Genomic DNA, 144,179 nt, shown 5'->3' with positions numbered 1-144,179 from the left:
AATTGGAAATCGAAAATTAGGGATTTGAGTGAAAAGAGAAAACAATAAAAACTTAACTGATGGGACGTGGTTTTGGAGCAGCCAAGGGAGAACCCGAATGACTTCAGCTGTTGAAGGATCCATAAGTTGATAGGTATCCCACCCGTGAAGCCCAATAAGCAGTCTGTTGAAGGAATCTAGTAAGAAGCAAACGGTTTATGCTACAAGACAAATGCAATGAAACTTGTAAACAAATAATTGGATATTACTATTAAGATATATGTAACAGAATTATGCTGAGATTTTAATACAATTCTTCATCTTCAAACTTTCTTCATTTTCTGAAATCCCCAATTCTATTATTTTCTTCACCGAATTGAGACATTTCTAAAACTTAGGATTTATCCGGGTCTGAATTGTGTTCAAAGGAGAGCATACAAGAATAAAGTCAAAAGGGTTACCAATGCATGTAAGCATACTTATAGAGTAAATCTCTTTACCTTTGACTTAAGGTTGTAGCAGAGTACAAGGAGTGGAGAAGGAACAAGTTAATGTAATATCTGAATGGTTAATCATGAAAATACTCAGCTTATGGAAGAACATCTTAGAGTGGTACCATCTCCGCTAAAACAAGCTAGGCTTGATTTTGAGGCCAAAAAGAAATAGTGGAATGAGACGTTACAGAGATTGGAGGAAGAGACATACCAGAAAAGCTTAGAATCGATATCCAAAAAGGTTGAGCTGACCGAATCGAAAAGTAAAAAGCACTCAAATAAGAGAGTCATAGAGGAATTCAAATGCTAGTAAAGAAGGCTAAAAAGAACATAAAGAAAAGAAGATGATACCTCTCTTTTCGATTCCAAGCTCATATTTAGTCTTATAACCCTTTCTCTTCGAAGTGGCCTCCTAACGCCTATTGTCTAAATACTTATTTACGTCCATTGAAAGGTGTCAAAATCTACGGAAAGTTTTGAGATCATGAGATCAAAAGTTCAAAACCTCATAAGGAATGGTTGTTATGCTTTGAAGATGAAAAACCTAAGCTCCTCGGAATATCAAAACTTGTCGATGAAGGGAGATTTGCAAACCAATATCTCTCCCAAGACTTTAGTAAAAAGTTAAACTTCAAACGAACATCTCAATTAGTCACAGGGTCTTCAAGAGGTCATAATAATGACAAGGATAAGTGATGTCAAAAGAGCTTCTACTCAATTTTCCTTTATTTTCGTACGACAGTATATCCCAAGTTTATTTAAGCTCAACTGATTACTCCACGTCTAGTTATGCCTCTACTGCCCTTATCCGAGTTGGTATAATGAGAATGTTTCTTGTGAATATCATGCTAGAGCCTGATGACACTCCATTGAGAATTATGGTAACTTCAAACGAAAAGTCCAGAAATTTTGGATTTGGAGTTATAGAGATGAATGTTAACAATCAGTCAGATAGTTGGGAGTCAACCTCTAGAATGGAGTTATGAGATTGAACAAATGAAGTGCATACGGAAGATGACATGAAGAAATAAAAGAGCAAAATCAAGAAAGCGAGGTATGTGAGGTAGAGCTAAAGGATTCAACTCTCGAGACTTATCTGACACTAAAAAATGAGAAAGAATTGGGAAATAACGAGAAATAAATTAAAGAGAAGTAATTCGAGACTGGCCGTAAAAGATATCTTGGAAAAATACGACCCTCAAGGTTTTTCAAGTGCCTATTTCTGACTTACTATTCCCTTTAATCAAGAGTTAGTACCTCACTCTAAGGCCTTTGAGAATGAAGACTAGCCCATCTACTTATGCTATGACCCAATAGTGCTTGCAATTTTCATCTGAGGGTATTAGGCCATCACACTGACAATCCATATCAGTGATGAAGAGATAGAAAAGCTCGTGACAAAGGAGTCATGACAAGACAAATAATCGAGAGATGGGGAGCAAGTGAGGGTAAAGACCCTAATCTAATTGAACACCCACTATCTAAATAAATAGGGCATTCTGGCTGAACAAGTGAAGGTCATTCTCTACCACAATCACACCTTATGTTTGCAGCATCTTGTTGGAACTTGTTTTTTTGTACTTTATCAGTCTTTTTTGTAAGGATATTTAAATGAATTTATGCTACATTAAAGATGGTGAGCATTGAATCAAATTTGCAATCTTGATATTCTTTGAATATCAACTGAATTAAAAATTGTTTAAATGATAAAGTTAGGGATCTTTGACAAAGTGACAAGATTGAAAACTGATAAAATAAGGACCCTTGACCTTACCCTAGAGGGTACACTCGAACACCATACTCTTTTCCTTGCAGGGACCAAGCTAGCCTACTCTTCGTATGAAGAGACAATTAAGGGTTTGGCATTCAAGTATATAAGTATGTGGACAAAATGGGCATCTTGCACATGAGATTGCAAAGCTGATTGGATTATACTTTTGTTGATGACGTTCATGATGATCATGATCTTCATAGATGAAATAGTCGAGTAGATGAATCTAGTTTAGGTCAATTGCTTGAAAATTGAACTCTATTGATGATATTTTCTAACTTTTAACAATACTTGGATTATAACAAGTTCTTCTTGATAAGTTTAAGAAATTGAATCTGTATACCCAGAATGTAATTATATGTATACAATAAAGATTGAGTTATCCCTCTAGAGTAATTGGTTTAAACGCCTCGGCTTTGGATAGATTTAGCTAGCCCGATAAAGGATATTTATATATATACAATAAAGCTAAATTCAGCTATCCAAACAATGACCAATTAGATCGAATTTACTAAATAAGGAGTTTCAGTTAGGATGAACTAAGGGAGTTAAAGAACACATGTTATAGTCAATTTCACACGAGCACTCAGGAATTTCATTTTTAGACCGATATTTCTGCACTGCCTTTGTTAGAGAGTCTACAAAGCTTGAACAAATGGAAGATTTCAAAGAATTGAAATATAAGTGTTCTAAAAGATTTAGCAATTGATTATGCTAGTTGTGACATTTTGTTTGCACCCAATTAAATATCAAGCCAGAAACAAGGGCATGTATAACATTTCAAAGAGCATGGACAAGAAAAAGGAATTGATGGCTGAAACCTTACCCATCAATTTTGAAACTTGTCAAAGAGCTATAACTTTAAAATTATTAAAGAGCTATTGATTTTTGATATTATGTGAACTCATGTTTATGATTTGATTCGATTGTGAGACTGAATTAAGGGGCAATATATTACAAAATTATTTCGTTCTTTGATTTCTAAAATAAAAGAAAGGAGAAAAATATTTTCAAACAGGGCAGTCTCAAATGCAAAAGGTCATTGAAACAGTGAGGCCCATTCTACCTATATTAGAAAAAGAATAAGTGATGCCAGAATAATGAAGCATTCTACAATCTTGAAAGCAAATGATCTGAGAGATCATAATGACTGAAGGATAAAACTTGTAACACTTCCTCGTGACGTTGTCGGTAACCCATCCAGAAGCAGATGATCACCTTATTTGAAAGGGGCACATATCCAGCTCATGGCAAAATGAAAGAGTGAGACCAGTCAATGATGAAATTTTGGCACTCAAATAGGGATGGGTAATGAAAATACCCACTTTGGGGAATGATCAAAAACCCAGATCATGTTGAGATACAAGGTTTAGACCAGAAAACATGAGGATGAGTTCTCACAACTTAAAGTGTCAGGGGCAGACCGTGAATTTGAATAGAGTTTACCTCGTAAAGAAAACCATTGAGCATCAACTAACTGTAGAGTTCCGAAAAAAACAAATTTGAAAGCGTAATTGAGCCAAAGACGAAAGGGGAATTAAGTCATATTACGTAAAAGAATTCGAGAGAGAAAACACTTCCTCCGAAATAAGACAGAAAATAAAGACCACAAGATGATTGGTAGATCTCAGAAGTTGTAAGCTTAAATTATGAGTTGTTACATCGATATCTGAGTAAACCCTAGAGAAGAGTGATCAAGATGAAGAAGACCCGGTTCCCCACTTTAGAGTCAAAATAAAGTTGAATCAGCATTTAGGCATGCCTGAGACATCATTTGCATAAAAGGAAAATGCATTACATTGCATTCACATTTCACACATAAATTTATGGTTTTTACAGATCTTTCATTGAAAAGAGAAGATTCATGGTATTAAAATTCCAACAAGTGGAAGATAGAATTCAAACCTCAAATATAGAGAATCATGTCATGGTGGGCCCAATCACAGAGGAAATATAACTTTGAAGTGGGGCATGTTACCGACATTAAGTCTTTTATAAGTGAAAAAATAAAAGTTTCACATTTAAATCTAAAAATGGAAATTGTTGGAAAGCAAGAAAAGTTTCTTACCTAGTAAACTATTTCCAAAGTTGGTAAGTCCTTCAGCCATCAATAAGTTTTTCGAGCATGATGCTTAAATCATTTGGGTCATATGTAAGTCTTTCAAGCAAGATGATAAGCCCTTCAAGCCATCCATAATACCTTTGGCATGATGTTTTCACATGTCCCTGAAAAATGAGAAATGTTTCTCATTAAATCTAAAAATTAAAATTTTTGAAAAGTAAGAAAGTTTCTTACCTAATAAACTATTTCAAAGTCAGTAAGTCATTCGGTCCATCAGTAGTCTTTCGAGCATAATGCTTAAACCCTTCGGGTCATCTGTAAGTTTTTCGAGCAAATGATAATTCTGGCCATCCATAAGACATTCGGGCGAGATTTTACATGTTTTTCAAAAACAAAAAAAGTTTCTCAGTTAAATCTGAAAATTGATTTTTTAAAAAGTAAGAAAAGTTTCTTACCTAGTAAACTATTCTCAAATTGGTAAGTCTTCGACCCATCAGTAAGTCTTTCGAGCATGATGTTTAAATCATTCGGATCATCTATAAGACTCTCGAGCAAGATGATAAGTCCTTCGGGTCATCCATAAGTTCTTCGGGCATGATGCTTTCGCATGATTTTCCGAAAATGAGAAAACAATTTCCAAAGTTTCTCATTTAAATATTTTCTGAAAAATGAAATTTTTGAAAAAGTCACCGATTCAGAGTCCCAAAAGCTAGAGATTCAACTGACACTCAAGTCGAGACAAACTCCTATATCAGTGGTTGCGAGACAAGTTTCAACAAGAAAAATTGATTTTCAAAGATTATCTTGAAATCCAAATCTTCAAGTATGATTTTTCAAATTTTCAAACATATACTAAATAGTGGTAATGTTTTATTTACAAATTTGATATTCTCGAATATAAGAGAAGAGAATCAAACCGATTCAATTTTCCCTGAAGAATACTGGAATGAATCAATGTCTCCGGATCAGATTTTCCCTCTAAAAGAAGTGAAACAAATCTATCTCTTTCAAAGATTTGATATTCCCTCAGTAAAAGTAGAAAATGTTATTTTTAGCACGAAATCCCTTCATAATCCCCTCAACACTACATAATTCACCTCCTTTTATATCCATAACTTGCATACACTTAAACTAATTATTATCCATGCAATACCTCTAAAACTTAGAAATCCAATCATCCATATAGAATTTAAGAATCTCACTCAAATTCCAACATGTTCTAAATCTAATTCTGACACTTCATGTCCTTTAATTCCACTAATGACAAGTCAAATTTAGTCTTAAAATCTAATTAATACCTTTCTGTCAAGATTTCACTTATTCACCTCATTTCTTTAATCCTTCCTAACTCCACCATCTTTTGATTTTAAGATAACCTAAGCTTTCTTTAAGCTTAGTTATCATCTAATGATCAATAAGAAACCTTAAATTCATCAAGAATTTGATTAACAAGAAAACTCACCTTTAGCTTGGCTTCACGGTGGATAAGAAGAATGAAGAAGAAGAGAAATCTGGAAACTTTGGTCTTCCCCACTAACTTCCACGTTGGTATAAAATATCATCAACTAATATTTAATTATTTCCCTTGTTAAAAGACTTATTTACCCATTTAGTTCCTCCTTCTTTGCTAATTGATCATACACAAAACATTTCAATCAATTCTTTAAACTGTTCAATTTATCCAATTTGGTCACTGAATTTTTAAATCTCACAATTTAATCACTAACCCGGTATGGAGGATGTTACAAATCTCCATGCCTCAAGAAAATTCGTCCTCGAATTTTCATTGCATAAACAGATGAGGTATTGAATTCACATATCCTCTTCACGTTCCCACATTGCTTTTCTACTTTGTGATTTCTCCAAAGAACTTTGACCAACAGAACCGTTTTATTCCTCAATTATTTGACTTCGTGAGCCAATATTTGTATTGGTTCCTCTTCATAGGTCAAATCAGGTTGAACTTCTACTTGTTCTAGTGCAACGATGTGAGAGGAATCAGACCTATAACTTCGTAACATGGACACATGGAAAACATTATGGATTTTCTCCATTTCTGGTGGCAAAGATAACTGATATGCCACTGGTCCTATTCTTTTAACAACTTCATATGGCCCGATGAATCTAGGACTTAGTTTTCCTTTCCGACTAAATCGTAATACTTTTTTCCATGGTGATATATTCAGAAACACTTTATCCCCAACTTCAAATTCAATCTCCTTTTTTTTAAGGTCAGAATATGACTTTTGCCGATCAAATGCCACATTTAGGTTATGTTGAATTTCCTGAACTTTCTCTTCCATATCTTGAATCAAATCTGGAGTACATTTCTATCTTTGAGCTCATACCAGTTTAATGGCGTACGATATTTCCTCCCATATAACGCCTTATAGGGTGCCATTTTAATACTGGACAGATAACTATTGTTGTAAGCAAACTCCGCCAGTGGTAAATATTTCTCCCACGACCTTTTAAACTCAATGACACATGCTCGTAACATATCTTCCAATATTTGAATAGTTCTTTCCGATTTTCCGTCTGTCTGGGGGTGAAAGGCGGTAATAAAGTTTAAGCGAGTCCCCAACGCTCCATACAAGGATTTACAGAATCTCGAGGTGAATCGAGGGTCTCGATCAGAAACTATAGAAACAGACACTCCATGCAATCTAATAATTTTTCTAACATACATTTCCGAATACTTTTCCATAGAGAAATCTGTTATGACAGGAAGGAAATATGCTGAATTGGTCAATCAACCAACAATTACCCAAATTGAATCTCTTTTGTTTGGAGTCAGGGGTAACCCCGAAACAAAATCCATCGTTACATTTTCCAACTTCCATTGTGGAATGGAAAGTGTTTGCAATAATCCAAAAAGAACTTGATGTTCGGCTTTGACTTGCTGACATGTTAAGCACTTGGACACAAATTTAGTAATGCTTCGTTTCATCCCTGACCACCATACCGATCTTTAAATCCATATATATCTTGGTTCCACCCGGGTGCATCGTCAATGGACTGCAATGAGCCTATGTCAATAAATCTTTCTTCAACTCTTCATCGTCTGGTATCATAATTCTTTCTTTATAATACAATTTCCCATCAGACTTCACCTCAAAATCCTTAATTTTTTTATTCTTTACTTGCTCTATTCTTTTCAAACATATTTCATCTTGGCTTTGCAATTCTCCTATTCGGTCCAACCATATTGGTTTAAGTTTTAATTCAGTACATAGACCACCTTCTTCGGTCAAAGATAACCTTGCATCCATAGCTCGTAAAGCTGTAAACGTCTCTCTACTCAAAGCATCTGCTACCACGTTAGCCTTTCTGGGATGATAATCAATTATTATATCATAATCTCTCAAAAACTCAACCCATCTCCTTAGCCTCAAATTAAGCTCTTTTTGAGTCATCAGGTATTTCAAGCTCTTATGATCCGTATACAAGTAACATCGTTCTCCATACAGATAATGACGCCAAATCTTGATAGCGAACACCACTGCAGCCATTTCTAAATCATGGATGGGTTAATTCTTTCATGTGGTTAACTGTCTCGATGCATACGCTACCACCTTCCATTCTTGCATTAATACACACCCCAACCCATTGTGGGACGCGTCACTGTATACGACAAAATTCTTGCCAGATTCTGGTTGAACCAATACAAGAGTTTCTGTCAGAATTCTCTTTAAAGCTTCAAAACTTTCTTGGCATTCAAAAGTCCAAATAAACGGTATGTTCTTTCTCATCAGCTTCGTTAAAGGTAACATTATCATCGAAAAATTCTTAACGAATCTTCGATAATAACCGGCAAGTCCAAGGAAACTTCAGACTTCTGATATATTCTTTGGAACTTTCTAGTCCATTATAGCTTTTATCTTTTGAGGTCCACTCTAATCCCATCGACAGAGATCACATGCCCCAAAAATTTTACTTTATTTAGCCAAAATTCACATTTGGACAATTTAGGATAAAGTTCTTATCCCTAAGAATTGCAAAACTATCCTCAGATGTGTACTATGCTCTTTAATGGATTTCGAGTACACCAATATGTCATTAATAAAGGCAACTAAACTGGTCCATATAGGGTTGAAAAATCATGTTCATGAGATCCATGAAAGCAGCAGGTGCATTCGTTACTCCAAATGGCATTACGATGAATTCATAATGATCATATCTCATTCTGAAAGTCGTATTTAGAATATCTTTCTCCTGAATCTTCAATTGGTGATAACCAGAACATAAGTCAATCTTCGAAAATATTAAAGCCCCCTTTAGCTGATCAAACAAGTCATCAATGCGCGGGAGGGGATACTTATTCTTAATAGTTACTTTATTGAGTTATCGATAGTCAATGCATAGACGCATTGAACCATCATTCTTCTTAACAAATAACACCGGAGCTTCCCAAGGTGACACACTTGGTCGAATAAATCCCTTCTCTAATAACTCTTGCATTTGATTCTTTATCTCTTGTAATTCTTTCGTAGACATCCGATAAGGTGTCATTGCAATTGGAGAAGTTCCCGACATTACTTCAATTTGAAATTCTACCTCTCTATCTGGAGGTAATCCTGGCAGCTCAGCAGGGAAAACATCAGGGAATTCCCGAACTATTGAAATCTCATCTAATCTTTTATCTTTAGCTCTTGTATCTATCACATTTGCAAGAAAACCTTGACATCCTTGTAGCAATAGCTTCTTAGCGGACATTACTGATATTACATTTTCTAAAGGATTAAACATTTCACTTATCACACTTACTTCTATTCCTCCTGGACTCTTCAGGGTTACCTTTTTCGATCTGTAATTAACATCTCTATAGTAACGAAACAACCAATCCATTCCCAAAATCACTTCAAACTCGTCAAAGGGTAGTTTTATTAGATTAGCAAGGAATTTAATTCCCTGAATCTTTATGGGACACCATTTACAGACTTTGTTCACCCGAGCACTATGCCCTAAAGGATTAGTTACTATAATCTCATTACTCGTAGCTTCTAAGGGGATCCTCAATTCCTTTACTAATTTACTTATAATGTAGGAATAATTAGAACCCGGATCAATCAGTACCAATACTAATTTATCATACAACTGAAAGGTAGCTACTATAATATCAGGATCATCATGATCTTCACTTGTCTTTAAATTGTATACCCGTGCGATTGACCGAACTTCAGGTTGGGCAGAGGATTCAGACTGGTTCCTTCCTCTACCTATTCCCTGACCTCTCTGTGAGGCAAAACCAACTCTCTCAGATGGTGCAGAATCTCCAATCATTAACGGATAATCTCGGATAAAATGTCCGGCATCTCCACATCGAAACCAAGCTCCGGAAGCCATCTAGCATGTCCCAAAATAGTTCTTTCTACAATAATAACATTGTCTTGTTTGACCCTGATTAGATATCCCAACACCAGATCCCACTGATTGTGCCTGTCTAGGCCTCACCTGACTTGCTCCCCTAGAAGACGATGCAACTGATTCTGATCTAACTTGTGATCGAAATCCTGAGTCTCTTCCTCTTTTTGTTGGTGCTGAGCTAGAAGAAGCACCCGTCCTCTTTGATGTCTGAACTCTTAAATCCCTGAATCTCTCATTATGAGCTCTTTCAAGAGCTTTGGCACGATTAACCACCTCTTGGAATGAGGACAAATTCAATACTAACAATATCTCTTTCAATCTAGGGCCTAAGCCCTCCACAAACCATTCACAAGCATCTTTTTCAGTAGGCACAAGCTCAGATGCAAACCGACTCAGCTTGTTGAACTCGTATTCATACTCATATACAGAGCGGTTCATTTGTTTGAAGTTCATAAACTCCTGTTTCATTTGCCGAATGAACTGATCTCCAATATACTTATTTTAAAATTGTTCTAAGAACAAAGACCAAGTCAACTGGTCACTTGACATCCTCATAGTGACGTTCGTCCATCATATCCTTGCTTGACCCCTTAGTAAAGAGACAACTCCATCTAACTTCTCTACTTCAGAGCAGTGGAGACCATCCAACATGATTTTCAAATCATTTAACCAAAGATCCGCCGCAACCAGACCTTCTTCAGATTCTCCCTTAAATTCGGGAGCTCCCAAACTTCTCAACTCTTTTGTTACATTCATTATTTGAGTTAGTGGGGTAGGAGGTTGAAGACGCGTTAGAATAGCGTCCAACATCCTGAAGAAAGTGTCTTGGTCTTGTACAGGCACTCCCTGAGATGTCTGTCATTCACCTTGCCTGGCCATGGCAGATGAATTACTGCTTTCAGCATGCCTATCTTCTCCGCTTCACTTCGGAGAGTTATGTCCGGACATCTAATAAAATAAACACATTGTTCTATTAGCAAAACAACATACTCATATTATACTAAATCATAAGTTCTCACTATGTATTGGCATGTATTCCATTTAAAGACTCTATAGACTCTGGTTTATGCCTAGAATCGGCTAAACCATAGCTCTGATACCATTAAATGTAACACTCTCAACCCATACCCGACCCGGATACGAGTTCAGGATGTCACATTGACTATATAAAACAATATTCTTAAAAAACGATAAAATATTTAAACTTATATTATTAAAATACAATAATATACATATGTTAATACAAGTTTATCAAAATACTCAGAGCATACACAACTTGACCCTTTGATTACATGCCAACATTCATTTACATAACAAAATGACCTACAGATTAAGTTGCCTCTGATCTGATAGTTGCAGGAGTAATGTTGTCCAGTTGCTTAACCTGTCTCGTCTACTTTCTCGGATCCTACGTGTGAAATACTCACATGCTAAGTTATTGACTTAGTGAGGTAATAGAATAATAACAATAACAAGGAAATGTAATGAAAATGCCATAATAAGATGGAATGAGATGAAATCGAATACTTAACAATGCAGTTTATATCACCATGTTCCTTACCTATAAGCATATTACATTAACATTCATGAATTCATATTAATAAGTTTATTGGCCCATGATACCATACTGAGAATCGAAGGTATGTGAGTACTGTGAGGTTGTGCACTATATTGTCACCACAGCTCGTATAAATGCACCAAAGTGCCACATAGAATTGCACCGAAGTGCCGCGTAGAATTGCACCGTAGTGCCATATAAGATTATCCCTAAGGACCACATAGAAAATTCCTTAGGAATCATATACATATGCCAAGGATCAAGTATGTGTCTCAAAAGACCTCACACATGTTCCAAAGAATACATATATGTCCCAAAGAACCGCGTAGACCCTCTACTCTTGGCATGCCAACTATACTATAGTTCTCATCTACATAACATGGGCTTTTCCCAATTTATATAGTATATCACATAGACATATCTTTTTGTTACCTTCATCACTTGGCTCATATAACTTTGCATACATATTCATTTAAAACATGTTACACAATGCATATAGTATGAATTCATATCATGCTTCACAATATGAAATGAATCATGCATCAATGTATTGAATCTAGACTTCTCACAAGTATAGAACTGAATATATCACTATAATCATGTTATGCATATGCACTCACCTATATTTCTTTGTTTTTTCCTCGATCAATCTTACTGGGCAATTGTTTTGGAACTTGTTTAGGCTCTGTATCTACATAGTAATTCATTGATACTTATTAGTATACTAATTAATATATTCTAAACTTTTATTTCTTAGGCTAAAAGAAAAGTTATTTTCATCTTTTAATGAAGGTATGCATCGATGCACTACACCATGTATCGATGCATCCCTTGACGGGTGCATCGATACACTATCTATTCATCGATACATAAATCCCATTCGATGTTTGTATTTTAAGGGCGTGCATCGATGCACTACTTGTGCATTGATACACTGATGGCATTCGATGTTTTTATTTTAAAGGAGTGTATCGATACACTTCATGTGCATCGATACACCTTGAACAATTTCTGGGATTTTACCCTTGATGCATCGGTACACATTGAATGTGCATCGATGCACATAGCCCAGAAATGTTTTTTAGCACGAAATCCAACACTACATAATTCACCTTCTTTTATATTCCTAACTTGCATACACTTACTTAAACTAATTATTATCCATGCAATACCTCTAAAACTTAGAAATCCAATCCTCTATATAAGAATCTCACTCAAATTACAACATGTTCTAAATCTAATTCTGACACTTCATATCCTTTAATTCCACTAATGACAAGTCAACTTTAGTCTCAAAATCTAATTAATACATTTCTGTCAAGATTTCACTTATTCACCTCCTTTCTTTAATCCTTCCTAACTCCCTCATCTTTTGATTTTAAGATAACCTAAGCTTTCCTTAAGCTTAGTTATCATCTAATGATCAATAAGAAACCTTAAATTCATCAAGAATTTGATCAACAAGAAAACTCACCTTTAGCTTGGCTTCACGGTGGAGAAGAAGAATGAAGAAGAAGAGAAATCTGGAAACTTTGGTCTTCCCCACTAACTTCCACGCGGTTATAAAATATCATCAACTAATATTTAATTGTTTCCCTTGTTAAAAGACTTATTTACCCCTTTAAATCCTCCTTCTTTGCTAATTGATCCTACACAAAACATTTCAATCATTTCTTTGAATTGTTCAATTTATCCAATTTGGTCACTGAATTTTTAAATCTCACAATTTAATCACTAACCCGGTATGGAGGATGTTACAGGGGTAGTTGTCAACACCCGTTTTTGCCTGAACCGTTATTATTATTATTAGTATTATGAATATTATTATTTATTAAAGCATGTCAATTACAACTATCCCAAAATTAGTTCCCAAATTACAACATGCCTGATCGGACCAAGCAAAAAAATTACAACCCAGCCCAGGACCCAACAAGTTAGAGTTTCCAAATCCTAACCCTATTCTTCACCCCGATTACCCACCCACTGCAGCTGTCAGCACCATGCCCTGCCACCTGCTGCCTCTGTCACACTCCACGCCTCCACCAACTCACCATGCACTTGCATGTCAGAAACAAATCAACAAGCAAGCTAAAATACAAATCCACACGCAAATATTTCTTTTGTAATGATTTCATAGAAAAAACAGAGACAAGATATATGTAAATATGGGGTTATAAAACCCCGAATGATTGTAAAAAGATTTTTCTCTCTGGTTTCTTTTCCATTTTCAAAAAAATAATAAAAGCATAAAAAAGATGAATGTTTCGAAGTAATTTTTTTGGTGTTTTATTTTATTTTTTAGCTTTCTACAATAAAAAAAAGAAAAAGATATGAGAGTTACCTTTGGCTGAGCACGTATCCAGATTTTAGAGGCTCGGCTCGTAGATTCGAACAGTGAGAAGGAGCGGTGTATCCCCGAGACCAACATATTTTGTAATGGGCTCGATCCAGCGGCGGACGACGGAGATCTAGGTAGTGGAAATCGAGAGGTTCTTAGCTTATTTCGTGGTATTTTGGGCCATTTTTCACAAAACCAAGCCCGGATATGTGACCACCGTGTCGAGGCAAGCAAGCCCATGAAATTTGGTGGCTAACGACCACCAGCGACGGAGGCCGGCGAGGGCCAAGCGGTCGACGATGGGTCAGTTTCTAGAGAGGGGAGAAATTCTCTCTATAAAATTTTTAAAAAAAGAGAGAAAAAGGAAAAAATAAGAAAAAGGAAAAATGTTGTATTTATAAAAAACTTTAGGGGAAATTATACTTAGGCCCCTCTAAGTTATGATTGTTTTTGCAAAATGGTCACCTGTAGGGACCAATTTTATAATTTACTTGTTTCTTATGCATGTTATATATTTTTGGTTTGATTTCTATTTAGTCTCCCTAGTTTAGCCATGTTTTTGCATGTTAATCACCTGTAGGGTCAATTTTGGTAATTTACCCACTTTTATACATGTTATATATTTTTAGGGTTATTTTTTGTCTAGTCCCTGTATGTTCAGTGTGTTTTTACATTTTGGTCATGTTTAGTGACTTTTTTATTTTTTAAATTACTTAGTGACTGATTTAGTAATTTCCCCTTTTTATTTTGAATGTATATTTTAGGCTAGAAAATGGAATATTTAGGAAATAGCCATGTAGTTTTTGTATGTTTGTATTTTGAACCCAAATATGTTTATTTATTTATTTTAATTTGGCCATGCAATTTTAATTTAGCCCCACATTTTATTTATCTTCATATTTTTGTAATTTTAGCATTCAATATAAAAAATGCTCATTTTAGTCTCTTTTTTACTTTATTTTATTTTAATTTTGACATGTTGGTTGTATTGTTTGTGTTTTAGTCATGTTTTTATTTTATTTTAATTTTTTCATGTTGCTTGCATATTAGTTCATTTTAGTCCTTAATTAATTTTGCATGTTACCCTCATAAGCATCACTTGACTCGAATCAAAATAACTTGACTAAGGGTAATATCTGTTCATTTTAATATTGTCGTAAAGTGAGTGTCTTAACGTATAAGAAAGTTACTTTCGATAATTTTAAAATGAAATATATCACATTTAGTGACACGAACTAATTCAAATTCATTTTAAAATTGGGGGATTGGGGAAAAGATCACGTTCTTTTAATTAAATTCATCGAGAAAAAACTGTTAGATCGAATCTAAGGTTACGACCCTCAAGGTTTTTCAAGTGCCCATTTGTGCCTTGCTATCCCTTTTAATCAAGAGTCAATACCTTACTCCAAGGCCTTTGAGAATGAATACTAGCTCATCTTTTTATGGCTAAGACTCGGATAGTGTTTGCGATTTTTATCTGGGGACATTAGGCCATCACACTGACAAATGCGTACCAGTGATAGAAAAGCTCGTTGACAAAGGAATCTTGATAAGAGAAACGATCGAGACATGGGGAGAAAGTGAAGGTAAAGACCCTAATCTAATTGGACACCTACCATTCTAGGAGAAATAGGGCATTCTGGTTGAACAAGTGAAGGTCCTTCTCCACCATAGTCACACCTTATGTTTGCAACATCTTGTTTGAACTTGTTTTTTGTACTTTATCAAACTTTTTTTGCAAGAATATTTAAATGAATTTATGCTACTTTAAAGATGGTGAGCATTGAATCAAATTTGCAATCTTGAAGTTCTTTGAATATCAACTGAATTAAAAACTCTTAAATGATTAAAGTTAGGGATCTTTGAAAAAGTGACAAGATTGAAAACTGATAAAACAATGACCCTTGACCTTACCCCAGAAGGTACACTCGAATACCATACCCTTCTCTTGCAGGGACCAAGATAGCCTTCTCTTCGCATGAAGAGATAATTAAGGGTTTGACATTCAGGTATGTAAGGATGCGGACAAAATAAGGCATCTTGCATATGAGATTGCAAAGTTGATTGGTTTCTACTTTTGTTGATGATGTTCAATGATGATCGTGATCTTCACATATGAAATAGTCGAGTAGGTGAATCTAATTCAGGTCAATTGCTTGGAAATTGAACTCTAAGGATGAAATTTTCTAACTTTTAACAACACCTAGACTATAACATGTTCTTCTTGACAAGCTTGAGAAATTGAATATGTATACCCAAAATGTAATTATATATGCATACAATAAAGCTTGAGTTATCCCTCTAGAGCAATTAGTTAAACGCCCCGACTTTATGGATAGATTCAGCTAGCCCGATAAAGGAGATTATAATATATATATATACAATAAAGTTGAATTTAGCTAGCCAAACAATGGCCAATTAGATCGAATTTACTAAATAAGGAGTTTCGGTTAGGATGGACTAAGGGAGTTAAGGAACACTGTTATAGTCAATTTCACACGAGCACTCAGGAATTTAATTTTTAGACCGATACATTTGCATTGCTTTTGTTAGAAGAGTCTATAAGCTTGAACAAATGGAAGATTTCAGAGAATTGAAATAGAAGTGTTCTAAAAGATTTATCAATTTATTATACTAGTTGCGACATTTTGTTTACACCCAATTAAATGTCATGCCAGAAACAAAGGGCATGTATAACATTCCAAAGAGCATGGACAAGAAAAAGGAATTGATAGCTGACACCTTAGAAAATAGGAAGTCAACCTAAAACCAACCCATCAATTTTGACACTTGTCAAAGAGCTATAACTTTGAAAATATTAAAGAGTTGTTGATTCTTTTGATATTCTGTGAACTCATGTTTATGATTTGATTCAATTATGAGCCTGAATTAAGAGGCAATATTTTACAAAATTCTTTCATTTTTGATTTCTAAAAAAAAAATAAAGGAGAAAAATATTTTCAAACAGGACAGTCTCAAATGTAAAAGGTCCTTGAAGCATATGAGCCTCATTCTGCCTATATTGGAGAAAAATAATAAACAATGCCAGAATAATGAAGCATTCCATAATCTTGAAAGCAAATGGTTTAAGATATCATAATGACTGGAGGATAGACTTGTAACACTTCCTCGTGACGTTATTGATAACCCATCGAGAAGCAGATGATCACCTTACTTGAAGTGTCAGGGGTAGACCATGAATTTGAACAGAGTTTACCTCATAAAGCAAACCAGTCGAGCATCAATTAATTATAGAGTTCTGAAAAAAAATAACTTTGAAAGTATAATTGAGCCAAAGACGGAAAGATTACTGACCACGGCAAGAATTTGAGAGAGAAAGCACTTCTTCCGAAATAAAGACAGAAAATAGAGACCATAAGTTGATTGGGCAGATCTTCAGAAGATGTAAGCTTAAAATTATGAGTTGTTACACTGATATCTGAGTAAACCCTAGAGAAGAGTGATCAAGATGAAGAAGACCTGGTTTCCCACTTTGGAGTTAAAAGAAAGTTAAATCAACATTTAGGCATGCATGAGAACATCATTTGCATAAAAGGAAAATGCATTACATTGTATTCGAATTTCACACATAAACATATTGTTTTTACAGATCTTTCAATGAAAAGAGAAGATTCATGGTATTAAAATCCCAACAAGTGTAAGCTAGAATTTAAACCTCAAACATAGGGAATCATGTTTAAGGAGGCAACAACTAAAGAATATGGTGGGCCTAATCCACAGAGGAATCATTACTTTGAAGTGGGGCATGTTACCCAACCATTAAGTCCTTTTATAAGTTAAAAAATGAGAAAAGTTTCTCATTTAAATCTAAAAATGGAAATTGTTGGAAAGTAAGAAAAGTTTATTACCTAGTAAACTATTTCCAAAGTTGGTAAGTCCTTCAGACCATCAGTAAGTCTTTCGAGCATTGTGTTTAAACCCTTCGGGTAATCTGTAAGTCTTTCGAGCAAGATCATAAGTCTTTCGGGTCATCCATAAGACCTTCGGGCGGGATGTTTTCACATGTTTTTCAAAAAAAAAGTTTCTTAGTTAAATCTGAAAATTGATTTTTTTTAAAAAAGTAAAAAAAGTTTATTACCTAGTAGACTATTCTAAAATTTGGTAAGTTCTTCAGCCCATCAATAAGTCTTTCGAGCATGATGCTTAAATCCTTCAGGTCATCTATAAGCCTCTCGAGTAAGATAATAAGTTATTTGGGTCATACATAAATCATTCGTGCATGATGTTTTCACATGATTTTCTGGAAAATGAGAAAATAATTTCCAAAGTTTCTCATTTAAATCTTTTCTAAAAATGAAATTTTTGAAAAAGTAACTGATTCAGAGTCCCAAAAAGCGAGAGATTCAACTGACACTCAAGTCAATACAGACTCTCATATTCAGTGGTTGCGAGACAAGTTTCTACAAGAAAAATTAAATTTCAAAGATTATCTTGAAATCCAAATCTTCAAGTATGATTTTTCAAATTTTCAAACATATACTAACAAGTAGTAATGTTTAATTTGCAGATTTGATATTCTCGAAGATAAGAGAAGCGAATCGAACTCGATCCAATTTTCTTTAAAGAATAGTGGAATGAATCAATGTCCCCATATCTGATTTTCTCTCAAGAAGAAGTGGAACAAATCCACCTCTTTCAAAGATTTGATATTCCCTGAGTAACAATGGAACAAATCTGGCTCGATTCAATCTTCCTTAAGAAACGTGGAATGAATCAACGTCCCCAGATCTAATTTTCCCTCAGGAAGAAGTGAAACAGATCCCCCTCTTGCAAGATTTGATATTCCCTGAGTAACAGTGGAACAAGTCTGCCTCTATTCAATCTTTCCTGAGTAAGAATGGAATGAATCAACGTCCCTAGATCTGATTTTCCCTCAAGAAGAAGCGCAACATGTCCATCTCTTTCAAGATTTGGTATTCTCTGAGTAACAGTGGAACAAGTCTGCCTTGATTTAATCTTCCCTGTAGAACAGTGGAATGAGTCAATATTTCTCGATCTGATCTACCCTGAAGAAACAGTGGAACAAATCCCTTATCAGATTTTAAAGCACATATTTGGTCGAACGAGAACTCATTGTCTCTTCGTCTTTGTCTTATCCTTGTTAACACAAGAATGAACAAAGAGGCGCAGCTGTCAACACCTGTTTTCGTCTGAACCGTTATTATTATTATTATTATTATTATTATTATTATTATTACTATTAATATTATTATTTATTAATGCAGACCAATTACAACCAGTCCAAAACTGGGCCCCGAATTACAATAGGCCCGATTGGGCCAAGCAAAAAAATTACAACCCAGCCCAAGCCACCCAACCAAGTTAGGGTTTCTAAACCTAAACTTATTCTTCACCCCGATGGCCACCCACTGTAGCTGTCAGCACCATGTCCTGCCATCTGCTACCTCTGTCACACTCCACGCCTCCACCAACTCACCAAGCACTACTATGTTAGAAACAAATCAACAACCAAGCTAAAATACAAATCCACACGCAAAGATTTCTTTTGTAATGATTTCATAGAAAAATAGAGACAATATATATGTAAATCGAAGGTTATAAAACCCAAAACGATTTTAAAAAGATTTTTCACTCTGGTTTCTTTTCCAGTTTCGAAAAAGAAATAAAAGCATAAAAAAGACGAAAGTTTTGAAGGTATTTTTTGGTGTTTTATTTTATTTTATTTTTTTAGCTTTCTACAATAAAAAGAAGAAGAAAAAGATATGAGAGTTACCTTTGGCTGAGCACGTAGCCAAATTTCGGAGGGTCAACTCATAGATCCGAATGGTGAGAAGGCACGGTGTGTTCTCGGGACCAACATATTTTGAAATGGGCTCGATCTAACGGCGGAGATCCGGGCAGTGGAAGTCGAGAGGTTCTTAGTTTATTTCGTGGTATTTGGGGCCATTTTTCACAAAACCAAGCCTGAATCTGTGACCACCGTGTTGAGGCAAGCAAGTCCATGAAATTTGGTGGCGAACGACCACCAACGAATGAGGCTGACGAGGGTCAAGCGGCCGACGATAAGCCAATTTCTAGAGAAGGGAGAAATTCTCTCTTTAAAATTTTTTTTTAAAAAAAAGAGAGAAATGAAAAAAATAAGAAAAGGGAAAAAGGTTGTTTTTATAGAAAACTTTAGTGGAAATTGTACTTAGGTCCTCCTAATTTATGATTATTTTTACAAAATGGTCACCTATAGGGACCAAATTTATAATTTACCCGTTTCTTATGCATGTTATATATTTTGGTTTAAATTCTATTTAGTCCCCCTAGTTTAGTTGTGCTTTTGCATGTTAGTCACTTGTACGGTCTATTTTGGTAATTTACCCACTTTTATACATATTATATATTTTTAGGGTTATTTTCTGTCTAGTCTGTGTATATTTAGTGTGTTTTTACATTTTGGTCATGTGTAGTGACTTTTTAATTTTTTTTAAATTACTTAGGGACTGATTTAGTAATTTCCCCTTTTTATTTTGAATGTATATTTTAGGCTAAAAAATGGAATATTTAGGAAATAGCCCCTGTAGTTTCTGCATGTTTGTATTTCGAACCCAAATTTTTTTTATTTTAATTTGACCATGCAATTTTAATTTATTTTAATTTAGCCCCATATTTTATTTATTTTCATATTTTTGTAATTTTAGCATTCAATATTAAAAATGCTCATTTTAGTCACTTTTATACTTTATTTTATTTTAATTTTGACATGTTGGTTGTATTGTTTGTGTTTTAGTTCTGTTTGTATTTTATTTTAATTTTTGCATATTAGTTCATTTTAGTCCTTAATTAATTTTTCATGTTACCCTCATAAGCATCACTTGACTCGAATCAAAATAACTTGACTAAGGGTAATATCCGTTCATTTTAATATTGTCGTAAAGTGAGTGTCTTAACGTATAAGAAAGTTACTTTCGATAATTTTAAAACGAAGTATATCACATTTAGTGACATGAACTAATTCAAATTCGTTTTAAAATTGGGGGATTAGGAAAAAGATCACGTTCTTTTAATTAAATTCATCGAGAAAAGACTGTTAGATCAAATCTAAGGTCTCGTCTCGAGATATTTAAATAATTGAACATCCTTATTCTTATTAAATATTGATAAAATAAATAAATAATTTTATTTGCTTGATATGCCTTTATTTGCTTTATTTTTGCATGTATTTTCCGTTGGGTTTTTCGAAATAATAACATTCGAATCATTATTGAGAATATTAATATATTTCTATTTTGGTTGGAGTAATGAATGATTGTTTTAAGGCATGACATATCCTTATTTCTCAACTGGAAATAATTAGACATTATCGGTTTCTCTCTTTAAAATTATTTTGGGTGTTATTATTTTGAATTAATAATGAATTTTAGAATGAAATTTTAATATTTCTTTATTTCGATTGGAGTAAGATCGATTGCTTTAAGGTATGAGATATCGATTCTTCTTGATAGGAAATATTTAAATATTATCGTATTTCGTCCAAAAATTCAAAGAATATTGCTTTTAGGGGATCTTAAATTAAATTAGACTCGAACTCATAAATTTCGTTACAAATACAATTAATTAATCGACTAGGTATCGATTTAAGGCGTTGTGGGGGTGTTAATCCTTCCTCGCACGTAACCGACTCATGAACTCGAATTTTGGTAACGCAGACCGCAATTTTGTTGTTTTAATTAAAATTAATATTTTAGTAAAATGACAAATACGTTTTGCGTGCACAATCACACCCTAATCAAAGATCGGTGACGACTTCTCGAACTATGTTTTATCATTAACCAATCATAAAAAATCATTTCGAAAAGAAACCCCTTTTTCCCTTCGAAAAAAAAAACTTTTTCGACAACATTCACTTTATATAAAATAGATTTATTAAATTTTACTAATAAATAATCATGGAGTGATAAATTATTTATATTATATTAATTTCATATTCCATTCTTATTAAATGATTTTTAATTCTTTCTTAAAAAATCATTATAAAACAATGAAGAAGATAAAATCATTACTATAATAATATTTATATTATTATTTAAAAAGGTTTTTCAGATCTGATTAATCGGTGATACTTATTCAATTAAGATTTTAAATAAAATTGACTTAATAAGAAGATTTCTCTTTTCTTAATTAAGTTAACACTCGATTAACCAATAACGTCAACTCAATCAAAATTTAAGGGAATATTATGATTTTAAATATAATTGACTTGGTAAGAAGATTACTCTATTCTCAGTTAACACTCGATTAACCAATAACGCCAACTCAATCAAAATTTAAGGGAATAACATGATTTTAAACATAATTGACTTAGTAAGAAGATTACTCTATTCTCAGTTAACACTCGATTAACCAATAACGCCAACTCAATCAAAATTTAAAGGAATAAAATCAAAATCCACCCTTAATATTTGTTCTAATAGTCTATATTTGAAAAAGAATTTAAGTCTTAATATTTTAATTTGATCAAAATTTTACTTCTTAATTAACTCTTAATATTTTTTCATTAACACGTATGAACAATTAAATATATTAAAATAATATTATGTTGAAAGAATCAACTTACCTCAGTGGTTAAAAAAATTATTGTTGTTCCTAGAGGTCATGGGTTCGAGCACCAGTGACTGTAAGAGTGATTGAGCATTCGCTGTCAAAAGATTAAGAATACATAGAACATATACTACTTTATAATCACATTTAGCTTAATAAAAAAATAATATAATGTTAACAACAAACTTACTTAATAACTAACAATTTTAACAAAAAAGAGTATTTTAATAAAAAAAATGAAATATTAACAGTAAATTTTTTAAAAATAAAATAAATATTATTTTTAAAATTAAAGGTGAATTTTGATATTATATCAATTTTTAAATATAGCTGACCTAACACCAAAATGCAGAATAGTCATTGATTCAACGAATTACAAGGAATAATTTTGAGAGTAAACTCAGGGCCATTTAATCAATGTGTATGGCAAACAGGACACCCACCTGGTTATCTAAGAGCAGTTTGTTCTTAAATTAGCAGTTTGTTCTTAAATTATACATACTTTTCTCAACTTTTCCTCCAAATCAGGAGTCAAAACGAATTTAGTAGCCAATATAAAACCTATAAAAAGGAAGGCAAAGAAACCCTATAGACAACACAAAGCCACCCGCAGGCAATCGAAATAAAAACAAAATAAAAATAAAACATGACAACCACGACGGCGACGAGAATGTTGTGGAGAGGCCTATGTATTATCGTCCCTCTTCTCTTCGTCTCCGTCAACTGCCAACCCTTAGATAAATCTGCCGGTGATGGCAACTTAAAGAATAAAGGCATTGCTGAAAATATTGTTAGTGCTGAGACTAATTATAAGGGAAAGTGGGAGCTGTTTTCTCCAAATTCCGGTGTGTCGGCCATGCACTTGATTCTTCTCCCCAAGACGAACAACTCGTTGATGTTCGATTCCACCATCTTTAAGACATCGAGGTTGAAGTTTCCGGATCCGCATTGCCAAAACGTCGTTATACCCAATGGTCCCGTTGAGGAACATTGCTTTGCGCATTCGGTTCTCATGGATTTTGAAACAGCAAAGGTTAAGCCACTCAAGGTACATTTTTAGCTCTCCTGATGCATGCTTTATTTTAATTGAGAATTTTAGATATTTAATCTTTATAATTAACAGATTTTCTTAATTAACAGTTTAAGTATGATACTTGGTGTTCATCCGGTGCTCTTGACGTGAAGGGACGGTTAGTAAGCACTGGTGGGTCTGATAAAGGCTCCGACACCGTCAGAATTCTCGATAAATGTGACGACTGTCAATGGAAAGAATATCCCGGCACACTTGGAAATGGAAGATGGTACTCATTTTTAATAAAAAGCCTCGAATGATAAATGATGGGTTTTTTAAAACACTTTTATCTATGGGTTTTTTTTTTGGTCACTTTCGATTGAAGGTATTCAACACAAGTAACCTTAGGCGACGGTAGATTCATGGTGTTCGGCGGTCGTGATTTCCCGACATACGAATTCGTTCCTTCAGAAGGCCATCGCAACTCCAAAAACCAAGTCATCGATTTCAAGTTCCTTCGAGAAACCCGCGATCGCGTCGAGAACAATTTGTACCCTTTTGTTAATCTCCATACAGATGGAAACCTCTTTATTTTCGCAAACAACCGTTCGGTTCTCCTCAATCCGAAGACTAACTTGATCGTCCACGAGTTTCCAGTCCTCCCCAACGGTGCCCGAAGCTATCCTGCTTCGGGATGTTCTTGTATGCTTCCGATCACGCTTCATCCCGACGAGAAACGTCCTGTCATCCCGGCCGAAATCTTGGTATGCGGAGGCGCGGCACATGACGCTTTTACGTTGACGGATTTGAATCGACCCAAAGTGTTTCCCCCGGTGACCAAGGACTGTGGTCTCATAGATATCAGCGAAATGCAGAAAGCTAACTGGAAGATCCTGCAAATGCCGTCGCCTCGTATTTTGGGCGACGCCATGGTTCTTCCGACGGGAGATGTTCTTCTCGTCAACGGCGCCAAGAGTGGCTCCGCTGGGTGGGATGATGCGAGGGACCCTAATATGGTCCCCGTTTTGTATAATGTCGCCAGTTACAATTTTAAAGAGCTTAATCCTTCGACTATTCCACGTATGTACCACTCAACGTCGGCAGTTCTCCCCGACGGGAAAATCCTCATCGCCGGGAGCAACACGAACGACGGATACTTGGATGTCGCCCTCTTCCCCACCGAGACCCGTGTCGAAAAATTCTCGCCGCATTACTTTGATCCAGCATTGGACCCTTTCCGAACCGAGATTTTATACGAGAAGGCCAAGAGACTCAATTATGGAAAGCCGTTCAAGGTGCGAGTCCGTGGTGGCGATCAGAATCTTGACATGAAGAAGCTTCAAGTGAATATTTACAATCCGCCATTTACGACACACGGTATCTCGATGAATCAAAGGATGATTAGGCTTGGAATTTATGAAGTAAAGAAAGACGGCGCCGAAAAGGATGTCTCCGTCATTTCTCTTCAAGCACCACTCAACGGCAACATCGCTCCGCCCGGTTATTACATGCTGTTCGTGGTTTATAATGGGGTGCCCTGCCGCCGTGCCATGTGGGTTAACGTGAACAAGTAAGCCCTCTCGTTTAGTGCTCCGGTTCAACAAAGACTTGTAAATTCAATGTCTCGTCACTGAGATGCAAATTTGCATCTATTTCATTTTTCATTTTGCCTTTTATGGGCAGCGTAATTTTTTTTATATTTCTTTATTCTTTTGAAATTAAAGCAATGAAAATAAATGTGTTAATTAACAGTACTGTTCCAGTTAACTTTTTCGTATTTTTATAATATGACAATAAATAATATATTCTAAAATTATAATTACGTCAACATGTAGAGAGATTATTTACGGTAATTTAGACAGTAAAAGTTAAATTATTTTATTAATAAATTATCTATAAAAACACACAAGTATTAAATTCATATAAACACGAAATAGATTCAATAATAACAACAATACGTATATATTGTTTCTAACACTATGAAAATGATGTTTGATTTTATGTCAAATTTGGTACAACGACATGATAAGAATGGATGTGGGCGACTCAAGCAAGGCGTTGTGATCTTTGGTAGGTAGGCAATGCACAGCCTGCGGTGTCTTACTGTCATTTGGTTTGTACGCGTAAACCAACATGTATTGGTATATTTTCAAGGACAATGGCTAGGCTACAACTAATCTAATTGTGCTTTACCACTATTGAAAATGATTCTCCATGTTCCCTTCAATTTCCAACTAGGAGACTTGTCAATCTAAACCTTCTATAAAATACAATACTAATGTGTGACGCCTTAAATTTGATTTTTCTGAATTGAACTGTTTTAGCATGACTAATTACAATCCACATTTGAATTCATCAAAATTCAAAGGATCCTAGGAGGGAGAAATGGTTGAGATAATGTAAGTGAGATTTTTTAATTCTTAGTATAATCCAACCCGGGAATTATTTTCCCATCTAGGGTGAATTGAACAATATCAAACTAAAGACGCCAGGTGCTCCACGCGTCTTCAATCTAAATATGAAAACTCCAAGAATGCATGGCGTCTTCAGGCAAATGAAGAAGACTCCACGACTATATGGCGTCTTCAGGCAAATTGAGAAGATTCGAGGAGTGCATTGTTGGTAAAATAGATTGTTGCAAAATGAGACATTAGCATTGACTGGAAAAATATATATTGAAATATATATATATATATATATATATATATATATATATATAAAGAATCAATTAACTATGTCGTGGTATTAACCACTGCCTTAGAAACGAATTCACTCCGATGTGTGTAATCGCTCTGATAGGCGGATCGTCCCCCGACGTTAACACGGTCGTTCCAAATTTCGTACACCCGAAACCGGAGTGGACTGCTGGTGGTATTGCACTTCTTATTGGAAAGCACGAAGAGAACAACTTTAGAAAACACTTTGAGAGTGAATTCTGAATGTAGAGAGTGTGTTGAGAAGCTTAATTCAACTCTCTATTTATAGGCTAAAAGTAAGGGTAAATTCATCCAACAAGAAAATCAAATTAAATTTAATTTTAATTCTGAATTTAAACCCTTTTGTAACTCCTTAAATATCTTGATGAATCCATCTCAAAAAGAGTCTAGGTTCATTGCATAAAAACTCAACAGTTATAACTGCTGAAATTAAATCATATAACTCATGTAACTCCTGATATTAACAGCTTGTCTCTCCCATGAACAAAGCTGGAAATCAATTCATATACATCTTAAATTCTGATTTAATTTAGAAAAGTAACTGTTTAATTTATTTAATTTCAGACAACTAATAATTAACTGTTATCATCTGAAATATTCGAACTTTAACAGTCTTAGTAGCCTATAAATATCAGATGAATCTTTCACATTTTTCATTTAATCTTTCAGAGAAAATTTTCTTACGAATTTTCTCTAAAAAGATAGTATCCGTGCAGACGTGTCAAAGACACGTATTACCACGCCTTATTCTCTATCACTCAACAAGGGAATTGAGAATGTGAACCTTAAATATCATTCCCACTAGTATTTCCAACTCTATATAAGATTGAGCATTACCAACATACATGACGTCTTCATACTAATAAGAAGTTCTAATTCAATAAATAATATGATGAATGTCTTATATGCCACAACCCTATATGAGCGAGGAAGTCATCCTAAGAGGAGTTTCTGTGGTGTACGGATGTGTGTGTCACTCATTTGAATTGATGTTAATGGTGTTCCAGATTTGCCCATCAGCATTTTTTATTCCCTAAAATATTTGGCAAACAGATCAGTTAATTTACTACAATACCTTTAGGGGTTGTTTGGTTCAGAGAATGTGCCACATTCCTCATTTGGTTGGTCGGAAATTTCATTCCCGGTAATGTTTTATTATTAATAGTGGATTTTTTGGGGTATATTACCGGGAATGTCATTACCCTCATTCCTTTAGATATTGTTGGATTACCGGTGTTTTGAACTAAAATATCCTTAAATTTTTTTTCAAAAATATCATTCTCATGTCATTGAATAATAAAAATTCTACGAAGGTTAAATTAAAAATTTATCTTTAAACTATTTTAGATTTACAAAAAAGTCTATAATTAAAATTTTATATGAAGTTTAGGGGTTAAAATAAAATTTTACCCTTTTATTAAACCTTTTTATATTTTCAATTTTGTAAAAAAATTATATAAATTTTATGAATTTAAATTTTTTAAAGAAAATATATAAATATCTTATATTAATATTATAGTAGAATTCAACTTGTTAATATATATATATATATATAATAAGAACAATTTAGTCAAATATACATTCCAATAATCTTTTATTCCTTTAACCAAACACGATAATCTTACATTCCTACTAAACCAACCAAACACAAAATACAACATTCTCAGTAATCCTATTCTCTGATAATCTTTTATTCCCACGAATAATCTTACATTTAGTGAACCAAACACATCCTAAAAAACCGATCAAATCCCATCCATATTCGCCGCCAATAAAGCAAAAAACAACACAAAACCCTAAATTACTTACCCAACCACCACCCTTTTATTTTATTTTTTAATCGAGGCTTTTGTTCATTTATTTTATAAATTCTAATTATCAAACTTATATAAATAATCATTAAATTTTATTATAAAATATCATCAAAACTTAATAAATTATTATACAATAATTTTAAAATTTATCATTATTTTATATTTGTTATGTTTAAAATACATCGATTTATCTCTTTTTTTTTCTTTGTTGGATAGGTGGTGGTATTAGTTTTAGTGTTCATTGTATTTTTAATTTATTTTTTATACAATACATTTGCTTTTCTTATTATCTTTTTAGTTTTTCATATCTAAGTATTTATTACATGTTTTTTCTTTTGTCTTTTAAAATATTTTTTTTATCTTCGTTGTCAATAGTTTGGTCATTTCTTCATTTATCTTTTTTTAATTTGATTTGATATTGTCTGAATTAATTAAAATGATACTTATTATTTATCAAGACGATTTTCTCTATTTAGGACATTCAAATTTGATTTAGATATACGATTTGTATTTATAGATAGTTTTCTCACGTCTCTCAACTATAACTTGTGGCTTTGTCGATGTTCTTTTAGTAGTTTAACATCTTTTTGTGATTCGTTTGTTAATGCAATCAAATTTGTTTGTATCTATCTTTTATTCGAGTTTTTTTATTAGATTTTTAATATTTAATTTATATGATCCTTGCGTTGTATGATTTTAAGATATTAATTTTACATCAATAATTATAATTGATAATATTTATTATAATTCTAAATATATTTTATTATATGTTTAATTTATTATTATAATTATAAATATATTTAACTATATATTTAATTTATTATTATAATTGTAAAACTTCGTTATAATTTTAAATATATATTTTTTTGAATAAAACTATACTTTACTTTTTTTATTACGACAAAACCATCACTTTGTTAACAGGTCAAAGTACTTATTCCACACATACCATAAATCCCCAAACTACCCTCCAGACTTTTGTTTAATTTATGCGTATCCGTTCTTCATCGTTCTCAAAATCCACGCAGTTCCTTTCTGTCGTTTGTTGTGTGGTTTCAGAAAAACAAAAACAAAAAAGTCTTTATCAAAAATCCTTCTAAGCTCGTGCTCTTTCTTTAATTATCTGAATTTGATTGATCGGAGTCATCGATCCAATTGAAGCATGGACAGAATCGTCGGTGGTAAATTCAAGCTCGGCCGTAAGATCGGTAGTGGATCCTTCGGTGAAATTTATCTCGGTTCGTCTCATCCTCTTATTTATACTTTTTTCGTCAATTTGTTTGCTATGAATTGTTAAAGTGATTTTCTTATGATTTTGATTTTGTTTCGACAGCTACAAATATCGATACGTTTGAGATCGTCGCTATTAAGATCGTAAGTATCCATTAATTCGTGTTTTTAGATTCATGAATTATGGTCTAGTTGATGTTTATTCTTAGTGTAGAAATGTGAGATAGAATTGGAAATTGTTCGATTTTAAAAGTTTTAAATTTTATGAATTAATTTAATTTTGGCTGTTACAGGAGAACGGTAGAACAAAGCATCCGCAGCTGCTTTATGAAGCCAAATTGTACAATATTCTACAAGGAGGAAGTAAGTGTCTTACTACAATTTAGAATAATCTTGTTTTTTTATTTTAATTTTTCAAGTTTTTAAGAATTGTGAATTGATGAGTTGTTTTTTATTACTATGATTTATTCATAGGTGGAATTCCAAGCATAAAATGGTCAGGTGTTGATGGGGAAGAAAATGTACTTGTTCTCGATTTGCTGGGACCGAGTCTGGAAGATCTTTTTGTGTACTGTGGCAGGAAGTTTTCGCTGAAAACTGTCTTAATGTTGGCTGAACAAATGGTGAACTAAGATTTTTGGTTCATTTTGATTTTATTTTTGAATTGGTTGTATAAATTTCTACTTACTTTTGTCTTTTAACTGTTGAATACTTTTAGATTACAAGAATTGAGTATGTTCACTCGAAGGGATTTCTTCACAGAGATATAAAGCCCGATAACTTCCTCATGGGGCTCGGTCGCAAAGCAAATCTGGTTTATATAATTGATTTTGGGCTTGCGAAGAGATACCGAGACTCCGTAACTAATCGCCACATTCCCTACAGGTAGTTTTCCAGTGTAGTTTGTTATTTCTCACCTTTGTGTTTCTTTGAATTTCTAGATATATTCAGTATAGTTATATAATAGGTCAGTGCTGAATTGCTGTTATGACAAATTTCTTCTCACAGAGAAAACAAGAATTTAACTGGAACTGCTCGTTATGCAAGTTGCAACACACATCTTGGAATAGGTAATATTTTCTGGTCATGCATCAGGATGGATTAAGCACTCATTCATTTACTTGTATATTGATTTATGATATTTATGTTCTAGAGCAAAGCCGGCGGGATGATTTGGAGTCACTTGGCTACGTGCTTGTATATTTTCTTAGAGGAAGGTAGAGAATCTACTTTCAGTGATTTTATGCCTTGGTATATGTTTCTATATATTAAATTGATCAAAATGTTTCATGATATAGCCTTCCATGGCAAGGTTTGAAAGCAGCCACAAAGAAGCAGAAATATGATAAAATAAGTGAGAAGAAGGTGTCCACTCCTATTGAGGTGTGTCTGCATTTATGCTTGTTTTAGTTCTATATTGTGGTTCAGTTATGATTTGATTGACACGGTTTCTGTTTCTGTTTATCAAGGTTCTATGTAAGTCTCATCCTGTGGAGTTTGCCTCATACTTCCATTATTGCCATTCCTTGACATTTGATCAACGACCTGATTATGGATTCTTGAAGCGTCTGTTCCGTGATTTATTTGCTCGTGAAGGTATTGATGTATGCATTATACCTTTTATTTCTGTAGAAAGCAGCTTTTGACTTTCATAGAATATGCACTCACATCCCCTTGCTTGAAATTGTCAAATGCCGTGTTCTTATGGCTAATATTTTCATCAAAGGACTTATTGTTTCAAAGCAAAAGGATTGATCAATTGTACTGAACAAACTGATTGTGAACTAGAGGGATGTCCTTTAACATTGTTGTTTAAAATATGCTATCGAAGGGGAAGAAAGGGCCTAAGCCATTTGGCTTGTTGGAGTAAGTATCAGAATGTTGAACTAGACAATGATGATGACCTAGTATAGATGGAAAATTATGTGTATGCTTTGCTGCAAAATAATTTTTGGTTCTTTTTTGTGGAAGGTTATGAGTTTGACTACAGATTTGACTGGACAATCATCAAGTACCAGCAGGCCCAGAAAAGTAGATCTCGGCCTCAATTGTCAGTTAGTATCTTACTCCTTTTCCTTAAAATTCTAAAAAAAAATGTTTGTCCTTGTGTTTAGAATTATTTATCCAGTATCTAATGCTTTAAATTGTAGAACCGGCGTCGCTAATCTGGTATATGTCTCCTTTATAAGGAACGTTCTTCTTTCTAACAAGACTATATTTTCCCAAAATACAGCCAACTCCTGGAGGTAGCAGTAGTCGGCCATTACCAGCTGGTGTGGACAATCATCAAGGTTAGCTCCTGCTGATGTGCTTTGTGCTCAAATGACTGAATTATGTTTTGAGGGCTTTATCTTTTGGACAAAAGAATCATAGAAGACCTGTAATAAGTCAAAATCTGAGACCTCCTAAGTCTTAATTCAAGTAGTATGGTTTCTTTAGTAACTAAGTTAAATCATCATGATTGGAAGAACTTTAATTTTGTGGTCACTTTCATTTTTTCCTGTCTGTTTGGTCTGTGAACAGCAAGCATTTGTTTGCTTTTCTGGAAAAATATTGAAAAGTTAAATCTAAAATTTCATTACATTAGTTAAATTTTGGACATTACAATTAACTAAGAAATTCATCAATATTTACTCTCCTTCCCTGCAGTGTGGTTATTATAGAAATCTCATTACAAATACCCATACAATTTCAAAATCCCTCCCTTTCTTTCTCAGAATGCTTGCCCTTTAAATGTGTACTTTATCTTTAAAGGAGATATTTTCTAAATTCACAAGTCAATGGGCCTAGTCTAATGTGTGAAGTACACTTTTTTATTGTCTTTCTTTCTGGGAACTGAATTCTATATATCCATAAGATTACATTGGTTAAAAACATGATTTAAAGAACAAAATGGTACACTTCCATCTAGTTACTTCTGTTTTTGGTTACTGAAGCTAGATAACAATCTCTGATGGTTTTGTAGATTTCTGATACCCTATCTCTGATGGTCTCACCTTTATTTTTCTTTTTTGTTGGGGCAGAGGCTTAAGGTATACACAAGATGCCCTGTCAGTTTTAATAATGAGTGACTAGGATAATTACTCGTATGCTGTTGAAGCACATATCTGAGCTTTTATTAAATTGATGGATAATATGAATTATTTTTGTAGAAATCATCATCTTTAGAATGATTTCAAAAATTCTTCTATTCATGATGTTAGTTTTACTTGGAAATAAAATTAAGACCGGGTCCTTCTTTAACTGCCAGGAGGCTTCAATGCTACTTATTCAACTGACATCAATAGATCAAGCAATGTTTCGGGTCATGGTGTTCGCATGCAATTTAAACCAGCAACAGGAAAGAACTTGATTTCTGATACTACTCTTGATAAAAATGTAAGTGTGTTCTTTCAAAATTAATATGTAAAATCTGAGCTACCTACTATTCTTTACTTCTTATTCAAACTCTTGTTTGTGTATATATTTATTGATTTAGCTCTGTCATTGATTTGTGTTATTTAGGAAATACTTTTCATGCTTTTGAATTTTGTAGTGCATTGCATTGCATTGTAGCATCTTGCATTATTTAAATTTTCATGTTTATTTTGGCAGATTTTTGACTCTCATACACCCTCGTCTTCATTTGCACCTGCTGACACCTCAAAAAGAAATGGTCATAAATCAACATTGCCCCATGAAGCTGCTAATTCCGGCCGTGGACACGGAAACAAAATCGGACCTTCAAGTAGTTTGATTTCATCATTGCAGCGCATTTCTTCTGCCAAATAATGAAAATGGTAATTTATTAGCTCATAGATCAGTTTGTAATTAAGTTGGACACCTATCCAAATGTGGTTAATTCTGGTATTCTTGCATCGTGACCAAACATGTTGCTAAACATATTTTAGCTATGATTCTGGTCAGGGAGATTCTTGCGATACATCTAAGGAATCTGCGGTGTGCAGTGATTTCATTTTATTCTTTCTTGTGATAATTCTGGTGCGCATTTTTTTAGATCTGCAAATTTGCTGCTAAATGAAGATCTATATTTTGCTCGCTTAGAATGTTAGGTTTCCGTAGTGTAAACATTGGTTGTTATGAAAAACAGATCCTGGAGCTTGTTTGATGCCTATGCTGTACATAGATGTCATAAATGACCTCAGCAACCTTTGTATCTATGGTGGGAAGGGACCTATTGTCAAAAGGAGTAGAGAAAAATTATATGATATAGAGAATGGAAATTTTGCTAGTTAATCGTATTTGAATGTTAAAATTGATTTTAAGTAATTCTCTCAATCATCAGTTCCTACATTCTAACGCACGGTATGCATTTCTGCCTACAGTGCTGTTGTAAGGGAAGATTAGGGAAATCACAATTAAGGGGGTGCATTTGAAGACCTTAAGACAAATATTTATCTACATGTTAACCGTGGCAGATCTAGTAAAAGCTTCTAAATACTGACAGGTGAACACTGAAGACGCTCGCAATGGTAATATCTTGCCCTAAGTCTGCAATTCTGCTACTATCTACAGTTGAGTTGTACCATCTGTTTCAGCTTGATTTTGTGGAATTGGTCGGTCTAGTTTGAGAGCAGTTCGCCTAGACTGTAATGTTGACGCGGCAGTATGCCAACAATATGTAACTACCAAGCTTGTCATATTATGTAAATCCCAATAGAAGCTGTTCAGGGGTAGTCAATGGCGATAGAAAGTAAAACTACAATTTGCTTTTTCTGTGGTCACTCGGATTCCAGAGATCCGAGGAGCTCTATGTGGCTAAGATTGGACTTTGTGAGCAATTTCATGTGGTGTTTGACGTTTTGAACCAGGTGGAGGATTAAACATTTCCCATTCACCAATTGTCGAATTTAAGATTTCTTTTTCGGTTAATTGACACAAGTGTTAGTCAGGTCTCGAGATCCCGTGTATCAAAAACCAGATGTTGGTAGCATTGCCTCAAGCTCCATCAGGTATGTACAGCTACCGACAACCATTTCTGATTATTATGTTACATCAGAAACTGGTGCAATTTACGCCTGTAGTTGGTCTTAAAATGTTGATAAAACCGGGAACTGCAGAGCGAACATCTTGATAGTACAAAAGGTCAGAAATGTTTGGAGTACTGTGTGTAAACAGTGCTTGATCCCTTTTTTAAGTTATCCATTTATGCAAGTTGTTAATTGTAATTTATTCCCTCTATTATAGGGTTGTTTTAAAATCAGTTTGTCATGTGAAATTAATCTAAATTATACCTATTAGAAATGAACCTAGATCGATCTCTTAAATTTCCACGTAAGCTGAGGTCTACCCGTGTGATTTGTTACTGATTCAATTTTATTATTAGTGCGTAGGTTATAGATTTAGTTCCCGAGCGGTCTTCGTCTGCAGGTCCCGAGGTTAGTCGTTTGTGACTTTTTATTCGTCTGTTTATTCTTGGTCCTTGATGGACCCAAATTCATGCGATGAACCTCTTGCCTAAGCGTCTTTTCCTCGCTCTTGCTTTACTCTAATTTGATATACTAGTTTAGTGGGATTTTAAGGCTATAATTTGAGCAATCATCATGTTCTAAAGGGCTAAGGGGAAAATATTTCGAACCGTAATGTTCGGCTTATCTTTTATAACGTCGATTTTCGGTGATTATTCAGATTGAATTGATTTTTTAAGCTATAAATATACATACTTATATCCACAAATAGATTTATTAAAAAAAATTATTCTTTAAAGAATTTTTTTAACCGTCTTTATCGGATAATCTATCATAGATGAAAGATCTTTCTATAAATCTGATATTATATTTGTGGATGTCTATTGTTCACCTTTAAGCTAGTATTTTTTACTAAGGTCAAATCTTTTTTATAAATGCTCTGGTCACACTCATAATTGTCAAAAAACTGTTCGTAAAGTAATTTTTTTTACTAATAGTATATCAAATAATAATATTTTATTAATAAGACTAAAAACACGTAAAACCCTGCGATCACAACATAAAAAATATATATTCAAATCTATATATCCATTCCCTTTTCATAAAACATCATTAGTTACAGGGAATAAAACCACGATTCAATATCAGACTTTCATTATTAAAGATTACTTAGTCGAATTTGATTGATTCCCGTTAATAGGTATCAGATACTCACATTAAAGATAATTGATTCACGCTCATAGTAATCATATTATTTACCTTATAAATACATTCCAAATCGGAACGAAAGAAGAAAAGACCATGAATATTACATTTATATTTATTTCATCCGACAAACCATTTTAAAAATCTAAATTCCCAAACTATCTATATTGTCAGCCCACGATATCATTCTTCAGTTTCATCAAACTCCAAAGCTTTGAAGTACTTACCATCTAAAAGATAGGTGCCAATAGCCAGACGAACAGCCCATACATCTTTGGGTTTTCTTGAAACAATCCTGCAACACACAAAGGTTACACTCAGCCGCACAATACAATATAAGCAAGGCACTAATTATTTGTTAAAACAGCCTATATAAATTGTATAGCTATGGTTTAAACCTTCCAACGTCCCCAGGCTTGACGAGGCCGGAGTTAGCTCTGAGACACGGAACTGATGCTGCAGTCTTTATCACCTTGGGTGCTTCGACAACAATTATCGGAGACCCTATTTCAAGCTTTGTGCTTCCACTTGGTGCCGGTACTACTGGCTTGACCGAGGGTGATTCACACCTTGATTGTCGTGAGAATTAGAGCGCGGAAATGTCTAAGTATAAGAAAGAGTGTCATGCATGAGAATTCAGATGAGACAGGTTGATTTCTTGGGCTCCAGGGAGAGGCAACTACATACTGCTGTATTTTTATAACCATTTTGCGAGTGATAATTAGAGAGAATAAAAACGAAAAACCCGATGACATATGAAACTTATAATACTTATCTTACAGATGCTATAGACTTAATTAGATTAAGTATTATATAGTTAACTATAAGAGAGTTGAATTTGACACTGAAACTGACGGTTAAAATGGAAATTTCTTCCACAAATCCTTTGAGCTTTTGAATTTCAGTGTTAAAAGGATCATATGAGATTTCAGTGTCAAAACTCACTCCAATTCCTTGAGAAAGTCAATGTTATCAACAAAAACCTGCAAAATTCAAGAGCAAAATTAGTCAATTATATATATATTGTCATACTATACGTCAAGACTCAAGATAATGTAGTAAAAAAGATCTCAAAATAGAAGAGACCGAGATTTTACATGAGAATCTTAAACAGGAAAATCACAAGCAGAGAGGAGAAATTTCACTAATATCAAAAAATAAAAAAGTATGAAGATTGTGACTATATGCGATTAAACAGATTTCAATTTTTCCTTCCTATTTTTTTTTTAACAAGTGAGTTGCACCTCAAACTTTTCGTACGCAAAATTTTCAGGTCTCAGATAACATCATCAATGTATAAATGTTTCAAAAGGCATACCGTCTTCCAACAATCAGAATCTAAGCATGCTGTGATCTTGGTGTTAATACCGGGTAATGGCCCGGGTTCCCGGGTAATTTTTCCACCGAAAAGTTTAACTCCCTCTGCAGTTTTGTACACATCATCTGTGCCGATTGCAATCTGTAGAGATGAGAGTAATATGGCTTCAATTTTGTTCCAGTATATAAGAAATGAAGGCTAAAGAAAGCAGAAGTATTTTCTACCTGAGCATAGCCATTTCCTTTCTCATATTCAGTGACCCCATAGTTGTAAGTCAACTCGAGCACGGCATTTTTATCTTCAGGCCCGTACCCCATAATAGCTATCGTATACTAAATGGAAATTCATAAACCTATCGTCAGTGCTACACTTGAATCAATAATTGCAGCCCTTTAGACCACCTCCCCCAATTTTCCCACTTGTTTTTCGTTTCCTTTTTCCAATTCTCTGACCAGAATGAACATAGAGGATAGTTATTTACCTTGTACTCTGGACTATCTTGTGTCCGAAGAAGCTCCATGCCAAAGGCCTGCAACAAAAGAAGATAGATACTAAGACCTATTACATGACTTAAAATGTAGTAACCCTGAAAAGAAAATGGCATGTTTCTGCAGCAATTCTCACCTTCTCGTAAAAGTTTATGGAACGATCAAGATCACCAACACGGAGCATTACTTGGCACAAAGGTTCAGGAGTAGGCCATCTTTCAATCAGTTCCAATTTGTAACCATCAGGATCCTCAACAAATGCAATTACAGTGGAACCAACTTTCACTGGACCGGGTTCCCTAGTTACTTTTCCACCCTTGGCCTTTATAAGTTCCACAGTCTTGGCAACCTAATCAATACAGATAAGCATTCGGCTTTGAGTACCAGAACCTAGAAGTTCTAGGATACTACCCTGTCTATCATCTTGTTAAAAACGGGGGTAAAAAGTAAAAACAATTTGGGAGGCAAAGTTCAAACTTACATCCTCAACAGCGATACCGAAATGACCAAATGCAGCTCCGATATCATATTTGTCAACTCCATAATCTGGTATCAAGACGAGGAAAATGAATATCCAAAACTGAGCGCATATATACTCTAATACTCTTACGGGAAAGTGATTTTTCGTAGATAGCTAATTGTTTGCAAAGTTTAAGATTCATCAAAGTTTAAAAAAAGCAAAAGGGTGGTATGATAGGTTACTGTAAGTGAGTTCAATAACAAAGTGAGAATCTTCTGGCCCGTATCCAAGAAAGGCATTGGTGTATCTCTCTTCCGGTATGTCTCGCTTCCTCAACAGCTTCATTCCCAGGCACTCGGTATAGAATCTGCAACCACAATACATTCGAGTTTGGTTCAAAGATTCCAACCATAAGATTGTTAACAGAGGAAATGTAAAGATAATACTTTGGTAAACAGACATACTTGACAGTCCTGTCCAAATCACCAACTCGATAAACAACATGGAGCATTCTTCGTTTGTCCTTTTTAACCCACTCCAGGGCAGTTTTTTGGGCAGCAGCTGTGCTTGCCTGTACTGCATTTCCCACCGGAGGCACCCTTGTTCCCGCAGTTTTCAAAAGCTTTGAAGCTTTCAAGCCAAAGAATTGTGATTGAGGAACAGATGGATAAAATTTTCAAATGAGAACATATATTAATATCAAATCCATCCAAAGTCAGTTCTCCTCTTCCATAAAATTCAGCATAATCTCCACATATTACTGGTACATATTTTTACAAATCAATATTTTTCTCAAACGGGTTCAATACTTACATTGTAAGCAGATAATTCTAAATCATAGTATTAAGTTACGACCGCAAGGCAAATGGCTGCATCATAACAGTTTTAAATATCACCGTGAGTATCGCAACACCGCAATCGCATCCACAATTTAAGAACATTATGATTTTGGGAAACAAATATCGACTTACATGACATTATAAGCAATCACGTCCACAAAAGATACCACAACGGCAATTTAGTACTACACTCCAAATTCCTTAAAAATCTACTAGTTGAAATCTTAAAAGAAACTAAAATGAACTCCAGAAATTCAACTAGAAATCTCAATTCAATTTAATTCTTCAATCGGTAACTAAATTAACCTAAAAAAACTACAGTATAAATAAGTGAATTCTATGGCATGTAACGGAAATGAATTGATTTAAAGAAGAAGAAAAAAAGATAAACAGTGCCTTACAGCTGCTGAGCCGAGAGAGTGGAGGAAGGCGAATCGTTGAGATGGACGCGCCAAAGCGCGAATTCGCAATACCACCGGCGAACCTAAACGACGAGAGCGAAGGTCTTATTGAGGACGCCATGGAAATTATCCTCACCATCCTCGTGAAGTGGTCTCTATTGTATTATATATACTAAAAACTCAAAATCAGCTCACTGTCTCATCTCAACGATGAGTCTGTGATGTACCTAGAAGCCGTCTGTGGCCGTAACTGTAGAATCTCTGTCTTCCACTCCTTTCTGTATCTTTTTTTGTCACTGCAGTGAAAGATGGAGAGTGAGGTTAGGTGAATTTGCGATGATTATAAAATTATCCTTATTTATTTCCGTTCAAATTGAGAACACAAATGGTGTTACAATGGTTTCAGTCCCTAAATCATTAAAACATTTGAAATTTAGTCCTTCCATGTTAATGCGACGTAGTTTGATGTCTCTACTTTTATAATGTAATTAGTGGACTCAAATTGTTCACTCTGTTAACTGTTGTTATTAAAATAATGATATATTGTATAACAAATAATTATATATTGTTTTAAAAATAACCTTAAGAATTCGATTGATATATAAAATTTTTATTAGCTGATTATTAATTTTTAAATTTTCACACGACTCTATGACTGAACAATGGTAATAAAATTTTACACCATCATTTTAAAGGTAGAAATTAGTAGTGATTCATTTGTCCTACTAAATAATATTATAAAATATATGGTCAAATTATATCAAATCAAAATACGAAGATTGAATCGTATGTTTCATTGTAGTGAAATACCTATAATCGTAATTAAACCAGGAAAGAAAAATAAGGAATATATGGAACGTGGTTCACGAGACCAGATCCCTTTCCTAGGGGGTCTTGGTTTAGGCTCTCTACCGTTTATTGGCCAACAAAGTTGCCTACGTTCCTTTCTCTTCCTTTTTTGAGCTTTTGCTATTGGTGCCTAATGCAAAGAATGTGTGCCCGCTCTTTATATAATAAGCTAATGTAAATTATAGGTTGATTGAACAACAGAACCAAGAAAATTAAAAAGTCAATACAAATTGAATTATACAATTTAATTTAATTTAATTTGATTATTTTTATTTTATGGTTTATCACTAGGATTATACAAGAATTCGTCGTTTTTTAAAATTTTATATCATAAATGAAATTGTATACGGAATCACTTAATAGATAAACGTCTTTTGAGATTAACACAGTATCTCCAAAAATTTGCAAACCTAAAAATTAGAATTTACTTTAATGATATTGCTTTTCTCTTAATACTATAAAATAAAAATAAAAAGTTAAAAAGGTTTTAAAATTCAAATGAAATACTAGACGGATTTTTATTTTTTATTTTTGGATGGATTGAAAATTATGAAAGCCCTTGATATTTATAACCTGAAAAATTCAACACAAAATGTAAATTTAAGCTAAAAATCCGCAGCAATAACAATTAAAATTATAAGGTGTATCTACTCCAAACATTATTCAGATGTTTAATGAAATAAATTCATGAGTCAATCCAGCAGTTAACAAATCTTTTCTTTTAAATAGAAATAAAGAATCAAATTTCAGTTATTTTCTCTAAAAAGTTAATATGCATATAATACTTATAGATGCGAACACAGACACATAATTACACAGCTACAAAAATATGAGTTGGACATACGACGCATGCATATATACGAGGGCCTTGCCATTTTCACATTTAACAAAGAGAAGGGAGAGTCCTTTATAAACCCATCTAAATTAAGTATTTCCTTTTTTCAACGTATGATATTATAATACATGCATTTTCATTTTAAGCATTATTAACATATATATATATATATATATATAGGGACAATTACTATACTAATCATTGTTATATATATATATATATATGACCTATTTTATCAAATAAAATTATATTTTTTATTCGAAGCGTGTCAAGTGTAAATGTGAAATTTATTTTAAAATTTGAGTCGAGTTCTCAATCAAATAAAATCTTTCTGAATTAAAGTCAAATTAAATTTTAAATAAAAAATATACTTTTAAATTAAATCAATTTAATAAAAAATTCGATCCATCTCGATTGATCAACATCTCTGCATGCACCTTGCTTTGTGCCTTTGAGAAACTCAATGTCCCAATAAAAGTTAATTTTATTAATTTATATATTATACAAGAACATGTGATAATAAAATGATTAACATTCTATTTATTACTAATAAAGTTAATTTTTTCATAAATAAAATTAAACAGTCATCGTGTGTGCTTTTTTATTAATTTATATATTATACAAGAACATGTGATAATAAATAAACTCTTCATAGAATTTTTTTTTTATCATTGTATAGGATACTACTTAAAAATTATGAGATATCAAAACATTTATATATAAATTAAAAGCAGTATTAAAAAATAAATTATATATTAAAAGTATCACGCCCAATAATAAAGAATTTTTTTATAAATCAAATAACTTTATGTTCGATTCTTAAATAGTTATATTTAAAAGTTATATAAAGATATAAAAATAAAATCATTATTAAGATAATGTTTTAATTATAATAATAATTTTATTTTAATCAGTTTTCACTGAAATAATCTCTAATTAATTCATCAGTCTTAACATCAATTGACTTGTATATTTAACATAGAAATTGCTTTGTAAAAGGGGCTCATGTTGGGGAAGGTCCACATTGTGTAAAAGTAATCAAATATTAATAATATCAATAATAATAATCCAGACATTTGGTGAAACATCGTGGTTGGAATTTGTTTGAAAAAGTAAACGCTGAGGTGACGTTTGCCCAAAACCCACCACCTCTTATGGATTTGACACGAAACACAAACTCTGTGGTGTGTGTACAAAATTTAAGATTTTTTATACTTCAAACTAAAATAAATTATAATAATAAAAATATATCACATGACATATGATAAGAACAATTATAAAATTTAGTTCTCAATCATCGTATTCTATTGGACTACAACTCTTTTTCATTTGATTTTTATATCTAAAGTTTCATTATCACTTTTCCAACCCAATTTTATCAATATATATATGAATACAAATTTTCATAAATTATTAAAATTAAGATTTATGTTTGATATACTTAAATTATAATCTCTAAATCTAATCGTCGGTTCAGATAAAAACTTTAATTATGACTTGCTCGTATCTTTGAACCTCTTTAACTATTTAGATTCACTGAACTCCATCTCAAAATCTTTCAATAGCATGAAATCTTCTAACAGCACTCAATCACTATAAAAGAAAAAGAATGAGGGAAGGAGGAGGATGTAAATTCAGAAGAGGAATAAAAGAGTATGTTCGGTGGGTTAAAATAGGTCAAAAAAGACTTAAAGTGCAAAATGGGAAACTGTATATTCTTAGAGAGTCAAATTGTGAATTAATCCTTATTTTTTAAAAATTTAATTAATCCTTGTTTTAAATATAGAATTAAATGACAAACAAGCAGGTTAGTAACCAAACTCCCAGCAAGTAATTTAGCCAAACATGTTAATGAAGAAGGAAAAAGAAAAGGGTTAGAGGCGCAAACTCACACATGGGGACAGAAGAATGACGTTGAGATTACGAGATAATAAGGGACCACTGTGAAAAGAAATAAAAAAAGGAGGGGACCTCTGTGAGTAATAAAAAGGAAGGGGAACTGTGATAATTATCCAACGTGGGTGGCGTTCAATCCCAAATTCAATCATATTCATTGTTACAATAATAGAAGGTTTAACTCTCTGATTTTGAACAAAATTTCTAAAACATTGAATCTTCATCCAATCATATACGAAATCTATCTTTTAAAATTATTATTCGATACATTAGTGATATATTTTTACAACAAATTTTAATTTATACCTAATACGTCAAATATATTTTTATTTATAGACTTAAGATGGGTATAGACTAACTTATCTGTGGACACTAATTTTCGCCCATATATAACTTTATATATATATATACATATATATATATATATATATATATATATATATATATTATTGTTTATTTAAAATAATACATGTTTTTGTTTTTACAGGCCTAAACATTTGGCCCAAAAGCCATTACAAAACTGCCAAAACCAATGGCCCAGAGTGGACCCATTACATGCGACCCGAAACATGAAATCCTAGAGCAGATTAGGGTTTTAATCGCCAACCGCTTTCCACTCCTCTCCAAACGTCGCATCCCTCGCCCGAAGAGTTCAACTGCCAACGCAACCGGTCGATTTCCACGTCACCATCAACAAGTAAAAAAAAACATCAATTTGAGTCTAAATAGGAGACTACTCGAACTAAAAATAGGTCTTTTGTTAGACTATAAATTGATGTAACTTACAGACGAATAGGGACTAAAACTACACACGAAAGTACTAGCAAAATACGAAAATCAAAGGGAATACTAGCAAACATTTTGTAAGGTTTTCAAAAGGAAATAAAAAAAGTATCATGTTTTACCTTGCTCGTTCGTTCTTGGCCCTTGCATGTTGATTTTTTGCTTGAGATTTGATTCGAAACCCCCCCCAAAATCGAAAAGTAGATGAAATAGGGGAGGGTTCGAGAGTTTCAAACTCTGATCTAGCCCTCTCCGAGGCTAGTTTTTAAAAAAGGTTCGAATTTTCAAACTTTGGGTGGAAAAAGTTTTTTAAAAATATTTTTTTTGGTGGGCCACCGTCGGCGAGGTGGTGGCCATCGGTTTCTGGGTTTTCACGGTGGTTGTTTTTCATACTTATAGAACATGGATGAACAATTCAGAGAATTTATGGGTTGGTGTTTTGATCGGTTTGGAGGCTAAGGAAATAATGGGAAAGTGTTTAAGGGTTTGGGCTTTATATCCAACCCGTTGGGCGACCCGCGTGTTAACCCGACCCGAGAACCAGGGTCCGCGTGTTTTCGTGAATAAAGGGGAAATTATTTTTTGGAACCCTATTTTTTTATATATTTTATTTTTCCCCAAAATTTGATATTTACACCAATTTTCCTTTTAATTTGACCTCCAATTTTTTTTATTTTAATTTAGTTTTTTTACTTAATTTATATTTTAATTATTATTTTTTTAATTTAACATTTGTATGTATTTTTCCTTAGTTATTTTATTATTTGTTTTCTTTTTGTTCTTTTGTTTCTGTTTTTTAAAATTTTTATTTATTTTATTTTTATTTTCCCACATTTTATTTTTATATACATATTTATTCTATATTTTATATTGGTATTATTTTTGTCATTGTTTTCGTTTTTCAAATATTATAATGTATATTTTTTCTTTTCGTATTTTCTTTATCTAGTTTGTTTCCGTTTTTTAAAATTATATTTTTTCTTTATTTTTATTTCATTTTATTTTGTTTATGCATTTTACTTGCTTTATTTTATTTGTTTATTATTTATTATTTTATTGTTTTTATTTTTATGATTTTTTTATTTTCTTTTAATTTTTTATTTAATTTGTTTATTTAATCCTTTTATGTGTCTACTTGCCTTTTTCCTTATGTTCGAAGTATCCTTATTTAATGTACATTTTTTTCTTTTTTGGTTTATCCAGTATTACAAATCTAACATTTTTCTTAAAGGTTTTCGTTCAAATCAATCGGAAGTAAGTAATTAGGATCAACTGTTACCTTTTAATTTAGCTTTCGATTTTCTTAATTAAAGACAACTGGAAATTAATTAGTACCAAAAAGGCAGTTCAAGGGTGTTATTCCTTCCTTGATTGTAACTGACTCTTGAATCTGACATAGCTTTAGTAAGACACATATCAGATAAGATGGTGTCGGATCGGCCTAAATCTTGTTTTTTAAATGATCGGAGACGACTCAAATCATTTCATTCAAGTCGAAGCTCAATTTCAAGTCCACCCGAAAGACGATTCCAACATTATCAATATTTGGTTTGAGTATAATATCTTTCGACTTACCACTCTACCTGATCTGGATAAAAGAAAGTTCCACTGATTGAAAAGTTGATCTAATTTTTGGGTAAAACCAACACTCAATCCAATCTGATATATATATATAAATTCTCATTTTTATTAGATAAAATAGAGATATAATTTAAATATTTTTAAATCATTAATTAATATGACATATAACCACTTAACCGATTAATTAAATTAATTAAATTTTAATTCAACTAATTAATTTAATTAAAATCAAATAAAAAACATCTTTACTTAATTCAAGTGCTTAAGTCGGAAAAAGACAGACACATATTTGTGCTTTTATTGGTGGACGGAGACTAAAGGCCAAAATGCTAGTGTGTTGCGGTGGTGGGTTTTATTGAACATGATGTGTCTCCAAATACATTTATCTATTGATAAAATAATTTATTTCCTAATCATCATTTAAGGTAAGATTAGATACCATTTTTTCAATAATTGTATGCGTTTGTTATAGATATTACCATATTGGACTATTTTCTTCTTTTCTTTTCTCGCGACTGAAGTTTTATCTTTAGTGGTAAAATCATCATAGTGATAAGATTGTATTCTATTAAATAAATTAAAATTTAATGATGATTCAAAATAATATTAACTTAAAGGTTCTTTTAATTATATATAATAACAATAAAATCATATATTCCACGTATGATTAAAATTCAAACTTAAAAACTCAAGATTGTAAAACTTCAACCGTGACCAACATAGTTGAAACTCACATATCCTAATATGTGGTTGAGGTTGAATTCATTCTGATTTCCGATTTAGAATTATATTATAATTATTTATTTATTTTAATATAATTTTTATATATACACTTCAAAAATAAATTAGATTTAAATTCAAATAATTTATCACATTGAAAGATTAAAATCAACAAAAAAAAATTAACCATTAACAATTAGTTGACCAGGTCAATAATATATAGAGTAAGTGATTAAAAGTTTTTAGTTGATTTTTTTTCTCTTTCCTAGATTGTGGGATCAATACACATTAGAAATAAAATTCTCCTTTCTCCTCCTTTAAGTAAAAATTATCTCGAAAAAAATTAATTAGTCAGAAATTTAAATAAAATAAATTAGATTAAAAGAGTTACTCTCATAATAAATATTTACAATATTTAATTTAACTTTATAGATTAATATATCATATATTGATAATTGAACAAGATCATCTAGAAAGTAATTTTTTATTCAAAGTTAGTAGTCCTTATTTTAAAAACAATAATGCAAATATATTGCTGTAAAGCTCTTTCGAATTTTTTTCCGGCAAGCTTTCAAAGCTAAATGATCGGACTATATATTTTTAGCATTTAATGAATGATAGCGACATTAGAAACATTCCAAAGGAAACCAGAAAAAAAGAGGGAAAAACATTTTAGTTTACGATAACATTGATCATTTCCAAATTTATTTTATTTTTTAAAATTTAAACCCAATTCTAGAACTAATTTTAAATTTATAAGGCATGTCTCCTTGGTATTTTCCATGCATTGACCATTGACTATTGTATTTTAAAGTTTTAAAATGAAATAAACAAATACTGGGTATATTTTATTTTTTAATAAAAATATTATAATATTTTTTTTATTTAAATAGAGGAAGAAAAAGCTATCACTTTAAATCCTTTGGTGCAATAGGATACCAAAAACTTGTGGTGAGTACGACGAAAAAATAATCGATTTATCTGAGGAAGGGTCTATCTTAGTTACGAAGTCCGCTATAACATTCGTTTTGGATAAATTTTTATGAAAATTAATGAACCATGCTTTAGTATAAAGACCAATATTACTCTCACCAGAGCAAAGAGATTGATTCAAGAGGAGGAGAAAGCAGTCCAAATACATCTTCGTTATCCATTTGCGCTATCAAAAGTTCAAAATCATGGGTTCATACAAGTTTCAAGCCTTTATAAATCTCTCATAGTTCAACTCATATAAGTATCTAAAATATCATTTTATTATAAAAATTCAAGGTGAATTGAGAAAATATTAATAACACTAATAAATATGTGACATGTGATAAATAATGTCATGTTTAAAACGAATGAATTAAAATAAAAATGTTGATATTCAACATAAGTGATCGTGATTATAAATTTTAATTGTAGTTCATTCATTTTGATTTAGACGAAATTAGATTAAATGATTAGAATTTTCTATTTTTTTCTAACTTAATTTCTCTCTCAATATTTTTGTGTTGTTTAGCCGACGACAATATTAGTCGGCGACCGACAGAGATTGTTGTTATTTTCTTTTTTCATACCATGTCCTTGTTTTTTTTATTGAGTTTTTCTATCAATTTAAAATAAAAAATATTTGTCCTTGTGACACGCTTTTTCTCTGCTCTTGCTGCACATTTTTTATATGTTATTATGACACGTTTCTTATGGTTTTTGGTACGTTTTTTGTATATCTCTGCGATCGTTTTGGTGCTCATACAAAGATCCTCACGACATTTGTTTTCTGATTGATTTGTCGATTGTCACGTATTGTCAGATCTCCTCTTTGGTAAAAGGTTATTTGCCGATATAATCATAATTTTGTAGCGAAATAGCCTGTCAAATTATTTGGTTCGCTCACCACTCAAATATCACTTCATAAGACGTCTCTCGTTCGACAAAAAGACAAGAAATTTTATGAAGGTTACCATATTCTTTTAATGTATAACATCATTATCCATGCAATGTTTCGTTTTTATTCCCATCTATGGGTTTAATATTTTTCTCTATATATTTGAGTGTATTTTAATTTTAATTCCTTCCATTATTTTTATTAATAAAATATGATTATCATTGTTAAAAAATGCCTAATTATATTTCTGGGACATCCCAGCGGCATACTAATTTATAATAAATAAATAAGAGCTAAAAGAGTAGAAGAAATATTCATTGAGAACGATAAGAAGCTTTGAGGGAGGGAGTAAGAGAGATTAGGGATATTTTTTTAATTTAAATTTGATATATATTTTAATTCGATTTGATATAATTTATACGATTGAATTATTTTTATAATTTAGTATAAAAATAAATGTATAATTATATCTTAAATTAATTTTAGGTGTATACAAATTTTTTTTCCTCAAAATAGTTGCTTAACATTTAACGTTTCTAACATTCCATTTTATAAGTGTTCCCACAGTAACGTTAACAAAATCTGATAATTGACACATATTTATATATTATTCTTTTATGAAAAAACTAATACCCTAATTTCCCTCTTGCCTGCGTAAATCCCTCCTCCGTCGTCCCCAGTTCCTGCTCGCATAAACCCATCCTCCATCGTCCCCAACCTTTACATCGCACCAGTAATTTATAAATTAAGGGGTTTATAAATTGACTTTGAGTAATTACATGAAATTCGTGAAGAAAATTGCTTGTGAGATACTTGAAATAATGGCTGACGAGTTAAAGATTCAATCCAGAAATATTTTGAGTAAGTTGTTAATGGATGAATAGACTGACTCTGTTTTCAGGGTTAACCATATTACCCACCATGTCCAGAAGTTCAATCCTTGAATGATAAAAGCAGTAATGGTAACGGTGATGTGTTCGGAAAACACACTGATCCGCAAATTATATATTTTGAAGCTGGTGGAAGCTTATTTGTTTTCAATCTGTAGCAATGGAAATTTATTTCTATTCAAATCTCTCTTAGAGATGGAAGCTGGTGGAGGAGCGCTACGACGACAAGGAAGGAAGAGATGGCGGAGGAGTTAAAAGAGACAGATGGGTGCATTTTGATTTTTCTAAAAAAATATTTTTTAAAAATTAAAATTAAAAGAAATATAAATGTAACATGGGTCAATTAACGGAGTTTTTTAACGACTGTCACAGCATATATACTTAAAATATAACATTGGAAATATTATAAATCTATTTTAAGCAAAAAAATTCTTTAGACACCTAAAATTAACTTAAAATATAGTTTAAACATTTTTTTATATTAAGTCTATTTTTATTTTAGTTAGAGACGGGTTATTTTTTTTTGAACAGTGAAGTTAGTCGTATTTGGTTCTAGGATAAAAACCTTCAACCCAATCTAATAATAATATTATTATTATTATATATTTAGAAATATTTATAATAATATATCTTTATATTTTTTTCAATCATGTCTATGCTTTACATGATAAATATGAATATGTATATGGGAGATTGGATTGGGTCATGTGTGAGTTTTTATTTAAAATATTGGATCAAAATTTACTCAGATAAAATCTTCTTAAACTCATATAGGATGTTGGATGGAACTTCCAAAAACCTAAATTAATTGAATGATAGATTTAAAAAAATAATACTCAGAAATAAATTTGAATAAATCGAAATTCGATCTAACCTTATCTATAATCATAAAAAGTAATTTTTAAAATCACAATTACGAACGTGGAATGGTTGCTCATGAGAACTGGTGACTTTTTTCATGAATACCGTTACATATATATATACTTTTATAATTAAATCTCAAATATTATACACTTAAAAAATTCTAATACTATTTTCTAATTGAAAACCCTGAAGTCTAATACTATCTGCTATTAGCATAGAAACAAAACCGGGCAGAACAAGCGCGTAGCCAACACTGTCGTTTTGTATTCCTTGTGATTGGAGCATTACGCAGCACCAACTTGTTAGACTCCAAGTATAATAATACATGTGCAACTTACGCAGGAGGCGCTCTTTAATCTCGTTACGCTAACTTACGCTCCCTCATCTGGGGTGAGTCAGCGGCTTTCGAGTCATCCACTGAGTCTGAGACTGAGACTGTAGTCTACCAGCATAATAAATTTCTCTCTCCGTCCATGTTCATATTTCTCTATGTATCTTTAATATTTTTATAATATAATTTCCTAATTTTTTAATAGCAATTTAAGTGTCATTGCTTGCTTTTTCATTGGTAACTCTCTGTAACGGCTTTTCAAACAATAGACCATAATTTTCTCCTCTCTATCATCTGATTTCATTTCAGTTATCAAATTTCGAAAATTGTTTGAAATATTCGTTCAATTTCTCTGGTTCGAATCTTTTATGTTTTGTCGTACATATTATTGACCGGCATTTACTGCATAATCAGAGGAGATCCAAACAAATCACAAAATGGAAATCTTTTAGATTTTTTCTTGAAAATTCGTTTAGTTTTTTGGAATCTCAACGTAAACACATCTAGTATTGATTTTAGAGACGGCGATGAAGTGAAGAATTTGTTCAATTTCGTTACCTGCTTTACTTCTCGAACTTTTGTGTGAGTGTTTTGAAACAGTAGAGTGATGGGTTGCGTTTACTCCCGAGCTTGCATCGGCGAGATTTGCGTGCCGAGAGATGCAAGGGTCAAAGAGCCACAAAGTGTAAGGCCAAACGCGGCGGAGCTTGCCTTTTCTCGCCCGCATCTTCAAACGAAGACGAAGAAACCAGAGACCAAATCCACTCTCGGTTAAGCTTGAACCGAGCCGGTGACCCGGAGCTCGGTATAACTCGACTCTCTAGGGTTTCAGCTCAGTTCCTTCCTCTGGACGGTTCTCGAACCGTTTCGGTCCCCTCCGGCAATTTCGAGCTTAAGTATTCTTACTTATCTCAAAGAGGTTATTATCCAGATGCTTTAGATAAGGCTAATCAGGACAGTTTTTGTATCCACACTCCGTTTGGAACAAATCCCGACGATCATTTCTTCGGCGTTTTTGACGGCCACGGGGAATTCGGAGCTCAGTGTTCGCAATTTGTGAAAAGAAAATTATGCGAGAATTTATTGAGGAATAATAAGTTTCACGTCGATGCCATAGAAGCTTGCCATGCTGCTTATTTGGCGACAAATACACAGCTGCACGCTGATAGTTTGGATGATAGCATGAGTGGAACGACGGCTATAACGGTTTTAGTTCGTGGTCGGACGATCGTACGTGGCGATCGCGGCCGTTGATTTGTCTATTGATCAGACCCCGTTTCGAGTTGATGAGCTGGAGAGTGAAGCTTGTGGAGCGAGAGTGCTTACATTGGATCAAATTGAAGGGTTGAAGAATCCGGATGTGCAGTGTTGGGGAACCGAGGAAGGCGATGATGGTGATCCTCCCAGGCTTTGGGTGCCGAATGGGATGTATCCTGGAACGGCTTTCACGAGGAGTATTGGGGATTCAATTGCTGAGACAATTGGTGTTGAGGCGAATCCAGAGATTGTCGTGTTGAAGCTTACTGAAGATCATCCTTTCTTTGTACTTGCTAGTGATGGAGTTTTCGAGTTCCTTTCTAGTCAACCGTGGTTGATATGGTAAGTAAGCAAGGAATCATTTGAATAATAAAATGTTTTTTATTAGTAAATAAACTAAGGCTCAGTAGTTGTTTTTGCAGGGATTAAATGATTGGAGTTAGTCATATTGTTCTTAGATTGCTTAATATTCGGTTGAACTGGGATATCTATCTAGGAGCTGCCTTTTGTAGTTACAGTTTATATATGGGGAATTGGTAATCATTAATGATACAAATCAGGAAAAATAATTTAGTGACGTACACTCCATTGGTTTCTAGTTGGAAAAGGTTTGCTTTTTTATTATCTTTTACTTGTAGATCCATATAAATACAATGATAATTTTTAATGCTTTTCATCATCTTTCTATTTACAATGTTTTATTTGATCGTGCACTTCGCTGCCAAACTTTAGATATTCCTTGTTCTGGTCTTTCTTTATCAGTGATTGTCTCAATATTATTCAGGTTGTAAAATACAAGGATCCCGTGATGCTTGTGCTGCAATTGTGGCTGAATCTTATCGACTTTGGCTTCAGTATGAAACCGTACTGATGATATTACTGTGATTGTTGTGCATATTAATGGGCTAGCTGGTGTAAGTGAGCATTCTTTTTTTGTCAAATGTATTTCTTGTCTTTGTGTTGTTGTTTGTTTATAATTGGGCTTTTCCCTTCAGGCTAATGGCGAAACAGCTAAGCCTGCTACAATTTTACGGCCTCCTGTTCGTCAAGTGTTAGAGGCAACAGGATCAATCTTCTTCAACTTTTAGCTGGAGTTCAAGCAACCACCGTGCAAGGCATGACTTATCACGGGCTCGTCTTCGTGCTATTGAGAGTTCATTGGAGAATGGGCAAGTCTGGGTTCCGCCACCTCCTGCTCACAGGAAAACTTGGGAAGAAGAGGTAAGCTGTCTGTTATATTCTATTTGTTTTGTATACACTAAAGTGTTTCTTCACCTAAGCTGTTCTGTATTTATGTTACAGGCACATATAGAGCAGGCATTGCACGACCATTTCCTATTCAGAAAATTAACTGATTCCAGTGTCATGTTTTATTGGATTGCATGCAAAGAGTTGAGGTCCAACCTGGGGATATTGTTGTTCAACAGGTTAGTTATTCTACTTGCACTTAATTTCATTTATTGCTAGTATTTCATGTAATTCTGATGTTTTTTGTCTAGCTGCACAAGCAACACGTCTTTAAATGATTTTATTGCTTCAATACTTTCCTGTAAGTTATGAATCCCAAACAAAGATGTCATTGTAGTTGTAATGAATAGGATAATGATCTTGAAGAACTTGCTCGAAACCCCCCCTCCCCTCCCCCTTATACCTTTTATAATCATTAGTTGCGTAAGGTCCAGAACTTCTCTTCCTGCGAATAAGCATTTGTGGCTGGCCAATTTTGGTTCAAGTTCTCTTTCAGAAAGCTAAACCCTAATTCAATTGCCATGGCTTCACATGCTAGGCATGAAGGAACTGATATCTTAGATACGGTTCTAGAGGTAGTTTTGATAGTGTTACAATAGAAGTTGACTCTGATTTTGTTATACTTTGCAGGGTGGTGAAGGTGACTGCTTTTATGTTGTGGAAGTGGAATTTGAGGTCTTAGCAACCCAGGTTTGTCTTAATCATTATATATATATATTGGTTACAAGTTATTTATGTTTAAACCTATCAAAGCTCTTGAGGCCCAAGCTTGTCTTATGAATTTGAACTTACTTTTCAGTTCAAATGTGTTGATTACTTACTGCAGTTTGGCTCTGTCTAGCCATGCTCTAAATTTAATTATCACTATTTTCTGTTATTATTAATGATTTCTTAGTTCATAGATAATTATTTATTTTCAGTAAGTTTTTCACTAGAAACTATACTGGCAGGAAGATAAAAATGGAGATGTGCCAAGGGTTTTGCAGAAGTATACAGCTGAGAAGTTATCATCTTTCGGTGAGCTGGCACTAATGTATGTTTTTTTCTTTTTCATGTCTCATCTCTAGTTAATAAAGAACTCTTTAATTCTATTTTCTCAACTTTACAAATTGTTTTGCTTAGTGAAAACTGCATTGTGTGTTTAAAAAGCATGTAGAGAATAGATGTAGATTAGTAAACAAAAAGAATAACATGTTACCACTATTTTTTGTTGAGTAGCAAAAAAGAACTAATTTGCTGAAGCACCTATCATTTATCATTTTTAGTTGATATTTATATATTTTAGATGTTTGTGAAACCTGTTTGTTTCTTGAGGGCTGGAAAATTTTACCGCTCTTTCTGGTAAAAAAATGGTATAACCTGCTGACCACGATAATTTTTTCTGTTGCTTTATCATTTTAGTTGATATTTATATTTTAGATGTTTGTGAAACCTGTTTGTTTCTTGAGGGCTGGAAATTTTACCGCTCTTTCTGGTAAAAAAATGGTATAACCTGCTGACCACGATATTTTTTTCTGTTGCTATACGGTACAATAAGCCCCTCCAAGCCTCTGTGCGTGCTGTGACAAGTGGGACTCTTTGGGCTCTAAAAAGAGAAGACTTTCGCGGAATTGATGTCCAAGTTTTCAAATTTGTCATCCTTGAAGTTGCTTCGCTCCGGGATCTTCTATCTAGATTGACAATTTACAGCTGAGTCATGTTGCAGATTCTCTTTCTGAAGTTTCCTTTCCAGCGGGAGGCCATAGTTAATAGGGTAGATGTTTCTCCTTCCAGTATTTTTTTTTTCCTTCTGTTTTATTTTCGTAGTGTATTTTTTTTCCTTGTTCACATTCTTGTTTCTTATATTTCTTGTGCATGTCTGCAGAATGAAGCCCTCTCTGCATTGTACATTATCCAGAAGGGCAAGTGAGGATTACTTTTGATAAGGATTTGTTAAGCTGTCCGAGTATCTGCAGTCTCAAGTCTGATAACCTGAAAGAGGGCAATGATCAACAGACTGGCAAAGAACTGTCTATTGAAAGACTGAAGGAAGCTATTTTGGGGAATGGACACTTCTTGGGCAACATAATGGTTCCTTAAGTGCCATTGCAGTGGGTGATGTCACGTGTGCTCTTTTGACAAAGGAGAAATTTGATTCAGTTGTTGGTCCTTTGACAAAGCTTTCCCAGGATGATCATAGTATGTCTTAGTCTCATGCACTAAATGTTGCATCTTGTTTCCTCTCATTCTCTTGTTAGGTTGTGTTTCATTTCATATTTCCCATCCATCAACCTTCTATTTCCTGTATGTAGGCCTTTTGTCCTCTAACTAAAAAACAGTTAACTTTTTGTTTCTTATCTGAAGGTTTTAATGCCTTTCATTTAGAATGACATTGTTGTTATTGCCATTTAGGTCTCCAGACTATTCTCCAGATGTGCCCAAGGCTTCTGTCAAAGAAATTGATATTTTCGACTCTTGCTAAAGTTAGCATCTCTCAATTGGTAAGAAGTTCTTAGTTCTGCCTCTTCCGTGTGTGGTTAGCAAAATGTTATCATGAAGAGAGAAATCTCTTAAACTTATCTAATTTCATACGCAGGATTGGAGAACATGTTTATATTCCACTGACTGTAGTGAAATTGGGCTTGTACTTCTAAGAGACACAGGTTGGTTGTGTTCTTCTGTATATGTGTTTATTTTTGCTCAGGAATGGTAAGTTAAAGAACACATTTTCCCTATGTACCATGTGATAAGTGGAATGATTGTGCATGATTGTGCTGTGCACTTGTGCTGATCAAATGCATGCGATTCTATTGATACATATCTTTCCTGCCCTTGGCTTCAATTCTTCACACCGCTCTAGATGAACAATCGGCAAGGTTCTGTGCTGCCTCTGTTGTTACTGCCTTAGAAGATCTACATGAGGTCAGATTTCTATAAGCAATCCTTTTTTTCTTTACTTCGTTTCCTCATTCTTTGCGCATCTGTTTATTTCTTACAGTTTTTCTACATCCACATTTCATTTTGAATTTCAGAATGGCGTCCTTTATAGAGGTGTGTCTCCTGATGTTTTAATGTTGGACAAAACGGGCTATTTACAGGTTGGTGCCAGTCTATGTGTATTATACATCATGTTACATGCACATTTGAACTGATATGTTATACTTGACCAAAAGGTTGCCCTTTCTTACTCATAATGGTTCCAAATCACAATTAGCTAAGCTTAATTATTTTGTTTTGCCATGCTGTGTATAGCTAGTTGACTTCGATTTGGGAAGAAGTTATCTAGTGAGAGAACATTTACAATTTGTGGAATGGCCGACTCTTTAGCACCAGAGGTAGTTCAGGGAAAGGGCCATGGTCTTCCGCCGACTGGTAAAAATACGTTCTGTTTTACATTTCTGGTATCATAAACCTCTTCATGTTTATTTAGAATCTAAAGGAGCATAATTAAATAACTCAAAATTACAACTTTGCTAACTTGTTAAAGAACCAGAGGAGTGAACGTGTTCACAATAGAGATTTGTAACCAACATTATAGAGAGAAATTTAATTCAACCTGGAGTGTTTGTTTAGTTCTTCAATTGTTTATATGGTTTAAAGATGGGGCTTTAATTTACTATTTCTTGCTAACGATGTTAAATTTATGCACAGTTTGATCAGGTGTTCTTCCTGTCTCCCCTCTTCTATGATACTAGTCTTTTGAAATGTTTAATGCAGGTGGGCCCTCGGAGTCCTGATCTATTTCTTGCTGCAAGGTGAAATGCCGTTTGGATCATGGAGACAAAGCGAGCTTGATACATTTGCAAAGATGCTAAAGGACAGTTTATTCTTTCGGATAATTAAGCCCCGAAGCTGTTGCATAATCACTAAGGTCTTTTTATTACCGTTTCTTCTGCATAAATACATCAATGCATAGAATCCCTCACATGTTTGTATTACAACAAACTTTCAGTTACTTGAAGTTGATGAAAGTACAAGGCTGGGAAGTCATGGTTCCTCTTCATCAGAAGCCATCCGTGGTTTGATAGTGTTGACTGGAAAGGGATCAGAAATCGGACTTTTCCTGTTCCCCGAGTTAGCTTCTCGTGTAGCTCAACAGTTGGAAATTCGTTCTGAGGATTGCCCTGTTGGTGTTGCGTCTCCACCTCAAGATATAGCAGAGCTCAACGTTCCTGAGTGGCTTGATGAGTGGTAAAAACGAATTATCTATGGCTTGCCATAATTCTACTTTTTGTCACAGTTTGGTATGGAGTTCTATTCCATGCGGTGAGATTGACAATCAGATTGTCGGAAACTGGACAGCAAGTGTAAAGTTGCAGGCCTTAGATTGCTCATAACTCCAAGATTCTTTTCTCGATGCCATGAATCCAGTGTAGCAGTGGAACAATATCTAGTTACGTTTTTGTTCTCTGTTTCCAAAATTAGCCATCTAACTAATTCCGTGGATAGCTCAGCTACTAGGCTCAAATTCTTTAACGTATTTCCCGTTTTTGTAAATAGGTAAACATGTTAATGAGGTTTTTTGTAATCCAAGCCGTCTACATTACTTTGCCGGTGGCAGTAGATAATTAATTGGCATTTACCATTTTGATCATCATATCTGTAGATGTATGGAATGTGATATGTTGTTTGAGAACTCCAGTCTATGATTGACCTCTGTAATTTAGTTGCAAAGGTATTCCACCATTGACATTTTCATGTATTTGGAGGAAACATATATATATATATATAGCACAGGCATCTAGCAGGGAGATTGAAGAGCCTGTGCATAGCTAAGAACACGCTTTCGTACGGGAACAAGGATGTTGAAGACGGATTCATTGTCTGGCTGGTGTATAAATCTACTTCCGGAAATTCAAGCAGCGGTTCTAGTGAGGAGTTAAAAGAGTACATTTACCTACACCATTCGACGAGCTCCTCTGATGCAAAAGTGAAGGTAGGTGGTTTTCTTTCGTAGAGACTAGGAAAAATAATCTTTGGACCGGGATATATGTTGCCATCCGTTAGTTTTATAGTCGAATCTAATCTTCCTTTTTGATTGATTGTATCGGTTTGTTGAGATTTGATACCTGAAGCACTGATATAGGAACTTGTTACGGCTTGGGCATGCCGATTTAAACCACTGCCTTTGAAATATTTCAGATGAACAGAGAGCCCCCTTTCAGTTTCTTCTATGATGTTGCAGCTTGCAGGTTATTAGCTGGTCTTCAGCTAGCTTAAGATCCTTATCAAGCAGCTGCTGTAGACTGGACTACATTTTTCAGGTACTTTGCTGATATTTTGATTAAGAAACAATGACATTCGACTTAACGATCCTTTTAATTCAGTTCGTTTTATTCACAATATTAAATTTAGATTCTAATTTATTTAAAAGATTTAACGTCTCGTATCATTAGATTAACTATAAATGAAAGTTGATGAAATTTTGATTTTAATTCAATTATATATTTAACAAAATAAATAAATACAATTAATTATGTATGCAATAAATAAACGTAAAATGGTATTTTTTTTACATCGGATTAAGCAAATACCGGGCAACACAATATTTCCAAAAGATGGGTTGAATTTAAGAAATCGCCAGCAATTCAGATAAATGATTACTATGGGAATATTATAACAAATTAGTATGTAACATCTGATTTAAACTTGTAGCAATTGCAATTATATTCTTGTTATACAAGTTAAAATAAATAATATTATATATATATGTAGCCATTGTATCGCAAGTTGATATAGCATGTATATTTAAGATATATTTAGACGCAAGTCAAATCTTTCGTTAATTATCTCTTATGTCATTGATTTTGTCCCTTTTATTCAATTATGTACTCCAATCTTTTCCAAAATTACCTGGAATCTTAATCCTTTAGATTTATTCACCTTTTTAATCCCAAATCTTATAGAAAAAAAAAAGAATTATTCAAAGAGTGAACTAGAGACAAATATTTTTTTAAAATAATGCTTTTGATGTTGTACTGTAATGAGATGTGATGTTCCATTTATAAATTTAAAAAAAATAGTTTTATTATATTTGGGTGTTACTAACAAAACGGTATCGTTCCATTAGCTAGGGGTGTTCAGACCCAATCTGATCTAAAAAAAATAATCGAAAATCGATCCAAAAAATCGATAACAGAAAAAAAAACCGATCGGTTCGGTTTGAAAATCCGTAACCAATCCAAACCGAACCGATGAAATGGAATATTGAATTTACAAGCTTGAAACAAACCCATTAAAAGTCCCACAAAATCTAGATACATATTCAGTTTTCCTCGACACGCACGTAACAGTTTGCTCCAGATTCTAGTCATCGATGCCAATGAAAAAAAATGGTGCAATAAATGATAATAACAAAGAAGGATAATATAGTTTTTTGGTATTTCCTCAGTTATGAGGTAGAGAGAAAATTATCGGACAAAACTTAGAAAATGTGCCGTTTTACTTTTATGGGTGACTTACTGACGAGAAACTGATTCGTTTCTTGATTTGTTAAAATATATATTCTCTTTGTAAGCTTCACAAGCTTGCATTTGTTAAAATATATATTCTCTTTGTTTTTGTTATATATATATATATATATGATGTTTTTTTATGAAAAAAAAATTCAAGAATAATTTTGAAAAATTAGAATCCAAAAATCGAACAAATTTAAACCGAATCAAGCCGCAATTAATTGGATCGGATCAGATTTTTTTTTAGAAACATCCAAACCGATCCAAACCGTAAACATTTATACTTTCGGATCGGATGAATTTTTAGCCAAAAACCGATCCAAGCCGACTTCTAACACCCTACCATTGGCTGATCATAAGTGATATTTTAAATCAAGATTCCTTAGTTCAGCCAATGAAACTTTAAATAAACTAACATGCTTAATTCAGAAAACCAGGTTGGCAAGCAGGCTCCTTTTGCTCAAGTTCAATTATATATACTGCACAAAACTGTTTTTCAATTAATCAAAATAAAAGCCAATAAACAACCACTAATCATAATAGAAAGACTCAATTAGTAAGGTTGCATTTTGGTTATTACACAAGAACCAACTAATAATATGATATGTGCTGGTAGACTACTAGAATTCTTATTTTTAGAAGTAAAGAATTCGACCCGAGATTATTACACAGAGAAACCAAAATAAGAAAAAAATAAAAATTGTGTAGCTCTTTCCTACTGAAATTATGCACAAATCAAACTATCTACACGAATTAGCACATTCAAACATCTAAATGCTGTGTTGGATCAATGAGACCTTTCTCGATTGGCAAACCATTGGAGTGTTCTCCTGGCAATTGGCAACCAAACCCGCCTTTTTCTTTCCTCTTTTGTGCAAGTTTCAGACATTGAACACTCGCCTGTTCTGTTCCTTGTACCGGCATCTCGAAACCTCGATAAAGCAACTATATCCGACATCGATCTTTTCTCGGTTTGATTAACAATCCTAGATGCTTGACTCGATGTGGCTGCCGAATCAGATGTCGAAGGCAGACCAGGAGCTGAATCCGGGTTGTTTAGCAATACCTTTATCTCCAATTCCTTTTTGATCTTCATGATTCGGTCGTTTTCGATTGTCCTTGTTTCCGTAAACTGCTCCTTGTTCATGTCCAGGGAAGAAAACCGGTTGCTTGATGACTCGTTAAGCATCTCCGAGTTCAAGAACATCAGGTCAGACGAACTCACACTGCTCCATCGGTTCTTCAAGACAACATCCAACATAACGATATTATGATTGAACTTATGGAACCCTTCTTCATCATCCTCTTGGATTAGTACTTCGCTTTCGATATCGTCTTTTTCGATTTTCCGAAAACTGTTTCCAATGCTGAACCTCGATGAGCCGTGATTCTCCTGCTCTCTGTGGATATAGAGCTCGATGTTCGTGTCCTCTCGTAGCTCGGATTGGTTCCTCGAGAACCGCATGCTATTCGAGTACGTGAAGATCGTCGGATCATCGGCGTTGATCTTTTGCCTGCAAAGAGGACAACTCGAGTGCTTTTCTAGCCACTGATCAATGCAATCGATGTGAAAGCCATGCTTGCACTGAGGCAACAATCTCAGGATCTCGGTATCTTCGAATTTTGATAAACAGACCGCACATTCAAGACCTTCTTTCGATCCTCTAAGCGAAGAGAATCTAAAGAAAGGAAGCGATTCCACGACTTTCTTGTCGATCCCCGAGAACCGAGACTGCGTTCGACGAAGTGTTTGAAGACGGTTATTGGCATGAACAATCGCTGCACTGTGACAGAACTTGGCATAGACAAGGAGGAAAAAGGTCAACGCAAACATGACACAGAGTATACCTATGACAACCGCCAAACTCGGTCGGAAATTCGACACAGCATCCCCTGAGATGGCATCAGTCCCATTCGAGGCCGATTGTGCGTCGACGAAGACGAAAAACAGGCCAAAAAGAAGTAAACCGGTCGCCGTTAATCGAATCATGGAAAACCCAGAATTCTATTCCTCTCCTGCAGGCATTTTCAGCTGGAAAATGTATATACATACACATATATTACTGGAGCAAATATTTTAGAAGACCAAGTGGGTAGTTTGATATTGGCGTGTTAAGCATGGTCCTTAACCCGGCGGTTATCTTTAATATTTGGCGGTTTCCTGGCTTCTTTTATTTTATATTGAAATGAAGCTTTTAAAAGATGGAGAATTTTCAGAAGTGATGACATAGTGGGGAGACTTATGTGTTTGAATACAAAATTTGGAATCTGTCGTGGTGTGCTTGTTGTCTTGCAGATACGTGTGGCTTTTGCTGTCATAAAACCAAATCATGCTATAAATAACCATCCTCATTGACATCAAAACTTTGTAAATTGCATCAAAATTCTTTGATAAATATATTATGGATCTTTCTTATTATATATTAGATATTTTCTTTGAATTCTAACACGTTTTCAATCTTTTTTATCGGTCGTATGATATTTTTTTATTTAATTTATTTTAAGGTTAGATTTGACATCGTCTCAATTGATCAAGTTGACGCTTATTTATTATCCTTTTGATCTGCTCTGCTTTGGACCCTCAGATGAATTTGGATATACAGTTTATGTTCCAAGATAGTTTTCTCACGACACTCGATTATGATTCGCTATTGTCGGTGGTCTTTCGGTAGTTTAATCCCCTATTGTGGTTCATTTGTCGATGCAATCAGATCTATTTGCATCTTTTTTGTTCGAGGTTTTTTTGATGTATTTTAACATTTTTCTTATATGCTCCCTATAAGATATTAACCGGCTATTTTTTTTTAAAAAAAAGAGGTGGTTTCATATACTTAAAAGAGAAAAGCATACAAAACCAAGCAAACTAAAAGGTCTCGTTAAAAAATCTCCCCAAATCCTGGGTGGAGGAAAAAAAACTGGCCAGTTTCGTGTCAATGATTATAGGAAATGTCTTACTTATGGGTTTATTTTACAATTTATGGTTGAAAACTGTCATTTTAATTTTGAAATTTTCTTTTTTAAGGGACTTCTATTTGTATAAAAAGATATATTAGATACCTTTATGGTGTGTATATATATATAACATAAATATTTTATAGGAGACTAATACAAATAAAATTTTAAAATAGACGTTATTAATAAATTAAATAATTAAAATAAAAAAATTTAAATTTCATAGTAGATATTTGTCCATCCTAAATCATATTTACATCTGTCAGTGTGTTTAATTTTAATTAAATTAAACGTCTGATCACCTAAACAAATTTAAATGAAAATTAGTTAATTTAAAAAAAATAACTAACAATTAATTAATTAAATTTACCAAGATTGTGATATATAACTAATATGTTTCTAATTTTAAACTTAAATCCTACTATTTTAATATGACTACTGGAATCTATCAGAATTAACACAAGTCAAGTGGACATTGGCGAAAGAAAAATATTTAGCAGACAGCTCGACATCAGACCGTAGCCATTAATCAACTCAACTGTCGGTGAAACTATACTTTATTCAAATCACCTTCAAAAGGATGTAATTTGGTCTAAATTTCAAACATTTTTATTATATTAAACCATGCAATTTTGACTGTTAACTTGATTTTGATGAACCTTTGTTACATTTTTATGTTCCCTTCTTTTATATAAATTTGTATATTGGACAATTTATATTAATTATGATTATTTTAAATTAAATTGAAATTTTAAATGATTTGTAATTTTTCAATAATTTTGGGTTTATAAGTCTCAATTTCAATTTCAAAAATCAAAATTATATTTAAAAATTATCGAATTATTATCATTAAACAAATATGATTATTTTCATGGCATTTCAATCTAAGAGGAGATCATCTCAAAGGGATAAGCTCACCATATAAAAAATATTTAGGTTTATAAGAAAGATAATTCTCTAAATCATATTATTTTTAAGTTAGGTATGAACAGTTTTTCTTGACCGAATTAAATATTTAAACAATGATTTTATCTTAATCAAAAGAATTACATTCAATTAATGAGAAATGGTTAATTAACATCAAGCTCATTGCTAATGCTCAAGTCACACTGCAGTTCAATCAAAGCCACATCTTCTTTATTTCTTTGATTCTTAAATTGAGGAGTTTCGTTTAGTAATCTAAACAATCAACAAATGCAAATAATAATAATAATAACGAACAAAACATTTTCACAATTATTGAATGATAAAATTTTAAATCTGAAGTGGCAGATGATAAAAGAAATTAGAGAACTTGAGAAATTAAAAAAAAATGAAAAAATAAAAAGATGTAAGAGTTCTATTTCAACGTAAGAATCTTAGTTATGTGGGAGGAGTGGTATTGACGAAGGTGTAGTATCTTAGTTTGATTGGCTGAAAGAGATATTTTTTTAATGGTGATAACAGTTAGACCTAAAATAATTATAAAATTATAGTTTAAGTATGTAATTTGTCTGAAAAATGTTTGAGGGTTTATTTTGCAAATAACCCTAAAATTTGTTTTCCAGCCAAAAAGAAAAGGTCAATGCTTGAAAGGGGCAAAACTCACGACATAATGGATTCAAAAAAAATATTTTACGAGATGATGCACTGGGCAGATTAATTGCTCGAATGGGGTGAATTCTACAGTGGCAACATAGGTCGCCATGCACGCCCGGCGTCCTTATAGGTCGCCATGCACGCCCGGCGTCCTTATAGGTCGCCATGCACGCCCGGCGTCCTATAAGGACGCCATGCACGCCCGGCGTCCATCATTATTTGCTGCTCCGCTGTTGCTCGTCCATCATTATTTGCTGCTTTGGTGGCCGCTGTTGCTCGCTGATGCTACTTTGGTGCTATGCATGGGCCATGCACGAGGCATGGGATAGGTCGCATGCGCTTTGTTCACGTGGTCTGATCTCGGCAAACCTCTGCATGGGCCATGCACCAAGGATGACCAAGGATCGATTCATGCATGGGGCACTCGGGGCGACCAATGATCGGTTCTAGGTTGCCGGCGACATCGCGACATGGTAGGTCGCCATGGAGTCCCGACGACATGGTAGGTGGTAGGGTAGGTGGTAGGTCGCCATGGAGTCTCCATAGCTGGGAGATTCCTGCATCGCGACCCAGCTTTAACTGTAGCACTCATGCATGCAACGACCAAGCTTTAACTGTATCACTCATGCATGCGTTGCATCCATAGCTAGCTGGGAGATTCCTGCATCCGTAGCTGCATGCGTTGCATCCATAGCTGTATGATTGCAGCGTTAATTTAGCTGTTAAATACAACAAATATTGCTGTTCAATTGAAGACTTTCAATGCTCAATAGTTATACGATTCAATCCTAATAATATTTTATTCAATAGTCAAATTTTAAAGACTTTGTACAACGATTTTTTGCTTTATATAAATGATATGGGGTTTAGGATAGAAGGAGAACCAGGAGTATAAGCATAAGCACGTATAAACTTTGCCGAGAGAAGGAAAAGGAAGAAGAAGAAAATAAGATAAAGGATCAAACATAGTTTGTGAGGTAATTTTTTATTGTTTAATTTAGTTTATTATATGAAATTATTAGTTTGTTAGTTTAGGGTTTAGGGTAAAACTAAAATCTAGTTAATTAGTTTGTTAGTATAAATTATTAGTTGGTTAGTTTAAGTTATATATTATATATAAAAAAATTAGTTAATTAGTTAATTAGTTTAAGTTATTAAGTATAAAAAAATATTAATTAATTTGTTAGTGTCTTTAAACATATATTAGATTGTTCATTGAAGTTGAAGTTATATTATAAAAAAATTAATTAGTGCTTAATTAGTGTGTTATTTTAACTAAGTTATATTATAATAAAGAAATAGTTTATTAGTTTAAGTTATATTATAATATATTAGATTATATAAAATTAATTTGTGGGAGCTATTGCTGTTTAAATAAATTAAACGGTTTACACATACAGGGCATTATTCCACAACATTTGCCCATGTTGAAATTGATTCGAATAAAGAAACAAAGAAGGAAAAGAAAGGAAAGGAGGAAGGCATAAATACGTGAGTAATTTATTATTTTTTGTTGTCTATTTTTGTTGTTGTGTATGTGTAAATTAGTTAGATAGTAAGTTTATATTAGATTATATAAACTAATTTGTGCGAGATAATTTTTGTTTAAAAAAAATATTGTGTTTAAAAATATTTAGTGTTGTTTAAAAAAATATTTTGTTTTATTTATATTGTATGTGTAAATTAGTAAGGAGTAAAAATTAATTGAATGAAATAATCCGGCCAACGAATTATTACGATATTTTGCCTAACAAATTTGTTTGATATTTTTAAAAAATAAAAAAATTATCAAACTAATCATGATTATTAGTAATAATAACTAAATAATTAGTATCAAATCTAAATCATTAAATATTTATAATAAATAATTATAAGTAATCATGACTAAATCATATTATTATTAAATCATTAAATATCAAATCATTAGATTAATAATAATTATTAAATCATTATTAATAATATTAGTAATTAATCAATTAATCAAGTTAAATAACAAATTTTATTTGATCATTAATATAATAGTATATTATATTATATTTAATGATTTAATGTTTTATGAAATTATCTTATCTAATATTTTAATCTAAATTAATTTATTTTTTTATTTGTAGAGAAAATGAGCAACAACTTTTTCACGATTGTCCATTATAATGGACAGATTATGGAAAATGAGGTCGGAGTAGCTTTTCAGTCTGAAAAACCAATAAATATGATGTTCAAAAAGACATCACATTTATAGAAATGAAGCATAAGATAGAAAGAAAAATTCGAGCTGCAGTTGATGGTTTGAGGTATAGGTTTATGATATGCCCCAACCCAGTCAGATATGTTGCAGTTCCACTTGAAGAAGATGATGATATTGGAACCATGGTTGGATTACATGAGTCAACCAATATAGCAGTTATTGAGTTATTTGTTGATGTGTGTAACATATGTGATGTTCCTGGGTCATCAAGAGGTGTGGCTCAAAATCCATCTGAAATGGCTTTATATAGTCAGTTTGAGGAGCCGACGTACAGGTTCCCGAACAGTTTATGGCACTATTGGAAAGTGTAAATGAAGTCGGGGGGACATCTGCAACAGCAGAGTATGAGACGAGAAACATATCGAAATTGGTTGTTAATATTGACGCTGAAAATCGATGGGGAGAAATTCACGATGATTCAAGCGAAGATGAAGAAACCGAAGAACCCGTTTTGGGCGACGACGAAAATATTTTTGGTGGAGGTGCAATTGATGAAGTTCCGGCACCGTATGAAGCTACTCCTCACATGTACGAGATAGACTATGATGCAATGAGGGCACCTGAATTCCCAGACATGCCACATTTACCTCCGTACCAAATGACTGAATCATTCGATAATTCTGGTGAATTTTCAGTTGGGGTGCAATTCAGAGGAAAAAATGAAGCTACGCTGGCGATTAAAGAGTACTGCATCAAATGCCATGTTGATGTCCATGTTGCAGAGTCCAACCAGAAAACCCTATACGCAAAGTGTGTAAAATATGGCCCAGAGTGCAAGTGGAAGATCAGAGTGTCGAAAAATCAAAGGCACGATGTTTGGGTCATCACGAGGTACAATGGTTCGCATACATGTTTTCGAAACTCCATCGAACAAGACCACCGACTATTGGACTCCGATGTAATATGTGAATACGTGAAGGCGATGGTTGAAAAGGATCCAAGGATATCTTGTTCAGTGTTAGCTGCATCTATTCGAAGCCAATTTGGATATCAAGTAAAATATGGCAAGGTGTGGAATGCGAAAATGAAGGCAATGAAGTTGACGTATGGAGATTGGGATACATCGTACAATGAGCTACCACATTTGCTACAAGCAATGAAGCGATTTATCCCAGGAACTATAGTGAAGTCTCAAACCATGCCCGCATATGACGAAGAAGGTCAACTTCTGCCAGGGAGAAAATATTTCATAGACTATTTTGGGCATTCAAGGCATGTATTGAAGGATTTCCATTTTGCAAACGTATGATCCAAGTAGATGGTACGTGGTTGTATGGTCAATATAGGCATGTACTTTTGATGGCAGTTGCTCAAGATGGTGAGCGAAATATCTTCCCAATTGCATTCGCCATTGTTGAGGGAGAGACAACAGAGGCTTGGGATTTCTTTTGACCAATCTACGTCAATATGTCGTTCGTGAAGATGGAGTTTGCTTGATATCCGATAGAGGAACGGGTATTTTGGCGGCAATTGAACGACCAGGAAGTCGTTGGATACCTCCGTATGCATATCCGACATTTTGTATCCGTCATATTGGCAAGAATAGTATCGACCAGTTTCATAACGCACATATTCGTAGCGAGATAGTCAGCATGGGTAAGTTTTAATTTCAATATTTGTGTATTTTTTACGTGGTTTTTAATTGCGGTTTAACACAATATATATGGAACAGGATACGAACTACGTCGACCAAATTTTGACAAGAGATTGGAGAATTTGAAGGTATTTTACGATGATCAGCGTGTTGGAAGTGGGCTTCAAAAATACCGTGGGAAAAATGGTCGCAAGCATACGATGAAGGTCGGAGATACGGACATATGACCACAAACCTTGTTGAGGCCATTAATTCGGTACTAAAAGGTACACGCCATCTCCCAATAGCGAGTGTGGTGAAAGAGACGTACTTTAGACTGGGTAAGTTTGGTCGGACAAAGGCAAGGAAATTGAGAGTCTCATAAATAGAGGTAAAACTTGGGCTCCTACAGTGGTGGAATCAATGGAAGCAAATGAGCGATTGGCAACATCAATGGTTGATCATAATTTCGACCGAGTTGGTCATACTTTTTTCGTGTCGTGCATACGTCGTAACGTCGGAGGAGAAGACCAAACATTTAGAGTTGATTTACGACACAAATGGTGTGATTGTGGTCGTTTTCAGGCATGGAAATATCCATGTGCTCATGCAGTCGCTGCATGTATGTATGCTGGTGTAAGCGCATACACTTATGTTGATGAATGCTTCCACCTACGTAGGATATTAAATGTCTACAACTATGTGTTCAGACAGATCCCGAATGAATCATATTGGCCCAAAAAGGATCATGATGAATGGCTACCAAATCCAATGCTTCGCAGAAGTCCAAAGGGTCGACCTGAGTCCACTCGAATTCATACCAGTATGGATTTTCATGCTAAAGAGAGAGGTCAAGCAAAGAGATGCGGATTATGTAGGGGTGAAGGTCATTCAAAAAACAATTGTCCTAATTTACCAAGATATAGGCCTCATCATTAGTAATCATATATGTATTTCTATATTTATTAATCATTATAAAAATGATTTAATAATGATTTAAATATTTAATGATTTGATGATTTAGTAATGATTTGATAATAATCATTATAGTAATGATTGATAATAATCATTATAATAATGATTTAGTAATAATCATTATAAAAATGATTTAATAATGATTTAAATATTTAATGATTTGATGATTTAGTAATGATTTGATAAAATCATTATAGTAATGATTTGATAATAATCATTATAATAATGATTTAGTAATAATCATTATAATAATGATTTAATAATGATTTAAATATTTAATGATTTGATGATTTAGTAATGATTTGATAATAATCATTATAGTAATGATTTGATAATAATCATTATAATAATGATTTAGTAATAATCATTATAATAATGATTTAATAATGATTTAAATATTTAATGATTTGATGATTTAGTAATGATTTGATAATAATCATTATAGTAATGATTTGATAATAATCATAATAATGATTTAGTAATAATCATTATAATAATGATTTAGTAATAATCATTATAAAAATGATTTAATAATGATTTAAATATTTAATGATTTGATGATTTAGTAATGATTTGATAATAATCATTATAGTAATGATTTGATAATAATCATTATAATAATGATTTAATAATAATCATTATAAAAATGATTTAATAATGATTTAAATATTTAATGATTTGATGATTTAGTAATGATTTGATAATAATCATTATAATAATGATTTTATAATAATTATTATGTTATTATTTAGTAATTATTTATAATAATGATTTAATACTAATGATTTAATAATTATTACTAATAATTATAGAATACTAACAAAGTAGTGTACAAGTGTGGATTACTGAGTTTAAATTTATACATAGTCGAATTTATTAATGATTTTTAAATATTTAATGATTTGATACTAATGATTTACTAATTATTACTAATGATTTAATACTAATTATTTGATACTAGTAATGATTTGATACTAAACATCATTGTTAAGGTTAAAAAAGTAGTCTAATTTCAATAAATAATTTGTAATAAATAGCAAACGAGTTTACAATTGTTGTCGATGTCGGGGTGTTGTTGAATGATAATGTCGGGGCGGACGTCTGATACGTTGTGGCCGTTGTGGCTCAGGAGTATTGTACCCATCCCCCTCATTCATTGGGGGTATTTGAACTGTCATGTGTTCAAAGTCATACGTCGACGAAAACGTAGGAGAATAGATGGGTGCCTCAGGCTGCACAAACTCTGGATGTATGCCGGGCCAGTAGAGTCATCAACTGCGTGATGCACGATTGTGGTGCGCTATTATCCACATCGGTCATTTCCGCTTCAGTTTGTAGAGATGAACTCCCACTCCCACTCGGTAGAGAGTATTCAGCTTTACCAAATCTTTTCTTAAACCTCAAAAATTGTCGCCTCTCTACTATTGTTGTGAGGAACGGCTTTCCATTATCCAAAAAATAAGCAAGGTAAGCCGAAGTCTCAAAATTAAAGTCGTCGTCTTGAATGGCGTCAAGAGTTGGCATGAATGAAGCCCTATTGTTCCAATCATTAATGAAGGTTGCATGCTTCTCAACCCAATTAACGCTTTCTTTACGACGACCATCAAATCTGTGCAGGTCGTCATGCGTCTCAACCCAATTCACTGGACGACGACCATCTAAGTTTTGGAGGAGGTCATGATCCCATGGACTCCGCGGAATAGGTTGGTGGAAGTGGAATTGCCTCAGCACTCTATCCCCAAATTGGATCTCAACAAAAGCAAAATTGATCAATGGTGTAACAGCACACCAATATTGAAACCCATCTAAAATATCGTGCGGTATCAACGCAAATAATTCTTCATTCATGTATGGTCTCCAATTAAACTGTAAAATTACAAAAACAATAAAATTTATTTAAATTAGATAATATAGTTAATTTAAATAATAATTAAAAAATACAAATTATGCATACCTCCTTTTTGGCCTTAATGTCTATCTTCAACCTGAACTCTTTAATGTTGTTGTGCACCAACCCTGTGCCTTCAATTTTATGCCTCCATCTGTATATCAATCAAAACAAAAATAGAGACATTTTGTTCAATAATTTTAATCAAAATAAATATTTTTTAATTAATATTTTATATTAAAATAGAGGATTCATATTACCTTCCGGCAAGTGGAAAGTCAACCGCAGTCCGACTAATCGGTGTCAAAACGGAAGTCTATGCCAAGCCCATGATTGTAGAAGCAACAGACATCCACCGATTTCTACTGTATTATTATCATTCACGACTAATGACGCCTTGCACATCTCACGATACAAGAATGTCAATATCGCCGAACCCCAGCTATATTGCCTACAATTCTCAAAATTTGTTAAAAAAAGAAGATACTGAGTGTGAACATAACTACCGGATTTATCAGGCATCAAAATTCCCCCAATCAATTGTAATATATATGCTCGTGTTGCATATATAATTTCGTTCTCCGTACTATTTGATTGAAGTTGAAATTCATTCTTCAACCATGACAACCTCACCCGCCACCCTTTACACTCTGGTGGTACGGGCGCTTTCCCAAGAAAACAAGTTGCAAAGTTGTTCCACCTTATTAAACTCATGTGACATTACCACCGGCATCCCATTAGTTTGGACCCCGAGTTGCATTGCCACATCCTCCAAAGTTATCGTGCATTCGCCACACGGCAAATGAAACGTGTGCGTTTCTGGTCTCCAGCGTTCAATCAACGCACTGATCAAACCTGGGACCAACTTGTAATCTCGCACAAATGTGATATACCAAAATCCAGCCTCTTGCAAATTTTCTTCTATTAGTGGGTGTGGCTTGGGCACTTTATGTAGTCGAAGACGAAGGACTCGCTGCTCGTCCTCCTACAATTAAATATTTCAAAAAAATTATCACAATCATAAAATAATATTCAAATATTTATTAATTATAATTCATTAAACAAATATTTTATTCACCATTATTCCCAAATGACTTGAAATATGTTCATTGTCAAGCCTCAACAGTGGAATTTGGTCAGCCATTGGAATGAATCTGTAAAAAAAATTAAACAACAATATTAAAAAATCATTTAATATAATCTAATATAAACTAACTAACTAATTACAACACTAAACTTTAATATAATAACTTATAATATAATAAACTAATAAACTAACAAACTAAACTTTTTAAAATATAAGTTAAACGTAAACACCAAACCCTTAAACAACTAATAAAATATTTTTTATATAACTAAAACTAACTAATAAACTATTTTTTTTATAATATACTACTAATAAACTTACTAACTAATTTTTTATATAATATATTCAACAAACAAATATAACTTAACTATTTAACTAACAAAAACTAATTAAATAATTTTTTTTATATAACTAACTATTAACAAAACAAACTAATTAATTATTTTTTAACTATATAACTATCAAACATATACTAATTAAATAATTTTTAATTTATGTATACTATAACTTAAACTAACAATCATATAACCCTAAACTAATAAACTAATTAACATTTATAATAATAAACTAATTTAAATATAAACAAATTTACCTTATCTCCCTTTCTTCTTCTTACTTTCCTTTCTTTCTCCCTTTCTTTCTTTCTCGGCTGCAATCTCTTCTCCCTTTCTTTCTTTCTTTTATGTGTGATCTTTCTTTTATGTTCTTGCAATTTGCACACCCCATATATAACCGGCTGCCTCAATTATTTCACCAACAATGGTTCAATTATTGTGCATGGTCTCGTGAGCTAGGATCACATGGCATGCTGTAGGCATGCAGCGGGGAGCAGGAGCACGTGAAGTTATCTTGGCATGCATGCAGGCATGCAGCGGGGAGCAGGAGCACGTGAAGTTATCTTGGCTGCATGTGCATGCATGGTCTCGGGAGGCAGGGGACGCCGGGGCGACTTACAAGGTCGCCGGGACTACATGGCGACCTACAAGGTCGCCGGGACTACATGGCGACCTACAAGGTCGCCCAGACTGCATGGCGACCTCTCCATTGGCTGGCTCGTTTGCATGGCGACCTCTCCATTGGCTGGCTCGTCTGCATGGCGACCTCACCTCGTATAATACTGCATGGCGACCTCTCCATTGGCTCGTGGCTCGTATATGGCTTGTATGGCTCGTATGTCACTCGTATGTCTCCCGTATGTCGCCTGGATTGCATGGCGTCCTACAAGGTCGCCTGGATTGCATGGCGTCCTACGAGATCACTGTAGAATTCACCCCATCCCAGCAATTAATCTGAAATGTGCATTATATCGTGAATAAAAAAGTTCGAGAACATTATCTCGTGAATTCACCCGCTTGAAAGGTAGCTCCTCGTCAATCTCATGTTATCACTGGCTTAAGCAATTTATAGTTGTGGATAACTAAAATTAGCTGTAAAATTCAATAGATAAATATAATCCAACTTGTCTGGTTTATCCCCGTTGTTTAGTAGTTTGCATGAGTATGTTAAATAGTCTTCCTCGCTGAAATATTCTTTCTTTACAGCTTGTCCTTTATGAAAAGACTTAAAATAGTATAATAATACCTACTAGATTGACGAGCAGTGGCTCTTTTCTGGGTTTATTTTCCTTTTTTTTTTCCTGTCTCTCTATATTACTTTAGGACTTAGTACTATTTGTCTTCTGCAATACCAGAGTTTAGTTTTTGTTTCTTTTCTCTTCTGTTCACTGCATTTTCCTCCATGGCGGGTGGAGGTTTTGGTAACGAAGGAGGGAGTTTGAGGAGAGCTCATCTTTATGAATACAAGATTACCAATTATTTTATATTTGCTTGCCTTGTTGTCGCTACTGGGGGATCTCTTTTTGGATATGATCTTGGTGTTTCTGGTGAGATTTTTTTCTTTACTTTTTGCCAAATGATTCACTGTTGTTTTCCTTTTGATTCATTGTTTTTTTTCCAGCCTGTTGTATCTCTTGTTTATGAGCATTTATTGATTGTTTACGAATGCTGAAATCTTTTTAGATTTGTATCATATCTTCCAGATTTACTGAAGATGTTCATGAAGCCTTTTAACATCTTGGAAAGAAAATTTTCCCGAGAAAATTTTGTATATTAGAAGATGATGATACAGCTTACCTTTAATTTTGGTTGCAGGTGGAGTGACTTCCATGGATGATTTCTTGAAGGACTTTTTCCCAAAGATATATAAAAGGAAGCAAGAACATCTCCATGAAACTGACTACTGCAAATACGACAACCAGTTCCTCACGCTTTTTACGTCTTCGTTGTACTTCGCCGGCCTCGTTTCGACGTTCGGAGCTTCCTATGTAACGAGGCAGAAAGGACGTCGAGCTAGCATTCTCGTCGGTGCAGTCAGCTTCTTCCTTGGAGGAGTTATCAATGCAGCTGCAATGAATATAGGAATGTTGATCATCGGACGGATTCTTCTGGGTGCCGGCATTGGGTTCGGAAATCAAGTAAAGATGAAACCTCCTCGACCCTGAAAATGTTATGGTCTTTCTTTTTTCGAGTCGCTAACTCTTTTTCTTATGGTGCAGGCCGTTCCATTGTACCTTTCCGAGATGGCTCCGGCTAAGCATCGAGGAGCTGTTAACCAGCTTTTCCAATTCACAACCTGCATGGGAATCCCTATAGCAAACCTCATCAACTACAAAACAGACAAGATCCATCCATGGGGTTGGAGATTGTCGGCGGCCTGGCGTTACCGGAGACCCCTAACAGTCTCGTAGAACAAGGAAAGCTCGAAGAAGCAAAAAGGGTGTTGATAAAAGTCGGGGTACCCCAAATGTCGAAGCCGAATTTGCCGATCTTATCGAGGCCAGTGAAGCAGCTCGGGAGATAAAGCATCCATTCAGGAACCTTTTGAAGAGGAAGAATCGGCCCCAGTTGGTATTAGGGGCTATAGGAATCCCGGCTTTCCAGCAACTCACCGGCATGAACTCAATCCTCTTCTATCCTCCTGTCATGTTTCAGACCTTGGGTTTCGGCTCTGGGGCATCACTAATATCCTCTGTATTAACAAGTGGAATGCTTGTCGTTGCCACACTCGTTTCGATGGCTTTGGTGGACAGATTTGGTCGAAGAGCATTCTTTTTGGAAGCCGGAACCGAGATGTTCTGCTACATGGTAAGTTATGCACACACTTTTTAACTGATTTGCAGGCACCATTGTTATGTTTCTGGATTTAATGATTTGAGCATCTGATACAGATTGCTGTGGCCGTAACTCTGGCAATTAAGTTTGGAGAAGGGGAAGAGCTTCCACAAGCCATTGGTTGGTTCCTTGTGTTAATCATCTGCTTATTCGTCTTTGCTTACGGCCGGTCTTGGGGTCCTCTGGGGTGGCTAGTTCCGAGCGAGCTGTTCCCGTTGGAGACTAGATCCGCTGGGCAAAGCATGGTGGTATGTGTCAACCTGCTCTTCACAGCTTTGATAGCACAATGCTTCTTGGTGTCACTTTGTCATCTCAAATATGGGATTTTCTTGCTATTCGCTGGCTTGATATTCATAATGAGCAGCTTCATTTTCTTCCTATTGCCGGAAACAAACAAAGCGAGTTCCGATCGAGGAAGTCTATCTTCTCTGGAAGGACCATTGGTTCTGGAAGAGATATGTCAAAGATGAAGACGGAATGGATAGCAAATAGACAATGTAACACCGTCTAAAAGAAACTACTCTGTTCACATATTTGACTGAAGGATTTTTTAAGCATTTCCTAAATACATGTAAAAATGAACCTAATGCAATTAGCATTAAGCTCAAGACAATAGGTTTCAGATTCACCATTAGTTGATTTGATATCATCAGAAAATTGCAGTTCCGGAAGTATTCACTTTGCTATCCCATGTAATGTTGGCCTCCATTGTACCTGCCTTTGCATTGGGAGCTGCATTTATGAAAACTAAAATGATTTATACATAACATTTGATACAATTATTAAATACTAAATTACGAAAACATGTAAATGTTAGGCACAAAATTGATATACTTGACCCAAAGAAAACAAATAATATGTTTATAAATGGTCATGAGTTAGATCGAGTCGAATTTTTAACCGATTTGAAATCGACTCAAGTATTATACCCCACCACCTATCTTCTAATCTTGGTTTTGAGAGGCTTGACTTGACTCGAAACACATCTAGATTTTTAAGATAAAAACTCGCATTTAATCAAACCTGACACAAATATATATAAATATTAAAATAGATAAATAATTGAAAAAAAAATAAAGAGATGTTATGGTAATTATCACGGAATAAATAATGGATAATTATACTATGATTTTTAGGTCAAATAAAAGATATTTTACTTTAAATTCGAATTCGATCCTATCTGATCATATATTTAGAAAAAATTAATCGTACTCAATCTGAACTCGGAGTTTTTAAAAAATAAAAATTGTATAAAATTCTATTAAGTTGATACATATGGAGTCCGAATTTCATATCCAGTCCTAACCAGACCAGAGTATTGGCAAAAATTAGCCAGCCATTTTGTCGAACAAAAACGTGTTGCAAATGTGTGGAAACCAAATGGTCAAAAAGTTCCATAACAATGGAAAGCCATTTCCTGACATTTTGTTTTATAATCGGGGGGAAATGAAAAATCAACATGAACTTCAATGAGAATTCAAATGCCATTATTATTTATTTTTAGTCATAGACTTACAATATAATAGGAGCTTTAAATATTAAATATTAGTTTTGATGTCAATAATTAGAATATGTAGATAAAAATTCTCAGTTGACATATTTTTTCTTCATTAGATTAGATTTAATATTTATTATAAGCAAAATTCTCTCTCCTCTCTTTCAAATAAGAATTGTTCAAGAAAAAAATGGTTTTGATGATTTAAAACAAATTGTATTTAAAGTATTCTACCGCTTTTATTTAAGTTCTGAAAAGGTTTACACGTGACATTATTTAAAGAACAATTTAGGTATTTAGATAAAAAGTTGAATACTTTTGGTACTTATCTCGACAAAAAATATTTTATGTACTTATTCTGACCAAAAAGTAATTTTAGATATTTATTTTGACTAAAAATATTTTAAATATTTGAATTAAAAAGATGATATACTTTAAATACTTTATTACAATATAAATCATAAAAATGATATACTTCACATATTTATTTGTGATACATATCTATATTTTATCTCTATTTGAATGTTAAAATTTTAAATATCATAATCATTTTTATAAATGTTTTTTTATTATTCTAGAGTAAGTACAAAGTAGTTTTGTTCAAAAATAACTCTAAATCATTTGACAATGAACTCTCACACACCTGACATCCACGGTACTCAAATCCGAGATCTCAAGGAGTAACTACAATTCTTTTATTATTGTGGTTACTTGATTAGATCTCAAAGAGTAACAACAATACTTTTATTATTGTGGTTACTTAATTCGTGCATCATTTATATATATACACACTCCCCATATATATATATATTACTTTTAATATATAAGGGTAATATAATAATTTTAAAATCTTGAAATAGAGCAGAGCTAAGGCAAGTAAACTAAGTTGTCTCTATTCCAAATCTATGAACGAATTGAATTTTATTATACTAAGAAAAATTGGGTAAAATAAATCATAATATGAAGTAATCAATCTTACGGATGGGAATGGGTTGGATTGAGTTTTCGGTAAACTTGACCCGATCCGAAAAATATATACTCTACACGTAATTCGAACCCGATCCGAATTTTTTAGATAAAACCCGACTCTACCCGAAATAATATATTTACTAAAAAATATTATTTTTATCAATAAAGATAGGGTTTTATTGAAAAAATAATAATATATAGAGGGACATTATTGAAATTATTCCTAAATATAAAGGTAAAAGTATATTTTTTTCTCTGGTCGGGTAGGTTGGATATTTTTCACCCTAAACCCGATCCGGTCCGAACACAATCTTTAAAAAAATTGACCCGAACCATTTTTTAAATCCGACCCAATTGAATCATATCAGGTCGAAACCCGTTGGATCCGATTCTCATGCCTATCCCTACTAATCATAACACAGCCTAAAACTAGAACTTAATGCTAGTACACCAATTTAGTTGGGTAATTTAGCAACCTATACGCATCAACCTCTAATTTATTTAAGTTAAAATTATTTTTTAAATATTTAAATTAAAAATATAAATCGATGTTTTATTTGTCTAGTTTTCTTTTAAAAAAATGTCTAGTTTCAAAATTAATAAGGGTCTACGAAGTAATTATATCTAAAATGAGAGATCTAAACAAAATTAAACTCAACACTTTGTGGGGAACATGACAGCATATAAATTAAAAAACATAAACCAATGGATACTTGATATACTAATTATATATAATTTTACTTATTATTCACAAATTAGATAATAATAAATATTATTGTTTTTAAAAATAATAATATAACATCATTTAATTTATTAATAACATATGAAATTATATAATATTAATATATCAAATATTAACCTCTATAAAAGTAACGTAAAAACATCAATAATAATAATAAATAGAAATAAGGAAAGGCCAGATCGGTGGTGTTGGTGCGTGTATCAGTGTGGCCTGTGGTGATCACTTAAATAACCACGTTTTCACTCCGTCTATTATTAATTTATTATCTCTGTATCTTTCTTCTTCCCTTTCCCTTCATAAAACCCCGACTCGTCCGTCCTTCCTTTCTCCTCAAATCAAACCTCTCCTTTCCTCTTACTCTCTACATAAAAAACCCTTTAACTTTCTCACTGGTCTCTCTGTTCATAAACTAGTTTAAAGTTCACTGCTTACTTTGCATAGTTGTTAGCATTATTGTGTTGAATAGGTCTCTGAAACAGAAACCAGGCAATGGGTGACTCACTAAACTCGAGCTCGTCTGCTCTGTCTCCAGCTTCACCGTGCTCTTATGGAGGTAAAAGAGAATCGGGTATGGACTCGAAGAGGCAGAGGGGTAGTAGTGATAGCAAACATCCGGTTTACCGTGGGGTGCGAATGCGGGCGTGGGGAAAATGGGTATCCGAAATCCGAGAGCCCCGTAAAAAGAACCGGATCTGGTTAGGTACTTTCTCGACTCCCGAAATGGCGGCACGCGCCCACGACGTTGCAGCCCTGAGTATAAAAGGAAACTTTGCGATTCTCAACTTCCCCGAACTAGCCAATTCGTTTCCCCGACCAGCTTCTAGCTCGCCGGGAGACGTCCAAGCCGCCGCCGCCAAAGCTGCTTCAATGGAGTTCTTAAGTAATAATACTACCAGTGACAATAGCAACAGCAATATCAACGTCATTTCATCTTCATCTTCATCGTTATCGTTATCGTTACAGGATTCCACGTCATCGAATGAGGACGACGTGTCGGTACCGGAAGAGCTGAGCCAGATAGTGGAGTTGCCGAGTCTAGGGAAGAGCTATGAATCTGCTAAGTCAGCGAACGAGTTCATGTACGTGGACACAATCGACGGGTGGTTTCTTAACTACGGTGGAATGCCTTGGTATTATGAAGAAATTTCAATCCAATTGCAGGAAAGCGAGATTATATCTGCTTTCGTCCCTTTACTATGGGATCACTAGAAACAAAACAAAAATAGTGTGCCCTTCCCTTTTTTTCCAAAAATATACTCTATAATTTGTATTATACCAAACTGGTCCTTTTATAAAATAATTTTCCTCTATGAAAAGGGCAAAAAATAGTAAAAGTGCATGGTTTGTACCGATTGGTCAAATTTCAAGATTTTCTTTCCTTTTATAGAAATATGAATAATGATTGTCCTAAAAAAAGTTGAAAAAACTCCAAGAATAAGAGTGATTTACATATAAATTGCTTAATTACTGATCTTTTATGTTTGCGATACAACAATAATGTTTGCCAATGTTGCTTAATAAGACTAATTCATTAGTTATTTATAAAATATAAGGATTGAATTATAACAAATTAAAGTAGAGGGAATAACTTATAATTTTTGTAAAATAAAAGTTGCAATTGATAATCATACCTTGAAGTGTATACATCAAGGGGCTAAAGTCAAAGAGTTTTCATATGGTAAGGGAAGGGAACATTTGTTTACACCCCCTGATTTTTTGGAGAGTACAATCTAAATTTATGGCTTCTATTTTGGACCAAAGTGTTAGTCGTGTCAAATAATTTATTCAATTTTAATGTGTTTATTGAAAAATTAAATTAGAATAATTTAAAGTTCAGATTACGGTTCATATAATAATTTTAAATATTTTTTTTTCGATTACAGAATAATTTTTAAATCTGAATGACCTTAATCCATGAGAGAATGTACACTAATAGAGACGGAAGTATATTTAAGGACATTGGAGGGGTTGTTGCCTCCAATTATCATTATTATCTAATAGTTGTTTTAGTTCCTACCAATTTAAGTATTTTTTAGATTAAATATTGTTCTCTCGAATTTTAATTAAATATTATTTAAGTTTTTATTAAATTTAAATTTAAGTGACTTAATTTTTTTAAAAAGACTGTCTCATTCTCATTTTATCCATGAATAACGAAAAGAAACATAGACAGTAGAAAAGGTTCTTATTCATCCCAAAATCTTTTGTATAATAATAATTTAGGTTTGTAAACTTAAATAAAATTAAATTTTTATCATCTCCCATGTTTTAAATTAAATAACTAATAAATCTTTCTAACTTTAAGCTTAAATAATTTACTCCTTTCAATATTTAATATTTATTCCGTCTCTAAATGACACCAACGATATTCGAGCAACAACACGCAATTTTTTTTGTAGGAAGCTTTCCATTTATGATATGTCCAAATCCTTTCTCACGAATAATGTTGTAAACTAAGAATTTATCCCAATACACGTTCTCCTTTTAATTGCATGAACCTAACCAAATGGAGGAATTAAAAAATATTAAAAAAAGAAAATAATATAATAAATGGTTTGTTAGAGAGGCATATTCATTTGGACAGATGCATGTCAACTGCCATTCTCTTAAATCCTTACAAATGTATTTATATATATATATATATATAGGGTTCTGATTCTTATGCGTCCAATGACTATATATATGAGATTATAATAAACTTTGGTATATATACCGCATTACATGATATTTTACATCATAGATAATTCTATGATCTTTAAGGAAAAATGGTGATGTCAACAATAAAATAGTATTAATTGTTGAGATATTGTTTCAACAGTTAAAAAAAATATTTTACTAACAATTTTTTTATATTTTCATGTGTTTTATTTAGGGTTTAAAGTTTATATGATTTAAAGTTTAGAGTTTAATAGTTATGATTTTAGAATCGAAAATTTAAAATTTAAAAATGATATTCATGTATATATATATATGTTTGCAAAGTATTCTTTTCATTATCAGTACACGAAATAACAACTCCCAATTGTTATATAAATTGTAATATCAACGTCATGAAAAATTAATAAATTATCATTTCTGTTAAAGTCAAAACAATATAACTATAAATAGAAAGATTGAAGATTGAATTTTTAATTTAAAAAAACAAAGATAAAAATTAAATTAATAAAAATTAATTTTATCATTATATCGTATTAAATTGTTAGTTTAAAATTTTAAATACTGAAATAAATCTATATAGTAACAATATTATTATCAATTTGTCAAAAAATCCACTATTTAACTACTTAAACTAATTAAATAATAAAAGATTTTGTACTTCCTATTTATATATTTTCAAAATAAATTTGAATATATAATATTTTATTATTAAATATAATTTAAAATCGAATCGATTAGAATTTTTTATTCAAAACCTTTCGAACAGGTAAGCTGAGCCAATGAACTCAATTCAATGACCTATTGCTTAGCTGGGAGAATGTAAGAGCCAGCGAAAGCCATATATATATTATGGACCTCCATTTTGAAAACGATATATCTGATTAATTCACACTATATAGATTGTAGATTGTAGAGTGAAGATTAATTAATTATATTACAATATCTTTTATGTGGTTGGGAATTGGGCAACCTTAAATCTAGCAATGGGAACACATTATTTTAATGTCGTGTCTACTGCCAGACACAGGAGGAAATTAGGGGGGAAATTCAAATGAACTCAAAATTAATGGATCGATTATCGATAACCAGTCTAGCTGGTTCTAATATTTTTACTCGTAAATCACATGTGCATTCGTCCGTTTTCTTGGTTAAAACCGTTGACCTTAGATAAACATGGAATTACATAAGAATCGCACAATTCTAAACAAATTTTGTTTTGGGCTTAAATTTGGATTCAATCCTTCTATTTAAGGATAACTGAAGATTTAGTCCCTTTTTTCAATATGTCCAGATTTTGATCTTTATACTTTAAGAAACTTCATAAGTCCGTCCAATTAGATAACATTGATGGATTTTATTGTTAAGTTATAGGCTTGAAAATAAAATACTTCTATTATAGTTTCTGTTCTGAAAGTACTGTTATAGAATAACAAATCTTCTATATTAAAAGCATGATCGGTAACAAGTAACTCCAATACAATTTAAGACGCATTTTTATCATTTACTATGCTTTCAATCACTTACCATCAATATAACAGTTGATAGATGTGACAATTTGATAGATACAATTACTTTATTGTTAAACAAGTTGACAGAGTAATGAGATAAACCTATTATAATCTTAACGCTTCCTACTGACATACATAAATTCTCCTTCATATCACACTAATACATAGAATCAAAGACATATATAATCATACTTTCTACCTCTAGTAAAAAGTTTAAGAAATCCATTCTTTTATCTTATTTGTTGAAAATATTTTGATGTTACGATATAACAAATTAAGTGTTAATTAATTTTAAGATTTTATATTGAATTATATATTCGATTAAATTATTCGAATTTGAAAATTATTACTCCAAGTTTTTCAAAAGTATATTTCAATCCTTACTCAAGTGTAAAATTAAGTTTCAATCTTAAAATATTTTTGAAACAATTTTTACAAAGTATTTCGAGCCATATTTGAGCCAAAAATAAAAATTATTTAGTACGATACCCCCTATAGGGTATCGATACCCTGTAAACATTTTGGTTCCGAGAAATAACCGAATGCGCGAATGGTACCAATACCCCCCATAGGTATCGATACCCCCATACAATGGTATCGATACCCTAAGGCATATAACGATAGAAATATTTAAATTTTACAATACAGGTATCGATACCCTATGAAGGGGTACCGATACCCCCCACGCTCCAAACTGTTTTAATAATTGTTTTCATACTTAAACGGCTCCATTGACTTCACTAGTCATCCCCAACGTTCAGAATCAATTGAAGGAGTATTTAAGCAAGTTCTGAAGCCTTTGATAAAAAAGAAGTCATAGAGAAACAAGAGAGAAAGCATCAAACACCAAGTTTGTGCAATTCAAGCCAATTTTCCTTTCAATATTCTTTTTGCTTTCAAGAACACAATTTGTGCTCATTTGTAATCATCTTTGAGTGTTCTTATCTTGTTATATAATTGTGCAAACATCTTACCTTGTGAGGTTTTTCTTGTGTAAGTTTGCAAAATTTGTGTATTTCTCTTTGGAAGAGAGTGTGCTCAAGAATTGGGGTATAATTCTTGACGGAGTTGTAAGGTTACACTTTTTCCTCAAAAGAAAGAACAAATTAGTGAATTTGTTTGAAAATCCTTAGTGTGGATAGCTAAGGTAGTGGACGTAGACTTTGGTTGAGAAAGTCGAACCACTATAAATCGTTGTGCAAATTACTTTCAATTTTCTATAAAAGCTTCCACCAAATTTTTAATTGCCAATTCACCCCCTCTTGGCCTATTCCATCGATCAATTAACTCAACAATTGGTATCAGAGCCTCACTCATTTGAAGGTTTAATCGCCTCTTGAGTCGATTCGGGAAGAGTTACATCGATTTTCAAAGTCATCAATGGCCGACACTTCAAACTTCGACTTCGGTCTCGATTCATTGCCCGTCAACAAGCCTCATTTCTTCAATAGAGCTAATTATGCTTGTTGGAAGAATATGATGATATATTTCATTCAAGCAAGTGACATGAGAGCATGAAATATCATAAAAGATGGATACATCAAACCCTCCACTTACCCGATATTGTGGAGTGAAGGAGAGACAAGAATGTTTCAACTCAACTCCAAAGCTATCCATATTATCTTTTGTGCTCTTGGACCGGATAAATATGGGAGAGTTTCATCTTGCACAACCGCCAATGAGATATGGGACAAACTACAAGTCACTCATGAAGGCACAAACGAGGTAAAACAATCTAAAATTAGTCTTCTAACTCATAGTTATGAAAATTTCAGGATGAAACCGGATGAAGATATCAAAGCTATGATGGATAGATTCTCCACGATTGTCAATAGTCTCAAATCATATGGAGAAATCATTCCAAATGGCAAGCTTGTAAGGAAGTTAGTTTACTCTCTTCCAAAAGCTTGGCAATCAAAGAAGACGGCGATCATCGAGGCTAAGAACTTGAAATCCTTGACCCTCGATGAACTTATTGTCTCTCTCCTCACGCATGAAATGATGCTTAAAGAAGAGGAAGACCTTAAGAAAAGAGACGAGCCAAAGAATGACGTGGATAAGAAGAAGAACATGGGAGTTGCTCTCAAATCAACAAAAGATGAGAGTGACTCGGATGAAGATGACGATGACAAGGAAATGACATTGTTTGCCAAACGGTTTAGAAAAATGATAAGGCCTAACCGAGGAAGAAAATTCAAATGAAATGAAGGCTTCAAAATGAACCAAAAGAGAAGGACCCGATCATTTGCTATGAATGCAAAAAACCAGGGCATGTCAAATATGATTGCCCACAATTGAAGAAGAATGGTCAATCAAAGAGTAAGCACAAGGCTCATGTGGCTACATGGAGTCATGTGGCTACATGGAGCGATGAAGAAGGTTCCGATGAAGAGGAACAAGAAGTAGCAAACTTGAGTTTGATGGCATTCGGGGAAGATTCTAAGGTAACCTCTAACTCATTTGATTTAGATGATTTATCTTATGATGAGTTATTAGAGAAATATATCGGGTTGGTTTCGGTCTATGAGAAATTATTTTTAAAATATAAAAATGATATTTCAAAATTGAAAAATGAAAATAATCTCATATCCAAGACCAACAACGATCTTGAAAGTAAAATCAGTGATTTGCAAATCAAACTAGAAGAGTTTGAAAAAAAAATTCAGATTTGCAAAATTTACTTTCAAAGGTCAATGATGATCATCAAAAGAAAATTGATGATCTTAAAGCTTCTTTTGATAAAGTTGGATCAAAACGTTTTGAAAAAAAAGAAAATTCAAAAACCAACTTTGTTAGAAAAAGTTTTAGAAACTACAATCATAGAGGTCCCCAAAGAACCTTTAATGGAAAAATCGTTAGAAGTATATGGGTTCCTAAAGGACTCATTACTACTAAAGATAAGGATATCATACACAAATGGATACCTAAGGGGACTAGGTTTTTGGAAACTAATGAATATGAACCCAAAAGAATTTGGGTACCAAAAATAAAAAATTAATCTATGTTTGTAGGAAAATGAGCATTGCTACAAGTCATGGGAAACAAATTCAAACTCATGGTACCTTGATAGTGGATGCTCAAGACATATGACCGGAGACAAAGGCCGGTTCATAGATCTTAACGCCAAAAATTGAGGAGAAGTGACTTTTGGTGATAATTCAAAATGTCACATTGAAGGTATATGTATAATAGGTAATACATCTTCCATACAAATTAAAAATGCTTTATATGTGAATGGATTAAAGCATAATCTTTTGAGTATTAGTCAATTATGTGATAAGGGATTCAATGTCATGTTTGAAACTAATGGTTGTAAAGTTATTGACATTGCATCTAATCGGATTATGCTTGTTGGTCATAGAATAAGAAACATTTACATTGCGCATTTAGATTCCATAAATATGATTAATTTATGCCTAGTTGCTAAGGATGAGCATGATAGTTGGTTATGGCATAGGAGACTAGGACATGCTAGTATGAGTGTGTTGCAATGGCTTATTCAAGGAGATTTAGTTCAAGGGTTGCCTAAACTAAAATTTGATAATGGTAAAATCTGTGATGCTTGTGCTAAAGGAAAACAAAAGCGAATTTCTTTTAAATCCATTAATGACATATCCACTAGTAGAGTATTACAATTGATCCATTTAGATATTTTTGGGCCATCTAGAACTACTAGTTTGGGTGGAAAACAATATGCATTTGTCTTGGTAGATGACTATTCTAGATATACCTGGGTTCTATTCTTAAGTACTAAAGATTAATCATTAGAAAAATTTATCATGTTTTCAAAAGTAATCCAAAACGAAAAAAGGTTACTCTATAACTAGTGTTAGGAGTGATCATGGAACTGAATTTAAAAATCTTGGATTTACTGAGTTTTGTAATTCTAATGGTATTAGCCATAATTTTTCTTCACCTAGAACCCCTCAACAAAATGGAGTTGTTGATAGGAAAAATCAAACTTTAGAAGAAATGGCTAGAACCATGCTTTGTGAAAACAATTTGCCAAAATATTTTTGGGCGGAAGCCACAAATATCACTTGTTATGTTATTAATCGAGTAATGATTAGGCCTATTTTGAAGAAAACTCCATATGAACTTTTTAAAAATAAAAAGCCTAACATTAGTTATTTTCATCCTTTTGGATGTAAATATTTTGTTTTAAACAACGGTAAAGACAATCTTGGCAAATTTGATGCTAAAAGTGATGAATGAATTTTTCTGGGTCATTCCTTAAATTCTAAAGCTTATCGAGTATTTAATAAAAGAACTTTAGTTTTAGAAGAGTCTATACATGTTGTTTTCGATGATAATCTCCTTCCGAGAAAGGATTCTTGTGTGAATGATGATGTAGGCATTATAAATACAAAATGACATTGGAGAACCATCATCAAAGGAAGAAACGAAAGATGAGGAAACTCATGATCCTCTCGAGAATTCAACCATTGAAGAAATGAAAGTATCTTACCCAAGAGAGTACAACTATTCAAGGATGGTAAGATTATAGGTGATCCATCCAAAGGGGTAACAACTCGATCTTCTCTTAAAAATATTTGTAATTATGTTACATTTATTTCATGCATAGAGCCTAAGAATATTAAAGAAGCATTAAATGATGAACATTGAATTATGGCTATGCAAGAAGAGTTAAATCAATTTGAGAGAAGTAAAGTATGGACATTAGTTGAAAGACCTAGTAATAAATCTACTGTAGGTACTAGATGGGTATTTAGGAATAAGCTTGATGAGAGTGGTAATATAGTGAGAAACAAGGTTAGACTTGTTGCTCAATGGTATACTCAAGAAGAGGGCATAGACTATGATGAAACATACGCTCCTATAGCTAGGATGGAAGCAATTAGAATGTTATTAGAATTTGCATGTTTTCATGAATTTAAATTATATCAAATGGATGTTAAAAGTGCATTTTTAAATGGTTTTATAAAGGAAGAAGTGTATGTGGAACAACCTCCTGGTTTTGAAGATTTAAAATTCCCAAATCATGTTCTTAAATTGAAGAAATCGTTTTATGGTTTAAAACAAGCTCCTAGAGCTTGGTATGAAAGATTGTCAAACTTTTTAATTGAAAAGGTTTTTCAAAAGGGAATGTTGACACTGCATTGTTTTTAAAGCATAAATGTAAAGATTTATTAGTAGTTCAAATTTATGTTGATGATATAATATTTGGTTCTACTAATGATGTTCTTTGCCAAGAATTTTCTAAGCTAATGTAAAGTGAATTTGAGATGAGCATGATGGGGGAGCTCTCATTTATCTTGGGACTCCAAATCAAGCAAAGAAAAGATAGAATCTTCATCAATCAAGCTAATTATGTCAAAGATATGCTCAAGAAGTTTGGACTGAAAAATGGGAAACCTCATGACCGGATATTATATAGGTCAATGTTTGGCTCTTTGCTTTATCTAACTGTAGGTAGACCGGATATTATGTTTAGTGTTTGCTTATGTGCTAGATTTAAATCATGCCCTAAGAAATCACATTTACTAGCTGTTAAGAAAATCTTTAGATACCTTAAGGGCACTCCCAGTTTAGGACTTTGGTATCCTAGAGACTCTAGCTTTAGCTTACATGCATTTTCTGATGTGGATTATGGAGGATGCAAATTAGATAAGAAAAGCACCTCCGGTACTTGTCAATTCATTGGAAATATGCTGCTTTCTTAGTTTTCAAAGAAACAAAATTACGTTGCATTATCTACCACTGAAGTAGAATACATTTCAACTGGTAGTTGTTGTGCACAAGTTTTATGGATGAAGCAACAACTTTTTGATTATGAAATTGAAGTAAGTATCATTCCTATCAAGTGTGACAATACTAGTGCTATTTGTCTCACTAAAAATCCCATCCAACACTCTAGAACTAAGCACATTGAAATAAGACATCACTTCATTAGAGAGCATGTCGCTAAGGAAGATGTAGTTCTAGAATTTATTGATACTTTGCACCAATTAGCAGATATCTTTACAAAACCTTTAGACAAAGAAAGATTTTGGAAACTTATGAGAGAATTAGGTTTAACTGACCTATCTTCACTTAGTGTTTAAAATAATTTTAGCATTTTTAAGAATAAATGAAAAATGCTTATAATAATAATTTTTATTGCATTCTTTGCTATTATTTAGGGGGAGTTTATATTATTTGGTGAAAATTAAATTTATGTTCAAATGTAGCTAAAGGATTAATTTGATTGATTGAACATGATTAATTTTCAATATATGAGTTGCCAATACCACTAGAGCTAACTAATTTAGCACTTTGAGTGTTTAAAACGAATTTTTGACATTTTTGTGCATATAGTATCGATACCCCTTAGACTGGTATCGATACCCCCTTTGAATAGGTATCGATACCCCTTCAATAGGTATTGATACCATCCTTGGATGGGTATCGATACCCCCCTGATGGTATCGATACCCTCCACGAGGTCTGTTTTTAAACAACAAAAAAACCTCATTCTCTCAAACTATCTCTTCTCTAGTTGCCGCCGTGCTCTCTCTCTCCATCACTACATTGCTTCAAAACATCAAATTTTAGTCAAAATTCGGTTGCATATCAACTCTCAATCCTGCTTCAATCATTAATTTGTGCAAACAACATCAAATTCCACTCAATCCGAAATTTTTAAGGCATTTTTCAAAAACTTCTATTTAATCAAATTTTGAACTTAGGACTAGTTTGAATTAGTTCTAGGTTGAAATAATTATCGAGCATTGATCACATGTTATTTCTAAACTAGATTCTACAACTAATTTCATCAAAAACACAATATTTTTCAAAAATTTCAAAATTTCAAATATAATTTTTTTTTATTTTCGAAAATCATTGGTTTAATTAATGTTTTTGATTCAATTATGTTGTTTTCATGAAAATCATACGTATTATAATTCTCAAACATTATTTTCAAAATAGTTTTCCAAAACTTTGCCCATTAGGATTGCTTTAGAGAACCTTAAATATTGAGGACTCATTTGAGTTTTGGGATTGATATATTTGCATACATGTGTTTTCAAAATTACAGGTTATCCATTCTATTCTGATTTCCTAAGTCGTGTCTCACAAACGCACTAGGTCATCCTCTAGTCGTTTTAACCGACCTCAAAACCCACCTCCAAATCCAAACCCTCCAATTCCTTCTCAAATTCTTGATTCCCTTATGACTATAGGTAATTCGTGCTTTAATGAACCTGGACGTAGGCAAGATCTCTACTATAGGTATTCTCATTACTTTGAGTCATATAAAATTCGCGAAGAACGCATCCCGTCCCTTCAAGCTATGGTAGATATGAACTTTAGATATCTACCTACCCTATTAGATTGGAAATTTGATAAACTCTGTCAATTCGAAACAATTATTTACCAACAACTCGTTCAAATTTTCTATTCCAATACCGTTTGCGTTCAAAATCGAGAATAAACCGCAACCATAGGGATTCGATCCTATCTTCTAGGTCAATTCATTCATATTGATTCTCTGTATATAGCTAATGCTTTTGGCTTAGATGATAATGATTTATACGATGAAAAACAAATCGTAGGTTCCCGTTACAAGGTTAGATCGAGTGCGAGTATCTTAGATCTTCACGATCGATTTCTTCATCTTATGATCTCTTGGTGGTTTAGACTATCCGTAGGAAAATACTCCACTCTTAGAGCCTTAGATTTATGGTGGATACATTGTATCCATGATAATATGAAAATTAACCTTCCTCATATCATCTTTTCAGTTCTTGTTGACACCGTGAATCTCGTTCCTAATAAGAAAACTTGTCCAAGTCTAGTTTACGGTTGTCTACTGAGTAATTTGTTTAAGAAAACCGAGCTTAGGGTACAATTTGATGTAGCCATCCCTCTCAAAAACCAAATTAATCTTATTTCCTTAACGAGATCGAGATGGATAAAGGATAAGGAAATCGGTGAATGGGTTCGATCCTCTGCGAAATCTCCGGGAGCTAGTTCTTCACGAGCTCCACCGGGAGCGGACGATGATCCAGAGCTTCAACAACTAATGCAAGATATTGACGAAGCCGACGACGAGCCGGAGTAGCATGAAGAACCAGCACCACAAGAGGATCAAGTGCCTCCATATTTCCGTTTGTTTTTGGAGACATTTGATCTACGGTTTGCTTCCATCGATTCCCATTTAATTGCAAACAACGAAGCAGTGAATCGTCGCTTAGACACTTGGGAAGCTCATCAAATGGAGTTTCAAAGAGAAATGCTTGCACGTATGGATGCTCTTACTCTTGAGATACAAGCACGATTTCCTCCTCCTCCTGATCCTTCTATGGTCGAGTAGACCTTGCTTGGGTTTTGTTTTGGATCAACTTAGAACTTTTACTGTTAAAACATTTTGAATGTTTTTGGATTGATGGATGATTGAATTTGTTTGGATTGTTTTACTTTGAGTTTGCTTGGATTTATGTTTGGTTGTTTGAACTTATTATATATATATATTTGGTTTGGTTTTAACATTCATTTTGAGCTTAATGTTTATTAATTTTTGCATTATTTACATATTAGTTGCATTATGACCAATTTCCATTGCACATTTGTTTATGAATATTGATTATGGAACTAATGGCTAATCTTTCTCTTGATTTTGATCTTAGCAGCTTAAGCTTTATTTAGTCAATTGGCAAAATCTTGTTTTCTAAACCTTTTTTAGTCATCTTTTTTATTTAACAAAAAGGGGGAGAAATGTTAGAGTAAGGAGGAGTATTTTTCAAATTTTTCAAACTTGATTTCCAAAATTATTTTCAAATTAGAAAATCTTAAAATTTACTAAAAATGTTTTTGTTATATCAAAAAGGGGAGATTGTTGAAAACATTTTGATGTTTCGATATAACAAATTAAGTGTTAATTAATTTTAAGATTTTATATTGAATTATATATTCGATTAAATTATTCGAATATGAAAATTATTACTCCAAGTTTTTCAAAAGTCTATTTCAATCCTTACTCAAGTGTAAAATTAAGTTTCAATCTTCAAATATTTTTGAAACAATTTTTACAAAGTATTTCGAGCCATATTCGAGCAAAAAAATAAAAATTATTTAGTATGATATCGATACCCCCTATAGGGTACTGATACCCCTGTAAACATTTTGGTTCCGATAAATAACAGAATGCTCGATTGGTATCGATACCCCCATAGGTATCGATACCCCCATGCAATGTATCAATACCCCTCAGATGGTACCGATACCCTAAGGCATATAACGGTCGAAATATTTAAATTTTACGCTACAAGTACCGATACCCTATGAAGGGGTACTGATACCCCCCATGCTTCAAGCTATTTTATTAATTGTTTTCACACTTAAATGTCTCCATTGACTCCACTAATCATCCCCAACATTCAGAATCAATTGAAGGAGTATTTAAGCAAGTTCTGAAGCCTTTGATCAAAAAGAAATCATAGAGAAACAAGAGAGAAAGCATCAAACACCAAGTTTGTGCAATTCAAGCCAATTTTCCTTACACAATTTGTGCTCATTTGTAATCATCTTTGAGTGTTCTTATCTTGTTATAGAATTGTGCAAACATCTTACCTTGTGAGGTTTTTCTTGTAAGTTTGCAAAATTTGTGTATTTCTCTTTGGAAGAGAGTGTGCTCAAGAATTGGGGTATAATTCTTGAGGGAGTTGTAAAGTTACTCTTTGTCCTCAAAAGAAAGAACAAATTAGTGAATTTGTTAGAAAATCCTTAGTGTGGATAGCTAAGGTAATGGACGTAGACTTTGGTTGAGAAAGTCGAACTACTATAAATCGTTGTGCATATTACTTTCAATTTTTTATAAAAACTTCCACCAAATTTTTAATTACCAACTCATCCCCTCTTGAATTATTTCATCGATCGATTAACTCAACATTATTATTTTTTCATCTTCCTCCCACGAAAATCTATCTTCGTCGAGATTGAAGCATCGCTCTCCACTGTTAAAATGCGGCCCTCTTTCTACACCAAAAATAATAACAATGACCAATCGATCAATCCACCACCATCTTCAACCCGTGAAACTACACTAAAACAATATATTCTATATTTATCAAAACTTCCAAATTTTATACGTAAAGAATTATTAAAAATTAGCGACAAATCATTTATATATATTTACTAACAACTAGACCAGTGACATACGTGAATCGTATTCTGAAAATTGAAGTAGAGTTAATATTTCTCAATGCTTAATAGGTAGAGATGTTCATTTCGGAATTAAATTTTTATTTATATATATATATATATATACTGTTCACGTGTAAATTCATCTAAAAAACCGAGCAATATACTATGTTTCTTTCCTTATTTGTTGCGTTAAGTCAGAAACCTTGGACATTACTTAGCGGCACAAAACATGAACCGGTCGAACTAATCTAATCATGTGTTTTGTTGTAATAATAATAATAATAATTAATCCTCGTTTCTAGCCTTGATTATATAATAATTTATTTTTCTTGTGTCGAAGTTAATGAACTTCCATGATTAATCTTAGTAAAAATCAATAATTAATTCCTAATCCTCGTACTTAGGTCTTAGTATTATACTAATTAGAGTATTGGACCCGCCATCTTTTTTTAATATTATTTTGTATGTTTCACACAGTCAATCAACAAAGTTGGACGATGAATTAGACTCTGTGACACATGCTTTTCATCAGATGGTTTAATAAATAAATTTAGAATTTTGATTTTGTATTAGCGAATATAAAACACATTAACCAGATACTAAATTAAAAGAAACAAAAAACCTAGCTTAACAATCACGTTTATTATAATAGATTCGTATCAGCTTTAAGACAGGAATAAATAGATATTTTTCATGCATTTTTTTAAAATACAATAGTTTGAAGGAAAATTAATATAAATATAAATTAAGTATCTGTGATATGAAGTTATGGTAGTTGGGTTTTGTGAGTATCTAATTTATGAGTACCCAAATTTTATAGATAAAACATCATGATAAGTATTGATAATAATTATGAAATATTTTTTGAAAATTTATTTTTTCTTAGAATTTTATAAATATGTCCCCGGGCATAAAATTATGTGTCTGTCTTTGTTTATAAAGGTCAAGATTCGACTTTTTATTTTATGGATAAAGTATACAAAATGATCCCTCAATTATAAGGTGATTCTTTGTTGAAATTCTTGATTATTAAAAATTATAAAATAGTTACTCGACTATTCGTTATATTCCAAACTCGTTATTTTTTATTAAAAAGTTAACGACAGTCTAAGTTGGATGTTAATCTGCTGACTGAGATATGATAAAATATGATCTTATAATCTCAAACGACCATCAAATTTTATAAATTTGTTTATTCTTAAAATTTTAGAGATTTGTACCATAACATAAAATTATGTGTCCATTTTTATTTATAAACGTCAAAATTCGAGCTTCTAATAATATTTAAAAAATTTGTATCTCATCTCATTAAATCATCTTATCGTAGATTAAATTTAGCTCTATAAATAAAAACTTAACAACAAACGCATAAGGAAATCATTAAATAAAATGAGTTTATACTTTATACAGAACCTACGTCCACATGGGAAGAGTCGAACGAGGAGAGGCAGCGCCACCGCCGGGGGAACCGCGCGATTTGAGGCTGTGACATGTAGTTGTGGGGAGTGGTGGTGTGTCGGTGCGGGCGTTGAAAGAAGGATTAGAAACCGACCAATGAAAGATGATAGTGTCGGAACCCCATTTGGTCTTTGCACGTGCGAATCGCACTCGACCCCTCATCTTCAGGCTGCCACTTGTAGGGAAATTCTACGGTACAACCGTCTTAATATACGGCTAAAAATAAGGTGTTACTGGATTTATTATTATTTAAATAACAAAATCGATAAAAAATAACCGAAAATATTATTATCTCTATTGGTTTTAATTACCGATATAGATAAACGCAGTAGAAAAAACCCTGTAAAAATAATATTTTAGATATCGCTTTACCAAAAATATTTTTTTTTATCAGATTTTTCTACCGCGTTTACTTATATCGGTAATTAATAATAACAATAAAATCGGTAGAAATAATAATATTTTGGGTTATTTTTTACGTGTTTTATTATTTAAAATAATAACAAAACTGATAACATCTTTTTTAGACGTATATTAAAACTGTTGCACGTGAACATTTTTCTCACCCCTATTATTATTATTATTTTTTTTCTTTTATTCTTAATTGTTTCGAGTCTATTGTCTTTTTCTGTGCTGGGAAGTTCTGCAGTGCGGAGGTTAAAAAACGGCGTAACCGGTTAAATAAGTGATCGATTAAAATTTAGATCGGTTATGCTATATCATTTAACCGGAAACATTATTAAGCACAATATCATACTAGATACCGCTTATATAATGTAATAGGTAAAACTTATATAATAAAATATGTTAATCACTGGAAACATTATCAAACACAATAACACATTAGTTATCGCTTATATAATAAAATAGGTTAATTACTAGATACATTATCAATCACAATAACATATTAGGTAGCGCTTATATAACGTAATATATCGCTTATATAATAAAATACGTTAATACAATATATTAGGTAAACGCCTAAAATATTACCAAAGATAACATAACTGGTTATTTACCTGATATGTTGAAAGTATCAATCCTTTTTATAAAAAAGATCGATAATTTACAATATAACAGGTAAAAATATGGCAAAATTAGTTTCATTATGACAAAACCGATAAAATTTACCTGATATGTTGAAAGTATCGATCCTTTTTATAAAAAAGATCGATACTTTACAATATAACATGTAAAAATATGACAAAACCAATTTCATTATGACAAAACCGGTAAAATTTACCTGATATGTTGAAAGCATCGATCCTTTTTATAAAAAGGATCGAATCTTTACAATATAACAAGTAAAAATATGATAAAATCAGTTTCATTATGACAAAACCGATAAAATTTACATGATATGTTGAAAGTATAGATACTTTTTATAAAAATGTATCGATACTTTATTGAAAGTTATGTAATTTATGTTTTAAAATTTTTTAATAGTGCTTCATGTTTTCTACCTACAATATTAATTTAATAATTTCATTTACACAAAAAATTATTTAATTATTTTTATATTTTATAAAATATTATTTAGAATTTAAATTTAACAATTTTAACCAAAGATAATAATAAATATGCAATATCTATGTTTATTATTTTTAATTTAATAATAATATATACTGTAACATAAAAATAAATCATTAGACGCGTATAATTACTAAATTAATATCTTAAAACTCACTCAAAAGATAACCTTAAATTAATGTTTTCCACAGAGATAGCGCTTATATAATAAAATAGGTTAATTACTGAAAACATTATTAAGCACAATAACATATTATGTACCGGTTATATAATGTAATAGGTAGCGCTTATATAAAATATGTTAATTACTGGAAACATTATTAAACAATAACATATTAGGTAACGCTTATATAACGTAATAGGTAGCGCTTATATAAAAAATATGTTAATTATTTAATTTGTTATTACAATATATTAGGTAAACGCCTAAAATATTACCAATAATAACATAACCGATTATTTACTGGAAACATTATCAAGTATAATAATGTAAACGGTAAAAAAAATAGGCGCTACCTATTACATTAAACTACGTATCGGATATGTTGAAAGTATCGATTACATTTAAATAAGTATTGACACTTTTGGAATTTAAAAGAAAAGCAGTAATATCGCCTATAATGTATCGATACTTTACAATATAACAGGTAAAAATATGACAAAACCAGTTTCATTATGACAAAACCGGTAAAATTTACCGGATATGTTGAAAGTATAGATCCTTTTTATAAAAATGTATCGATACTTTACAATATAACAAGTAAAAGTATGACAAAACCAGTTTCATTATAACAAAACCGGTAAAATTTACCTGATATGTTGAAAGTATCGATATGTTTTATAAAAAGGATCGATACTTTACAATATAACAGGTAAAAATATGACAAAACCAGTTTCATTATGACAAAACCAGTAAAATTTACCTGATATGTTGAAAGTATAGATAATTTTTATAAAAATATATCGATACTTTGTTGAAAGTTATGTAATTTATGTTTTAAAATTTTTTAACACTGCTTCATGTTTTCCACCTACAATATTAATTAAATAATTTCATTTACACAAAAAAATTATTTGATTGTTTTGATATTTTATAAAATATTATTTAAAATTTAAATTTAACAATTTTAGCCAAAAATAATAATAAATATGTAATATATATGTTTATTATTTTTAATTTAATAATAATATATACCGTAACATAAATATAAATAATTAGACATTTATAATTATTAAATTAATATCTTAAAACTCACTTAAAAGATAACCTTAAATTAATGTTTTTTACAGTGAAATAAATATGGACACTTATATATATGTATCAATTCTTCCTGATAACCAAAGTTTACCAGTTAATAAATTTTTTAATAATTTTTCATATTTTCTACCTAAAATATTATTAGTATGTTAACATAATAGGTAGCGCTAAATCAAATTTATTAAATATATTTTAATATGTCCGATAATACCTTATATTAATCATATATTAATCTTGAGACGATCCCGTTCTGTGCTGCTGCTAGGACATGGTGAAAAACGCTTCTGACCGAAAAGGATCGCACTTTCCTCACTTTTGTCTTTTCAAGATTGGCGGCTGTCTTAAAAGTTATTATGTTGGAAAACTAGTTTTGATTTTTCTATTGATTTTGTTTTGTGTTTTAATTATTTAGGTATTGGTGAACAATTTAATTAAATGTAAATCAAACTCGTTAAAATTTAATTACGATAAATTTTTTAATTTGATAGTTGATATTCTATTTTTATTAATTGGATTATTTAATTATTTAAACAATCTCAACCAATTTAAGCTCTATCAATATTTGACGAAAAAATTGACATATTATTATATATTTAATCATCGTTACTTATACATTTTATAAATTTGGACATCATTTGAATCGAATATTAAATTTATTGAATTAACTTAATATTAGAATCAAATTGATAAAATATATAAACAATAAAGATCAAATATGTAGTTATATTAGTTTTGTTAACCGCCATCTCAACTCCTCATCAAATGTTAACATTAAGTTGCTCGAATAATAATAATTAAATAATTTAATGATATAATTGATAAAATTAAAACATCAATGATCGGATTAGAATCTCTCCATTATTAAGTGGTGGGTGTAGTTTATCCTTAATCAATTATTTAGGTAAAGTGCACAATAGGTCCTTGTTATCAGTATAGATGCTCACCAAGTGCAGGTAGGTTGTTAGGCTGCACTGGTGCTTTCTGTTATGATGGTTGTTAGTTCTGTTGAGGTTGTTAGAAGTCTCAACCATGCACCAGCTCATCTTCCTCTTGTATAATTGTCATCTGGTTCCTTTTACTAGAAAGGTGATCTGATTATACTTGATCATCGACAAATTAATCAGAAAACAAATGTCATTTGTGCGAGCACCAATCGACCGTAAAGGTATGTGAAAAATGTACCCAAGTCCATAAGGATCGTGCCACGAGTAGTGAAAAACGTCTCACAATTATAGAAATTCTTATACAAAATAAAAAAAACTCAAGAAAAGGAGGAGTACAAGAAATAGGAGAATTAATAATTATCAGCGATAGGCAACCAACATTAAAACTAACGTCACCATCGACTAAACAAAAATTAAAGAAAAAGAAGAAGATGACACAAAAATAAAGAAAAAACCTAGATTAAAAAATGAGAAAAAAAATCAATAAGAAAAATTAGAGTATTGATCTACATTTATCATTAAATTCATTCGATATGATAATATTCATTCTGAGGATGTTGAACGATAAAGTCACGAAATAAATAAACCCTAAGGTCTAAACGAATATTTAACTTACAAAAGAATGTTCGTTCTTAGAGAATTTAATCAAAACATTTAAATTATAGTTTGAGGACATAATGCATACATTAACTTATAAAAATAGTTGGATTATTCTTAGTCCACTAAAATCTCCATTGTCATCATTTATCATATAGTTGTTTTTTTTTTCTCGTGGAAAATCACAAACATGGAGACATTTTTTAAAAGAATGTAAAGGAGATAAAAGAAGAAGGGAAGCGATGATTTAGGGAATTTTAAAATATAACCTATTAATACAAGGTTAAAATCGACATAAATTAGTTACAATCGAAAATTTTATTAAGAGTATGTTTTTTAGATTGGATGAAGTAACCTTTAAAGTTGGACATGTTACAGTCGAAAATGTTACATTTTCTATAATATTTTTTGTTGTAAGACCTAAAGCCCCGCAATGTAACTTTTCGGTTGCAACTGAAAATATTACAAATTTATATTGAATTTTAAGACCATATTTTAGGTTAAAATTATTTAAATTAACATTAAATTAAACTGCTACACCATAAAATTATCCCAATGATTTAGGTTTAATGGGGAAGTAACAAAGGAGGGGCATGAAGGATTTGCGGCTAGGCCAGGCCCGTCCAATGCCAAATGTGGAATGCGATCCTTCATATGACCTCAAAATTTAGGAACTCCACGCATGAATGTCATTTAGACTCGTCCATGTCCAATATTTATGTCCTAACGACATTTTTGTCATAAATAAAAACAAAATTTTCATTTGGTTATCGAGAAAATGATAGAAAAAGTTATAAATGAAGATTTTTACGGTATCTTTAATCGTTTTCATAATAAATTTTAATAAAAAAACCTCGTAAATTTCTCATAATTTAAAATTTTATTATAAAATATTTTAAAGACCTCACTTTTAAAAACAGTATACGACTTGCACATCATTGGAGGCGAGCCTGTTTGCGGGATCCACATGGACAAAGAAATCTTTCTAAAAAATCAAATGCTTGAAAAACTGGTATGAGATAAGCAAAGGCCGTTCATTGGTCTGGTGGGGAATCTTGTTAAGAAGCAGTTCCCCACACGTACTTTTGAACAACTTTGGCTAATAATCATTTCCAGACCCTTTTGTCTTTGGGTGCCAAAAGATTCATGAATGGTGCAAGAAACATAAACCAGCGCTATGGTAGTATTGTTATTGATAATCACGTGAAAACAATATAAACTTATTCAAATTTATATAAAAATGTTTAAACAAAAAATCTACATATGTATGAAAATAATTTTATTATAATCCATGTAAATCATAAAATGAATATATGAGAGTACTATAAACTCTATTATTCTAATTACATCTATATAATTATACAAGTATAAAAACCCTAGTTTAGTTAAATTTCATTATATCATAGTGGTTTCATCTCCCACCCTCGTGACAGACGGTGACCGAATAACATTTGTGTGTCTGTTCTGAAAATCAAATTTTATCTTAATAATTTTTTTATTTTTACCACGAGAAATTTTATTTATGTTCGCAACATATATAAAAGTGTTGTGTTTTTAATATATTTATATTCATCCTTAAAATTGTTTTTGATTCCATCAATATTGACAAGATCAATAATAAGTTACGGCTCAAAAGTACCAATATGTATAATAAGCCTTTTGAAGCAACTTTTTAGTCGCAACTCACAATCCGACGAGCAAGTTCAGAAAATATACATTTATTTTGTGATTGTTAGAAAAAAATGGAAGGCGGTCTATTTCGCTTAGATGGAAATCATATATCTCGATACTTTATGATACGGTAACATTTTAACATTTTAATTTAATTTAAATTATTAGTAATAATTTGTTGATTTATTTAATGCAAGATTATTAGATTAAGAATTAATTTTTGTAATTATTTATTTTTAGGAGAAGAACCATATACTAGATCCTTTTATTAGGAATCTTAAGTTAGTGATACCTAGCCGTGTATTGTCGTATTTAGTAGATGCTGGATTTGGTTACATAGGTATATATCAGGGTCACTGTAAGATAGAACCAGACCTTATTTCTGCCTTAGTAGAGCGGTGGAGGCCGGAGACCCACACATTTCGTCTTTCGTGCGGAGATGCACGATCACGCTTGAGGATGTTTCTATGCACCTAGGGCTTCCAGTGGATGGAGATGTGATATCAGAGATAGCTTCTGGTTCTTGGACTACTTTCTGCTGGGAAAATCTAGGACGTGTCCCGAAAAGTTTTATCGGAGGTAGGATATTGTTAAATTGGTTAGATGCCAATTTTCGGGAGTTGAGCGTAGACGCCTCTGAGGATGAGGTTAAGATGTATGCACGAGCATGCATATTGCAGTTGATAGGAGGGTTGTTGATGCCGGACAAATCGTGCAACCTAGTTCACTGCATGTGGTTGCGACATCTTAGCGACTTTAGTATCGTCGGATCATTAAGTTGGGGCTCGACAGTTTTGGCTTTGCTGTACAGGGAGATGTGTGGAGCCATTGACTACAGGCGTAATACTATCGGCGGATGTCTCCTACTGCTGCAGTCTTGGGCATAGTATCGATTGCCCTTTTTATGTCCCGTTGTGAAGAACCCATTCGTATTTCCACTACTTCTGAGGTAATTATAAAACTGATTTTGTATATTAATAATTTTATACAGTGCATAATAATTTTTTTCCCTTGAATAGGTGGTCTACTAATAGGAAAAATCATCAGGAGCTACCTGATGATTTAGAAAAAAATTAGGGTGCTAATCGATCAGAAGGCTGGCACACATATATGAATTTTAATGTTTAAAAATCAATTTTAGATTATAGTTATATAATTAGATTATTATTTTGATAAAAATTATATATTATTTGTTTTAGTTTGAATGGGTGCCATATTCTACTGATGATGTGAGGGTGGTGATCCCACCTGAGTTGAGGTCCATCAAATGTTTGGATGGCGATGGTCCCTCTGATCTGTTATGCGACCGTCGAGTGGCACTCCACTGATCGCGTGCTCCGGCAGTTTGGTTGTTTTCAACCAATTTCGGATGCACCGCGCAATATGGACGAGTTGCATAGCTTAGATAGACGCGGCAAGACAGATACAAATTGGCTGGTGAGGCATCATGAGTGGGTCGTGTTGTGGGAGGATCGACATCGGTGCCTTCCCCGTAGAGAGCCCATTTTACTTGACCTCTTAAGTGTTGCTGAAGGTTATTATGAGTGGTTCAACAGTAACGGGAAACCGTTTATGCTTCTCGAGGATGCGCGAGGGCAGACCTTTCTGCGACGTCGACAGAGACGTGATCCGACACAGCACCATCGTCGCCCGACTCGTGGACGGAGAGCAGGTGCTTTCTGTTCATCCTCAGCTGCACCAGCAGGACCTTCACAGCAGCCACCGCAACCATATATGATGCCATCATCGCCTTTCCATTACCAGATGCTGCCACCGCCTTCACCTGGTTTTATGACCCCGCCATTGCCACCGTCACATATGACCCCTCCTGGAGGCTATTATGGGTTTATGTTTGCATATCTGACTTGGGGTTCATATACTAGATATTTAGCGGGTTCAGCCTCATCACCCATGGCCGCAACACAAACACCTCCTGTACAGTTTTCACACTCAACGATGTCTGTGTTTTATGAGTTTTCCCAGTTTTCGCAGGCCGGTGAGATAGTCAGTCATACACCTCCAGGGTCCTTATTCTATGGAGGTGTTTCATCGTCATCATCTCATCATCAACCTAATGTACCTTCTCAAGACGACGACAACGACGACGATAATGGTGATGATGATGATAGCGAGGAGTCAGAACTAGTGATACGAAGAAATCCTCCTCGAGACCGACAGCCACCGCCTTGCGGAACACATTCACGTCGCAGGCATCGATAGATTTTGTTTTTTTATTATATTTGTATTTATTTTATTTTGTTAAATTGTAATTTTTTATTATTTCTCATTTAATACTTACTTTATTTTGTTAAATTTGTTGGATTTTTTTAATGTATTTCAGTTCATTTTGTTTATTACAATTTAATATCAGTTATTGTAATTTGGTTATCATTTACCATTTAATACTTATTGTAAGTTTGTTGTATTTAAAATTATATTCAAATACCAAATTGTTATTAGTTTAATAAAATTTAATGATTGTGTTCGTTTTTTTAATCTTCATCATCGATTATCGAATGACATTAACTTGAAGTAAATACAAATTAAAGTACAAGAATTATTATTTGATAAACAAATACATCATTTCCTCATCAATTGTTACTTGATGACAACAGAAGTGGACATGTTTTTCTAGTGTGTCTTAGGTTTCTACAATGCCCACATCTTCTGTCTTGTCTAGATCTTTCTCGAATATCCATATCGCAATGAATTCGATTGGATTTTAGACGACCATGCTCCCTCTTTAAACTCAAATTTGGTACAATTTGAAGACAATCTTGAACCTCATCAGGGTCTTTGTCATTACCTATGGGGGGAAACTCAAATTTTGTATACCTTAAAAACTTCAGATAGTAGGTATACGGGATCCAAAAAATGGTTATAGTCTTGACGTGTATGCGAGCAAGCTGCTAACACATGAGAGCATGGATACTTCAGAGCATGAAAAAACCCGCAGTCGCACGTTCTGTCCCTTAGATTTACTCTTAACGACACAACTTCAATCCCTTGAAGAGGTTGCAGTAACTCTGTGACACAAAACATTTCATGCCTTCTAGAGAAGCTTGTTACAGACATTCCATTTGATGCAGCAATTTTTTATGTAGATCTGCAACTAATCTAGGGTGATAGACATGACTGCCTTGCATCCAAGTTTGAGCTTATCCCTCGAGCTTTGCAAAAAGCGCCCCCAAACAAAAATATGTAGTTTTTACCAAAGCCGCTACAGGTAAGTGACGTGCACCCTTCAAGGTTGAATTGATTGCCTCAGTCAAGTTGGTTGTCATGTGTCCATATCGATATCCACCATCATATGCGTTCGTCCACATTTCTTTATCGATGAGGCTAATGTAATCGTATCCTTCCTCGTTCTTCGCCCGCAAATCTTGAAGAATTGATTCAAACGTTCGAGGAAGAAGTTCGTAACCTGATTAAAAAATGTATAACTTACTAACCTGATCAAAATGATCGAAAGAAAAAAAAACTACATCAGTTTCACTTACCCATGCGCACAAGTAATTGCCGCTCATCATTCTTCTTGTATCTTCCATGGTAGTTCGCAGCAATGTATCGGAGACAATACCTATGTTGGACAAAGGGTGGTTGCCACATTGGACCCAAAACTCCATTGCTGCTTTGATCCCAGCTCCGCGATCAGAAATGACACAGATTTTTTCCCTCGTGATAACATGTGCACGTAAATTTCGGAGGAAAAAAGCCCAAGAATCTGTATCTTCTCTTCGACAAGAGCAAAAGCAACTGGAAGAATGTTGCGATTTCCATCTTGGACAACTGTCAATAATAAAACTTGCTTGTATTTTCCATACAAGAAAGTCTCGTCAATCTGGACCACAGGCTTGCAGTATTTGACAGCATTAACGCACTGTGGGTAAGTCTAAAAAACCCGGTAGAATTGGCATCGATCGCGAGAACTCGATCATTATGGTATGCATAGGAGGTTTCAAAGTCCACAATTGTCCCAAGATTCAACCTCCGCACCAACCTAAACCAGCCTGGAAGTTCATTGTAAGATGCATCCCATTCGCCATGAAGTTTGACATGGTATTTTGTTTTTCCAACCAAGCTTTTTTATAGGAGACAGTGTACCCATACTGCGATTGTATAGCTGAAATCAACACTGCAACAACTATATGAGAGCTTGCTTTTACCATGGGCATGATGACTTGGCATATCACTTCAGAGTCAAAGTTGGGATGATCTTGGTTGACCCCTCCAACACAACATGTGTGAGGACCGTTGTATACTGTTAGTTCTCATATGTTGTTTTTCCTCTTCATTTTCGATACGCGAACCATCTATTTGCATCTGTTTTCGCGTCGGGCACAGTAGCATACATATTTTTCGGTTGTCGATCGGTTTACTCTGGACTGAACAGAATTACGGATATTGTAATTTTTTATAGCCATCACCGTTTGAACTGGAAGGCATATCGACATTGAGATCGAAAAAGCTCGCAGTCGAATGCCTCCCCCTGGAGCTTGAAGTCATCGTGGCAAATGGAAACTGCACAGATGGTTGCGTCGATGGCATCTCCATATGGTCAAATAAATTTGCAGATGAATGCCTTCCCCTTGAACTGGACGCGGTGTTGCCATACGGATTGTTCGTGAACCCACCTCGGTACATATCGTAAGGAGTTGCGGATGAATGTCTCCCCATTATGTTATTAAAATCATTACACATTAATATAGTTGGGATGTCAACTTGATCAACTTGTTCAGCCAACCTATAGTGGGAGCTTAATGATTGACCTCGAACAGCACGCACTTGAACAAAATGTGCATACATCTCAATAGCGGCGTCTGAATAATTACTTTGAGCTTCAACCATCATTTCAACATCATTATTGTTCGAAAGTTCGAACGCTGTATAAGTTAATGGCAACAATGATGTTGGAAATTTGTACTGCAACGACGACATTCTTCTACTACTTCCAACATGAATCTTCCTCGAAATCTTCATTATCAGCTCCTCAAGAGTTATGTTTCTCTTGAATGATATTTTAACACGCTCATTTGATACGAAAACAACGCCGGTTTCATCTTCTCGAATTTCACCATCATAATAAACAATAGCTTAAAGTCGCGCCATTTTTTGAGTTTAAAAGTGCGGCAATATTATATCTGCAAAAAAATAACTGAAACAAACCTGATTAAATAAATTATATATGAACGAAAATATAACACAATAAATTTTTACACATCAACGTAAATAATTTAAATAATATAATTGAAAATAATTAGTATAATATTTTTTTCAAATAACACAGATTAAATAATAAGTATAATAAAAAAATTATAACAAAATTACCTTTTAACGAAAAATCGCACGAACTTCTAAACTAAACATGAGAAGATTGCCAAAATTATTGACTCGTTGACGGAATTATTGTATTAATTTATAAGTTGAGAGGAGAGATGTGAGGAACATAACCGGAGGAGAAGGGTATATATAGCCATACAAGGTGCGGTACCTGCACCGTGGTATATGTAATAATGGTATAGCGCAGATCAGAGTCCGCGCTAAATATAATTGTCTAGATACACAGATATAGCGCGGTTCAAGGGGCGCACTATACCCCACGTGTAACCCAGTCAGCAAATAGCGCGGTGCAGGGGGCACACTATACCCACGTGGCGCCAAATCAGCGTATAGCGCGGGTCAGGGGGCGCGCTTTACTTCTACGGATGTTAGATCGAGAAATATAATTTGACCCGTGTTAGATCGATAAATATACCGGTCACCGGTGATATTTCGGGAAAAACGACGTTGGAAAACTAGTTTTGATTTTTGGATTGATTTTGTTTTGGTTTAATATTTGGGTATTGGTGAACAATTTAATTAAATGTAAATCAAACTCGTTAAAATTTAATTACGAGAATTTTTTTAATTTGATAGTTGATATTCTATTTTTATTAATTGGATTATTTAATTATTTAAACAATCTCAACCAATTTAGGCTCTATTAATATTTGACGAAAAAATTGATATGACAATTAATAAAATTGATATTATTATATATTTAATCATCGTTACTTATACATTTTATAAATTTGGACATCATTTGAATCGAAGATTAAATTTATTGAATTAACTTAGTATTAGAATCAAATTGATAAAATATGTAAACAATAAAGATCAAATGTATAATTATATTAGTTTTGTTAACCGCCATCTCAACTTCTCATCAAATGTTAACATTAAATTGCTCGAATAATAATAATTAAATAGTTTAATGATATAATTGACAAAATTAAAACATCAATGATCGGATTAGAATCTCTCCATTATTAAGTGGTGGGTGTAGTTTATCCTTAATCAATTATTTAGGTAAAGTGCACAATAGGTCCCTGTTATCAGTATAGATGCTCACCAAGTGCAGGTAGGTTGTTAGGCTGCACTGGTGCTTTCTGTTATAATGGTTGTTAGTTATGTACTGATGATGTTGTTAGAAGTCTCAGCCATGCACCAGCTCTTCTTCCTCTTGTATAATTGTCACCTGGTTCCTTTTACTAGAAAGGTGATTGATTATACTTGATCACCGACAAATTAATCATAGAACAAATGTCATTTGTGCGAGCACCAATCGACTTTAAAGGTATGTGAAAAATGTACCCAAGTCCATAAGGATCGTGCCACGAGCAGTGAAAAACGTGAAATTCTTATACAAAATAAAAAAAACTCAAGAAAAGGAGGAGTACAAAAAATAGGAGAATTAATAATTATCGACGATAGGCAACCAACATTAAAACTAACGTCACCATCGACTAAATAAAAATTAAAGAAAAAGAAGCAGATGACACAAAAATAAAGAAAAAACCTAGATTAAAAAATGAGAAAAAAAGTCAATAAGAAAAATTAGAGTATTGGTCTACATTTATCATTAAATTCATTCGATATTATAATATTCATTAATTCATTCGATATATAATATTCATTATGAGGATGTTGAACGATAAAGTCACGAAATAAATAAACCCTAAGGTCTAAACGAATATTTAACTTACAAAAGAATGTTCGTTCTTAGAGAATTTAATCAAAACATTTAAATTATAGTTTGAGGACATAATGCATACATTAACTTATAAAAATAGGTGGATTATTCTTAGTCCACTAAAATCTCCATTGTCATCATTTATCATATAGTTGTTTTTTTTTTCTCGTGGAAAATCACAAACATGGAGACATTTTTTAAAAGAATGTAAAGGAGATAAAGAAGAAGGGAAGCGGAGATAAAAGAAGAAGGGAAGCGATGATTTAGGGAATTTTAAAATATAACCTATTAATACAGGTTAAAATCGACATAAATTAGTTACAATCGAAAATTTTATTAAGAGTATGTTTCTTAGATTGAATGAAGTAACCTTTAAAGTTGGACATGTTATAGTCGAAAATGTTACATTTTCTATAATATTTTTTGTTGTAAGACCTAAAGCCCCGCAATGTAACTTTTCGGTTGCAACCGAAAATATTACAAATTTATATTGATTTTAAGACCATATTTTAGGTTAAAATTATTTTTTAAAGTTGGACATGTTACAGTCGAAAATGTTACATTTTCTATAATATTTTTTGTTGTAAGACCTAAAGCCCCGCAATGTAACTTTTCGGTTGCAACCGAAAATATTACAAATTTATATTGATTTTTAAGACCATATTTTAGGTTAAAATTATTTTAAATTAACATTAAATTAAACTGCTACACCATAAAATTATCCCAATGATTTAGGTTTAATGGGGAAGTAACAAAGGAGGGGCATGAAGGATTTGCGGCTAGGCCAGGCCCGTCCAATGCCAAATGTGGAATGCGATCCGTCATATGGCCTCAAAATATAGGAACTCCACACATGAATGGTGAACAACTTTGGCTAATAATCATTTCCAGACCCTTTTGTCTTTGGGTGACAAAAGATTCGTGAATGGTGCAAGAAACATAAACCAGAGCTATGGTAGTCTTGTTATTGATAATCACCTGAAATCAATATAAAAATGTTTAAACAAAAAATCTACATATGTATGAAAATAATTTTATTACAATCCATGTAAATCATAAAATGATTATATGAGAGTAGTATAAACTCTATTATTCTAATTACATCTATATAATTATACAAGTTAAAAAACCCTAGTTTAGTAAAATTTCATTATATCATAGTGGTTTCATCTCCCACCCTCGTGACAGACGGTGACCAAATAACATTTGTGTGCCTGTTCTGAAAATAAAATTTTCTCTTAATATTTTTTTTTATTTTTACCACGAGAAATTTTATTTATGTCCATAACATATATAAAAGTTGTGCTGTTAATATATTTATATTCATCCTTAAAAATGTTTTTGAATCCATCACTACTGACAAGATGAATAATAAGTTACGGCTAAAAAGTACCAATATGTATAAAAAACCTTTTGAAGCAACTTTTGAGTCGCAACTCACAATCCAACGAGCAAGTTAAGAAAATATGCATTTATTTTGTGATCCAAAGCCCAAAGCTATGCTCAATATGTGGCATCAAATTGGAACAATATAATTGCCTAGGAATGTTTCAGAGGCCTACAAAAAATATTCCAAGACTCGAAATGTACCTAAAGTTGCCGATTTCAAAGCCTCAAAATACTAATTGCTTTATGCATTGTTGATGGGGCTCGGCTCACTTGTCTTATCTACTAAAATTGGCAAACCAAACCCATCCCAATATACTTTTAGAGGCCCTTCATAGCTTGATCAGAATCTGTTGAAATTTTCCATACATGGACTATCACCAAAAGATATCTGAAAACAAATCTCCCGGGATTTTGATCACCAGTAATCCTTGCATGAGCAACTTCCATCAATGAAATGATGGAATCTGTTAGAATCTCTCAAGATGATTGGCCTCCCAATAATTCTAGACACAAGCTTCATGAACTGATGGCAATCGCCACAAACACGAATGTTCTTCATTATCCTAATCGGTGTTGTTCCATTGGGCTTTTTAATCAATCCAAATGCAAGAGCAAGTTTCTCACTATGGTAACAAATGGATGCAAATTTTTCCTCCTCAACCACATTATGAAGAACTAGCTTCGTATCAGGCATAAAGCCAGCTTCCTGCAATTTCTTAATCAGTTTTCTCAGTCCTTCGTATATGATTCCTGTTTGGGGATGAGATGCATCTTCTGCTACAAACTTGTGAACTTCATTATCGATCTCAATCCAACTGTAAGCAGCAAACTTCTTGACTTTCTTACTTTTCATGAGAGATCTCACTGAAGCCACATCTTCCCATCTTCCACGAGTGGCATACATGTTAGAGAGCATGATATAAGGTCCTGCATTAAGGGGCTCCAATACAAAGAGACGCTTAGCAGCCATCTCCGCGTATTCCATGTCACCCTTCATAGAACAGACAGATAGAAGGGTAGACCATATTAAGGAATTTGCCTCATGGGGCATATTGTTAATTAGATTCATTGCTTCTCTCATGCATCCCGACCGACCAAAGAGATTGATCATGCAAGCATAGTGATCCAAGGTGGGCACCAATGCATGCCGTTTACTGATAGAATCAAAATACCTACGTCCTTCTTCAATTAAACCAGCATGGTTGCATGCAGATAGAACGGCCACAAATGTAATATTGTCAGGTTTCATCTTTTCTTGCAACAGTTTTTCGTAAATGGCCAGTGCTTCTAAATCCAGACCATTCTGCGCATAACCCCTTATCATGGCATTCCAAGAAACTACATTTCGGGATGGCATCATATCAAAAACAACCGATGCATCCTTAGTGATTCCACATTTGCAATACATGTCAACAAGAGCACTAGACACGAGCAAATCATTATCAACTCCCAAAAGAATGGCTTTCCCATGAACAACCTGACCATTACACAGATAGGCTAATCTTGCACAGGAGCTAACCACACTAGAGATTGTAAAACCGTCTGGATTTACACCTTTTATTAACATCTCGCTAAACAAATTCAGAGCATCTTCTTCTTTTCCATTCTGTGCATAACCAACAATCATTGTGGTCCAAGATACTTTATCCTTTTTCTTAATCATGCGAAAAACCTTACTTGCTTCTTCTACCAATCCAATTTGACAATAACCTCCAAGAACATTCGAGACTGTGACATCATCAGGTTTGAAGCCAGCTACTTGCATCTCCTGAAACAAATCAATGCATTTCTTAGGTTGCCCATTTTTCAAATAACCAGCAATCAATGAATTCCATGAAACTAGATTTCTATTAATCGTTCTATCGAACAACCACTGTGCTCTATCAATCTCACCACACTTGGCGTACATATCAGTCAAAGCATTCGAAACAAAAACATTCCTTCCCAAACAACCAACGTAAATTCTACCAAGAATCTGTTTCCCTTTCCTCAAATCTGATAACCGTGAACACGCATTCAATGCACTCACATGAGTATAATCCGTCGGCTCAAATCCCTCTCTATTCATCCTCAAGAAAACTCCAAGCGCCTGACTCGAACATCCCCTTCCAGCCAAACCAGCAATCACGGTATTATAAGAAACAGAATCACGAGAAGGCATTTGATCAAAGAGTGCTCTCAAATTCTCAACAGACCCTGATTTTGCATATACAGAAAGCATAGTATTCCAGGAGATAATATCTCTGTGAAGCATTTTATCAAACAGGTCTCGAGCATCTGAAATTCTCCCAAATCTCGCGTACAAGTGGAGAAGACGATTATGTAGAAACGTGTCGCTGGGTCTAAAATAGTGTCGATCCATGTGAGATTGCAGTCTCTTGGCTTGACCGACATCGTTGACTCGAAGGCATTCGATCACGAGCGGCACGTACGCTTCTGCCGTCGCTTGACCACCTGCGTATAATGAATCAATTGCGTGGCGAAGCTGTTGCCTGCCTCTCATTTTTACTTTTTTGAATTACAGTTTTTCCAATTAATGAGAGTTAAATACCTTGGCGGGAAAACTGTGTACTTTATTGTAGAAGTAGCCGTTTTTCGGTAACTAACATTGAAGTAACTTAAACGTGTACAATGAATAAGAATTTATGAAGTTCACCCTGCTGCCCAAAGATTACCGATTGTGTACTTAAATTTCGAGGCTTTACGAATATATTTTACGGTAAAATACAAAAATGGTCTCTAAACTTTTAGATAACTTAAATTTTGATCACTAAACTTTTAAAAATTATAACATCATCATTGAACTTTTGATTCACTTTAATTACGGTCACTATCATTTGATTTTTTTTAGTCGTTATTGTTGTTAAACATACCACTTACTATTCTCAAGAGCTTCAGTATATTCCATGACCATTTAACCATTTATCACTGTTATTCCGAACACCACAACCACCATTCATGACTAGACCAACCAAAAGCCGAGTCATAATTATCAACTTTATTTGATCATTGTTCACATCCAAAACCACCAATAGCAATAGACAATAAACAACAGTAAAAACAAACAAATAAAAAAACCGTGCATACATTCTAGGTGAGTTTCTAATGAACGGAATGTTCATCGGTCAATCTTGCGTTTTGAAGACTTTATTTGATCAAAAGATTAACATTGGAATTTGAGGAGGTAGAAATTTTTTGATGAATTTGAACTAAAAAATAAAGAGAATAGTTCAACGATCTTTTAAACTAGAAAAACCATTGAATGGTGACAAGAATAACGGTAAAAAGAAAAGTGACATATTCTAATTTTAAGTACGAGAAATTTTAGATTTTTGGATGAATAAGAAACTTAACGACAAGTTTTCTTAATGACAAATGATGAAAGTGATTGTAATAAAAAATATATAATAATTGAATTATAAGTTTTAAAAGCCAGCCTTAAAATTCAAATATCATTTATGTAATTTACCCTACATTTCAAAAGTTATTATACATTTTTTAAAGATCACTTAAAAATAAATATATTTTTATACTATGAACATTAGTGATTTAATCTAAAATTACAATTAAGATGTAATATAAAATGTCATTCTAAATTTTAATTCAATTTATCTTTTATATTAATAAATTATAGTTATCATGCTAAAAATTGTCCAACTAAGCTTGATTATTGTACTTCCTACTTTATAACCTTAATTTATTGGTATTAATAGATGAAATCATTGTTGTATATTGAATTTATAAGAAAAAAATACCTTAATCATGAATATCAGGCTTTCTTAAAACATGAATATGCTACTTGTTAAGAGCCTGATTAAAATACAAATATTTAGGTTTTTTTAATAAATTAAAATCATATTTTTTTGAATACTTAAAAAACGTACGGCATCTTTTAATTTTGTATAACAATTAATATAATTGAAAAGTACACCTACATGTCTGTGACTCACTAAATGAAACTAATAAGTTAATAAAATATTATATATTTAGGGTTCAACTTCAGGACCTTAAAAGCAAATATTGATTTAAGACATGATATTTATTTTCTTAATGAATTTGAGGTGGGGAGGTTCATGATTAAAACAGTTAAATAAAATAATTTGAAATATCCAACTGATTGCTTATTTTTACACACACACACACTTGGACATTTTCCAAAGTTGTAAATTAAAGGTTCAATTCCATGATTAATACTTGTACTATATATAAGTTATGAAGTTAGTCCGAATTGAATGTAAGGATTTTTTTTCTCATCAAAAGCGTTGGGATCAAATTAAAATTATAAGTACAATATAGTGACTAAAATTGAAATTAGACCCAAAAATAAATTTAAAAAAATATTTGACTGGAAAAACTCAGCAATTAAAAGGGGAAAAAATACATCGCACGCGCTTCCCGACTCGGTCAAGTTGGCTGCCGAGAATGAAAACGGCACCATCGTTTTATTTATTTTCTTCTAATTTCTCATCCGATTTTCTTTCTTATCCTTTTATGCAAGAAAAAGAGAAAAATGATACCAAATTCTTTGACTGTCCAAAATTCTGTCTAAATTTTTGTTCTTTTTAACTTTGTCTCTTTCTCTCTCTCTCTGCTGTTTAATGATAATTTGCAGAACTTTGATTTTGTTTCCTTTAAAGTCAAGCAAGAATCTTTAACTAATAAAAAAGAGAAAAAAAGAGAGAGCCAGTGAAGTATCCCGTTAAACCCTTCAACTTTAACCCTGTTTAATTTAATTCTTTAAGCATGTCGGGTGGTAGATTAAAGGAAAGAACTTCCAGCCATGCCAGAAGACACACCGATCATCATCAGGCTACGACGAAAACGACGGAGACGATGCCTAATTACTTTACCGAAACGCTGACGTGTCCTTTCGGGGAGTTGGCGACTAATTTATCGGAATCGGAGCTCCGGGAGACGGCTTACGAGATTCTGGTCGGTGCTTGTCGGACTACCGGTGGGAAGCCTCTGACTTACATATCGCAGTCGGATAGGAATTCGGAAGAGGACCGCGGCGACGACTCCGAGTTTGACTCCGTCTGCATCGTTGCAGAGGTCGTTGACGTCAACGCCGGCGAGTAAGGTGAAGAAGGCTTTAGGATTGAGATCGTCTCGCGGGAGGAAAGTGAGCAGCGAGTCGGACTCGGAACGAGTCAAAAAGGCGGTTACAATTGGGGAGTTGTTAAGGGTTCAAATGGGAATTTCAGAGCAAACGGATTCCAGGGTTCGAAGAGCTCTTTTGAGAATTGCTGCTGCTCAGGTCTGTTAAAAACTGTGCCGTAAATTTCTTTCTTTCAATTTTACTGCGAAAAGTTACAAATTCTTTTTTAGAATAATTAGCGGACACAAATGGCTAATTCTAATTGTTGATTATAGGGATTGTTTATGAAATTTGAGTTCAATTATGATTATTATTATTTTCATTTTTATCAGCTTGGAAGAAGGATAGAGTCGATTGTATTGCCACTTGAGATGTTGCAGCAACTGAAATCTTCGGATTTTCCGAATCAAGGCGACTACGATGCTTGGCAGAGGAGAAATCTGAAGCTTCTTGAAGCCGGATTACTATTGCATCCTCTCTTGCCACTAGACAAGGCCGACAACTCGCCGCAGCGACTACGGCAGATCATCCGTGGAGGGCTGGAGAAGCCCTTGGAGACTGGAAAAAACAACGAATCGATGCAAACCCTCCGGAGCATTGTTTTATCTCTTGCTTGTAGACAATCCTTTGACGGTTCTGTTTCCGAGACCAGCCACTGGGCAGATGGACTCCCATTGAATCTCAAAATTTACCTAGTGCTGTTAGAAGCTTGTTTCGATGTTAATGATGAAACATCTGTGTGTTATTGAAGAAGTCGACGAGGTTCTTGAACTCGTAAAGAAGACGTGGGTAGTACTTGGGATGAACCAGATGCTGCATAATCTTTGTTTCTCGTGGATACTGTTTAACCGGTATGTGGTTACCGGTCAAGTGGAAGGCAATCTGTTGTTTGCTGCCAATAATCTGTTGATGGAAGTCGAAAAGGATTCGAAGGAAATGAAAGATCCGAATTACTCCAAGATATTGAGTTCTACTCTGAGTGCAATTTTAGGTTGCCGAGAAAAAGCTTATTGCCTACCACAATTATTTCAATAGTGATAACACTGAGTTAATGGAATGTGTTGTTTCTATGGGGGTTCTATCAGCAAAGATAATGTTAGAAGATATCTCGCATGAGTACCGTAAGAATAGAAAGGAAATCGACGTTGCTCACGAGAGAGTTGATACTTACATACGATCTTCACTCCGCACTGCTTTCGTTAAGGCAAGTTCCCGAAATTTTCCTAGTATATCATCATCATCTTTTTATCAATAACTTATCTTACTAAACCATGTTCTTTGTTCCGTTAGCTCTTAAATTATATATTTAAACCAAGTTTGCCTGTTAAATTTCTGTATGAAAGCAACTCAAGGTTGTCTATTGATAATTTACTTAGACAGATAATGGAGAAGGTGAAGTCTAGCAAACGTTCAACGAACAAGAACCAGCAAAATGAGCTTCCTTTTCTTTCCAGCCTTGCACAGGATGTCACTACACTGGCTTTCAGTGAGAAGGCGATATTTAGTCCAATATTAAAGAGATGGCATCCTCTTCCGGCAGGTGTGGCTGTAGTCACTCTTCATTCCTGCTATGGGAACGCGCTGAAGCAATTCATTTCTGACATTGGTGAATTGACACCGGATATATTACAAGTGCTGAGAGCTGCCGAGAAATTGGAGAAAGATCTGGTGCAAATTGCGGTTGAAAACTCGGTGGACAGTGAGGATGGCGGAAAGTCAATCATAAGGGAGATGCCTCCTTATGAAGCTGAATCTGTAGTCTCGAGCCTGGTGAAATCATGGATAAAGACTAGATTAGACAGAATGAAGGAATGGGTTGACAGGAATCTGCAGCAAGAGGTATATATGACTTATGTTGTCTTTCCATAATCGGAAAATCTGAAGATGCGAGCTGTTTAACAGGGAAATTTTGTTTATGTTTATAAATTATACTCGGTTTCCAGCCTCTATCATGTCTTGAATCTCATTTGGTTGCTGACGATCCGTTGCTATACATTTCTGTTTTCTCGTCTCTTTGTAGGTATGGGATCCACGAGCGAATAAAGAGCGATTTGCTCCCTCTGCTGTTGAAGTTTTGCGAATCGTAGACGAAGCTTTAGAAGCATTTTTTTTGTTACCAATATCTATACATGCTTTTTTGCTTCCTGATTTAACCTATGGTATTGACAGATGTCTTCAGCATTATATATCAAAGGCCAAGTCTGGCTGTGGTACGTATTTTTCGTTATTTCTTCTGAAGTTATCGATTTCGATGATGACTAAAAAGGAAAATGAACTATCTTCTGATCTACAGGGACCCGAAGTAGTTTTGTTCCCTCAATGCCTGCTTTGACTAGGTGCTCAAGACGGCCAAAATTTCCGGGTGTATTTAAGAAAAAAGAAAAGTTTCAAAGGGTACAGAGTAGGAAATCTCAGGTTGGGACTACAAATGGTAATGACTCCTTCGGGATACCCCAGTTGTGCTGTCGTATTAATACTCTTCAGCATATTCGAACGGAGTTGGATGTCTTGACGAAAAGGACAATTGCACTTCTTGGAAGTTCTGAATCTCCTCATGTCGACAATGTTGCCAGTGGGATGGGGAAAGCATTCGAACTTTCTGCTGCTGCTTGTTTGGAAGGGATCCAACAACTGTGTGAGGCAACTGCATATAAGGTCATCTTCCATGATCTCAGTCATGTCCTCTGGGACGGCTTGTATGTCGGGGAAGTTTCATCGTCTAGAATTAAACCTTTAGTACAGGAGCTCGAGCACTATTTGGAGGTCATTTCATTAACTGTGCATGACAGAGTCAGAACACGAGTTATTACTGAAGTAATGAAAGCTTCTTTCGATGGTTTCCTCCTGGTTTTACTTGCCGGAGGCCCTGCTCGTGCTTTCAGCCTGCAAGACTATGAAACAATAGCAGAAGATTTTAGGTTCTTGACAGATTTATTTTGGTCCAACGGTGACGGACTTCCGGTTGATTTGATTGAAAAGTTTTCAACCACAGTTAAAGCCATCCTCCCATTATTTCATACCGATACAGACAGCCTGATTGAGCAGTTCAAATACATGACTGCAGAGAGTTACGGTTCTTCTCCTAAATCCAAACTTCCATTGCCACCAACCTCTGGTCAATGGAGTCCCACGGAACCAAACACACTCTTGCGAGTTTTGTGTTACCGGAAGGACGAGACGGCAGATAAGTTCCTGAAGAAGACTTACCACTTGCCAAAGAAATTCTAACAAATTCTTCAATTATGGTGAAAACAGTTGAATGGTGCACTTAGGTATTATAAAAGGCTTGAGGTGATTCATGTGGCTTCCAAGCATTATGATTTGGATATCCATGAAGGGTGAGAATGCTGGTTGAAACATTACAAGTCATTACAACCAAAACTTTAGGATGGAAGTTAATAATTTACTTAGAAAAAATTTAGAAGGTTTTTATTTGTGGTTCGTTAATTGGAATTTGTATTTTCTTTATGGAGAATTTTGAACAGCTTGTGAATGGAAATTTGTGTTACGTGATGAATGAAAATGATTTTTTTCCGAATTATTTTTAAAATTATTTTTTTTTTCAAATTGATTGACGTGATATTTCTGCAATCAACCTGATTATAATTTTGATTAGCGTTGACTCCGCCATTGAAGAGTTTATGCAGATTGCAGTAATTTTATTTTCATATTGTAGCCAAAAATAATAATTCAGGGGCCAATTGATATATTAAGCCAATATAGATACTCAAAGGGGAAGATGAAATTAGTTAATGCTCCTTTTACGGTGTTTTTTTCCGAAAAATCATCTTTTTAATTTAATATTCTCGATCAGACATCAGTCAGACTATATTTCTCGATCTAACACTCTTTTCAGTAAGGCACGCCCCATGTAGCGCGCTATACGCAGATTTGGCGCCACGTGGGGTAAGATACTCCCTACGACGCGCCTTATGCTAATATGGATATACGTGTGTATGGCGCGGGCAGGTTGGTAATTAAGGGTATAGCGCGGGGCATGGGTCGCGCCTTACCTGTGATTCTGACACACGTCAGAAAGGTACGGCCATTGCCTCGCGCTATACCCTTAATTACCAACCTACCCCGCCCGTTCCCACCAATCACTCCCTATAAATGAGAAATCCACTTCATGGGCTGGCACATCAACTTCAATGGGGATACATTCATCCGCAACTCCTTATAATATGTACCGAGGTGGGTTCACGAACAATCTGTATGGCAACATCGCGTCCAGTTCGAGGGGAAGGCATTCATCTGCAAATTTCTTTGACCTTAATATGGAGATGCCATTGACGCAAAAATCTGTGCAGTTTCCATTTGACACGATGGCTTCAAGCTCTAGGGGGAGGCATTCGACTTTAATAAAATGTTACCGTATCAGCAAAGTGTCGAGATATATGATTTTCATCCAACCAAAGTAGACCGCCTTCCATTTTATATCTGCAAAAAAATTAATTAAATAAAATATTAAACAATTAAAATAATTAAATAAATTACTAAAAAATACTAAATATAATAAAATATACCTTAATAAGAGAATATAAAAGTATTTGAGTGGAGTTTAAAGGATTTGCTGTGATGAAAGTGATTGAGAATAAGAGTATTTATAGGGAGGGATGGGTGTGAACGGGAGGGGTAGGTTGATAATTAAGGGTATAGCGCGGGGCAAGGGTCGCGCCTTTCTGACGCGTGTCAGAATCACAGGTAAGGTGCGACTCATGCCCTGCGCTATACCCTTAATTACCAACCTGCCCCAGGGGGGCGCCTTACCCCACGTGGCGCCAAATTAGCGTATAGCGCGCTGCAGAGGGCGCACCTTACTACAAAGGGTGTTAGATTAGGAAATATAGTCTGACCGGTGCCTGATCGGGAATATTAAATTAAAAAAATGATTTTTCGAGAAAAATACCTTTTTCGTACTGTGTGAGATGACGGTAGCACTGATGATGATTGTTTAAAAATATCACGATCATTATGCGCGTAAAAAGTTCAACGGATTTATAAAATTGACTGAAATCAATTTAAGTCAAAATTATTTGTGATCTCGGTATTGATAATTTGAAATTGATTCGAGTTCGAATTGCTATTGATCTGAATCTGAGTTGGACCTGAAAATTATAGATTTGAACCCGAGTTACACGCGATCTGAGAATGATCTGAACCCGAATTGAACCTATAATATGATAATCAAACCCGACCTGCATCAGACTAATATGAAATCAAACCTGAGATTAACTTGGTAAATAACTGGTATTACCCGACTTGTTAGAAACCTGACTTGTAATTGACTCAACCTGTAAATGATTGGACTTGTTATTGAACTTATCTAATATTTATCTAACTTGATATTTATCTCACTTATAAATTACAATCGATGAAGTTTTGAGATCTTAAATTTACAATAAACTATTAAAATTAATATGATTACTTTTATTTATATATATATTGGAAACTCAATTTTATTATATTAATTCCATTACCATATATACAAATACATATTACAAAAAGTAAATTTATTATAAATAAATTTTAAAGTCCAAATACAAGCTAATCTATATTTTGAAATTTGAAAAGTTTAATCTCAATTTTTTTTTTTTTTTTGCCGCTCATGTCTTTATCTTTGGAGGAAATCTTTGATTTTCTTTTGTTTAAGGGATAACAAACAATTAATGTAGTGTAGCTTTTGATGAAAATATTAATCGCTTTGTCATCTCATCAATCTATGTATGATATATGTAAATATTTTTTAATTTAATTTTTTAATAAATATAATTTTTATTACGATCACAGTTCAATATATACTTATGTATGTATGTAATACAGGGACATATTAGGACTAGATAAGGAGGACAAAATTTAGTTTGAACAAATTAAAATTAATTATATATATAATTTGCTGTTAAATTGGACAAATTTTTCGAGTAACCATATATAAAATCTAAGACAAAATATATTTTGTTTCACTCAATTATTATTAAGGTTACAAACATATATCTCAATGTTAACAAATTATAATTGAACCACTCAATTAATTAATTGTTACAATCGGATCACTTTTTCATAAAAAATGAAAGTGTTGTTAAACAAGTACTTTCAGAATTTTTTTGATTAATTTATAGTTTACATGTAATATCCACCTCATTATTCTTAATTAATAGATTGAGATTAGGTTCAGTGTTTAATTTATTGGTTATTGGATTGAGTTTAGGATTGATTCTACTAAATAACTTCGAAAAAGAGATTATGGAAGCACAATTCCATGGAAACAAAGGAAAGACCATCGGTTCAGATAGTAGGTATTCTTTTACTGATTTGTGTCGATGATTGGTTTTCCTTTGTAATAACGGTTTGATAATTTTTAGGGTTTGACTCGTATATTAAGTCTTTGACTATTTTTTGTTTGTTTGATAACATCATAAAATAATTTTGATAAATTGCACTCGTGAATATTTAATTATAAAAGATTTTAAAGGATATTTGATTCAGACATGATTGTGGATCGGTGAATTCGATGTATTGGACAAAGGATATTTTCGTTGTATACAGATGATGGTCAATAATATAATTGGATACTCTTTTTCACTTTCGTTGTATTGATTGAATTTTAGCTCGATCGAGATATGAGAAATTTTTTAACGAGGGTCATATATTCTTTCAAATATATATATAAATATAAATATATATATATATATCTATATAAAAGATTTTAATCTAACCACTTAATTATTTAAATGAGATTAATCAAATCATATGTCGTTAATATTTAACGAAGAACATTGCATATCAGTTAATAAAATTAATATAATTATAGATTTAATCCTTATTGCTTACAAATTCTATTAATTTGGTATAATTAAGACCAAATTAATAAATATATAAGTAAGAAGAACCAAATATGAGATTATATTACTTTAATTAACTACCACATCAACTCCTCTGTCAAACAGTAACTACGTATAATTTGATTGATATCATTTAAATAGTTAAATAATTGATAGAGTATTAATAATGGTTAATTTAAATCTTTTTTCCATGATTTAATAATCACGCATTAATTTGTGCAATATATTGGTTGTTGCCCGACTTCTTTATTTGTTTGGAGGCTAGGTTGAACTTCATTTGAAAGTGATTTTTTATAGGAATCATTAATTTTATTCAAAATAAGAAGGAAAATTTTACAACGTTTGACAAACATCGATGACCGATGAGCACAATTAACGATGATCATCATTAATTTAATTTATAAAATTTTAAAATTCTAAAGGACTCAACGTATAATTATAAATTAGTTAAAAATCTAAAGATAAATTATTTAAAATAAAATATTAATTACATTATTTTCCATAATCTTTTTTTGGCTTAAATGCATCATTGCCCCCTAATATACATCATTTGTACATAGTTTCCCCTTAAAGTATTTTTCGAGACATTTTACTCCCTGAAGTTTAAATCATTACCTCGTTTGCTCTAAACCATTGACTCCGTTAAATATGCCAAGGGTAAATTACATATTTAGCCACTCAACTATTTTCATGATTATGTTTTATCACCCAACTATTTTTCACTCTCAAAATCATCACTAAGCTTAAGTCTTTGTTTCATGTTAGTCGCCTAAATCGAATCGATTTATTTTTAAAATTTATAATAAATAAGAATTCATTTATATCACATTTTTTACTCGAGACACAAATAGTCGACCCCTGAATATTTAAACCCAACCAAGCTAATAATTTTTATATTATAATTTTATATATCTAAGATAAAAAATTACACAATATATGAATATCATAAACCAAACAACAAGTTGAGTCACACTCGACCCCTGAATATCTAAACCCAACCGAACTAATCTTTTTTATCTTCTAATTTTTAGACTTAATTTTCATTCAAATATTCTCAAATATTAATTAAAATTTTAGATAAAGATGGTACAATCAAAATTAAATTAAACAAAAAAAGTTTATACCATGAATATTTTTTAATGAAGAAAAACAATAAGTCAGTTTGTTCATGGTACCTATACTTTGATGTTGATACCTTAATTCATTAAATTATTTATCTTTTTTTCCCTCTAGTTTCTAAGGGTTTGCCTTGACTAATTCCAGACCGACCCGTGTCGCACACCTAGCTTCGGTGGGTGAATCTCCCAGTAGAGATTTTCTACATACACAATGACTCGAACTCAAGACATTGCTTAAGAGATATCAAGCTGCTTACCACTTGAAACAACCTCTATTGGTTAAAATTATTTATCTTTACTTTTTTTTATTTATTTTTTATTCATCGAAAAATTTGTTATTACGTCCCATTGCAGCAGTCAATGTTTTTAAGTAAAACCACTAGCTCTTTCAAGTTTATAATAATTATTGGGTTTACATTGTGTAAGCTTTCATTCGTGTATCCTCTAATTGGAGTTCATGTATCCAGACATATGTAATATAAATTAGGGATAACACAACATTTTTTGTTATACTTTAGTAGCTTTTCTCAACTTGAATTATTAAACTTTTTTTTACCACAATATTCTCTTAAACTTTTTTTATCACAATATTCTCTTAAACTTTGTAATTTTTATTATGTTTAGTTATTTGAATAATATGAAATTTTAAGATTGTGTCAAGCGGAATATCATCAAAATGATAAAAGAAATCAAGTTTAGAGATTATTGCAAACAAAAAAAAATATATAAGGATCAAGTTAACAAAAGTTAGTAAGTTCAAAAAACAAATTGAATCAATCTACGTGATCAAAATCAACAAAAATTTAAATTTAATGATGATTTTGAGAGAGAAAAATAGTTGGGTGACCAAACAAAACCGTGAAAATAGTTGATTGGCTAAATATGTAATTTACCCTTGCTATTTCTAATGGAGTTAACGGTTTGGGGAATTCGAGGTAATGATTTAAACTTCAGGGAGCAAAATGTCTCCAAAAATATTTTAGGGGTCAACTCGGTACGAATGACATACTTTAGGGGACAATGATGCATTTAAGCCAAAAAAGATTATGGAGAATAATGTAATTAATATTTTATTTTAAATAATTTTCCTTTAGAATTTTAACTAATTTATAATTAAAGGTGAAGTCTTTTATAATTTAAAATTTTATAAATTAAATTAATGGTGCTTGTCCGCGTTTTGTGAGTACTAAATATGGGCGTGAAGTATGTGCAAGTACACACAATCGAACAAGTAATACAGTGATGACTGAGTATCGTCTCCACAGGGATTGGATGAAATTTATAAGTTCAGTCAAGCCAAGGAACCACTTTATCTAAGTATAGTTAGTGTGATGGTATGTACAAATGAGAATGTTGAGGCAATGTGAAATGTATGTAGGTAGGGATGGAATGATTATGTGATGTGGCAGCAAATAGAGATGTCATATGGAAATGTCGTGAAAAAATAAGTTGTGTGTAGTGAAATCAAATGAAAATGTAAAGGGAAAACAAAATGTAAACACTGGATTGAATAAAATGACTTGATAATTTTCACACAATAAGCTACTATGAGAATGAATGATGAGAGTCATTTAGGAAACTTAAGTCTATCTACTCAGAATGGTCTTACTTTTATCCCTTACTTGCCCGATAGAGTTTACTAAAGGTGCCCTATGCTATCTCTAGTCAAAGGACTCGACAGGTTGATAATACCATGGCAATACCTATCGGCGTTAACAGGTGCAGGGATTCCATCAGTTCAACTCAACAGAATATGTTACAGCAATACCACCCAGTGTTAGCACTGGCATCTGACTTCTCGACCGAGCACTACTCCTTTTAGTCGATTGAAATCCTAGCCTTATATCTAAGGGTGGATTAGGTCTAGTTACTATCTAAATCCCATTGCTTATGTTAATCTTCCTTAGTTTCTCTCGAATACTAAAGATGAGTCACTTAGTATTTGAAACTAGCTCATCGTCATATTGACTTAACTTAGTAGCAACAATCATAGGGTTTGGCACTGGTGTGGCCTCCAACATATTTGTGCTATTTAACAAATTTTCTCTGAGAAAGAATAATTTCATCACTACTCCGCTTGACTTCGATGCCCAAAAAATAAGCCAACTCACCTAGATACTTCAAGGAAAACCTTGCTCGAAGCAACTGCATCAGTTCTAGATTGCCCCGTGATGATTATATTATCCACATAAACCATCATATACGTGCAACAACTATTCTCTTTCCTTACAAACAATGACACATCTGCCCTAGATTCCTTAAAACCGAGATCCAAAAAACAATCTCTAAGCTTATTATGCCAATTCTTAAGAGCTTATCGCAACCCATAAAGGCTTTTTTCAACTTGCAAACTAGTTTGGTTCCATCAGTAACATCCTACTCAAAACCAGGCGGTTGTTGCATGAAAACATCTTCTTGCAAGTCACCATTCAAAAACGCGTTGTTAACGTCTACCTACCTCAACACCCAACCATTCGTTACAGTAAGCGACAAAATAACGTTCAAGATATGAAACTTAATCATAGGGTTGAACTTATATCGAAAGTCTTGGCCTGGGATTTGAGAATACTCTTTGTGTAACATCTCAAACACCATATTAGTGACCAAATTGTAAGATTTTAAAACTTCGTGATCAAATTAGATAAATTGAAAAGTTCAGAGATTTACTTGGAAATTATTTGTGTAGGATTGATTAGCAAGAATTGAAAGAATAAAGGGCAAAAAGGTCAATAGACAAGAAAAGAATTTAAAATTTCTTAGTGGTGTAATGTATACACGTGGAGATGAAGAGAAGATATATCTAGAATTCTCTTCATCATTTCTTCCTCGTCTCTACTGTGTCTTCATACCTAAGGTAAGAGATTTTTGACTTAGTTATTTCTTGACTTTTTAAGTTGGTTTTTGGTATTTGAGCATTATATAAGTTTAAGAAAGCTTAAAGAGAAGTAGAAACTAAAAGATTTACAAGTTACAAGTGATTGAATATAAAGAGTTTTTGAGTGAATTGATGATAAATAGTTAATAAATGGATTTAGAAATCATATTTAACTTGTCATAAGTAGGAATAAGAAAACTAAAGTGTTAGAAATGAATTTGGGGTATGTAGATTATTTGGTGTATTTTTGTTTCCAAGTGTTCTAGTGAGATTTTGGGTGTTGAGGAGTATTAAAGTGAGACAAGTTAGTTTTAATAAGTGTATCGTAGTTTAAAGGCTTGAAATGAGATTAAAGTGGAAGATTTAAGTAAGTTTTGGGAAATTTTTGGGTTTAATGAGTAAGTTATGGGCAAGAGGTACCGGTACTAGATGAACAATACCGATACTTCAAAGCAAAAATAGGTGATATCTGAGTTTGGGTATCGATATTGGAAGAACAATATCGATACCATAAGGTAAAATTATATGAAATCCTTTAATCATTATCAATACCGAACCGAAGGAGTAACATCGATACCAAGGGTATCGATACTAAGGTACAAGTATCGGTACAATTTTTAGAAGTTGAATTCCATAATGTAGAATGGGTATCGATACTGAAGTATAGTATCGATACCATAGTAAGGAAGTAACAGTACTGGACCTGGGGTACCGATACTATTTATAATAAATTGAGGAATTAAGTGTTTTGTTTAAGCTTAAGTTATTAATGATTGATTAATAGTAATATGAACTCCGACATTCATATAGATTATATCTTTGTATAGATAGCGAACAAAGGCAAGTTCTGGACGATTCGAAGTCATAAGAGTGTTTAAGAGTTCTAAGTGTTACTTTAATTAAGTGAGGTCAAGGTGAGTGCATACAACTATGAAATATGATCATATGGAAAGAAGACTTGCGATGAGTCTATTTCCAATGTTTTTGTAATACCCTAAATTTTGTCTAGTGACTAAAGTTTAAGTTTTGAAAGTTTAGTGGCTAAAGTATAAACTTTTGAAAAGTTTAAATACCGAAATGTAACTTTTAAAAGTTATATATTTTAGCCTGTAAATGAAAAGTTTGGATTAAAACAGAGATTTTAGTGGGAAATCATATTTTTGGTACGAGAATTGTGTTAAAAGCTATAAAGCAGTAAAGTTCGGTATTGAAATCGAATATTCGGATTGAATTGAAATTTTAAGAAAATTTGAAGGATGTTATAAAATGGTTGGAAATGTTATTTATATATTTTAGATCAGAGAAATTTGGCTCAGAAATGTGCAATTTTTTAGATTTGACCGAAACAGTGGAATTTAGGGACTATAATGCAATTTTTGAAAATTTTTGAAAATTTCATGGCAAATTTAGTAAGTCATAGTCAAATTGGTTCATCTTTGACTGTGGAAGATGATAATGTTAGGTGGCTTGGAATTAATGTAAATATCAAGTTCATTAAGGGTAAATTAGGAAATATATTTTAATTTTAAGGGTAAATTGGTAATTTAGCATTTAATGAATTTAAAATTCATTAAATTATAATGAACGATGAAGAATGATTGAGGTTATTTCTTCATCTTTAGCTGAAAGGTCGTGGGTTCTCTCAAAGGTAAGAAAAAATTTTCTTTTCCCATTTTTGAAGCTATTTTCTTGAGAATTAGACTTTGGTGTGGTTAGGAAAATGTTCTACGTTCAATTCGCTACGTTTTGACATGAATATCACTAGGGTTTATGTTCAAGTTCATCTTGAGTTGATGAAGAGGATGTTGATTTCTTGTGTTTTAGGAGTTATGAAGAGTTAAGTGATTTTGAAGAATTGGTTGTAAGAATTGATGAAGAACCTAAGGATGAAGTTAAAGAAAACATGTTAGATTTTTGAATCTGGCAGTGAGTTTGAAAATTCACCAGAAATTATATAAAAATGATTTGGAGGTTATTTTTATATATTGTGTTCTTATATAAATATAGTTTTGTTTAAAATAAATGGGGATCAATTTCAAGGTGTATACAAAAAGATATGAATTTTTAACCGAGGAAAGAGCAGAAAAACGGGCAGCAGATTCTGCACAAACAGATTCTGTTGGTCAACTTTGAAAATTCACCATAAATTGTACAGAATGAATTAGAAGGAGTTCTTTATATGGATAGATCCTTATTCGAGTATAGTTTTCAACGGAAGAAACGGAATTAAATTCCAGTGTGTATATCAATACAGAATACTGATTATTTAAAGATAGTACGAGTTGTCTGAATATGGAAATTATTTTGGAAATGTATTTATGTTAGTACAATACTAACATATGTATAGATATGAATATATGATTTTGTACAGATCGTGATTGACTCGGTGTTCAAAGCAAATCGAATATAAAAAGGACTAAATTGGAGCATAGTGAAGCAAAATCTTTTAGAATTATAAAGTGTCAAGGTGAGTGTAATACATGCATGACATTGTACAAAGATGTTGTATACATCATGTACTTAGATGTTTTATACATCATTGTCCTAATGTTTGTTTTATGGTTATACGTTGCCATGGATGTTTTAATTTATGACTAGATGCCCAAGTATGTTATTGAGGTTCAGTGATATTAATGACATGTCATAGAGTCTAGCAGCTGTGAAAATTTAAGAAGTACTAATGTGTATAGTGAAGACACATAGTACAAGTTAGGTGGGCAAGACCCGACCTCAGCACTACGGTGCAATTTATTAGGTGAGCATGGCTCGACCTTCTCGTTATTACGCAATTTTTGACTCTTATATCGGGTTCCTCATAGATTAATAAATTGGACTATAGTTATTGGTTTAATGATTATATTTATAACACGTCATGTTGATTTTGGCAGAAAAGTTAAATTTTATACATGAAAAGATTGTTTATTATTTTTAAATTGCCTCACTAAGTATATACTTAGCATGTGATTATTTCCACGCGTAGGTAAACGTCAGGAGTAGAAATAAGGTGTACTGATTAACCTCAAGCATCGAGGAGTATAATACAATATCAGTAAGACATCCTTTGATGTAATTCTGACTTATTTAGTGGCATGTACTTATAAATGTTTTAGTTGCTTTATTAACTATTTTGGAAATAGTTGTAATGACTAAACTAAATTGTTTTACTCTATTTCATCATGGATGATATTATTTAGTATTACTTTTATAAATTGACGTATTTGATATTTAAATATTATAAAAAAATATGTGATTTATTATTTTATATTTTCTATTATAATTGGAAAAAAAATTCAAGCCACTTTTGAATTGGGAAATATTTTAAGTAAATCAGGTAAAATCTATAACATGTATTGGTATAAGTATATGGGTCGTAGGTGTTACATTTTATTGTCATCAGAGCTACATGTTTAGCCATTTCTAGACAGAAAATGAGTTTAAAAATAGTTAAGAATGTATACATGCCACTAGGATGTCAAAATTATATTGATAGTTGTATATATGCTTTGATGCTTATTATGTTGTAAAGTTACTCCTTATTAATTTTAGATGATTTTGATTGTGTTCAGATGTCGAATCATCAAGAGTTAAGTAAGGTCGATGAGCGTATTACTTCTGTACAGAGTGGGAGTAATGACGTGAACCAGAATCCACTCAATGCTCAGCCGAATGTAGAGCCGTCTAATATGAATCAACTTGATATGCCTGTTGAAGATCGGGGGCTGTTCTTACAAGCCCTAGACCACATTATTAATCGTCGAACCCCAGTGTCAGTTCCGAAAGAACTGAGGAAGATGAGATCACCTGAATTTTGAGGCGATTCAGACGCTAATCCGATGGCTGCTGACTTCTGGTTGAATGATGTCAAGAATATGCTCAACAAGATTCCTTGTGATGATTAAGGAAAGTTGGAATGGGTTATGTCTCTACTGATAGAGCAAGCCAGTGTGTGGTAGAATACAGTCATCGCACGAGTTTCCACTGAACAGATCACATGGGAATTATTTCTGACGGAATTCAAGGAAAAGTATATTGGGGACGTGTTTGTCAATGAAATGATTCAACAATTCCTGAATCTGAAGCAAGTTGGCAGGACAGTCTATGAATATGAATGCGAGTTCCACCGGTTGAGTCGATTTGTATCGGAATTCCTCTCGACTGAGAAAATTAGAATTGACAGATTTATTTCTAGGTTGGATCCTCAGTCTAAAAGGATTCTGGTTTCTCATCATTTTATTGCCTTTCAGGAAGCCGTAAACAAGGCTAAAGCTATGGAAAAAAGTTGACCTTGAAGATTTAGAGGCTAAAAATGCTCAGTTAAGAAAATGGTTTCGAAGTTCTTACTCTGCACCCTTTTCCAAATGCAACAAGGTCCAATAGCAGAAAAGTTATGCTTCCTCAACATCCACACCTAGAAAAGGATTTTCCGGGGGAAAATCAAAGCATACACCAGCAGCTTCGGTGGGTACTCAAGGTTCGGGATCTCGTTAGAAACCAGAATGTGAGTATTGTGGAAAGAATCACTTTGGTCAGTGTCGGCTCATGGAAGGAAAATGCTATCATTGCAAGCAAGTTAGACATTATAGAAATAAATGTCCAGAACTTTATCCAGACCAGTCCGTAGCAGCACCGCAACGAGGTAGAAGTAAAAAGGGTAGCATACCAGAAACGTCTGAGATTGCATCTAATCGGGAAGACAAGACTACTGCCATAATTTATCATATAAAGACTGATGATGATCAAGATGCTCATGAGATTATAGCAGGTACCTTTTACCTTTTTGATGAACATGTTGTTGTGTTGATTGATTATGGTTCTACTTATTCTTATATTAGTACAAACCTGGTTAGAGAGAAGGGAATCCCTTTAGAACCTATTTCTAGTGATATGGTGGCAATTAATCCTTTGGGTCATAGTGCGAGGATTAGTCGGATATATAAATATTGTTCGATAAAGATACATGGAGGGGAATTTCCTGTAAATCTGTTAGAATTACCTTTCGAGGAATTTGGAATAATTTTAGGCATGAATTGGTTATCTTCCTATTATGGTTGGGTAGATTGTTGTTTGAAGAGATTGTTCTTAAAGGATACAAAGGGTTCAGAGATAATATTTGTTGGAGAAAGGGTGAATCCCTTATCCAATGTGATTTAAGCCTTTATTACTAAGAAATTGTTGTCACAAGGGTGCAAAGCAATTTTAGCAAATGTGGTGGATACAAGAGCTGCTGAAGTTAAGTTGGAAGACATACCAACAGTTCGAGAATATTCAGAGGTGTTTCCAGATGAGTTACCTGTTTACCTCCAGATAGAGAGGTGGAGTTTGGTATTGACGTATTTCTAGGTACAACTCCTATTTCGATGACTCCTTATCGAATGACCCCTACTGAATTAAGGGAATTAAAGGCTCAATTGCAAGAACTGCTAGATTGAGGATTCATTAGACCAAGTGTTTCACCTTGGGGTGCTCCAGTGTTGTTTGTAAAAAAGAAAGATTGATCCATGCGATTATGCATAGATTATCGACAGTTAAACAAGGTGACTATCAAGAACAAGTATCCTCTTCCGAGGATTGATAATTTATTTGATCAACTTAAGGGAGCAGCCATTTTCTCCAAGATTGATCTTCGATCGGGATATCACCAATTGAAGATTAAAGAGGAAGATATTCCAAAGACAACTTTCAGAACACAGTATGGGCACAATGAGTTTGTGGTGATGCCATTTGGGTTGACTAATGCTCCAGCAACATTCATGGATTTGATGAACCGAGTCTTTGAACCTTATTTGGATTAGTTTGTGGTGGTATTTATTGATGACATTCTAGTGTACTCAAAAACAGAGGAAGAACATGACGTTCACCTTCGTACTGTGCTCGAGATTCTTAAAGAGAAAAAGTTATATGTCAAGCTGTCAAAGTGTGAATTTTGGCTGTTTGAAGTTGCTTTTCTTGGTTATGTGATTTCGGCAGAAGGCATAAGGGTTGATCCTAAGAAAGTTCAAGCTATCGTGGAGTGGACATATCCAAAGAATATTACAGAGGTTCGAAGTTTCTTGGGACTTGCCGGTTATTATCGAAGGTTCATGAAGAACTTTTCGATGATTGCTTCTCCATTGACTAATCTCTTGAGAAAGGATGTTCCTTTTTTTTGGACCGAGAAGTGCCAAGAAAGTTTTGAAACTCTAAAGAAGATTTTAACGGAAGCACCAGTACTGGTACAACCGGAGTCAGGTAAAGAGTATGTGGTGTATAGTGAAGCATCTCATAATGGTTTGGGCTGTGTATTTATGCAAGAAGATAATGTTGTAGCTTATGCTTCCAGACAATTAAAGACTCACGAGAGAAATTATCCCACACATGATCTTGAGTTGGCAGCAGTGATATTTGCTCTAAATATTTGGCGCCATTATTTGTATGGTGAGCGATGCTACATATACACAGATCATAAAAGTCTAAAATATCTGTTGACTCAAAAAGAACTAAACTTGAGACAGAGAAGATGGATATAACTTTTAAAGGATTATGATGTGGTTATTGACTACCATCCTGGGAAGGGTAATGTTGTAGCTGATGCACTTAGCCGAAAGACTTTTACAGCTTTGCCAACTTTAGATGCTCGCTTATCTTTAAAGGAAAATGGCGCAATGCTGGCTGAATTAAGGATAAAGCTGATGCTTATAGATCAGATAAGAGAGATATAGAAGAAAGACGAGAGATGTTTGGAAAATATAAAACAAGTGGAAAAAGGTGAGACAAAAGACTTTCAAGTTAAAGCGGATGGATGTCTGTATTATCGAGGAAGAATTTGCATTCCTCATGATGATGAATTGAAGAAGGATATTCTTTCTGAGGCACATTATAGTCCATTGACTATGCACTTAGGTGGAAATAAGATGTATCAAGATTTAAAGAGTCGGTATTGGTGGTCGGGTATGAAAAGAGCTATTTCTAAATTAGTTGCTACATGTCTGACATGTCAACAAGTAAAAGCTGAGCATCAAGTGCCTTAAGGAATTTTACAATCGATTTCAATCCCAGAATAGAAGTGGGAACGAGTCACTATGGATTTTGTTGTAGGGCTACCTTTGACACCAAGTAAAAATGATTCTATTTGGGTGATAGTTGACCGATTAACTAAGTCGACACACTTCATTCCGGTGCGAATAGACTATTTATTAGATAAGTATGTAGAGTTGTATATAAAAGAGATAGTTCGACTGCATGGTGTGCCAATATCCATCATATCTGATAGGGATCCAAGGTTCACATCCAGATTTTTGGAATTCTTTGCATAGAACTTTGAGTACTCGATTGTGTTTCAGTACAACCTTTCATACATAGACGGATGGTCAGTCTGAGCGGACTATCCAGATATTGGAGGATATGTTGAGGGTATGCGTGATTGAATTCGAGGGATCTTGGGAAAAGTATTTTCCTTTAGCAGAATTTGCTTACAACAATAACTATCAATCGAGCATTAAAACGGCTCCGTACGAAGCTTTATACGAAAGAAAATGTCGTACACCATTAAATTGGTTCGAGTTAAATGATCAGGATTTGGTTGGCCATGATTTATTGAAAGATGTTGAGGATAAAGTGAGCATAATTCAAGATAATCTCAATATAGCAGCTGATCGTCAGAAGTCTTATGCAGAATTAAAGCGAAAAGAGATTGAGTTCCATGAAGGTGATAAAGTTTTTGTTAAAGTATCACCTTGGAAAAACATATTGCGATTTAGGTGTAAAGGAAAATTAAGTCCAAGATTCATTAGACCTTATGAGATCTTGAAAAGAGTTGGACCAGTGGCGTATCAGCTAGTATTACCTCCAGAATTAGACAAAGTTCACAATGTTTTTCATGTGTCGATGCTTAGAAAGTATCAATCAGATCATTCACATGTCATTACACCAGATAGGGGTGTATTCGGTTCGGTTTGGTTCATTTTTTTACCAAAAATTGAACCGAACGGAAATAAACGGTTTACTAAAAATTGAACTGAGCTAAAATAATCTGTTTTTCAATGAAAAAATCACTTGAAACTATAATTTTTTTTTAAAAAAATTGTCTCTTCGGTTCAATATGGAACAAATGGGTTCCATATGGAAAACCCGAACCGAACTGAATCAATAGAATTAAGACTTTAAACCAACCCGAAAACCGAATCGTATAAGGTCAAACCGAACCATTTTACTCGGTTCGTGTCAGTTTTTCGATTTTCTCGGTTTCGTTGCTCAGCCCTAACACCAGAGGAGATTGAGATTCAACCAGATTTATCATACGAAGAGGAGCCATTAAAGTTTTTCCATTGGTAAAAGTTCTTTGCAAAACCATAAAGTTGAGGAAGCAACTTCGGAACGAGAAGAAGACATGAAGAAAAAATTTCCTCATCTATTTAATTTAGGTATGTAGATACATAGAGAAAATTTAAGGACGAATTTTCTTTAAGGGGGAGAAATTGTAATACTTCAAATTTTGTCTAGTGACTAAAGTGTAAGTTTTGAAAGTTTAGTAGCTAAAGTATAAACTTTGAAAAGTTTAGATACCGAAATGTAACTTTTAAAATTATATATTTTAGCATGTAAATGAAAAGTTTGGATTAAAACATATATTTTAGTGGGAAATCATATTTTTGGTACGAGAATTGTGTTAAAAGCTATAAAGCAGTAAAATTCGGTATTGAAATCGAATATTCAGATCGAATTGGAATTTTACGAAAATTTGAAGGATGTTATAAAATGGTTGGAAATGTTATTTACATATTTTAGATCAGAGAAATTTGGCCTAGAAATGTGCAATTTTTCAGATTTGACCGAAAAGTGGAATTTAGTGACTAGAATGCAATTTTTGAAAATTTCATGGAAAATTTAATAAGTCAAAGTCAAATTGGTTCATCTTTGACTGTGGAAGATGATAAGGTTAGGTGGTTTGGTATTAATGTAAATATCAAGTTCATTAAGGGTAAATTAGGAAAAATATTTTAATTTTAAGGGTAAATTGGTAATTTAGCATTTAATGAATTAAAAATTCATTAAATTATAATGAAAGATGAAGAATGATTGAGGATATTTCTTCATATTCAGCTGAAAGGTCGTGGGTTTCTCTCAAATGTAAGAAAAAAAATTCTTTTCCTATTTTTGAAGCTATTTTCTTCAGAATTAGACTTCGGTGTGGTTAGGAAAATGTTCTACGTTCAATTCGCTATGTTTTGACATGAATATCACTAGGGTTTATGTTCAAGTTCATCTTGAGTTGATGAAGGGGATGTTGATTTCTTGTGTTTTAGGAGTTATGAAGAGTTAAGTGATTTTAAAGAGTTTGTTGTAAGAATTGATGAATAACCTAAGGATGAAGTTAAAGAAAACAATTTAGATTTTTGAATCTGGCAGTGAGTTTGAAAATTCACCAGAAATTATATAAAAATGATTTGGAGGTCACTTTTATATATTGTGTTCTTATATCAATCTATTTTTGTTTAAAATAAACGGGGATCAATTTCAAGGTGTATACAAAAAGATATGAATTTTTAACCGAGGAATGTCAGAAAAACGGGAGCAGATTCTGCACAAAACAGATTATGTTGGTCAACTTTGAAAATTCACCATAAATTGTACATAATGAATTAGAAGGAGTTCTTTATATGGATAGATTCTTATTCGAGTATAGTTTTCAACGGAAGAAACGAAATTAAATTATAGTGTGTATATCAATACAGAATACTGATTATTTAAAGGTAGTACGAGTTGTCTAAATATGGAAATTATTTTGGAAATGTATTTATGTTAGTACAATACTAACATAAATATAGATATGAATATATGATTTTGTACAGATCGTGATTGAATCGGTGTTCGAAGCAAATCGAATATAAAAAGGACTAAATTGGAACATAGTGAAGCAAAATCTTTTAGAATTATTAAAGTGTCAAGGTGAGTGTAATACATGCATGACATTGTACAAAGATGTTGTATACATCATGTACTTAGATGTTTTATACATCATCAGGAAGACTTGTGATAAGTCTGCCTTGTTTTATCAGCATGAAATTTTGACATGAATGTTATTTTGGGTATGAATTGCCCTAATGTTTGTTTTATTGTTATATGTTGCCATGGATGTTTTAATTTATGACTAGATGCCCAAGTATGTTATTGAGGTTCAGTGGTATTAATGGCTTGCCATAGAGTCTAGCAGCATTGAAAATTTAAGTATTACTAATGTGTATAGTGAAGACACATAGTACAAGTTAGGTGGGCAAGACCCGACCTCAGCACTACAGTGCAATTTATTAGGTGAGCATGGCTCGACCTTAGCGTTATTACGTAATTTTTGAATCATATACCGGGTTCCTCATAGATTAATAAATTAGGCTATAGTTATTGATTTAATGATTATATTTATAACATGTCATGTTGATTTTGGCAGGTAAGAAAATTTTATGGTATTTGATGATGACATTTAAATTTTATGCATGAAAAGATTGTTTATTATTTTTAAATTGCCTCACTAAGTATATACTTAGCATGTGATGATTTTCACGCGTAGGTAAACGTCAGGAGTAGAAGTAACGAGTACTGATCAACCTCAAACATCGAGGAGTATAATACAATATCAGTAAGACATCCTTTGATGTAATTCTGACTTATTTAGTGGCATGTACTTATAAATGTTTTAGTTGCTTTGTTAACTATTTTGGAAATAGTTTGTAACATCCCAAATCAGGGTTGGTGACTAAATTACAAATTTTGAAAACTATGTGCTCGATTTCAAAATAAGTTAAAAGTTCATGGATTTAATTGAACAATTTTTGATGTTGGATTTAATAGTAAAGTTGGAAAGTAACAAGAGTATTATGGTCTTTTCTAAGATAAGATTTTTATTCTCTTTTTAAGGGATATAAAAACGTGGGAAATGAGAAAATGTATCCAGAGTCTTCTTCTTCAGCTTCTTCTTCTCCCCATAAGCCTCTGTTAAAGGTGAGTTTAATTTCAGCTGTTTAATTCTTGGATTTATATGTTGATTTTGATTCTTTGAGTATTATATAAGCTTAAGGAAAGCTTATATAAGCTTTAAACATCAAGAATAAAGAATTAAAAAGGAAATTATATGAAGGGTGTAGAAATGAACTTTTGTTATAGAAAGGTTTTGAAGTTCTAAAGATGGATTTGACTTGTCAAATGGTTAATTAAGAAGTTAGAAGTGATATAATTGAATTTATAACACATGGAAAATTTGATGAAATTTTTTGATTTAAGAATTATGGTAAATTATGAGAGATGGTGAAGAGTTATAGTGTTATAAGAAGGTTTACATATGTATAGATAAGTTTTAAGGAATAAGGAGGGGTTGATAAGTAGAATTGGAAGGAAAAGTAAGACATTTCGTGCTCAAAATGAAATTTCTGAGTTGTGTGCATCGATGCATCTTCAATGTGTATCGATGCACTCTCAATTAAAGAAGCATCGAATGTAATTCGTGCATCGATGCATCCCCTTAAAATATAAACATCAAATGTAAATTGTGTATCGATGCATGGGTAGTGCATCGATGAACATGTTAAGGGATGCATCGATACATTGTAGAATGTACCGATGCACTGCAATATAAATGAAATAAATATTTCTTTCAGTCTAAGAAATGATATATTATAGTATATATATTGGATACTGATAGTATAAATACATGATTGTGTTGATATCAAGCACAAACAAGTTTCGGAACGATTATCAAGTTAAGATTCGATCGAAAGAAAAGAAATCAAAAGGGGATTAGAACTTAATGAGGCCAAGGTGAGTGCATATTAGATAGTATATAATATTTAATGGAAATAAGACTTGCGACAAGTCTATTTCCTATAGTATTATGTATGGATTCATGAACATTAGCATATATTTGTTATGAGTTATATGTTATTGTATGTGTGATATGATTTGTATAAATATATGTTAGTGTGATAAGACATATGAACTGATATAAGTGACATATATGTCACATAAGCTATATGATATACATATGAACATAAGTAAACAAGACATGACATATGTGCTTACATAAGAACATGAGAAATAAAATAAACAATGTGATAAGGAAATAAATAATGAAATGAATACGTAGTAATGAGATTATATGAACAGATACTGTTGATAGGGCTCATAAGACTATAGATATATCTTTTAATGTAATAAAGTGAAATAAGTCAAATGATATTGAAGTATGTGAATATAATATATAAGATATAAAAGTGCATATGTGAAATGACATGATAGGGATAAAAATAGTGAGCTTACATGTTATGTGATATGAACATGATATATGTGATGTATGGGAAACATATGAACACAATAGAAATGTTATAAGCTATGTGATTAAATGAGAAAAGGTATATGTGATATGTGAATTATATGGAAGTGAACCACGTGACTATATGATCATATGCAATGTGATAAGAAGCTATGTGCCTATGAGATAAGAATATGTGAAATAATATAAAGAAAATGCCCATGTTATGTGTTGTGAGATCTAGATATATAGTTGTCATGCCAAGAGTCGAGTATTCTACGTGGTCTTACGGGACATATGTGTTCTACGTGGTACTTCGGGACATAGTGGTCATACGGGAAAAATTCTACGCGCCCCTAGTGGGAATTATACGAGCTGTGGTGACAGCATAGTGCACAACCTCTATGTATTCACATATGTTTAGCTCTCAATAATGTACATGGGCTAAATAAGAGATAATATTAATAAACTTGATATGATGATATGTTTGTTCTCTTGTGAAATGATATGTGTGATATATGATTTTTCAAATGGTAATATAAGATATGATAAAAAGGATCAATGATAGTGATAAGAATAATGATGATGATATAGTTGCTTGTGTGTATGGGTTTTATAATAGGATATATGTTTTACATAACATGATGATATAATAACAAGTCTATAAGAGATATAATATAGACATAAGAAATCATAGGAACATGAGATAAGAGATATGAATAATAATGACATATATATGTGTGTATGTGTGTATTTGTTACATGTAAAAGTATATGAGTTGTATGAATGATAGTAGTAATTGTTTATGTATGATTACTAGTTAATGTTTACATTATATGTTTATTGCCTCACTAAGTCATCGACTTAGCGTGTGAGTGTTTCACACGTAGGTTTCAGAAAGCTAAAAGAAAAGTTAAGAGGGCAAGACAGGTCAATATCTCATTTACGAAGTTCAGATCAGAAAAGTATATGGAAATCTACGTATATTGTTATATTAATTTTAGTTGGCATGTACTCAATCAATTGTATTGAATATACTCTGGTGGGCTTTGTAAGACTAAAGGTTATAGCTAATGAAAATCATTTACTTTCTCGAATTTTGGATTTAGATTTTACTAATTTATGAGGAAAAATGTTTTGATAAGTAAATGCGACACCTCAGACCCAGATCCGGGTCGGATACGGGTTGGGGGTGTTACATAGTTGTAATGGCTAAACTAAATTGTTTTACTCTATTTCATCATGAATGATATTATTTAGTATTACTTTTATAAATTGACGTATTTGATATTTAAATATTATAAAAAATATGTGATTTATTATTTTATATTTTCTATTATAATTGGAAAAAAAATTAAGCCACTTTTGAATTGGGAAATATTTTAAGTAAATCAAGTGACATCTATAACATGTATTGGTATAAGTATACGTGTCGTAAGTGTTACATTTATTGGCATCAGAGCTACAGGTTTAGCCATTTCTGGACAGAAAATGAGTTTAAAAATAGTTAAGTAAAGTTACTCCTTATTAATTTTAGATAATTTTGACTATGTTCAGATGTCAGATCATCAAGAGTTAAGTAGGGCCGATGAGCGTATTACTCCTGTACAGAGTGGGAGTAATGAGGTGAACCAGAATCGACTCAATGCTCAGCCGAATGTAGAGCCATCAACATGATATGCCTGTTGAAGATCGGGGGTTGTTCTTACAAGCCCTAGACCACATTATTAATCGTCGAACCCCAGTGTCAGTTTCGAAAAAACTGAGGAAGATGAGAGCACCTGAATTTCGAGGCGATTCAGACGCTAATCCGATGGCTGCTGACTTCTGGTTGAATGATGTCAAGAATATGCTCAACAGGATTCCTTGTGATGATCAAGGAAAGTTGGAAGGGTTGTGTCTCTACTGATGGAGCAAGCCAGTGTGTGGTGGAATACAGTCGTCGCACGAGTTTCCACTGAATAGATCACATGGGAATTATTTCTGAGGGAATTCAAGAAAAAGTTTATTGGGGACGTGTTTGTCAATGAAATGATACAAAAATTCCTCAATCTGAAGCAAGATGGCAGGACAATCTATGAATATGAATGCGAGTTCCACCGGTTGAGTCGATTTGCATCGAAATTCCTCCCGATCGAAATTCCTCCCGACTGAGAAACAGGCAGTCAGAAAAACGGGCAACAGATTCTGCACAAATCACATGGGAATTATTTCTGAGGGAATTCAAGGAAAAGTATATTGGGGACGTGTTTTTCAATGAAATGATGCAACAATTCATGAATCTGAAGCAAGATGGCAGGACAGTAAGAAAAACGGGCAGCAGATTCTGCACAAAACAGATTTTGTTGGTCAACTTTGAAAATTCACCATAAATTGTACAGAATGAATTAGAAGTAGTTCTTTATATGGATAGATTTGTATTCGAGTCTAGTTTTCAACGGAAGAAACGGAATTAAATTACAGAGTGTATATCAATACAAAGTATTTCTGAATCTGAAGCAAGCTAGCAGGACAGTCTATGAATATGAATACGAGTTCCACCGGTTGAGTCAATTTGCATCGAAATTCCTCCCGACTAGATACCCAAGTATGTTATTGAGGTTCAGTGGTATTAATGGCATGCCATAAAGTCTAGCAGCTGTGAAAATTTAAGAAGTACTAATGTGTATAGTGAAGACACATAGTACAAGTTAGGTGGGCAAGACCCGACCTCAGCACTACAGTGCAATTTATTAGGTGAGCATGGCTCGACCTTAGCGTTATTACGCAATTTTTGACTCCTATATCGGGTTCCTCATAGATTAATAAATTGGTCTATAGTTATTGATTTAATGATTATATTTATAACATGTCATGTTGATTTTGGCAGGTAAGAAAATTTTATGGTATTTGATGATGACATTTAAATTTTATGCATGAAAAGATTGTTTATTATTTTTAAATTGCCTCACTAAGTATATACTTAGCATGCAATGATTTTCACGCGTAGGTAAACGTCAGAAGTAGAAGTAAGGAGTATTGATCAACCTCAAGCATCGAGGAGTATAATACAATATCAGTAAGACATCCTTTGATGTAATTCTGACATATTTAGTGGCATGTACTTATAAATGTTTTAGTTGCTTTGTTAACTATTTTGGAAATAGTTGTAATGGCTAAACTAAATTGTTTTACTCTATTTCATCATGGATGCTATTATTTAGTATTACTTTTATAAATTGACGTATTTGATATTTAAATATTATAAAAAATTATGTGATTTATTATTTTATATTTTCTATTATAATTGGAAAACAAATTCAAGCCACTTTTGAATTGGGAAATGTTTTAAGTAAATCAGGTGACATCTATAACATGTATTGGTATAAGTATACGGGTCGTAGGTGTTACAGTTTTGATTGCATAATATTCATGAATACAAATATCTTATTGATATGGTTTCTACGTGTACATGAGTACAAATATATGTCTATATGTTAAGTGCACTGTTATACATGAGCTATGTGTACATTTCATACTACGTGTTATATGACATATATGATTATATGAAAATGTGATAGAAACTATGTGATAATGAGCTATGTGATTACATGCATATGTGATAAAAGTTATGTGAATTGTTATAAATGATAAAGACCAAAAGTATTTGATATGAGTGTTAAATGTATAATTGGCATGCCAAGAGTCGAGGGTTCTAGACGGTTATTCGAGACAATTCTATGTGGTCCTTCGGGATATTTCTATGCGGTCATTCGGGATATTTCTATGTGGCACTTCAGTGCATATTCTACGCGGCACTTCGGTGCAATTTATACGAGTTGTGGTGATAACATTAGTGCACAACCTCAATGCACTCACATACCTTAAGTTCTCAATAATGTACCATGGCTATTGAAAGAAATAAAATGAATGAACAATGCATAATGTTACATGTTCTTGCTTGGTGAAGTGTATGATAGTTCTGTACTTATGATGTTATAACAGTTAATTGTGTGATTACATGTTTTAATGTTTATTTATGCATTATATGCCTCACTAAGTCAAAGACTTAGCGTGTGAGTGTTTCACACGTAGGTGCAGAAAAGTAAGAAGACCAAAGCTAGGAGTTAGGATAACATATTTCCTCCGAAGGTCAGATCAGAAAAAAGTTAACAGTATGTGTTTTGTTGTATTAAATTTGGTTGGCATGTAGCTAAATGTTGAATCGTATATGCTATGATCCAATTTTGTAAAAGCACTTTATTGTAATTATATAAATTTATAAGTTTTGTGTTCAATTATAGTTGAATTTCTATAATTATTTGTATTAAAGGGTTCCACCAGTTTGATGTAAACAAAAGTTTTCAATTTTTAACTATCTTTTAAAAGTAAACAATTTGAAAAATTAATGTGACATCTCGAAATTCGTATCCGGGTCGGATACGGGTTGGGGTGTTACACTTTACCTACCAGACGAGCCTTCTATCAATGAACTGATCCATTCTGCTTGAGCTTCCAATAACCACTTACAGTCGACCTTTTTTCTCCCCTCAGGTAACGTAGTAAGCTCCCACATTTTGTTTCATTAAAGAGCATTGTACTCTTCATGCACAGCCGCGGTCCATTGAGGAGACTTCATCGCCTCATGCACATTGTTAAGAACATTCCCACAAGACAACTAGCAAATACTTTTAGCTTAAACACCCCGCATTTGCTTCTCATTAACATGGGGTGAATATTAGCAGAAATTATGTTACTATCACTGGGACCAACACTTATAGCACTATCATTGGGATCCATATCTTGTTGACTAAGACCCACGTCTTCATAACCAGCTCACTAGTATCATTATTCAACCCTACATCATCATCTTGTACGATGACATTATCAGTAACAACTGTCGTCCTTTCATCAGCAGACCCAACACTAGGTAACGTGGACAAATTGCTATCATTCACATATTGAGGCACACAACCAGATGTTGGAACGCCACTCCCGAGAGTCTGACCACTACTCCATTTGTTGACATCAACAATAGTTTCAAGAGACTGAGACTAAGGCCCGCATTTATGCAATACACACCTTTTGTCAACCTTACCTGCAAAAGGAAAAAAATTCTTGTTAAACACCACATGCCTCGAGATATAGACATGCCCATCACTTGTTAAACATTGAAACCCTTTGTGCTATGTACTACATCCCAAAAAAGTACACAGCTGAGACCTAAACTCCAGCTTGTGCTTTTGAAACGGTCACAAATGGGGAAAACACCTGCACCCAAACACCCTTAGCTCACTATAATCTGGTGATTTACTAAATATTTTTTCAAACGGCGAAACATCCCCGAGAACCTTCGTTGGTAACCTATTAATAAGGTGGACAACCGTTTGAATAGCATAAGACTAAAACCTTATAAGCATCGACGCTTGAGTAAGTAAAACAAGAGCAAGTTCCACTATGTGACAGTGCTTGTGCTCAACCACCTTGTTCTGCTCAGAGGTGTGAGGACAAGTAACACGATGCACAACACTAGCTTTGCTCAAGTGAACAGACAACGACCCAAATTCTCTACCCCAATCTGTTTGGAGAGTTTTGATAGAACATCCAAATTGGGTAGCAACCATCTTCTGAAATAAATGAAAAACAACAATCGTATTTGACTTATTTTTAAGAGATTACCTAAGTGAAACGCGTGGCAGCATCAACGAAAGATTCGTAAACCTGAAACCCATTCGAGGGCATATGTGGTGGTCCCCATAAGTCAGAAAAATGAGTTAAAATGGGTCATTATAAACTGAATTTGAGCTATTAAACGACAACTTATGGATTTTACCCATATGACAAGCAATACAATTCTTCTTATTAATATCATGAACAACCTTTATATTGATCATTTTACAAATTTTCACAAGAGTGTCGTGAGTAAGATGACCTAATCGTCTATGCCAAACTTTATAATTGTCTAGAGAAGATGACACAACATGAGCTTCAGCTTTTGTACACTCATCCCTGAGATTGATCAAATTTGAACACGTACAGCCCACCACTCTCTTCTCCTCGTAGCAAAATAGTTTTTGTATCCTTATATTGGACAAAACAAGTCTTGGCATGGAACTCAAGAAACACATGATTATCCCTAACAAGCTTGAAGACAGAAAGTAATTTTTTTGTTATTGAAGGAACATGTAGGAGATTACTTAAAGTAAAGCACGAGAAGAAGACATATTGATTTTAGTCTCGCCAACCATATTTACAGGTAACGAAACCCTATTACCTACAACCAACTTACCATGGTTGCTACAGTTCGAGGATGAGAAATCTTGGTAGAATCTGGCGTGATATGGTGGGTTGCTCCTAAATCTATAACCCATTGATATTGCATAACAGCAACAACATGCGTTTGAGATTGAACACTAAACTAATTACTATCATGTGGTTTAGCCTCATTGCTACAACAACCACATCCCATGTTATCGCCATCATATATAGAATAATAGGTAGTTGACGAGCTACCATTGTTTGATGATTGATTATCAAAGGAAACACTAGGAAAATCCTGATCAAAGCGATGCCAGCACTGACTGACCAAGTGCCCATTCTTACCACACAATTGGCATTGCACTCGTATGCGTCATCTACCTCGACCGTTAGATCTACCACCAAAAGAGTAACCCTAACGAAAAGGACGATACTGATTTTTTTCAATCGATCTGTTCAAATCATGTACCTCCTTTCATTGAGCAAGATTAACACTCATAAGAAGAGACTCAGTTTGAGCTTCAAACCCATAATCTGGCTCTCAGCATCAATGAGCATGGTACAAACATCATCAACAGAAAGAGACTCACGCATGGCAGAGATAATAACAATAAACAATTGGTATTATTTTGAAAGCCCTTTGAGAATAATCTCAACATGCCCAGTAGAAGGAATGAGACTTTCGCACAATGCCAAGGCATCACAAACTTCTTTCACACGGGTAAGATAAACCCTCATGATATCCTCCCCTTTCTTGAGAGGCTGGAGCATATAATGTAAGCTCATCACGGCAGTCGCAGATCGATTTGCAAAAAATTGAAGCACTTGACTCCAAACATTGGCAGCAGTTTCGGCCTCAACAAAATGTAGCAGTAAGTGAGCACTTACCGTCGATAAAAGCCAAGATGCGAGTGCATTGTCTTGTGCAACGAACTCCTCATATTCATCATTCAGAATCACAACACCATCATCACTGATAACAGTTTCTGGTGGTGGCAGCATTGTACCAGTCAGCATCCGCTCCAACCGATGTCTTCTGACCATAAGCAAAACTTGCTGCTTCCATAATATGAAATTCATCTCATCAAGAACGACATTTACTCTTTTATTGGTGAAGACTTTTGGCGTTTCTTGAGGAAAATTCCAACGACACAGCAGCAGACTCCAGACTTTGAGCCATAACAAGAAGAGAGTTATGCAGCAAAAGATTCGGAAAAGGAACCCCAGGAAAGTAGCAAATGATACCATCTAGTTAAAGTAAGAACTTACAGAGAATAGTGAAGAAAATATAACTGCTTCATATATTCAAGAACTTGATACAACAACACTTTATATACATTTCATGCAGAAGTGAACTATTCAACTAACAACCCTAACTGCAACTTTAATTACTTAACAACTTAACTGAACCACATCTCCACGTGTATACAACAACAGTCAATACACACTCAACAGTCGACAACCAACATTAAATTGGTACTGCCATCAATAAAGATAGAAAAAAAAGGAATGAACGACTTATCAATGGAAAGAAAACTAAGAGATAAATCTAATTTTTGAAAGAGTAAATATGCCTATAACTATTTTTTTTATAAAACTACGAAAGTGATTTGTTTGCTGCATAATGGAATAGTGTAAAACATCTGTTCGTATGTGTATTAGCTTTGAATAAAAAAAATTAATGCTTGCAAAAGAACAATCAGTGGTAGTTGGGATATTATTATAATGGCAATAGGATATATATATATATATATATATATATATATAATTTTGAAAGACCGAAGTATCATTTGACTTAAATTTTCATTATAATTTAAACGGTTCAAATTTATCTGAAATTTATTATTTTTTATTTCCCAAGGTATTTAATGGAGTGAGCCCAATAATTAATTCACGTTCTGTAGGTCCAAATGACAGATAAGACTTGTTTTAACATATCACGCCACATGGCTATAAAACTACGACCGCAGTTTAATCTCGTGTCGTAGAGTAAGATGGATTTCTTAACAAGTTCCTTGCTATGTTTGCTGTTGACGGCCTGGTTACTTGTTCGAGCTCTGAAGTCATTTAGAAAAGGACGTAAATCAAGTGAAAGCAACCTCCCCCCGGTCCACGGCGGCTGCCAATCCTCGGCAATCTCTTGGATCTCGGGGATAACCCCCACAGGTCATTGGCTAAGCTTGCTCAGATTCATGGCCCCGTTATGAGTCTCCAACTTGGCAGCTTATTCACCGTTGTCGTCTCATCGGAAACAACGGCTAAAGAGGTCCTGAAACAACAGGACCTTGTGTTCTGTAACCGAACCGTTCCCGATGCTCTCCGAGCCTGCCAATTTATTGATTTCGGACTGTCGTTTATGCCCGTTTCGCCACTTTGGAGAACTCTTCGCAAGGTCTGTGTTATCCATCTCTTCTCTAATCTGAAACTGGATGCCAACCAATACCTCCGTCGAGAGAAGATTCAAGAACTGATCGGCAATGTTCGCAAAAGCTGCCTTAAAGGTGAAGCCATTAACATAGGCCAAGCTGCTTTTGATGCTACGATTAACTTGCTGTCGAACAGCATTTTTTCTATGGATTTGGTTGACCCGAACTCATTTCATGCTACGATTAATCATGAGGCATGGGTACCTAATTTAGCTGACTATATCCCTTTGCTTAGAAAGTTTGACCCACAAGGTCTACGGCGTCGGATGACAGTTTATTTCGAGAAGCAGCTTGTTCTTTTCGGTAATATGTTCGATGAAAGATTGGAATCAAGAAAATCCAAGGGTTCTACTGCGTCAAATGATGTTTTGGACACTCTT

The 144,179-nt window shown here is 33.3% G+C and overlaps 7 protein-coding genes, 1 long non-coding RNA gene and 4 pseudogenes across 10 annotated transcripts; 8 read left to right on the top strand and 4 right to left on the bottom strand.

The window, feature by feature from the left end:
• The first annotated feature begins 22,758 nt into the window (after positions 1-22,758).
• Positions 22,759-24,798, top strand: LOC120192353 (aldehyde oxidase GLOX1-like). The gene is made up of 3 exons (XM_039195140.1): positions 22,759-23,185; positions 23,278-23,438; positions 23,535-24,798. The coding sequence occupies exons 1-3, from the start codon at positions 22,784-22,786 to the stop codon at positions 24,721-24,723; spliced, it is 1,752 nt and encodes a 583-aa protein (XP_039051071.1). The 5' UTR covers positions 22,759-22,783; the 3' UTR covers positions 24,724-24,798.
• Positions 24,799-28,714: 3,916 nt separating this feature from the next.
• Positions 28,715-33,815, top strand: LOC120192298 (casein kinase 1-like protein 3). 3 transcript variants are annotated; one of them, XM_039195088.1, is made up of 15 exons: positions 28,715-28,918; positions 29,014-29,054; positions 29,204-29,273; positions 29,385-29,533; positions 29,629-29,795; positions 29,919-29,980; positions 30,064-30,127; positions 30,209-30,293; positions 30,380-30,506; positions 30,879-30,964; positions 31,144-31,201; positions 32,161-32,288; positions 32,505-32,689; positions 33,236-33,239; positions 33,803-33,815. In XM_039195088.1, the coding sequence occupies exons 1-13, from the start codon at positions 28,843-28,845 to the stop codon at positions 32,679-32,681; spliced, it is 1,290 nt and encodes a 429-aa protein (XP_039051019.1). In that variant the 5' UTR covers positions 28,715-28,842; the 3' UTR covers positions 32,682-32,689; positions 33,236-33,239; positions 33,803-33,815. The 3 variants fall into 3 exon arrangements, with proteins under 3 accessions (XP_039051019.1, XP_039051018.1, XP_039051020.1); XM_039195087.1 differs by lacking the exon at positions 33,803-33,815 and having other exon boundaries at positions 33,236-33,788; XM_039195089.1 differs by lacking the exon at positions 33,803-33,815 and having other exon boundaries at positions 28,716-28,918; positions 30,882-30,964; positions 33,236-33,788.
• Positions 33,816-35,098: 1,283 nt separating this feature from the next.
• LOC120192297 (probable lactoylglutathione lyase, chloroplastic) lies at positions 35,099-38,778 on the bottom strand. The gene is made up of 11 exons (XM_039195086.1): positions 38,530-38,778; positions 37,754-37,952; positions 37,532-37,656; positions 37,311-37,375; positions 36,966-37,178; positions 36,823-36,870; positions 36,566-36,673; positions 36,342-36,482; positions 35,969-36,006; positions 35,422-35,592; positions 35,099-35,318 (listed from the first exon to the last, which is right to left on the bottom strand). Exons 1-11 carry the CDS (start codon positions 38,666-38,668, stop codon positions 35,207-35,209), a joined length of 1,359 nt encoding a protein of 452 aa, XP_039051017.1. The 5' UTR covers positions 38,669-38,778; the 3' UTR covers positions 35,099-35,206.
• Positions 38,779-49,351: 10,573 nt separating this feature from the next.
• On the top strand, positions 49,352-56,315 carry LOC120192300 (annotated as a pseudogene).
• Positions 56,105-56,585, bottom strand: LOC120192301. Its single transcript, XR_005522767.1, has 2 exons — positions 56,428-56,585; positions 56,105-56,391 (listed from the first exon to the last, which is right to left on the bottom strand). It is a non-coding gene; the product is annotated as an uncharacterized LOC120192301 (long non-coding RNA).
• A 2,109-nt stretch (positions 56,586-58,694) lies between these two features.
• On the bottom strand, positions 58,695-60,130 carry LOC120192268 (E3 ubiquitin-protein ligase ATL42-like). The gene has a single exon (XM_039195064.1). The coding sequence runs from the start codon at positions 60,072-60,074 to the stop codon at positions 58,872-58,874; it is 1,203 nt and encodes a 400-aa protein (XP_039050995.1). The 5' UTR covers positions 60,075-60,130; the 3' UTR covers positions 58,695-58,871.
• Positions 60,131-72,031: 11,901 nt separating this feature from the next.
• On the top strand, positions 72,032-74,059 carry LOC120192266 (annotated as a pseudogene).
• Positions 74,060-77,247: 3,188 nt separating this feature from the next.
• LOC120192269 (ethylene-responsive transcription factor TINY-like) lies at positions 77,248-78,086 on the top strand. The gene has a single exon (XM_039195065.1). It carries the CDS (start codon positions 77,248-77,250, stop codon positions 77,965-77,967), a length of 720 nt encoding a protein of 239 aa, XP_039050996.1. The 3' UTR covers positions 77,968-78,086.
• Positions 78,087-94,035: 15,949 nt separating this feature from the next.
• On the top strand, positions 94,036-115,377 carry LOC120192331 (annotated as a pseudogene).
• On the bottom strand, positions 106,999-109,559 carry LOC120192332 (pentatricopeptide repeat-containing protein At2g22070-like). Its single transcript, XM_039195121.1, has one exon. It carries the CDS (start codon positions 109,430-109,432, stop codon positions 107,345-107,347), a length of 2,088 nt encoding a protein of 695 aa, XP_039051052.1. The 5' UTR covers positions 109,433-109,559; the 3' UTR covers positions 106,999-107,344.
• A 12,024-nt stretch (positions 115,378-127,401) lies between the features above and the next one.
• Positions 127,402-129,560, top strand: LOC120192292. Its single transcript, XM_039195082.1, has 3 exons — positions 127,402-127,957; positions 128,045-128,184; positions 129,378-129,560. The coding sequence occupies exons 1-3, from the start codon at positions 127,402-127,404 to the stop codon at positions 129,558-129,560; spliced, it is 879 nt and encodes a 292-aa protein (XP_039051013.1).
• Positions 129,561-143,367: 13,807 nt separating this feature from the next.
• LOC120192352 overlaps positions 143,368-144,179 on the top strand; it is a 2,271-nt pseudogene continuing 1,459 nt past the window's right edge.

Source organism: Hibiscus syriacus, unplaced genomic scaffold (genome assembly GCF_006381635.1).
Source record: "Hibiscus syriacus cultivar Baekdansim isolate YM2019G1 unplaced genomic scaffold, ASM638163v2 tig00116974_pilon, whole genome shotgun sequence".
Lineage (NCBI taxonomy): Eukaryota > Viridiplantae > Streptophyta > Magnoliopsida > Malvales > Malvaceae > Hibiscus > Hibiscus syriacus.
This window is presented reverse-complemented; position numbering and strand designations above follow the sequence as displayed.

What these genes read in the sequence shown, in the direction of transcription:
- LOC120192353 (XM_039195140.1), top strand. Translation starts at nt 22,784, where the DNA reads ATGACAACCACGACGGCGACGAGAATGTTGTGGAGAGGCCTATGTATT. An exon ending in CAAAGGTTAAGCCACTCAAG is followed by an intron (nt 23,186 to 23,277) that starts GTACATTTTTAG and finishes CTTAATTAACAG; the next exon opens with TTTAAGTATGATACTTGGTG. An exon ending in ACACTTGGAAATGGAAGATG is followed by an intron (nt 23,439 to 23,534) that starts GTACTCATTTTT and finishes TTTCGATTGAAG; the next exon opens with GTATTCAACACAAGTAACCT.
- LOC120192298 (XM_039195088.1), top strand. Translation starts at nt 28,843, where the DNA reads ATGGACAGAATCGTCGGTGGTAAATTCAAGCTCGGCCGTAAGATCGGT. An exon ending in GTATATTTTCTTAGAGGAAG is followed by an intron (nt 30,128 to 30,208) that starts GTAGAGAATCTA and finishes TTCATGATATAG; the next exon opens with CCTTCCATGGCAAGGTTTGA. An exon ending in GATCTCGGCCTCAATTGTCA is followed by an intron (nt 30,965 to 31,143) that starts GTTAGTATCTTA and finishes CCCAAAATACAG; the next exon opens with CCAACTCCTGGAGGTAGCAG.
- LOC120192297 (XM_039195086.1), bottom strand. Translation starts at nt 38,668, where the DNA reads ATGGTGAGGATAATTTCCATGGCGTCCTCAATAAGACCTTCGCTCTCG. An exon ending in CCATAAACTTTTACGAGAAG is followed by an intron (nt 36,871 to 36,965) that starts GTGAGAATTGCT and finishes CTTTTGTTGCAG; the next exon opens with GCCTTTGGCATGGAGCTTCT. An exon ending in AAGATAGTCCAGAGTACAAG is followed by an intron (nt 36,674 to 36,822) that starts GTAAATAACTAT and finishes ATTTCCATTTAG; the next exon opens with TATACGATAGCTATTATGGG.
- LOC120192268 (XM_039195064.1), bottom strand. Translation starts at nt 60,074, where the DNA reads ATGATTCGATTAACGGCGACCGGTTTACTTCTTTTTGGCCTGTTTTTC.
- LOC120192269 (XM_039195065.1), top strand. Translation starts at nt 77,248, where the DNA reads ATGGGTGACTCACTAAACTCGAGCTCGTCTGCTCTGTCTCCAGCTTCA.
- LOC120192332 (XM_039195121.1), bottom strand. Translation starts at nt 109,432, where the DNA reads ATGAGAGGCAGGCAACAGCTTCGCCACGCAATTGATTCATTATACGCA.
- LOC120192292 (XM_039195082.1), top strand. Translation starts at nt 127,402, where the DNA reads ATGGAAGGAAAATGCTATCATTGCAAGCAAGTTAGACATTATAGAAAT. An exon ending in GTTCTTAAAGGATACAAAGG is followed by an intron (nt 127,958 to 128,044) that starts GTTCAGAGATAA and finishes TGTTGTCACAAG; the next exon opens with GGTGCAAAGCAATTTTAGCA. An exon ending in AGATAGAGAGGTGGAGTTTG is followed by an intron (nt 128,185 to 129,377) that starts GTATTGACGTAT and finishes TAACTTTTAAAG; the next exon opens with GATTATGATGTGGTTATTGA.